This window comes from Trichosurus vulpecula, chromosome 1 (assembly GCF_011100635.1).
Source record: "Trichosurus vulpecula isolate mTriVul1 chromosome 1, mTriVul1.pri, whole genome shotgun sequence".
Classification (NCBI taxonomy): Eukaryota; Metazoa; Chordata; class Mammalia; order Diprotodontia; family Phalangeridae; genus Trichosurus; species Trichosurus vulpecula.
This window is the reverse complement of record NC_050573.1, coordinates 442194936-442339114: the sequence shown is the minus strand read 5'-3', so window position 1 is coordinate 442339114 and position 144179 is coordinate 442194936. Positions and strand designations below refer to the sequence as shown.

Sequence of the window (144179 nt, the reverse complement as noted above, 5' to 3'; positions counted from 1 at the left end):
GAGCCATTTTTACAGGTGTTTGGAGTGATTTGGGGGAGAGCTTAAATGAACCCCTGTTTTCCAGGCACCATCTTGGCTGAGTGTTTCAACATTCTTTTCTTTTTCAACATTTTTTTTTCCTTTTTAAAATGTGAGTTCCAAATTTTCTCCCTCCCTGCCACATGCTCCACCACCCACTGTGAAGGCAAGAAATATGGTATCAATTATACATGTGAAATCATGCAAAACATATTTCCATATTAACCATATTGCCAAAAAAGCAAGAATAAAGTGAGAAAATTATAGTTCAATATATGCTCAGAGTTCCTTATTTCTGTCTCTGCAGGTAGATAGCATTTTTTCAGAATGAGTCCTTTGGGATTGTCTTGGATCATCGTATTGCTCAGAGTAGCCAAGTCTTTCACAGTTGATCATCATTACAACATTGACATTACTGTGCACAATAATCTCCTGGTTCTTTTCATTTCACTTTTCATCAGTTCATATAGGTCTTACCATGTTTTTTTTTCTAAAACCACTCACCCAGGCATTTCTTATAGCGCAATAGTATGCCATTACAGTCATATTCCCCAATTGATGATCACCTTCATTTAATATTTGAGGAAACTGAGGCAGAAAAAGGGGCAGGTAGGTGATGCAGTGAATAAAGTTCCAGGCTTGGAGGCAGGAAGACTCATCTTTCTGGCCTCAGTCACTTACTAGCTGTGTGACCCTGTGCAAGTCATTTAACCTGGTCTGTCTCAGTTTCCTCATGTGTAAAATGAGCTGGAGAAGGAAATAGCAAACCACTCCAGTATCTTTACCAAGAAAACCTCAAATAGGGTCATAAAGAGTCAGACACAACTGAACAACAACAAAAATGTGCCAATCACTGTGCTAAGTGTTGGTGATACAAAAAGAGCAAAAGTTACCCTGAAGAGACAATATGCAAACAAATATAAGTAAAATAAAATACAAAAGTTATATTTAAGAAAAATACATGTTATACACAAGGAAAATAGGAAATAATTCTCAGATGGAAAGCATTAGAATTAAGAGGGACTGGGGAAGGCTTTCAGTAAGAGAAGGGATTTTAGTTAGACTTAAAAGAAGCCAGGAAGGTCAGAAGGTAGAGTGGAGGAGGGACAGCGTTTCAGGTGTGGGAGACAGTCAGAGTTGATGTCCAGAGCTGAGAGATGGAGTGTCTCATTCATGGAACAGCCAGGAAGCCAGTGTCACTGGATCAAAAAGTATCTGTCAGTGAGTAAGGTATAAGGAGACTGGAAAGGTAGGTGGGAGTTAGGTTATAAAAGGCTTTGAATACCAAACAGAGCATTTTGTATTTGATCCTGGAGGGAATGGGAGCCACTGGAGTTTATTGAGTAGGAGGGTGACATGAGCAGACCAATATTTTAGGACTTCCATGACAGAATGGAAGATAAAGTGGGGAGAGACTGGAGGCTGGTGGATCCACCAGCAGCCTATTGCAAGAGTCCAGGCATGAGGTGATGAGGAACTGCACTACAGTAGTGGCAGTGCCAGAAGAGGAAAGGGGGCATTTTGGAGAGATGGTACAAAGGTGAAATCGACAAACTTGGCAACAGATTGGATATGAGGGGATAGAGACAATGAGAAATCTAGGATGACTTCTAGGTTGTGAGCCTGAGGTACTGGGAAGATGGCGTTATCCTTTACAGTAACAGTGAAAGTAGGAGAGGGGGAGAACTTAGGGGAAAGGATAATGAGTTCCATTTTGAACATTATTAATTTAAGAAGTCTATCAGACATCCAGTTTGAGATACCTGAAAAGCAAGTTGGAGATGTGAGACTGGAGGCCAGCAGAGAGATTGGGGCAGGATAGGCAGATTCGAGAATCCTCAGCATAGAGATAGTAATTAAAACCATGGGAGCCAATGAGATCATCAAGTATAGTAGTATATAGGGAGAAGAAAAGGGGACCCAGGACAGAACACTGTGGTACACCTATGGTTAGAAAGTGCGATCTCAAAGAGAATCTAGCAAAAGAGATGGAGATAGATGGAGTAGTCAGGTATGTTTGAGAATAATCCAGAATTTCATATTTATTTGAATTTCTGTTTTGTAGTTATTACTTTACTTATTACTTATTACTATTACTTTCATATAATTTTTTTTACTGCTTGTTTTATTTTAATAACTTTTTGAATTCCTTGTAGTTTTTATTTGGGGAACTTAAATTCACTGAGAACCTCTTCTGAAATAAAGGGTTTTTAACCTTTTTTTGTACTTAAGTCTGCCAGGTGAAGCCAACAAACCTGTTTTCAGAATAATGTTTTCAAATGTGTGGAATAAAATACATAGGATTAGAAAAGAAGCCAATTATACTGAAATACAGCGATCAAAATATTTTTAAAATTTTGTTCACAGACCTTAAGTTGACCCTCTGCTCTAGAGGATTGTGGCAGATCAAAGCTCAAACATACAAATGTTTTAAACATGAAATTTCTGCCCTTGCTCTATATATAGTCTTATGTGAGAGGGATGGGTTATGGCTAGAAAGGGATGAATTAACCCAGGGGTCAGCAACTTTGAAGAAGTGGCTGGGTCAAGTTTTCATTTATTCCCTTGACCTTAAAGTTTTTCACAGACAAGCAGTGTGTTCTGTATGTATTTGTTTTGCGTCAGTCCTGCTCTGCTTAAGTAATTCTCAGAAGTGTGCTATAAACTGCTTGTGCCCATGATGTGTCTCTCCATTACCCTTTGACAACAGTATTTGGCAATACTGGCAACTCTTATCCTCCAGAGATTATGATGTTCTAAGATTCACAGTCATCCACTATCAGTCAGTCAATAAACATAAATTAGGCACCTACTATATGCCAGGCAACTGTGCTAAATGCTGGGGATAATGGCAGAAACAATGTGTAAACAACTATGTGCAAACAAGCTATACATGGGATAAATTGGAAATAATGAACAGAGTGAAAGCTCTAGAATTGAGGGGGCTTGAGAAAGGCTTCCTGTAGAAGGTGGGATTTTAGCTGGAATTTGAAGGAAGCCAGGAGGTGTAAATGGGGAGGGAGAGAGTTCTAGTTATGGTAGACAGCCAACAAAATGCCTGGATTTGGGAGATGGAATGTCTTGTTCAAGGAACTCCAAGGAGGCCAGTGGCATTGGATTGGAGTGACACTATGTGCTTAATAATAATGTTAAAAATATGACTGTGTGTGTGTGTGTGTGTGTGTGTGTGTGTGTGTGTGTGTGTGTAAACGGCTTAAGGTTCTTAAAGACCTCGCTCAAAGAAAAAAGAGAACAATACACCCAATTACTACCATAATGTAAATGGAAAGAACAACCACAAAGTAGTTGAAAATGAATGTTGCTAAATTACAAAGAGCAGCCACAGTGTGGAAGAAGATATGAGAAAACACCTTCCCCAACTCCTTTGCAGAGGTGAGGGCTGCAAGGGTATGGAGCATTGCATATCATGTCAGATTTTTAGATGTATTGATTGGTTCCCCTTCTTTTTTTTCTTTGAAAAAAAAATTCTTTGTTATATGGGATGGCCCTCTGGGAAGAGGCAAAGAGAAAGATACAGGGGAAAATGTAGGCTATGTAAAAACAAAAGATATTAACAAAAACTTATTTCAAAACAAAAATAATATAAAACTGCACAATTTCCAAAGCTTAATCCAACCTGTTCTCTTCTATCCTATTTAGTTCAGGCCCCAGCCTATTTTTCAATTGACTACCTTTCCCAGATGTGTATACCAATGGGTTATCTCAATAGATTAACCATCCAGTTACACATGAAAGATAGCAACTCCCAATTACCCGTTTTGTGGATTATCCAAGCTCTTTGTTCCTCTTCTTTTCTGTCTTTTGAATGTTGGCCAGTTCCATCAGCTGGAGGTAGAAGTGGGGGAGCAGCATTGGTTCCTACTGAGTAACTGATGAATTCAATTCAATGGAAGAAAGCATTTATTGAGAGCTATGTGCTATTTGGATGCTAAAAATAAAAATTTACTGGACCCCAAGTTAGGAACCCCAGGTCTAAGCATTAATGAATTTCTTGAGTTTCAGCTACATTAATGCTTAGACCTGGGGTTCCTAACTTGGGGTCCAGTAAATTTTTATTTTTAGCATCCAAATTTTTATTTTGTTTGTATAGTATTTTATTTTTTCCAATTATATGTAAAGACAATTTTACATTCATTTTTAAAATTTTGAGTTCCAAAATTTTTCCCTCTTTTCCTCCCCTCCCCTGTTCCTAAAATCATAAGCAATTTGATATGAGTTATGTATGTGCAATGATGTAAAACATATTTCCATATTAGTCATGATATGAAAGAAAAAACACCAAAAAAAATAAAGAAAGTGAAAATAGTATGCTTTGATCTGCATTCAGAGTTCATTAATTCTTTCTCAGAATGAGGATAGCATTTTCCATCATGAATCCTTTGTACTTGTCTTGGATCATTATATTGCTGAGAAGAGCTAAGTTATTCATACTTGATCATAACACAATGTTGCTGTTATTGTATACAATGCTCTCCTGCTTCTGCTGATTTCACTTTGCATTAGTCTTTCCAGGTTTTTCTGAAGTCTGCCTGCTCAATGTTTCTCATAGCACAACAGTATTCCATTACATTCATATGCCACAGCTTGTTCAGCCATTCCCCAATTGATGGGTATCCCCTAATTTCCAATTTTTTGCCACCAGGAAAAGAGATGTTATAAAAATTTTTGTGCATGTAGGCCCTTTTACCTGTTTTTGTGATCTCTTTGGGATACAGACCTAGTAGTGGTATTGTTGGATCAAAGGGTATGCACAGTTTTGTTGCCCTTTGGGCATAGTTCCAAATTGCTCTCCAGAATGATTGGATCAGTTCACAACTCCACCAAGAGTGCCTTAGTGCCCCCATTTTCCTACATCCGCTCCAACATTTATCATTTTCCTTTTCTTTCACGTTAGCCAATCTGATAGGTGTGAGGTGGTAGCTCAGAGATGTTTTTATTTGCATTTCTTTAATCAAAAGTGATTTAGAGCTTTTCTTCATATAACTATAGATAGCTTTGATTTCTTCATCTGAAGCCTGACTGTTCCTATCCTTTGACCATTTATCAATTAGGGAATGGCTTGTATTCTTATAAATTTGACTCAATTCTCTATATAGTTGAGAAATGAAGCCTTTTCTTAGAGACATTTGCTGTAAAGGTTGTTTCCCAGTTTTCTGATTTCCTTCTAATCTTGGTTGCATTGGTTTTGTTTGTGCAAAAACTTTAAAAGTTAATATAATCAAAATGATCTATTTTATATTTTGTAATGTTCTCTATCTCTTGTTTGGTCATAAATTCTTCCCTTTTCCATAGATCTGACAGGTAAACTATTCCTTTATATCTAACTCATATACTCATTTCAACCTTATCTTGGTAAAGAGTGTGAGATGTTGGTCTATGCTTAGTTTCTGGCATACCATTTTCCAATTTTCCCAGCAGTTTTTGTTAAACAGTGAGTTTTTATCCCAGAAATTAGAGTCTTTGGGTTTATCAAACACTAAGTTGCTATGGTCATTTACTACTGTGTCTTGTGTACCTAACTTATTCCCTTGATCCGCCACTATATTTCTTTTTTTAAAATTTTAATTAGATTTTTAATTTTTAGTTTTCAGCACTCAGTTCCACAAGTTTTCGAGTTCCTAATTTTCTTTCTCTCCTTCCCTTGCCCCCTCCCCCCCCCAAAGATGATATGGAATCTGATATATGTTCTACATATACCTTAGCATTAAACTTATTTACATAATAGTCAAGTTGTAAAGAAGAACTATGACCAATGGAATAAATCATGAGAAAGAAGAAACAAAACCAAAAAACAAAGAGAAAAAAAAAAGAGCAAATACATTGCCTCAATCTGCATCCAGACTCTGTAGTTCTTTCTCTGGATGTAGGTAGCTCTTTCCATCATGAGTTCTTTGGAGCTGTCTTTGAACCTTTTTGGGCAACTAGGATTAGATGACTTGCCCAGGATCACACAGCTAGTAAGTGTCTGAGGCTGGATTTGAACTCAGTTTCTCCAGACTCCAGGGCTGGTGCTCTATCTACTCTTCCATCTAGCTGCCCCATGTATTTAGCAAATAGTACATAGTATTTCCAGAGTGATTTAAGGTTTATAAAATACTTTCCTTAAATAGCTCTGGGTGGTAGAAGTGCAAATACTATTTTCATTCCCATTTTAGGGATGAAAAAACTGACAGGGATGGTAAGTAATGTCTGAGTGCCAAGTCTTCTGACTCCAAGTCCAGGGCTTTTTCTGCTATGATCTATCTCTAATTTCCTCTGTGTGTAGTGGAATAAATATGCCTTGGAGTATAAGAAGTCAGAAGAGCAGGTTCCGGCTATACTTCTAAACAGCTGTAAGACCTGGATCAAAACCATACCCCACCTCCTCCTCCTTGGAAGATAGCCTTTATAGCTGAATTTTGCCCTACCCAGCCAAATGTTATTTTGCAACCAACAAAAAAAAAACAAACTCAGCAAGATTTTATATTCTCTTCCCATTTCAGGGTGACTATGAAGATGAGGTTTGCTGTAGAAAATCATTCCCAGAAGCTAGCTGGTTCTCTTCTCATAGTTTCATAGTTTCATCAAGGACACTGCTATGCATGCCACAAATCACACAAAATGTGATTTCTTTAAAAAAAATTCTTCAAGTTTTATTGATGCCTGTATAGTCTACAGATTAGAAAGTAGGAGGGTGATTTTTTTTGTGTGTGGCAGGGAGCAAGATCACAAAAGATCTTGAAACAGTTTAAAGACCCCACTGTCAGGGATGATTTTAGTGTGGTCTTGCTTGAAATAGAGGATACAGAGATATCAGATTAGGTGCCTGCTCAAAGTCACTTCTAGCTTGAGATTCTAAGATCTTATTTCCTGTGGAAGAAGTGCCAGCTTTTCAAGGGTTGTTTTTAAATGAATAAACTCTCCATTATCACAAACTACTTTTGGCTTATGGGAAAGGGCCCCTAGCAGCTCAAACTAGATGCACATAACCTTGTTTGCTTCAGTTTCCTCATCTGTAAAATGAGCTGGAGAAGGAAATGGCAAACCACTCCAGTGTCTTTGCCAAGAAAACCCCAAATGGGGTCACGAAGAATTGGGCATGAATGAAACAACTGAACGATAGCTCCTACCTCCCAGAGTTGTTGTGAGGATCAAGTGAGATATTATTTATAACACACTTAGCACTGTGCCTGGCACATAGTAGGTGCTATGTGAATGTTGGCTATTTATTATTATTATTATTATTAAACTGGAAATATATTCTGCATACTCAGTTCATTTCATGATCTTCTATGGTTTTGCTTACCCAGGTAAGTGGAAGCGTTGACTTTGAACCCCACAAAGATCTAGGTATTACCATCCAAATATTTGGAAGGCATTCTTTCATATAGATGGCCTCTCAGTTGCTAATTCTCTTGCCTTTTCCTCCTAAATAACCTTGTGAAGTTCTTTCTCTGTTCCTTTTTTAAATATTTCAAAGGTACTACAGCAAATAAAAGATATGTTTAGAAAAAGAAACAGGGGACTTGGGCCAGAAAGTCTAATCCATTAATCTTTAATAAAGCATAGAAACTTAAGAGTTGAAAAGGAACTTAGAGGTCATCTAGACCAACCTCCTACCCAAAGCAAATGTCCTTTCCATGCAAAACAGGTGCTGGATTGGAAATCAGAGAACATCAGACCCAGACCCTGGATCTGTTTCTTATAAATTGTGGGACCTTGGACAAGTAACTCTACTGCTTTTGTCCTTGGTTTCTTCATCTTTGAAATGAGCAGCTTTGACTACAATATCTCTGAGGTCCTTTCCAGCTTTAAATTCTTAATTCAGTGAACAGCTCTATTAGGGGATCATACAGTCTATGCACAAACATTTCCAGTGATGGAAAACACATTGCATGAGGCAGCTAGGTGGCACAGTAGATAAGAGTGCTGTACCTGGAATCAGGAAGATCTGAGTTCAAATCCAACCTCAGATTAGCTTTGAGACCCTGAACAAATCACTTAACCTCTGTCAGCCTCAGTTTCCTTATCTGCAAATGGAGGATACTAAATTGCAGCTACCTTGCAGAAACTGTGATGAGATGATGATTTGTAAATGAGATGATATTTATAAAATGCATTGCTTGGCATATAGGCCTTATATAAATGCTTATTCCCTTTCCCCATTCCATTTCTGAACATCGATTTGAGAAAGTTATTACTGAGGGGAAGCTTGTCATAGTGGAGAAATAGAAGGCCATCTACAGCTACATCTGGGTTTAAGTTTTATTTCTGTGTAATATCAATTAAGTTGGGACTTTCTTACTGTTTTAAAATGATTAATTAAGTGTCTTTGATTGAGCCTTACTAGATGCAAAGCCCCAGGCTCAAACCCCTATCTACTAGGTGCTAAGTCTGTGTGGGTATGAAGAAGCCCTCAGGGTCCTAAGGGGACTTGCTAAGACCAGAGCCAATAGTAGGAGCCTGAGTTCTGGTCACTCCGATGATGTTTGATGATGGCTAAAGAGTGTATAAAAAGAGAGAACAGAGCTATTTTCTGGGGGCTCTCACTCTTGGAGGGGTTTTGATGTGGAGACTCGGGGGAGCTGTAGTTAAGAGCGGGATGTTGGGACTTTGTTAAACCCTGGTAACTATGCATTGAGATTTGAATCAGACAAGGTCTGTCTGTTGATGTTTGTAATTTGTTTGTATTTGCTCTGAAGTTCAGGGTGCTGGCTTTCCCCCCTGAACTAAGTGGATGATATTTGTATGTTGGATTGAAATAAGATTGTTAACACCCTTAATGCTACTTTCCTTAGTAAAGCAGATCAGAAGAACCTGTGCTTGCAGCATTCTTGTTGTTGGGTTTGTGTTGGTTTTTCACCCCCACAGCAGCTGCTAGCCGAATTATTTCAACACTCTGACCCATATCAGATGTGTGACCCTGGGTAATTCACTTAATCTCTCAGTATTCCAGAAAACTCTCCAAGATGAAAAATTGTAGAACAGTTACAGATCTATAGAAGTGAAAGGAGTTTCCTCAACAGGAGTTCCTTCTGATGAAATCATAGGTCTTGACAGAAAGAAAGGTATTCCTCAGTGTTGCCATAGAAATACCACAGAGGATCCATCACCAATGTTGTGTTGGACTTGGGATTATGGGAAAAGCTGGGTTGTACATTTTTTTATAGAAAATTCTGAGAGAAAGATATTAGAAAGAGGAGAGTATGTAGCAGGCTCAAAGCTTGTGTGGAATTCTCCATCCTGCTCCATGTGGCCACCCAGGTGTTCTACCCCTCACCCCCCACTCTCTTCAGAGGGAGTGTTGCAAGATACAGAATTGTATCCCCTGAGGACTATGAAGGATTGGTGAGGTAATCCCCAACACCCCTCAAGGACATTCCCCTTTTCCACTGCCTCTGACTTGGGGAAAGATGCTACTCTCCAAGTTGACTTACAGGAAAGAATATAAAGAGAGAAATTAACCATCTGAATGAATTTTAAAATCTCCTAGACTATAAAAGATGCACCACTTGGGGCATATATGATATGGATTGGGAAGAAGGGGAAAAGGGAGTTGCTTTCCATGGGCACCACATGAATCTCATTTGGGGTTCCGTCATTGATATATACCTATACCTACACCTACCTCCCCTTTCAGCAGCTTACAAGTGGGTAAGGATATTTGCAGAGTGAAGGACAGTCCCCTCAATCATCACCATCCTTTCTTATTCTCCTCCTTCCAATGTTTTTCCCCAGAATTCTCTGAAAGACTCTTCCCGCAATCCTAGTTCCAACATGTCACTAGTTTATAGATGCTGAGTGGCATTTCTTTCTGTTTTTATATTTTTAAAAATTTGTTTTGTTAGATTTTCCCAATTACATGTAGAAAATTTTTTAGCAATCATTAAAAAAATTTTCATGTTCCAAATTCTCTCCCTCTCTCCCACCCTCTCCTATCCCTTCCTTGAGAAGGCAAGCAATTTGATTTAATTATACACGTAAGGTCATGCAAAACATATTTCCATATTAGCTATATTGCAAAAGAAAATGACAACAAAATAAAACAAAAATAAAGTAAAAAGAAGTACGCTTCAATCTGCATTCAGAGTTCATCCATTCTCTCTCTAGAGGTGGATAGCATTTTTCATCATGGGTCCTTTGGAATTGTCTTGGATCATTGTCTTGATTAAGTAGCTAAGTCATTCACAGTGGATCTTTATACAATATTACTGTTATTGTGTATAATGTTCTCCTGATTCTGCTCACTTCATTTTGCATGAGTTCATATAAGTCTTTCCAGATTTTTTCCGAAACCATCCCACTTGTCATTTCTTATAGCACAATACTATTTCATCACAATTATATACCACAATTTGTTCAGCCATTCCCCAGTAGATGGGCATCCCCTCAATTTCCAATTCTTTGCCTGAGTGACATTTCTATAGCAACCACTGATCTATACTTTTTTGATCTCAAATAAGTACACCTCTAAACTCCACCTATTGGTGCCTTCTGTCACCAAGGTCAACCCTTAAAATATGTTGGGACAGTTTTTAGAGCTCTCCTTAGTTGTCTGTTTTCCTTGTTAAACATCCCCAATCCCTCTAACCTCTTACCACCCTACCTGCCTCCTGTGGATAAACTATAAATTATCAATGTATCTCTTAAAACCTGGTGACATGAATTGAATGCTATGCTCCAGATATAGTTTGACCACTGCAGAGTAAAATAGTACTGTGACATTATATTATTAGGATGTTTTATTTCTATCGATGTATCCTAAGATTGTTAATTATTTGAAGTCACTACATTCTTGGTTCATCATATACATAGTTAATTAAAATTTCTATATTTTTCACTTGTTTCTCGTCCTGCTCCAATGCAATTGATTTTTTGAGCCTAAATGAAGTTCTTTACATTTATCCCTATTAAATTTCATCTTGCAAAGAATTCAGCCTGTTTAAAAAAAAACACAACAATTTTGACACTCTCATCATAGTAACCTGCCTTTTCAGCTTTGAGTCATCTGAAAAAAAATCTGATACAACATCTTCATCCACGTACGTTGAGAAAAATGTTGAAACAATCAAGGCCAGGACCAGAGCCTTGTCTCTGTGGCACACCATGGTTAATAATAGCTAGCATTTATATAGCACCTACTATGTGCCAGACACTGTGCTAAATGCTTTACAGATATTATCTCATTTGATCCTCACAATAACCTTGTGAGGTAGTTACTATTATTGTCTCCATTTTGCACATGAGGAAACTGAGTCAGGCAGTGGTTTAATGACTTGCCCACAGTGACACAGCTGGTAGTATCTGAAGCTGTATTTGAACTCAGGTCTTCCTGACTCCAGATCCAGTGTTATGCCTACTGCTTCATCATCAGAGCTATCTCCTTTAAGGTTGACCCAGATTTACCATTTACACCTGGTCCAGAGAGAAAGAGAGGTCAGTCAGAATTCTTTGGGATTTCAGGATATGCTGGCCGCAGCAAGAGACAAAGTTACAGATGAATCACCTCTAGGGCATTCAGCACAATGAGCTCTCCCTTGCCTTCTGAGTGTGTTTCTTCACATATCAACTCCATCTTTGTTATTACAGGATTGGTTCACCCAAAAACACTAGGAAAGTTCCTATTTTAGAAGCCTATGTTAGTCCTTGGTTGGTAGCCAAGCTTGTACCACTTGGGATTTCATTGTTTAATGGTCTGTGTTGAGAATAGAAGGAGCTATTTGAGAACCAAGCAAATCTTTAGTCAAAGCTGGTACAGAGGTTTGGCTGTAGCAAAGAAATCAACTTCACTTTGAAACTAACAACCCAAGAAGCCCCCTTCCGTTGCTCTTAGCATGGTGCCTGGCACACAGTAAGGGCTAAATCCTTGTTGACTTAATTTGATTCTTTCTTTCAACTGCTCTGATCCACTCCTATTCTGCTATATAGCAGGGGCAGGCAGCCTACAGAGCTGGATAATTAATAATAATAATAACTGACATTTATATTGTGATCTAAAGTTTGCAAAGCTTTACATGCATTATCTTGTTTGATCTTCACAGCAACCTTGTGAGGTGGGTACTACATGCAGGTAATCTTGGCCTAATTGCTCAGATAGTTTAAGCGACTTCTCCCAAGGTCACATAGCTAAAAAGCATTAGAGGCAGAATTTGACATCGGGTCTTCTTGATTCTAAGATCAGAACTATAGTCACTCTGCCATGTGGCTCTGGATCCATAAGTAGGCAATAGCTAATGAGACTCAGCTACTTCATGCAATTTTCTGATGAAAAATAGTATTTTATGGCTTGCAAAGTGTTGTCATGAGGAAAGATCTACCTGTGAGGTAGATATGGGAAGTATTAGTAGCTCCATTTTAAAGATGAGCAAATTGAGGCCTAGAGAAGTTCGATGACTTGGCTAGCATCTCAGAGACAGAATTCACAATCACCCCTCTCCTGTCTTTAGGCCAAGTACTCTCCCCATGACATCACACTTCTGCCTCATTGACTGATAGGTGATGAAGGAAGGTCTGAAACCATAGAGCCCTAATTAGGAGTAATATCCTTTGACTAAATCTGCTTTCTCCAACATTAACAATGGATATCCCAATTCCTAAATTCTGTAGCTTATTTCTCAGCCACCATCCATCTTGACCTCTCTGTAGCATTTGACACTGCTGATCAGCCCCTTCTTCCTGGATATTCTCTATTTTTCAGGTTTTCATGACCCTACTCCTACCTGGCTCTTCCACTAACCATTCTTTCTCAGTCTTCTTTGTTAGATTATCATCATCCATATGTCCCACTCTATGTCTGGGTATGCCCTAGGCTCTGTCCTAGGTCCTCTTATCTTCTCTCTTGATACCCTCTCTCTTCCCTGGGACCTACAGCCCTGGTAACTGAACTGTTCGCCTCATCTTGCCTGGAACCAAAGCCACTTCTTGGCTAGTTCCAAACCATGCTGCCACTCCTGTAACTAACTTCTCTCTACCCCAGCCTTCTAGCTTCTCTTTATATGTTGTCTTCCCTCATTAAAATGTGAGCTTCTTCAGAGCTTGCATTTGCAAACCTCAGCTCTTTGCACAGTGCCTGACACAAAATAAGTGCTTAATAAATCCTTTTTTCATACATACATACATTCATTCATTCCCATGAATTCAACTGTTATCCCTATGCAGATGTCTTCCAGATCTATGTATCCATCCCTAGCCTTTTTTCCCTTTAGTCCCATACTTACACATACCTATTGGACATTTTGAACTTGATATCCCATAGATATCAAGATCCCAAACTAAGCTCATTATCTTTCCCCCAAGATTCACCCCTGTTTTTAACTTTCCTATTTCCTTCATTTGTCCAGTCACCCAGTAATTTGTAGACCAGATTGGGTTGGCAGCCACTGTCTTGGTCCTGTTCAACAAGAAGGATTAGGTTCTAGGCCAGTCCCACATTTATTCTTATGATTATGGTGCTCACCTCCCACCTTCCTACCTCAGCACAAGGCTTTCCATGGTCCTCAGAGAGTGAATGATTCCCTCTCTCCCAGTTCCATCTCTCTATGGGTGACTGAATCATCTTGCTACCTAGCAGATATTTTTATTATGTATTTACTTCATTAGAATCAGGTCCTAACCTCCTCCTTGAACTTGCTGTATTTTATTGTTTTAATGTTGTGATTTTGGCATAACAAAGTCACTTTTCCAGAAAAAAAGATGTAACATGAAACCTTTGGCTCAAAGGCCCAATTGTATGATATCCTCTCCTTTTTGGAGGAGACTGATTATTCAGCATACCATGCCTATGGGAGAGGTAGGTGGAATTGATGAAAGCTGGAGAGAAGAGAGATCCCAGCTACTTCTGGCTTCTAGTTTTAAGAGAAAAGATGCACAATTCTAACTTCTCTTCAAGTCCCTTAAGGGAAAAGAAAGACTGCATGAAACTTATCATGTTGCCATCTCCAGCTTGCTGCACTTTAGGGAATTTCCCTTTGGGTGGAATCCGGGATTCTTTCTTCCTCTTTGTTGAGCTGAGTTATCTTGTTCCCAAAGGGAGAGCTCATTCAATCTGTTTCATCTGGTATATATGTATGCATTCTCGTATTTCTATTTTGCTGTCAACTTGGATAATGCTTTTTGCTAGGTGTGTTCATCATGGAACTAGCATCTAGTGGAAAGAGGGTCAAACTTTGAATATACAGCTTGGGGCTTTCTTCTCTCTCTTAAAGAAAAACAATCAAGAGTTTGGTTTGGACTGAATAATTACCTCCTCTTGACTAATAATATTTAAGAGTGCAGGTAGATGTAATTCTAGCCCAGTATCCCCTCTCTCTGAAGAGAGCAGAGTGGCTGCCTATGACCTACCCATCTGCTTCTCCTCTTGGCAGGAATCACAGTTTCCCTTGGAGAAGGGGAAGAGGGATGAGGTTCTAGAGATGTTCATTCTTGCCTCACTGCAAGCCACCTTTGAACAGAGTCTCTCCCCTTCTCCCCCTCCCCTGTGGACATATAAACATGAACCAAAACAGTACCCACACACCACACCACATGCCTTACACATACTTGGATATTATATACATGATATATATACTCTTGGCATAGACTCAATAAAGACAATAGAACAACACCTAACAAAACATACACACACATACAACTTGCCACATGGCTTCACACCTGTAGCTTTTGTCGGACCTAGACAGCCTCCAGGGTGTGCAAGGACTGATCTGAGCCCAAGAATTCTAGGAAACATATAATTAATTTTACTTAACAATGATAACTACTCTCCTCTGAGTGTAAAGAACACAACACAATTAGAAACTGATGTTCAACTCATATATCCAGTAGGCTCAGTTGTTAAGTGAAGATTTAGGAACGTTGAATTGAGGTCTTGGTTGCTTAATGCAGTCTGCGGATTTAGACTCTGCTGGATATGGAAAAGACAGAAGCTGTCACAGTCAGGGCTTTTCTGGTCTCAAGTAGGAATGTGCTGGTGCCAGCTGGTTGTTAAATTTTCTGCATTTACACCTCGAAAATTGGCAAATATTACAAATCAGGTCTTGGTCTATTGTTTTGTTGATTGCTTGGACCTAAGAAATTGATAGAGAAAATGTTAAAATGCAGAGTAAACTTGAAAATATGTCCCAATTAAAATCTCATCTTTTACTAGAAACATTCCCCAATCCCTCTTAATTCTAGTGCTCTCCTTCAGTTAATTATTTCTTATTTATCCTGTATATAGCTTGCTTTGTATCTTTGTTTTTTTGTATGTTGTTTCCCCCATTAGATTGTAAGCTCCTTGAGGCCTGGGACTGTCTTTTTCCTCAGCTTAACAAATGTTTATTGATTGATTGATCTTGCTTCTCAGAGGACCTGTTGGTAAACATTTGCCAGCATACCCCTGACAATTGCTATTTTTAACGGGTACTCCTGATTCCTTCTAACTGTAGCTATTAGCTCATCTTTGGTGAAGCAGGGGGAGAGAAGAAGCCAGTTGCCACTTTGCATCCCTGGTGTCTCTCACCTGCAGAGGCGCCAACTGTTGCACTATTTCTGTTTCCTACTTCTTCTCACTCTCTTTCACCCTGCCCCTTCCCATGCAAGGCAAAGCTATGGGGATGGGGGAGGATGGGGTAGGAGCAGATAGAGGAAGACCATATTGCATGATTATCAGCTAAGACACTTGCCACGAATAGTGTGAGAGCCTACCAGGAGCAGGTGAGTGGCAGTCCCATTTCTTGCCCCTCTGACTCTGCCTTCATCTTGCTAGCTTCCTTAATCTAACCTCCACTCCCAGTTAGTTTACTCTCCATCTTCTCACAAACAACAGGAGAGGGAGGGGCTAGTAAACAAACACTAAACATTTACTGGTGGGGGGATCTTCTCCAGTCTTTCCATTAGGATCAACTCTTCAGCTTATGACTAGAATTCTTAAAAGATTGACCGAAGCGAGGCAATAAAATTTAACTTTAGTTGAAACTGTATCTTCTTGTCCAGAAGCCAGGAAGTGTTTCTACCAACATCTTAGTTTTACTGATATCTTTTTTTAGTTGTTGGCAATGCTTTTAAAGAAGAGCTGTGTTTGGTGGTGTGTCACTGGACACCACAACCCAGAATGCTCTTCTTAAGGGGAAATAGAACCTTGACAGGTCATTTTTTTCAATTGTACTCAAATGAACACTTTTGAAAAGCTGAAGACCTATTGTTTGAGCTGGAAGACTTGAATCAAACCAACTCAGTTTGCTAAGCCCCCATCTGAACTGAATCTAAATATTGATTTTTTAAAAAAAATAATGAACCTAGCCAAAATTTAAAAAGCAATCACCTAATAAACCAGTTTGAAAAACCCTGAAACTTACATATTTTATACGACCACTAAATCAGCTTTTGAAAATTTATTTATTTTTCATGTAATTATTTTCAACACTAAATTTTTTTTGAGTTTCAAATTCTCTCCCTCCCTCCTGCCCTTCCTTCACCCATTGAAAAGGCAAGCAATATATTATCAATTATACACGTGAAGTCATATAAAATTTATTTCCACATTAGCCATGTTTTTAAAAAGCCAATAAAAAGCAAAAATCATTAACAAAGTGAAAAAAAGTGTGCTTCAGCCTACAGTCAGAGTTCTTCAGTTCTCTCTCTGGAGGTGGATAGCATTTTTCATCATGGGTCCTTCAGACTTGTCTTGGATCTTTGTATTGATCAGAATAGCTATGTCTTTGACAGTTGATCATCATTACAGTATTGTTGTTAATTGTGTATAATGTTCTCCTGGTTCTGCTCATTTCACTTAGCACCAGTTCATATAAGTTTATATCACCAATGCAATACCCACAGTCACTGCTATGAATATGCAGGCGTATTCCCAGGTTTGAATCGCAAGATCTAACAGACTCTCTTGCTCAAAGAAGAAATCGAGACATTTATTCTAACACCAGAAAACCAAATCCATCACAGTAACAAAGAAGTTAATACACACAACCAGTGCAGGGAGCACCAACATCCACAAGCCTTCCCTCTGTCAGGCCTCCCCACAAACAAGCTCCCTTAGGCAAGATGCCCCTCTCTCACTCACACTAGCTGCTCTGCCCCTGCAGGCCTCTCTTTCTCTCCCAGCTCTGTCTCATTCTCACTTCCTGCTCCACCCCTTCCTGCTCCACCCCTTTCTGCTGCACCCCTTTCTGCTGCACCCATTCAGCAAACTCCTCCCACCACGGGCTCCATGTGACTCAGGCTTCCATGTGAGGCAGGCTCAAAGCAGGTCCTATAGGCCTATTAATGGATGGGAAAGATCTTCCCATTTCATTAACAGTACAAAGTCTCCCTCAGTTTTTCTGAAATTATCCCCCTCTTCATTTCTTTTTCCTCTCAACTCATGGTTTTGATTTATTTCAGGACTTGATAGCACCACTAAGATTTTTGGGACAGACACCCTGTAAGTTCAGGATATTGTTACTGTACTGGTCAATATTTTCTTTTTTTTTCTTTTTATTAATTAATTTATTTTTTAGTTTTCAATATTCACTTTCACAAGATTTTGAGTTCCAAATTTTCTCTCCATCTCTCCCCTCCCCCCACCCCAAGACAGCATGCATTCTAATTACCCCTTCCCCCAATCTGCCCTCTCTTCTATCACCTGCCCCCTTCTCTTATTCCCTGCCTTTCTATTTTCCTGTAAGGCCAGATAGATTTCTATACCCCATTGCCTGTATATCTTATTTCTCAGTTGCATGTAAAAACAATTTTTAACAATTGTTTTTAAAACTTTGAGTTCTACATTCTCTCCCTTCTTCCCTCCCTACCCACCTTCATTGAGAAGGCAAGCAATTCGGTATAGGTTATAAAAGTGTAGTCATGCAAAACACTTCCATAACAGTTATGTTGTGAAAGACTAACTATATTTCCCTCCATCCTATCCTGCCCCCCATTTATTCTGTTCTCTCCTTTGACCTTGTCTCTCCTCAAAAGTGTTTGCTTCTGATTACCCCCTCCTCCCCTTTTGCCCTCCTTTCTATCACTTCCCTCCCTTATCCTTTTCCCTCCTACTTTCCTGTAGGATAAAATAGATTTTCATACCCAATTGAGTGTGCATGTTATTCTCTCCTTAAGCCAAATTTAATGAGAGTAAGGTTCATTCATTCCCCCTCACCTCCTCCCTCTTCCCTTACATTGTAAAAGCTTTTTCTTGCCTCTTTTATGTGAGATGATTTACCCCATTCTACCTCACCCTTTCTCCTTCTCCAGTGCATTCCTCTCTTACTCCTTAATTTTATTTTTTAGGTAACATCCCTTCATATTCACTTTACCCTGTGCTCTTTGTGTATATATTCATTCCAACTATCCTAATACTGACAAAGGTCTCATGAGTTACAAATATCATCTTTCCATGTAGGAATGTAAACAGTTCAACTTTAATAAGTCCCTTATGATTTCTCTTTCTTGTTTACCTTTTCATGCTTCCTTGATTCTTGTATTTGAAAGTCAAATTTTTTATTCAGCTCTGGTCTTTTCATCAAGAATGCTTGAAAGTCCTCCATTTCATTGAATATCCATTTTTTGCCCTGAAGGATTATACTCAGTTTTTCTGGGTAGGTGATTCTTGGTTTTAATCCTAGCTCCTTTGACCTCCAGAATATGATATACCAAGTCCTCTGATCCCTTAATGTAGAAGCTGCTAGATCTTGTATTATCCTGATTGTGTTCCCACAATACTTGAATTTTTTCTTTCTGGCTGCTTGCAATATTTTCTCCTTGACCTGGGAACTCTTGGAATTTGGCTATAATATTCCTAGGAGTTTTCTTTTTGGGATCTTTTCAAGAGGCGGTCGGTGGATTCTTTCAATTTCTATTTTACCCTCTGGCTCTAGAATATCAGGGCGGTTTTCCTTGATAATTTCTTGAAAGATGATATCTAGGCTCTTTTTTTGATCATGGCTTTCAGGTAGTCCAATAATTTTAAAATTATCTCTCCTGGGCCTATTCTCCAGGTCAGTGGTTTTTCCAATGAGATATTTCACATTGTCTTCTATTTTTTCATTCTTTTGGTTATGTTTCATAATTTCTTGATTTCTCATAGGGTCATTAGCTTCCATTTACTCCATTCTAATTTTTAAGGCACCATTTTCTCCAGTGATCTTTTGGACCTCCTTTTCCATTTGGCTAATTCTGCTTTTTAAGGCATTCTTCTCCTCACTGTCATTTTGGAGCTCTTTTGCCATTTGGGTTAGTCTATTTTTTAAGGTGTTATTTTCTTCAGCATTTTTTTGGGTCTCCTTTAGCAAGCTGTTGACTCATTTTTCATGATTTTCTTGCATCACTCTCATTTCTCTTCCCAATTTTCCCTCTACTTCTGTTACTTGATTTTCAAAATCTTTTTTGAGCTCTTCCATGGCCTCAGACCAATTCATATTTTTCTTGGAGGCTTTTGATGTAGAATCTTTGACTTTGTTGTTTTTTTCTGGTTTTGATCTTTTTTGATCTTCTTTTGATCTCCTTTGTCACCAAAGTAAGATTCTAAAGTCTGAGTTTTATTACAGTCTGCTTATTTTCCCAGCTAATTACTTGACTTTTGAGCTCTTTAACATGGTATGACTGTTTCCAGAGTGGAGAGTGCTCTGTCCCAAGCTTCAGGGATTTTGCTCTGCTGTTTTCAGAGCAACTTCTAGGCACCTGTAAATTTTCAGTTCCTCTGAGGTGGTATGACCCAATGAGAGGTGTTTAGTCCTCTCCTGGTGTGTGCTCTGGTCTGTGAGTAATCTCAAGCACTCTTTTCTGCCATGTAACTACCAGGAGGACTCTCTCTCCACAGCCATCACAAGCTCTGCCACAGCAGTGCTCCTCCTCACCCCAGGATCACCAATCAGGACTGTGACCCCAATCCAAGCAGGGCAAAGCAAGAGAATCCTGTCTCAGTGCCAGCAAAGAGATCCTTGCAGTCCTGCTCTGATCAGCTGCCTGATTCCCCCCACTGTCTGTAGGCCTGGAGCTGTGGAAGCAGCTGCCACTGCTGCCACCCAGGGCTGGAGCTAGACCATACCCTTCTCTCACCCAGGTCCAACTGTTTTCCCACTGACCTGCTAAGTTGTCTTCGGCATTTGTGGTTTTCCTCTCCTCTCCTCTCCTGTCATCTCCTCTCCTCTCCTCTCCCTCAGTAATCTCATCAGTTCACATGGATAATTGTAGCATCTTTATAAACAGAAGACTCAAATATCTCTGTATCCAGACCTAATACATCTTTTGTATACCAGCTCTGCCTTGCCATCTACCTCCTGAATGACCCACTGGCATTTTAAACTATAGTTGTCAAAAAAGGGCTCTTCTCCAGACTTCCCTACTTTTGTTGAGAGCACCACCATCCTTCCATTCTCCAGTTTTATAAATCCAGAATCACCTTTGATTCTTCCCTCTTCTTCACCTCCAATATCCATCTTTCTTTCCCACCAAGTCTTGTTGATATAATTTTCACATCAATTTTGGCCTTTTTTCTCTGATTTCCAATTATATAAGCACTTCCCTAATTCATTGTAATGCTTCTCACTCCATGAGTCCTGAGCTGCTGTAATAAACTCCTACTTGATGTTTCTAATACCTCCCCTCTCCAAAGCACTCTATACAAGGTGACCAACATAATTGGCTGGTTTGAACATGTTATTCCTTTGCTCAAAAACCTTCATGGGCTCCCCATTTCCCCTAGGACAAAATATCAACTGTTTAGTCTGATGTTTAAAGCCCTTTACAATCTGGTTCCTTTACTATCTTATTCCATGTTACTGGCCTTTGAGAATTATACATCCTAGTCAAATTAGATCACTAGATATTCCCGAACTTCACAGATCAGTACAGTTACATAAACCATCTTCCATATTGAGAATGTGTTCCCTTTTCATCTCTTCCCCTCTGAATCTTTGTCTCAGAACTTCTTCCCTCCTGTAATTACCTTATATTTAGTTATCTGTTTGTATGTGTTGCATCTTTCCAATGGAATTTAAGCTCCTTGAAGGCCGGGACTGTTTTATTTCTGTCTTTGGATCCTCAGTGTCTAGCTCAGTGGCTGACAGATATTGGGCACTTAATAAATGCTTGTTTTATTGAACTGGATTATATTGAATAAATGGTGATGCCATGGACAGAAATAGAGAAGTCAGGAAGACCACATTTTGAAGGGAAAGATAATGAAGCTGATCATGGATATAATCAGTTGTGACTATATCCATATCAGATGGACTATTTAACTTTGGAAATCACTTTTGTTAGCTTCCTCATCTATAAAATGAGGAGTATGGTCTAGATAAGAGGTGTCAAACATGAAGCCCATGCTGTCTGCAATATACCCAGGTACTGCCTGAACCAGATTAAAGTATAATTGGAGAATACTTTACGACAACAAAAGCCAACCTCAAATACAATAGAACATAGATAATGTTAATATGTGGTTTTCTAAGTCAATATGCAATATACAGGGATCCTTATCTACACTTTAGCGGCACCCGTTTCAATTTGAGTTTGACATGGCTAGTCTAATGATTTTTAAGGTTCTTTCTATAACTAATATTTTTTTGGGGGGGGGATAATAGCAACTAACTTGCAGGTTCCTTGTAAGGATAAAATGAGATAATATTTATAAAGTGCTTTGTGAACCTTAAAGTACTATAAAAATAACTCTTATCATCATTATTATTTTAGTCTGTTTTGTCTTTATATCACCTTAATTTCTGAATATATCCCTCTTCAACCCCCATCCCCAACCCAGTAAACCTCTGCTTTCTTTTAAATTTAATTTTTTCTTTTTCTTTTATTCTTTTTTTTGTACTATGGTGGACTTAACAATCAGAACCCAGACCTTATGAGTACACATAGAATGCTTGGCTTGATGCAGTCCTCCCTGAGGACTTGAGAGCATGAACAGATCTGCTTTTTCATTGGCTTCTGAGTCAGAACTCAGTGTGCTGATTGGCTAAAGCAAGGGTTCTCTCTCTCTCTGTCTCTCTCTCTCTCTCTCTCTCTCTCTCTCTGTCTCTCTCTCTCTCTGTTTTCTGATTGCTTTCCAGTAAAGAATGTAAACTACTGTGAGCCTCTGTGTTTTGCACCTTTTCTGAGAGCCTGCAGATAGCAAGCTTCAAGTGCATGACACTTGTATCACTTTCAGAGCTAGTGATGACACCAGTCAATGTGAAGCCATGAGCACATGGTTTTGCTGTTGCTTTAATTCTTTTCTGCCTTAAATGAAGGAGTGGAACAGACTAGGCTGTGACACTGTGAACTTCAAAAGCTTGGAAGAGTGGGCCACTAATGGTCCAGTGATTGGAGGCCACGCAAGAGTTCATGGACAGCTGAGCCTGGTTATGTTATGAGTGTTAAGTTATGAATGACCTGCTTGACCCAGTTTAGCAGTAGATCAAAGGCATCCAGGAGGGCTTGATTTATCCATTTGCTGTCACATTTGGAAGTGAGGGCAAATGCTTTGTGAGCAACTTTTCTAAGGTCTATCTCACTTTTCCCAGGAACTGAGATAGTCTAGGGGAGAGTGTACTCCTGGGTCTCGAGATGGAAATATTTGTACTTCTGTTCTTGCTATATCTTTCCAGTGTTCCTTTGTAGCAACTAATCAATGTTAACTGATTTAACTGGGGTGCTAATCATTGGAGAGTCTTGATGATATAGTTACTAACTGTAGCTAGATATTGCTATTGGGGCAAAAACACTAGAATGTGAGGGCTCAAGCTGACAGCATTAGAAAGACACCTACTACCCCTCAGGGGTACCTACCCCTAGAAACCTGAGGAGAAGATGTTGTTGCCTTCTGAATCCATCCCATTCATCATTTCTTATGGTGCAATAATATTCCATTCTATTGCCTTGCTCTGAGAGACCCAGTTCATTAATGGGAGTGAGATAAAGACATTCAGAGTTTAAATGGGCTACATTTTGTTATTTTGAATTTGACAAACATCAACAACCATGATCATTTCCATATGCAAAGAACGGAAAAAAGGATTAAATGTGAAACTTCAAATCTCTATTACATATACCTTGTTATTTTAAAAAAATGTAATAAATTTGACACATTAGTTCTAAAGCTTTCCTTGTCTGCATCTCTCTGAATGTCATTCTGTTCTATAAATTTTGAAAACTGTTTCATCGATACCCTTTTCTTTTTGGGGGTCATTGTTATCACTCATTCCTCTTCTCCACCAATTCATCTCCTTATATATCCTGCTCCCCTTCAAAATATCCTCCCTTCAGGCAAAATAAATCCCCACTCTATGTCTGAATAGATATAGATATAGATATAGATATAGATATAGATATAGATATAGATATAGATGTAGATATATATCTCATTTGGTCCCTCTAATCCATTATTCCCTGTCAAAACGTGGCATGTGCATTTAGGGTTAGTCAGTCTTCTGGAATCATGAATGGCCGTTACATTTATCAGAGTTCTTAAGTCTTTCAAAGCTGCTTTTCTTTACAACATCGTAGTCATTGTATATATTTTTCTTTTGGTTCTGCTCACTTCATTCTGCATTAATTTATATTAATCTCTCTGGGTTTTTCTTAATCCATCTCTTGCATCATTTCCTATGGTGCAATAACATTCCCTTATATTTATATACCATAATTTGTTCAGCCATTCCATGATCGATGGGTACCCCCTTAATTTCCAGGTCTTTGTTACAATAAAAAGTGCTGAGTAAATATTTTTGTACATATGGGTACTTTACTCTATTCTTTGATCTCTTTAAAATATAGGCCTAACAGTGGCAGTGCTGGGTCAAAGATTATGTCCAGTTTAGTGACTTTTAGGGAATAGTTCCAAATTCCTCTGTAGAATGGTTTGAACAATCTATAGCTCTGCCAATAGCATATCAGTGTGCCTCTTTTTCCTCAGCCCCTCTAACAATTGTCATTTTCCATTTTTGTTATCTTTGCCATTCTGGAAGATGTGAACTAGAACCTCAGAATTGTTTTATGATATGCGAATATAACTGGCCTAACCCTTTCCCTTAACTATGCCCAAAGATCTATAAAACTGTGCATACCCTTTGATCCAGCAATAGCACTACTAGGTCTGTTTTCCAAAGAGATCATAAAAAAGGGAAAAGTATACACATGTACAAAAATATTTATAGCAGCTGTTTTTGTGGTGGCCAAGAATTAGAAATTGAGGGGATATCATCAGTTGGGGAATGGCTGAATAAGTTATGGTATATGAATGTAATGGAATACTATTGTTCCATAAGAAATGATGAGCAGGAGGATTTACAAAAAAACAACCTGGAAAGAGCTACATAAACTGATGCTGAGTGAAGTGAGCAGAACCAAGAGAACATTGTACACAATAACAGCAATATTGTGTAATGACCAACTTTGATAGACTCAGCTCTTCTCAGCAATACAATGATCTAAGACAATTTCAGGGGCCTCATGATGGAAAATGCTACCCACATACAGAAAAAGAACTATGGAGTCTGAATGCAGATTGAAGCATACTATTTTCTCTTTTTTTGTTTGTTTTTTCTTTCTCATGTTTTTTACTTTTTGTTCTGATTCTTCTTTCACAACATGATTAATGTAGAAATATGTTTAATATGATTATATATGTATAGACCGTATCAGATTGCATGCCATCTTGGGATGAGGAAGGGAGAGAGGGGGAAAAATTTAGAACTCAAAATCTTATAAAAGTGAATGTTGAAAACTAAACATTAATTAATCTTAAAAAACCCAACTCTTTCCCCTATCAATTAGAGTGAGGAGTATGTACTTTGTTCCTCTAAAGTATGTACTAAATGACCTTTTATATCAAAGTCATATAGCAATTTAGAACTTATTGTGCTATATGGTGTGATATGTTGGTCTAAAGATAATTTCTGCCAGATTGCTTTCCCATTTTCCCAGCAGTTTTTGTTGAGTAGTGATTCCTTATTCCAGGAGTTGGAGTCTTTCGGTTTATTGAACATTATGCTACAATTTTTTGTTTGCTTCTACATGTAGTATGGGGTAGCCAGGTGGTGCAGTGGATAGAACACTGGTCTGGAGCCAGGAAGATCTGACTTCAAATCCAGCCTCAGATATTTACTAGCTCTGTGATCCTGGGCAGGTCACTTAACCCTGCTTGACTCAGTTTCCTCATCTGTAAAATGGGATGGAGAAGGAAATGGTAAACCACTCCAAAATCTTGGCGAAGAAAAGCCCAAATGGGGTTGCAAAGAATCAGACTTGAGTGAACAATGACAATAACAACCACAACCAAATACTTTTGATGACTGTTACTTTATAATCCAATCTAAGATCTTGGTACTGCCGAGTCCCCTTTCCATATATTTTTTTCATTATTTCCCTTGAAATTTTTGACCTTTTGTTCCTCCAGGTTAATTTTGTTATTATTCTTTCTAACTCTTTAAAAATAGACCTTTGGTGATTAATTGTTATAGCACTGGATCTGTAAACTACTTAGGGTAGCATTACAATTTTTCTTCTATTTTCTTGGCCCAATCAGTAGCAATTAGCACGTCTTCAATTATTTGTCTGAATTTATTTCCATAAAGCATTTTGTACTAGCGTTTCCATGTGTTTTTTTTTTTGGGTGCACTCCCAAACATTTTTTACATTTTGTAGTTAATTTAGATGAAATTTCTTCTTCATTCTCTTTCTTCTGGGTTTTGTTAATAATATACGGAAAGATAAACACTTTTTATCTGTTTATTTTATATTCTGGTATTATAAATGAAGTTCTGAAATGTTTGAATTAATTTTTAGTTGAACCTCTAGGGTTCTCTGAGTAAACCATCATGTCATTTGCAAAAAGTGATAATTTTGTTTCCTGTTTGCCTATGCTAATTTTCTCTATTTTTCTTGTCTTACTGCTATAGCTAGTATTTCTAGAGCTACATAAAGTAATAATAATAACAATGGACATTCCTTGTTTTACTGCTGAATTGTTGAAAAGGTTTCTAGCATTCTGTATTAGTTCTCCAGTAGTTTGCTAGTCCTTGGTTTTATAAAGATGGTATTTCCCATATTAGGGAATGGTCCATTGATTCCCATGATTTTAAAAAGTGGTTTTTTTTTTAACATTAAGAGGGTGATATATCTTGCCAAAAGATTTTTTTTTTGCATCTACTCTTGTAATTATATGGTTTTAAAAAATTAATATGGTTTATTCTATTTACAGTTTTTCTAACATTTAACTAATCCTATATTTCTAGGATATATCCAACATGGTATTATAATCTTTTTATATTTTTAATTTAAAATTTTTAATTTTATTTTTTTTTGGTTACATTTTAAGTTTTGAACTGTCTTCCTCTCTCCCCACTCTGCACTAGAAAAGCCTACCATTTCACACACACACACACACACACACACACACACACACACGTAAAACCATACTATGCATACTTCTATTTATCAGTTCTTTCTCTGGAGCATCTTTCTTCATAGGTCCTTTTTAGTTGATCTGAATATTTATAATATTCAGAATAACTTGGTCATTCACAGTTCTTCAAGCAATATTGCTGACTGTATACAACTTTCTCTTGGTTCTGCTTATTTCATTCTTCATTATTTCATGTATTTCCATGTTTTACTAGATATCAACCTGCTCATTGTTTCTTACAGCACAGTAGTATTCCATCACAATCATATTTCACAACTTGTTTAGCTATTCTCTAATTGATGGGCATCCCTTCAATTTCCAGTTCTTTGCCACCACAAAGAAAGTTGCTATAAGTATTTTAGAATATATAGGTTCTTTTCCTTTTTCCCTATCACCTTAGGAAATAGACTTAATAGTGGTATTGCTACTTCAAAGGGTTTACAGAGTTTTATGACTTTTTGGACATAATTCCAGATTGTTCTCCAAAATGGTTGGATCAGTTCACAGTTCACAGTGTATTAGTGTCTCAATTTCCCCACATCCCCTCCACCATTTGTCATTTTCTCCTTCTATCATTTTAGCCAATCTGATAGGTGTGAGATGATATCTCAAAATTGTTTTAAGTTGGACTTCTCTAATAAATAATGATTTAGAGCATTTTTATATGACTATAAGGTATTTTGATTTCTTCATCCAAAAGCAGCCTGTTCATATCCTTTCATCACTTATCAGTTGGGGAATGATTGATATTCTTATAAATTTGACAAAGTTCTCTATATATTTGAGAGATTTATTGAGAAACTGTCTATAAAAATTTCCCCCATTTTCCTACTTTCCTTCTAATCTTGACTACCTTAGTTTTATTTGTACAAGCCCTTTTAAATATAATCAAAATTTTCCAATTTACATCTCACAATGCGCTCTCTTATTTATTCATAAATTCTTCTCCTATCCATAAGTCTGAGAGGTAGTATATTGCATGTTTTTCTAATTTATTTATGATATCTTCCTTTGTATCTAGATCATGTATCCATTTGACCTTATCTTGGTAAATGGTGTAAGATATTGGCCTATACCTACTTTCTACCAGACTGCTTTCCAGTTTTCCCAACAATTTTTACCAAATAGTGGATTTTTTCCTCAAAGCTCATTTACATTTGTCAAACACGAGGTTACTGTAATCATTTACTACTGTGTATTGTATGTCTGTTCTGTTCCACTGATCCCCCTATCTATTTCTTAGCTAGTACCAGATAGTTTTGATAATTACTGCCTTATAATACAGTTTAAGATCCCATACTGCCAAACCTCCTTCCTTTACACCATATTATCTTTTTAATATGTCGCTGTAGTCTCTTAGCTAATATTTTATTCAATATATTTGCATTAACATCCATTGAGGACATTTGTTTATAGTTTTCTTTCTTTTTTTGTCTCTCTTTGGGTTATATATCGAGATTATGTTCATTTCATAAAAGGAATTTTATAGATTCCTTCCTTTCTAATTTTCACAAATAGTTTTTATAATGTTGAAATTAATTAGTTTTTTTTGAATGTTTGATAGAATTCACTTATAAATCCATCCAGTAGTACTGAGGTGGGAGGAGAAGGGAACAGGCATTTATTAAGTGACTAACCACTATATCCCTGGCACCATGATAAGTGCTATACACATATTAGCTGATTTTTTCTTTGGGAATAAGTCTATGGCTTACTCAATATCTTTTTTCTGAGATCAGGTTATTTAAATTCTATTTATTTTGTTCTCATATTTCATATTCTTGTAAACATTCCTTATCTCATTTATCAATGTCATTGGCATATGTTGTTTCTAATAATTAGTAATAATATACTAATAATAATGTAATAATAATTAGTAACAATTACTAACAATGTTCTTTCTAATAATTTTCTTTATTTCCTCTTTCACTTTTCTAAGAGACTAATCAGATCTTTAACTTTTTTTGTTTAACTTTTTATTAGATTTGTTTAGGTATGACAGAAGCACATTGCAGTCCCTAACAATTATGGTTTTGTGTCCTATTTCTTCTTATAATTCGATTAACTTTTCTTATAAGTACTGAAATGTTATGCCAAAATCATTACTCTAAAAAAAATTGTAGAGAAAAAAAAATTTCAATGAAGCCAACATATATATATATATATATATATATATATATATATATATATATATATATCAACCGTGTCTGACAGTATTTGCATTATTCTATGCCCATCATTACTCTCCCAATTCTGTGAAGAGGGAGAAAAAGAACATTTTTTTCAATTCTTCTCCAGGCCTGAGCTTAGCCACTACAATTACATACCATTGCATTTCCCTATTTTTCTTTTTTCCATTTACTTTTTTTATAATTATTGTGTACATTGTTTTCCTAATTATGCTTATTTCATCCCATATCAGTTATGTAAATCTTTTCATGATCCTCTGAATTTTTCATATTTAAACTTTCTTAAGGTCTAGTAAAACCCATTACATTCAGGTAATACAATTTGTCTAGCCAGTATGTGTCAGAGGTGACACTTAAACTGAGGTCTTCCTGGTGCTTAAGACCAGCTAGAGTGGTATATCCATTATCTCACACTGTCTTTCTCAAAAACAAAGTATATGCATAGTCTCTCCTAGGTCATTTATGTTCTTTCCATCTGACAGAAATGAAAAAAAGACCTGCCCTTCTAGGCTTGGTGATAATGTGTTTGTCATGGGAAGGGTGACCTGGCATTCTTGGCAGGTCACAGGCACGGTGATGATTTGTCGGGAGAAAAGTCTCAATGCCTTTTCTTCTGAGACTGTCAGTAATAAAGCAAACTCCTCACTTGAAGTCCCTTCCCTGATGCTCTCGGGTATGTCTTTACTTCCACTTTAATTAGTACTTGGCAGCTGTGCTCTTACCCAGCCTCTGAGCTTATGTAGAACCGTTGTATTTCTGAAGGCCACAGCTTCATTGTGGGGGCTCCTGATGGCTGTGTGGGATGGCTGGGCATCCTTGAAGCCCTCAAATCAGGATTGAGATGATGCAGAAACTGAGCTTGATGTTGGAGAATGATAAAGAAGGCTCTCTTGGGTGATGCTTCTGCTAAATAAAACAGGTTCAAGGACATCTGCCACGATTCACAGGGAATGGTAATAAGCTAGGAAGCCGTATGATTCAGCTGTGGTTACAGTAGTTCAGATGAAGCGAGGAGACCATTAGTCAGAGCTTTTTGTTCTTGTTAAGTGCAAATGAAACAGGAATAAATATTGTCAAGCGAACCCTAATTCATACCCCCTGCTATTCAAACAAACAAACAAGTCAGCCCACTAGCTCTCCAGAGCTCCCAAAGAGAGTCTGTGAACAGGCCAGCCTAGCCCACAGTGCAGATGATTCCTATTGATTAACTGTCTGTTGGATATTTATACAAATTAATTCGTAAATGCAGCAAATTCTAAACAAGGTCCTGAAATAGTTTTACAGACTCAGTCAAGTGACAAACCCACTAATGGTGATCAGCCCCTCTGAGGTGATGAGCCCCCCTTTGACATCCCCTGCTGCTCAGTAGGCATCTAGACCAGTGGTGTCAAACCTAGATAGCAATGACCCTGGCAGGCCACATATTGACTTAGAAATCCACAAATTAATGTTATCTGTGCTGTATTGTACTTTTTGTGGGGGTTGGGGGAGGCAATCAGGGTTAAGTGACTTGCCTGGAGTTACACAGCTAGTAAGAATCTGAGGCTGGATTTGAACTCAAGCCCTCCTGAATTCAAGGGCCACTGCTCTATCCACTTCAGCACCTAGCTGCCCCTGCTATATTATATTTTTATTTATTTTGTTAAACATCTCCTAAGTACATTTTAATCTCGGCCTATTCGGGAGTTTGGCTGGAGCCAGAGTTGGACACTTCTGGTTTAGAGTCTTCAGCAGCTTGAAGACAGAAGAGTTTGCATTTCCAGGTGCCAGGATCCCCTCACTCGGTCCTGCCCAGGCCTCCTCTTTCTGAGACAAGAATCAATACCTTCTTGTTGTGAGATGGAAAGGGATCTACTGGGAGCCTCACAGATATAGTGATAGGACCGTAGAGTTCTTCTGGCCCAACACCATCGTTTTGGGCAGATGAAGAAACTGAGGCCTAGAAAGATGAGGTCACTTGCCCAAAGTCAAATAGCTGGTAGGCAATAGTGCTGGGATTTGAAACCGGCTCCCTGACTTGAAATCTAGCACCTTTCCCCTTATATGAAGTAATTCCTTTCAGGGATAAGCCAGCCAGTCAGTCAAACATGGAGTGGAAAGACCCCTGGAAACCTGTGTTTTATTCTTTGATCCTGCCACTAACCATCTATGTGACCTATGTGACATCTATGTGACAAAGCACAATCTCCCTGGCCCTCAGTGCTATCATGTAAAAAAAAAGCTAAAAATTGTTTCAACATGTAATTGGGGAAATTACATTTCTAAAAAAGTATCTCAGGTCTTTTTTCCCCCCAAAGCACCAATTGGTAGCCCCACTTTCTCTCTTCTATTCCTTCGCCTAATTACTTCAAAGTCTGATTCCATTGGCATTGTGGGACCCAAGCTTGTCATATTTTCTGGATGGCCATGGATAGGAATGTAATTTCTTCAATCGAGAGTGGAGTTTGCTTGATTCCAGTGGAAATTTCCCACAGCTTCCAAGTGTCTATGCCTGCCGAATTTTCTGGATTATCATTACAGGCCTAGTTGTGTGGCTCCCACAAGACGGGCCGTGTCCCATGAAGCCTTTTCTAATCTGTCCCACACACTACTGCCAGATTTTTAAAACATCTCTTCTATGATGTCATTTTCTGCTTAAAATCTTCTAATGTTTCTCCATTACCCCTAGGTAAAATCCAAACTCCTTTGTCTGGCATTCAATGTTTCCTACAATTTGATCATTAATGACCCTCTAAAGTTAAACTTCGGTTTCTGCAAATACACAAAATTCTTATAGAAATCTTTCTGACTCAGTGAACACTCCTTGAGTATCTCTGCCTCACCCTTTGGTCACATCATTTCTCCTTAACTCATCCTACTCCTCCTAGCCAGATCCTTCTGCTCCTTTCTGGTCAAGTTCAAACCCTCCCTCTTCTGAGAAGATTTCCGTTACTGCCACTATCTCAAGCTAGGGAAAGTTTCTGAACGATTAGAGCTGTCCAAAAAAGGACCAGGCTGTTAATGGAGGTTCTTATCACTGGAGGACTTCAAGCAAGGACTGGATGATCATATGTCAGGGATTCTCATTCAAGTACAAATTGAACTAAGTGGCCTCTGAATTCTCTTCCAGTTGGGAGGTTCTGAATTCCCATAAATGCATGCCACAATTCTCCATTACTTTTACCTCCCCACTTCACTATGGGAAAAGTGCCAAAAAACATTGTACTTCTCAAATTAGTGGGTAAAATTCTACCTGTCAGCAGACCCTGGTTAGGGTGATGGATTTCTTTTTTTTTTATCATAATTTTTTATTAAGTATTTGATTTTCCCCAGTTACATGTAAAAAACATTTTTTAACAATCATTTAGAAAACTTCAAGTTCCAAGTTCTCTCTCTTCCTCCTTCCTCCCCCATTGAGAAGACAAGCCATTTGATGTAGGTTACACATGTGTAGTCATGAAAAACATATTCATAATAGTCATGTTGTGAAAGAAAACATAGACAAAAAGGCAAGAAAAATAATGTGTTCAGATACCATCAGTTCTTTCTCTGGGGATGGATAGCATTTTTCATCCTAAGTCCTTCAGAGTTGTCTTGGATCGTTGTATTGCTGAGAATAGCTAAGTCGTTCACAGCTGATCATCTTACAATATCATTATTACTTTGTACACAGTACATTCCATTTTGCATCAGCCCACGCCAGTCTTTCCAGGTTTTTCTGAGAGCATCCTTCTCATCATTTCTTATAGTCCAATAGTATTCCATCATTATCACATACCACAGCTTGTTCAGCCATTCCCCAATTGATGAACATCCCCGATTTCTAATTCTTTGCCCCCAGAAAGGAGCTACTATAAATATTTTTGTACATATAGGTCCTTTTCCTTTTTGTTTTTTATCTCTTTGGGATATAGACCTAGCAGTGGTATTGCTAGGTCAAAGGGTACACATGGTTTTTATAGCCCTTTGGGCATAGTTCCAAATTGCTCTACAGAATGGTTGAATCAGTTCACAACTCCACCAACAGTGCATTAATGTCTCATTTTTCCTACACCCCCTCCAATATTTGTCCTTTACCTTTTCTGTCCTATTAGCCAATCTAATAAGTATGAAGTAGTACCTCAGAATTGTTTTAATTTACATTTCTCCAGTCAATAGTGAGTTAGAGTATTTTTTCATATGGCTATAGATAGCTTTGATTACTTCATCTGAGACTGATCACATCTATTGATCATTTATCAATTGGAGAATGCTCTTATTTTTATAAATTTGACTCGGTTCTCTTTACATTTGAGAAATGAGGTCTTTATTAGAGAAATTTGCCTCAAATTTTTTTTGACAGTTACTATTGCTAACTGTATTTCCCTCCAGCCTATTACCTCCCCCCCCTAATTTATTCTATTCTCTCTCTCCTTTTACCCTGTCCTTCTTCAAAAGTGTTTTACTTCTGACTAGTGCTTCCCCTGTCTGGCCTTCCTTCTATCACTCCCCCCGCCCCTTATCCCCTTCCCCTCCTATTTTCCTATAGGGTAAATTGCTGTGCAATCTCCCAACCTTCCTTCTTTTCAGCCCAGCATCAGCTCTTCAGGACAATTATAACCTAAACTAATCACTACTCTCTGCAGCAGTGCAGGTGCCATTGGGTAAATTTTGCCTCCACCCTCTTCCATGAAGATCACTTTGTTGGCTGTAGCAGGTGCCTTTGGAGGGTGGGCTCCATGCTTAGGACAGTGAATGGTGAGTAAGCATACCATTGAGTGTGTATGTTATTTCTTCTTTGAGCCAATCCTGATGAGAGTGAGATTCACTCACTCTCCCTCCGCCCCTCTTCCATTCCACTGTAAAAGCTTTTTCTTGCCTCTTTTATGTGAGATAATTTATCCCATCCAACCTCTCCCTTTCTCTCTCTCCCAGTACGTTCCTCTCTCACCCCTTAATTTTATTTTTAGATTCATCCCTTCATATTCAACTCACACCTGTGCCTTCTGTCTATCTATACATGCCTTCTAACTACCCTAATAATGAGAAAGGTCTCATAGGTTACAAATATCATCTTTCCATGTGAGAATGTAAATAGTTTAAGCTTGTTAAGTCCCTTGTAATTTCCCTTTCCTGTTTACCTTTTTATGTTTCTCTTGAGTCTTGTATTTGAAAGTCAAATTTTCTATTCAGCTCTGGTCTTTTCAATTTAATTTAATTTTATCATCACAAAAATCTACAAGGTTGGTGCTGTTATTCTTATTTTACAAATGAGGAGATTGAGACTGAGAGAAGTTGACTTACCTAGGGTCACACAGCTATTAAGTGTTTGAGGCTGGATTTGAACTCAGGTTTTCCTGACTCCAAATTTTGCCCTCTTCCACTTGGCCACCTAGCTCTTACAGACAATGATGCCAGTGGACATACCAACAAATACGAAGCCATATAGACCAAAGGTCACCATAGTGGGGTCTCCTGGTGGACCCTGGCCTGACTCCAAGGGGTTTGTGACCAAGGGGCAGACAGACAAGTGGCACACTCTCCCCTACCCTCCCCCTTCCTACAATCTTGGAAGCTTATTTCCAATGCAACCACACCTATTGTTATTCCCTAACATTCTCTCCCTGCTGTGCAATCTCCCAACCTTCCTTCTTTTCAGCCTAGCATCAGCTCTTCAGGACAATTATAACCTAAACTAATCACTACTCTCTGCAGCAGTGCAGGTGCCATTGGGTAAATTTTGCCTCCACCCTCTTCCACGAAGATCACTTTGTTGGCTGTAGCAGGTGCCTTTGGAGGGTGGGCTCCATGCTTAGGACAGTGAATGGTGAGTAAGCATACGCCTCCTCCTTTTTTATTTTGGCTAGTTTGGAGTGAGTCACCCAGGATACTCAAGCATGGATGGATTGTGATCTGCATCAAAGATCAAATTACCTTGTCTTTCCTTCCATATTCACCCATCTTCCAAATTTCCCTACTACTGTCTCGGGCTCTACCATTCTTCCACTCACCCAGGTCATTTTTGATTCCTTACTCTTCCTCACTGCCCATTTCCAGTCAATGACAGTCTCTCTCACATTTGTCCCTTCTTTCTACTCACACAGCCACCATCCTATTCTAGGCCCCTCATCATATCTCCTCTGGTCCATTGCAATGGCTTCTTTGTTGGTCTTCCTGCTTCAGAACTCTTCCTTCTCCAGTCCATCTGCCGCATCACTGTCAACATTTTGTGCAGGCCTGACCTGCCACTCCTCTACTCAATAAAATTCAATGGCTCCTTAATGACTTTAGGACTAAATATTATTTCATCTTTATCTTATCATTTAAAATTTTCTCTTTTGTGTAAGTTTTCTAATGTATATATATATAGGGTGTATGTGTGTTGCCCAAGGATGTCATGTGTATCCACATGGGTCAGTCTAGATATGGCTCACTGGAAAGCATGACTAGAAATCAATACAATCTTCTCCACCTACTCTTCTTTAAGGGCAACCTTGATTCCTGACAGGAGGAAAGTTGGAGATTGAGGCTTACAAGGCTGGTCACTCTATTCTCCTCAGTGAGGGTGGTACTGAGCTAGAATTATTTCTATCTGCCCTCCAAAATATTGTTAGTCTAGGAGACAATTTATTTTGGTTCAAGCTTCTCTTCTAATTACTCTTCTTTAATGAGAAAGAAGGAGTATTCCAAGCTACATATCTAAGGCTTAACCTCCTTACCACCAAATGCCAGCTACAAAAAGGCCACACATAATGAACAGTAAATAAAACCATCTAGCAGAAACAAGCAGAAAGCAAATGGAAATCAGAGAAGTTATAGAGATGAGAATATTTAAACAATGCACAGAGTGATGATCTTTCCTAGAGGAAGTAAGGTATTTCAGCTCAACCAAGAGAGGCTTAGATCTTATTCAAGGGGAAATTCCCCAGAGTCTCTAGTGTGGTAAGCTGGGGATAAGGACATGATTGAAGTGCCTGCTCCCCTAGATATCAGATTCTTCTTAGTCTTTCTCTCTGTTTAGGAACCTCTCCTTAAAGAGAATCTATAACTGAATATCTTTTCTCTTGAAGCTACAAGCCAGAAGAAGTAGGATTTCTCTTCCCTTCCCTTCTCTTTTCTTCTCCCAAGCTTTCAACAACTTTCCCTCTTGAGCAAGGATGAAGCATTGAGTTGTCAATCTCTACCAGTGAATAGAGTCTCATGCAGATAGGCTTGACTCCCTGGTTACTTGTAATTCTGAGTACAGCAGTACATGAATATAATTTATAAATAAGTTAATATACACATATTGGGGACACCTGCTCAATTTTTTTGATGGATAGGAGGGGTGCAGTCAAAAAAGTTTGGTGAGAGTGGAGACAGCTGAGTGTGAATGAACTGAAAAATAAATTCTAGTTTTGGAAGCAGAAAGAGGAAACAATGTATGACTTTGGGAAGCAAAAACTAAAAATCCTGCCCTGTGTGCAGGGTTCAGGAGTTGCATCCTGCCCACTGCCCCAGGTCTGCTCTGATTTTCAACATCAAATCATGGGAAAAGCAAATCCTATTCTTATTTCCTTCCTAGACTTGTTAAATAAGAAAGAATAAAGTCATTTAGTTAGCCACAGTCCTTGAGTACTTCCTATGATAAGACAGATCACCAACGAAAATATTACAAACTTTGTCAGAAATTTTGAAGTAATCTACCATTCAAATTATGTAGTAAACAACTTAAGAACACTCATAGCTAAAAGACCAAAAACCCACCTGAGACCCTAACCATCAGCCTTATCCTAGGTCATGGCTAAGGCTGGCTTCTGCTTTCCGTAGACTTGAGACGAGAGTAAGTCCAAGTTGATTTGAAGGTAGTCCTAATTGGTTGATGTCAATTTTGGAGACTCATCAGGAGACAACCTCTGAGGGAGTGGGTCAGAGAGACGAGAATATTGTCAAGTCCAGAACAAAAGCAGCTCATCAGAATTTCTATGATAGTTAGTGGTTTTTTCCTTAGATGATTTTAATTTCATGTTTTGGTTATACTAGTCAGCATATGTAATAGTAAATCATTTATATGCATGTACTATGTTATTAACCTCTTTGCACCTTGGTAGATAGTGTTCACAACTTCCTGGGGACAGAATTATTTATCACTTAGTGGCTAGCCTTCTGCTGATTTTTTTTTAAATTTTCAATGCAACTTTATTTTCATAATCTGAAAAGTATTAGAGCATAATTATTAACTATAAACTAGCATGATACTATTTGCCAGGAATTTGGAAATATCAACCTGATTCCATATCACAAATCAAGATGTTTTTTCTTTAGATCACCTCTCGGAAGGGATATTCAGAGGGAGAAGTGGTCCTACAATCCAACCAGAAGGAATACTATCTTCTAAGAAACAAAGCAGTTTTTCTATACTTCCCTGAGCTTGGGTCAACTGAAACAGGCTCTGGGTCAGATGATGCTTGTCTAGATCTTCAAAACCACCACTTAGGGAAAAGGTGGTATGAAGCTCTTGCATGTCATAACAGGTCTTTTGGAGCTGGTCTTGTAGGCTGCTTAGGAGACCTTGGACTTTAGGCATGAGGTCTGTGAAGGCCAACTGTAATTTCAGGGCAATGCTACAGGATGTGTCCAGAGTCAGGGCTTCCAGGAGCTGTGTATCACCATCCACATTTTTGGACTGGCTTCTACTCCACTTGATCCACAGCTCAAATAGTGCCTTATGGTAATTCTGCCAATCCTTAGAACCTTGCTGGCTTTGATAAATCAATTCAACTGCTTCATAGAGCTGGTACAAGAGTTTTCTGATGATGGCAACTCTGGTGTTTTCCATAGCATTCTTATATGCCTGGAGGTTGCTTGGCAGAGAACCTAGTGAGCTGAAATAGCTTTTGTCTCTTGAAGAGTCTTCTCTAAAATAATTTCCGTCTTCCTCTGAAGATTCTTGGGCATTAGCCATGTCCAGTGAGACAGGGAGGCATTTGTCCATATGGAGATTTAATTCTTCTAGTGTTCATTTCTCCTCTTGGATTTCAGACAAGATTTTCTTTTCATCAAACACAGATCTTGTGGTAGCACCACTGATGCTTGTGGCATCTTCCTTGCTTGAGTCACCACTATTGGTATTCATTAATGAATCGGTTTCTTTCAATGATTGAACTTTGTCAAGTGTGATCTCTTTAGGTGAATGTAGTTCCTCCTGTGGTACCTATGGTCTGTTCATTCCTTCTTGGTGGATAGGCTCACTTGAAGTTTTGGCATCGAGCCTCACCACAATCTGTTTTTGCATCATTAAGCATATCAGAGACAGTCTTCTCCATCTGTGATGGTTTTTGCAAGACAGAGAGTCTTTTCTGTCAATAGCAGATACATGGTCCATGCAAGCCATCTTTGTGCCAGTAGTAGTAACATGGCTAAAGCTATACCTGGGCATTTTTTTTCCGCTGATTCTGTACTTGGCACTGGCTGGGGTTCTCAGAGCACAGGAGCTGACTGCCCCAGACCTATACTCAAAGCCATTCTATCTTGATAGAATGTATCAGGGCTTCTGTCAGTATAACCTGTGAGAAAGTAGATAAATAGATAGACAGACAGACAGATAGATAAAATGGATAGGTAGATAGAGAGATGATAGACAGACAGATAGATAAAATGGATAGGTAGATAGATAGATGATAGACAGACAGACAGATAGATAAAGTGGATAGGTAGATAGAGAGATGATAGACAGATAGATAGATAAAATTGATAGGTAGGTAGATAGATGGATAGATAGATAGACAGACAGATAAAATGGATAGCTAGATAGACAGATGATAGATAGATACACAGAAAAAGCATTTATTAAGATCTTACTATGTGCCAGACACTGTGCTAAGTGCTAGGGATACAAATATAAGCAAAAAAGACAGTTCCTGCCCTCAAGTAGCAAATGTTTTAATAAGGGAAGGCAATACATAAAGGTAGGGGTTCTTAACCTTTTTTTGAGGCATGTACTCCACTGTCAATTTCGGGACTCTCATGGGTCCCTTCATAGAATAATATATTTAAATAATTGTAGAAAATGCTAAATTTTAGGTAGAGTTTAGTGAAAATATAGTTCTTTTTACCCATCCAAGTTTATGGACCCCTGAAATCTACCCTTAGGAGACTGCATAAAGGGGAGTCCCTGAATAAAGGGGAGCTAGAAAGGGGGTGAGTAGGAGAGAGGAGAGAGAAGAAGGTAGAGAAGTGTAGATGGTGGAATGGATCCAGAAGCCTCAACCATGTGGAAGAGGAGGTACAAGACTGGGCTTTAGATGGAGGAAGTCTCTAAAACCTTGTGATTTCTGCTGTCACTTTGTTGATTTGTGTTCCCAAGATTAACCCTGTGGAGGCTCGGTCAATTCCTCCAAGTACTAGTCTGGTAATTTAGATGATCCTCAGCCAGGGAGGAGTGGTGCTTTGGGCTATGACAGGGTAGGCTGATTCTCCAGGCTTCCCTCAAGCATGGCTAACTGAGCCTCAGACCATTTAGCAGAGCCTCCAATCGATATTGCTTTATAAAAAATGGATAAAAATAAACTTAGCCTTTGTTAAAATGCAAATAAGTTGCCTAGGAGAAACAACATATTCTTTGTCATCCATTGGGGCAAATTTACTGTATCAGAGAGTGGAGGATGTGTGTAGGAGGGAGAGAGGCTGGGCCATGGTCTAAGGAGGGTCCAATTTTAAGAGAGGGGTTGTCCAGAGCACAAGACTCCGCTGGGACCTGGGTGGGGGTGGGAGGGTGGGAAATGAGGCTCTAAGCAGCCCTGGGGAAATAAAGGAGAGCATGAATATGGAGGGCTTGGGGCTGTGGTGGTGTGGGGAGTGAGGGGCACTGAACACCCACTGGCCTAATTTTGCCTTGGGGCAGCTCTTGCTTGGATGCAGGTGTATGAGGCAGGCTGAGGCTCAGATGGCCAAGATCCCCAAATGCGGCCTGGAGATGTGACAACTGTCTCTGGCACATCAGAGAATAGCGCGCACACGTCCCCTAACACCAGGCTCGGTGCCACTGTGGCCGCTTCAGATAATGAAACCCTCCATATCCCTGACTCCTGCAGAGGTTTGATGTCTGATTCTCGGGCCTGAAAAGAGTAGGCAGCTTCGGATGGAGTCGTGAATCATCCGACTGGAAGTCTTCCTGTCTGCGGGCTCTTCTGCTCATTGATTGTGCCCAGCGCTTTGTAGTCTCATCCCCACTGAGAGAGCTGCATATGCACTTGTGGTACGTCCTACTCTGGGCAAACAGACATACATAGCCCTTAGCTCCGCATCTGAGCCATAGCTACGACAGTCTCAGAAATCGTCTGATCAATTGGTTTTGCTTTTCTCAGTCTCTCTCTCTCTCTCTCTCTCTCTCTCTCTCTCTCTCTCTCTCTCTCTCTCTCCTCCCTCCTTCCCTCCCTCCCTCTTCCTCCTTCTCTCTCTCCCCTTCCATCTCATTCTCTCTCCCCCTTCTCTCTTTCTCTCTCCCTCTTCCTCCTTCTCTCTCTCTCCTCTCTCCATCCTTCTCTCTCTCACTCCTCTTCCTTCTCTGTCTCCCTCCTTCTCTGTCTTTATTTCTGTCTCTATCTCTTTCTCTTCCTCTCTGTCTCTCTTTTTCTCTCTGTCTCTGTCTCTGTGTCTGTCTTTGTCTCTGTCTCTCTCCGTCTCTCCTTCCCTCCCTCTCTGTCTCTTTGCTCTCTCCTTCCCTCTGTCTCTTTCCTTCCCACCCTCTTTGCATCTCTCTGTCTCTTTATTTCTGTCTCTACCTCTTTCTCTGTCTCTCTGTTTCTGTCTCTCTCCTGTCTTTATTTCTGTCTCTTTCTCTTCCTCTCTGTCTCTCTATTTCTGTCCCTCTGTCTCTCCTTCCCTCCTCTGTCTTTCTCTGTCTCTCTGTCTCTATCTGTCTCTATGTGTCTGTCTCTTCCTCTGTCTCTGTCTGTCTCTCTCCCTGCCTCTCTATTTCTGTCCCTCTGTCTCTCTCTGTCTCTCCTTCCCTCCCTCTCTGTTTTTCTCTGTCTCTGCTCTTTCCTTCCCTCCATCTCTCTTCTTCCTGCCCTCTCCGTGCCTCTTTATTTCTGTCTCTATCTCTTTCTCTGTCTCTCCTCTCTGCCTCTCTCTGTTTCTGTCTCTCTGTCTCTCCATCTCGGTCTTGGTCTCTGTCTCTCTCTGTCTCTCTCTCTGTTCCTTTCAGCAAATGACAAAGATTACAGCCTAGCCTTTCTAGATGTGGGGTTTGTTCATTTTTCCTTCCTGTGGAAATTCTGAATTTGGAGGACACATTAATACAAATACAATGAGTGGCATCATGGCACAGGGCCCCAGATTTAGAGATAGAAGAAGGCTTAGAGGTAACAGAATTCAATCCTCTTATTTACACATGAGGAAACTGAGGCCCAGTGAAAGGAAATTACTTGCCTAAGGTCAAACTGGCAGTGAATAATAGAACTGAAAATGGAACTTCTGTTTCTTGGCTCCAAAACCAGTTCACCTTCCACCCATGTCTTGTGCTGCACACCCTGAGGGGAGAAAGAACTGGGTTCAAGTCCTGCCTCTTGACACATACTAGCTGTGTGACCTTGACCAAGTGATTTAACCTCCATCTGGGTGTGATTGTGTTTGATTTGGTTTATGCTGTTTTTCTCTTGATGCTTTCAATGCCCAAGATGACCCTCTAAGCCTAGAAGCTGCAGATAAGTTGCCTCCCTGCATCACTGCAGGGAGTTCCTACTCTGGGAGCCTTCCTTTTGTTATTGTTCAGTCATTTCAGTCGTGTCCAACTCACCATGACCCCATCTGGGGTTTTTTTGGCAAAGATACTGGGGCAGTTTGTCATTTCCTCTTCCAGTTCATTTGACAGATGAGTTAACTGAGGCAAACAGGGTTAAGCAACTTGCCCAGGGTCACACAGCTAGTAAGCGTCTGAGGGCGGATTTGAACTCAGGAAGATGAATCTTCTTGACTCCTAGCCTGGCACTCTGTGCACTATGGCGCCACCTAGCTGTCGCCTGCTGAACACGGTTAAGTTAGACTATAAGGACCAGGAAAGCTTGAGTAATTTCATAAGCATGAAATGAGCAGGATGGTGTAGCCTGAGCAATTCTGTGTCTGTAGGGTTTGGGTAACATTCGTTTTGTAAATATTTGCATTTTTTCCCCTCGCTGGAGGGAACCCTAGAGACAATTGAGTCCTATTCCTTCATTTAATGTATGAAGGAACTGAGGTGGAGAAGTAAAGAAATTTGTCCAGGGCCACACAGCTAATGTCTGAGGTGGAATTTGAACCCAAGTTTTCCTCATTTTAGGTCCAGGACTATGCCACGCATTTATGTGCCTGCCTTGGATTGGTCCTTCTGGAATTGTCCTAGGGAGGCATGGCCTGTCCATGTACTGCTGAGAAGTAACCCTGGCCCAGGCTCGTGCTAGAACTATCTTGAATCTGAGAAAAGCTGACTTAAATTTTCAGTGTGAGCATTTACACTTGAGAAATTGGCAAAAGCTACAAATCAGAGATTGATTTATTGTTTTGTTGGTTGACTAGACTCAAGAAAGTGATGGAGAAAATATAAATAATGCAGATTCAACTGAAAAGTGTGTTTTGTGTATTTCCCTAAAGAGCCGGTTGTTAAGCATTTACCAGCACACTCTTGACCCTAGATAAAAGCTTTAATAGTTTCTATTTATCTCTTCCTAGAGGGGAGGAACTGGAGGAACTTGTTCAAAGAGGGTCAGATTGTGGGGGAATTGGGGTAGCTAATGATTAGAATTAACTTTCCTACTTCCTTTCCCTCCCCTCCCCTCCCCTTCCTTTCCCTTCCCTTCCCTTTCCTTTCCTTCTTTTTTTTTGAGTCAATAAGGGTTAAGTGACTTGTCTAGGGTCACACAGCTAATAAATGTCTGAGGCCAGATTTGAAGTCAGGTCCATGCTTTACCCACTGCACCAGAACTAACTTTCATGTAAGCAAATTTGTCTCTTGTCTTTGTGGCGCTCTCCATCACCATTTTCAAGAAACAACCCTTTGGGAGACCTTGATCCTCTTCAGGAATGAAGGACCACCACCACCACCACCACCACCACCAACAACAACAACAACAACGTTTGTTATCTACAGGTCCAAATATACAGTCAATCCTGCAAAGAATACTCTGTCTAAGAAAATGAATGTCCCAGTATTTGATCCAACCATTCTGGAAAATAATTTGGAATGATGGGGGAAAGGTGACTAAACTGTTGATAACTTTGCCCAGCAATCTAACTACTGAGAGATCCCAAGGAAGTCAAAGGCAAAAAGAGATTCCATATACACCAGAATATTAATAACAGCACTTTTTATGGTAGCAAAAAACTAGAAGTTCCTCTCATTTGACAAATAGCTGAAGAAATTGTGATATGTGAATATAATAAGATATTATTGTACCACAAGCAACGACAAATATGAGGAATTTGGAGAAACACTGGAAGACTTTTATAACAGGGTCCCATATTGATACTCCAGAGACCCATCCAATTTTGAATTATGAATTACTCAGAAAGATCTGAATTAAAATCTGGCCTGAGATACTTCCTATCTGTGTGATCTTGGGCAAAGCACTTAATCTCTGCCTCAATTTCCTCATCTGTAAAATGGGATAATAAAAGAATAAAATGGGCAACTACCTTCCAGAGTTGTTGTGAGGACAAAATGAGATAATACTTATAGAGGGCTGGCACAGTGCCTGGCACACAGTAGGCACTATATAAATGCTATTTCATTACTGTTGTTGTTGTTTTTGATGGTGATAATTTGAGTCTCCACCCACTGAATACCTCCCTTTAGACAAGCCCGAATATTTCATTTTTATCACATGTCTCATATCAAAGCAAGGCTATGCGCGATTAACTTAAAATAGAAAGTATTACAGTGTCAAGAAAGATCAAGAGAAAAATAGCATAAGCCACATCAAACACAGTCACACCCCAAGCTTCCTCCTTTCAAGCTCCTGAGTCTGGGGGGTTTTGTTCAAGATCTCTGGTTGAGTGGTCATACAATGGACACTCTCAATCTATGGGAATCGGGGTAGGTGTGGTAGGACTTATCATTGCACTGATGACCACTGAAGGTGCTTTGTCTTGATGTCAGGGCTGCTGGTACCTTTTGCCTCCGGATCAGTGACTTCCCTCAGAGTCCTATAGCTGTAGCAACTCCTGGGAAGAAGGCTGTCTTGAGTGCTGTATAGACACGTCAAGCCCCCAGGTCTGGCATCAGCAAGAAAGGAAAAGACCTCACTGATCTTCCACAGTGTTGTCACATGAGCCCTCAAGTCTATCATTAGCACAAACAGGAAAGTATCTGTAATAGTAGGGATTGTCAATGGGGAGAATCAGGCGGAACATGCACAGTGTTCATTGCCTGGTATCAACCCACATAAGGCTTGGTGAGCTTTCTTCTGGAAATGCATGACTCATAAATGGAGGGGCCCTACCTTTAATTCAGAGCACACGTAAGTATCCGTTGACTGTTTCCTGTTAGCTTACTTTGTGGGGACAGAAAGTATTTTAATTGGCTGCTGAGTCAGAATTGAGTGGGTATATAAAAGGTACAAACAGATGTAAGTTTTCTCTGTGCCTGGGGTGTTTTGAGTGAAAAGGAACTACTATAAACCTCTGGGTGGGAAAAGAGAAAGAGAGAGTAGGTTCTGCTGCCTGCTGCCTTGTCCACCTACCTTGGTCACCGTGTGGCCATGAACACACGGCTGCCTCTGTTTCTTCTATCCCTGTTGTTTTTATTGTGTCCTGATCTTAGGTGACAGAGGATTGCACCAGATTGTGACTTTGCGAGTTTAGAAAGGTCAGAAGAACCAAGAGGAGTCCAGAAGTCCATAGCAGACTTTGCTGGTAGTACCAATAGCCCAGTTTAGTGGTTTTGGCCCTGAGGGTTGACTTGCTTTGACTCAACAACTGGGACTCCAAGTCCTATAAGTAAGGAAGAGCCTCTTCCATCAGCTACACTACAACCCTAAGTGAACACGGCTGGGACTTTGTAGCAACTACTTTAAATTTGAGTCAACTCACCCAGGGATGAAGAGGCTGTATAGAGGAGAGGATGTGCCCTGGTTTGGCAGGAAGGGGCATGTTTTTGTAGTTCTATCCTTGTTCTATCTTCTCAGTAAATATACCTTTATTAAAACTCATTAGCTATTTAACTAGTTATCTATTATAATTGTTATTTTAGTTAAAACTAGTTAGTTATTTAACTGATATTGGGGCAGCATCACCGGTCAAATTGTCATCGATGAGACATCAGCTGGTTAGATGGGGAAGGGAGGAGAAAGTAACAAGCATTTATTAAGCACCTACCATGTGCCAGGCACTCTTCTAAGTATTTCACAGACATTGATTTCCTTGATCCTTCTGATACTATTGAACAGATGCCAACTGGTTGATTGATATTGAGGAGAATGCACTGGATGGGGGCTTGTGAGTGATAGTATTAGAGGGGTGCCCCATCCCTGGAGTTTGTCCCTGGAATCCTGACTTGCTGGTTGGAGTGCCAGTTGGAGGAGTGAGCTCAGAGCCTAGATAGATGTGTTGTTGTTCAGTCCTGTTCAACTCTTCCTGACCACATTTGGGATTTTCTTGCTATAGATACTGAAGTGATTTGCCATTTCCTTCTCCCCCTCATTTTACAGATGAGGAAGCTGAGGCAAATAGGGCTAAGTGACTTGCCTGGGGTCACATAGCTAGGAAGTATCTGAGGCCAGATTTGAACTCAAGAAGGTGAATCTCCCTGACTCCAGGCCTGGCACTCCATCCTACTGGGCCACCTAGCTTCCCATATACGTACTACATATTCATAACTACAACATCCATTAGGACATGACATGGTTCCCAGTGTGTTCCTCATGTGGCGGCCATCCCTCATTCTCCCCACTTCTGTCTTCTTCTTGCCCTATATTTCAACCTTGGTGTTTCTCACCCTTTGGTTTTCTCCAGTAAGTTGACACCAACTCAGCTGACCAAATTGGTGATGTGTACACATCGAGGCTGTGCCAGAAGCATTCATTCATGGCAGCTGCTGGAAAACAGCATTCAGAGAAACCTAGGGGCCGGGTCACTTCAAACAAACTGCTTGTACTTGTATAAACTGGAGCAGGAGAATATACTCAGTGACTACAATAATAGAATTCAAATGAAAACAGTACTAAAAGAGGCCTGTACTCAGGCAAAAAGCAATGTTCTGGAGCATCAATAATAAAATAATCTTCTTTTTCTAGGTATAGACTGGGGGACTAGAAGTGTCAAAGGTTACATAGGCTACAAGATGAAATTGGTGTGGGTTGATTTTGCTAAATTGGTTTTCCTTGTGATGAGGGAGGGTGTCTATGGTAGTGATAGGGGAAGAGGGAAGGGTGTATTGAAATAATCTGTGGTGTAGATAACAAAATTCATCAATAAAATTAAAAATATGTAGACACTTTAAAAAACCTGCCTATATTTGCAATGGGCAGCTAGGTGACACAGTAGATAGAGTGCAGCTAGGTGAGGCGGGGGATAGAGCACCAGGCTTGGATTCAAGAAGACTCATCTTCCTGAGTTCAAATGTGACCTCAGACACTTCCTAGCTGTGTGACCCTGGCCAAGTCACTTAGCCCTGTCTGCCTCAAGTTCCTCATCTGTAAAATGAGCCAGAGAAGGAAATGGCAAACTACTCCAGTATCTCTGCCAAGAAAACCCCAAATGGGGCCACAAAGAATTGGCCATGACGAAACAACAAGGTTTGCCGATAACTTAGAATCAGGCTGACGAGTTCGTGAGCTGCCTGCCAGTTTGTCTGATATCAGACCTTAGCAGTGTTTGAACAACATTTACTCTAGGAATCTAAGAGATTATCATCCACTTCTGTTTTTCCTGATTTGAGCTAAGCAGAATACAGCTAAGCAAAATTACAGATTTAGGAAACGCCTTGAAAACTTGACAGGATCTCTGAGTTGGAAGGGACTTTGGGGCCTTTAAATCCAATCTGAGCTAAACAGACATCCTTGACAAGAGATTATCCAATTTCTGCCTGAAGACTTTTATTGAGGAGAAATCTACCACCTCCCAAGGCAACCGTTCCATTTAGGCCCAGGTCCAATTTTTGGGAGGTTTTCCCCTTCTTTGAGTTTCAATCTTCCTTTCTGAAGCTTCCAACGTTGAAAGGCATGATGTGGTCTTACAGGGCAGGTGTCTGCTTATTTTTCTTGGCTGAAGTCAGAAGTAACTCAACTTGTGCTTTACTATTAACTTTTTCAGATCCCTATAACCTCTGACACAGGCACAGCCTAGAGGGGAAGGTGTTGTCAAAGATGCCCCTGGCTCTGATCTTCTGGGACGGACTCATTATTTCCCAAGCTCCTTCTCTTTTGTATGCAGTACAGCCCACTGCAGGAGACTTTTTACCAGGGACTCCCACAGCACAGGTATTCTAGAGCAGAGGTGTCTAACACAATGTTTGCAGCACTCCCAAACCAGATTAAAATGTAATTGTGAAATATTCAACTATTTTGTTAAATATTTTCCAATTATATTTTTATTTTATTTTCACAGAAGTACAATAAAACATAGATAATATTACAGTTTAAAACAAGTCAATATACAGCCCTCAGGGATCCTTATGTACTGATTAATGGTCCCATTTTTGAGTTTGATGCCATTGGTTTAGACCAAGCCTTGCTCAGGCTGATCTGGTGTTTTAGGATCAAGATAAGAATGAAAGGAGACACTTCTGTCTAGAACCATCTAACACTGAACAATAACAACTTAGCAATAGCATTTGATGAATGCCACCATTTGCCAAGATGAGGTGTCTTGGAGGTGTCTTGGTCAGAGTATGGGTCAATCCTGAGGAGCCGATGTCTCCTTACGTGTCAGGATTTGTACTTAGCCAAGAAGCTACATCTTTGGCTCAAGGCTTCATCCTCTTGACCAATCAAGTCTTAGGGGAGGTTTCACTGTTTTTTATAGGAAAAACTAGCCCAGCCAGAGTGACAGGGCTAGTTTTTGTGGAAACAGTCGATGTTGTTTCAACTATAATGGGAACAGAAGCACAAACATGGGAAAAACTCCTCTGCCACATAGAGGTCTCACCTGGTTCAATCTCTTGGCAACCTGGTCATCTCTACATTATTAAGGCTAGCTTCGAAATTCCAGCTCAGGAGATACAACTAGTCTTGCTTTTACAGGTTAACTACAGTCAGCTTCAGAGGGGGAAAAAGGCTGATACCCTCTGGATCGTAGGATCTTAGATTAAAGGGACTTTAGACCTAAGGGGCTTTAATAACTAGCTAGCGTTTATAGAATAGCTACTATGTGCCAAGCACTGTGCTAAGTGCTTTAAAAACATCTCATTTGATCCTCACAACAAGACTGGTAGGTAAATGCTATTTATTTTTCCACTTTATAGTTAAGGCATAACTGAGGCAAGCAGGTTGTGACCTGACCTAGGTCAAACAGCTAGAGAATACTTAAGGTCACTTTTGAACTCAGGTCTTCCTGACTCCAGGCCCTGAATTCAATCCACTGCCCCACCTAGCAGAAGTCATTAGGTCCAACCCCTTCATTTTACAGATGTGAAAAATGAGATTCAGAAAGATTAAGTGGCTTACCAAAAGTCACCCAGATAGTAAGTGGCAGGAATGGGTTCAAACCCCTCTCCTCCATCCCCCCCCCCACCCCTCCAACCTGGGGCATTTTCTCTTGAAGCATTCTTGTCAAGGTTATTGGCAACAGCCTTTTTGGTCCACAGATTAATTACAGTTTTCCCGATTTTGGCAAAAACCCCATTAAAAACCTGTGTTGCAATATTTCCACCACAACGACTAAGAGATTCTGGATAGGCTTAGGTTTTTTTTTTTTTAATCACCTCCGAAGAGTTAGAAATGTGCCAATTAAATTAAACAAACAAAAAAAAACCCTTAAAATGGAGAAAGGAAACAATGCTCCCCCCCCCACTGTCCCCTCCCCCACACAGAAGAAAGAATGAGGAAATGAGAAAGCAAAGAAAAACTCCTAATACAATTAAGAAATCTGAAAGGGTAAGAGAATCTCAGGAGAAAACTGTTGAAGAAAAGAATAATTGGGCACTAGCTACAACTAGGGCTCCAGAAAAGAGGACAAAAAGACGACAAGAATTCCGATACTGGCCAGAAGCCCTAACTAAAGAATAGAAGGAAGAGACAAAGGAATAGAAGGAGGTGAAATTAGAGCTTCTTTAACGACAAAATTGAAAAGGAGACTCTATGGCTTGGAACAGTCGCTTAAAAACCTTACTTAGTACAGCAGCGAATACCCTGAAAAACAACAAAGAATGGACGCAACAGAACTCAGTAATTCATAGATGATAAAGACAAATAATAATGATGTAAAAAAAAAAAGCAGCATGGGAGGAACCCGCCAGAAATTTATAAACAAAACAATTGACCTAGAAAACTGAGTTTGGACAGATCACCTAAGACTCATGGGTGCCCAGGATCAGCAGCAATAGTGCTGAGAGCTGACTGACCTCTGGGGATCCCAGGGTCCCCCTTCAAGCTGCATTTGCCCCATGGTGCTGGAATTCCCATGTCCATGTGTCCTCCAGCTAAGTGATCCTCAGATGCTGGTGGAGTGCCAAGTGTGGCATAGCTTGGCGTTGTGGAAGGAGTACCAAGTATGGAGGCAGGAGTCCTAGGTGGAGGCCTGACTCGTGCATTTGCTGACTATGTAGTTGGAGAAGTCACTTCATCTGAGGGTCTCAGCTTCCTTACCTCTAAAACATCTGGGATGGCACTTGACCTACCCATGGCAAGAGCTGACAAGAGGAAAACATGCTGAACTGCAAAGTGCCCTCTGAACGTGAGCTATTGTGCCATGAGAAAGGATGAAGGGGGACAGTGTTTGAGAAACCTGGGAAGACTTGTATGAACTGAAATTCGTGTAATGAAAACATTATTGTAAAGACAAATGACTTTGAAACAAGATGACCAACCATGATTCCAAAGGAATTATGATGAAGCATGTTGCCCACCTCCAGGTAGAGAGTTGATGGACTCCCAGGTTGAGATTATTTATCTATCTGTCTGTCTATCTATTCATTCATTTATCTATCCATCCATTTATTTATTTATTGGTGATCCTATGATTTCTTTTTTTGTTTATTAATTAATTTATTTTTAATTTTCAACATCCATTTCCACAAGATTTTGAGTTCCAAATTTTGTCTCCATCTCTCCCCTCCCCCACATCCCAAGATAGCATGCATTCTGATTACCCCCCTTCCCTCAGTCTGTCCTCCTTCCTATTAACTGCCCCCACCCTATCTCTTTCCCCCTTACTTTCTTGTAGGACAAGATGAGACTATGTATTTTTGTGGACATATCCACTGGAGGAATTCGTTCTGTTTGACTATGCATCACTGTTGGGTTGTTTTTGATTATACATGTTTGTAACAGGGTTTCTATTTTCTTTCTCTTTCAATGAGGGCAGAGACAGGGGAGGAGGCAGAAGGGAGAAAAGGCAGACTTTCTTTGATTGAAAAAAAATTAATTACAAAAATAAAAATAGTGGTAGTAGCTTGCCCTCAATAAATACTTGTGTGATTGAATGGACTGGATTACACATCCCTCTCAAGATCTGGAAGGTGCTAACTTCTGATCCTCAAGTGTGTTGCCAGGATTGGGCTTTTTAATTATAAAAGGGTAGCGGGCAGAGTTTGTCCACGGGTTCTTCTCATCCCATGGCTCCTCTCTGTTGGTACTGCTGACCTAACCAAACTCAATGAAAGAAAATCACATCACCCCTCTCAACAACAACCAAGACCAAAACGATTCCTTCCTTTGAGGCATTTTGGAGAGCACCGACCTACCTAGAGATCCTACTTCCCTTACTCTCCCAAGCCCAGTTATTCCCAACCTCAATTACTTCTTAGACTTGGAGCTGAAAGGGACCTAAGAAGCTATTTAGTACAGCTTCTTCATTTTACTGATGAGGAAATGGAGGCTGAATTGTTATAATTAATTTATGAAATTATGAAATGGGGGAAGGTATATCCAGTTTATTGGCTACTAGCTGGGAAAGATCATGATAGCTGAGGGAAACAGGGCTATTCTCACACTTAAACAACCACAGAGGGTATGAGGGCAAACAGCATAGTAAATATAGAGACAAGAAGTAAAAAAGTCACAGAGGTAGGGACAGGGGATGAGATGGTAAAGGAAACAGATGGGGAGGGAGAGAGGCAGAGATTATCACTCGTGTATTAGAGTTGGGAGCATTAGGTAACATGGATCTGATGAAGATGGAAGGGTGCTGAGGAGTATGGGGCATGGCAGAGATTCGAGGTCTCATTTTTATAGAATTTTGTGGAGAATAAATTAACTCTTTTCCATGCCACCTTGGGGTTAGTTAATTGACATATCCAAATCATGTCAAAGTTGTTGGTAAAACTTTCAAAGTGAACATGTCAACATCATTGCAAATTTATCAGAACCTCTTAGAGTTCTGCTGGTCTTCCTGTGGATGTCTGGAGCTAATCTGACATTTACATATCATACATAGGACCAGAAGACCCTCATAGCAGCTTTAGTTGGCTTCTGCTGATTCAGCACATACTACCAGCATGTGAATTTTGATTAATATATCATACAATTTGTAAATTATGTTCTTTTCATCTTTGGGATGGTTTGTTTTTGACTTCCAGGTTCCCCTTTGCAATCTTATTTTCTGATACATACTGGCTAAATATAAAGTTACTTACTCTGCTGATTAGATGGATGGAGTGGCAGGGTGGTCAGGGAGATGAGAACAAGATGAAATTTTAACATAGAGGCCCAGAGGAGTAAAGTGAGTGGCATGGATCACCCAGCCAGTGACCACCTGAGATGTGATTTGAACCTGTTTTCCTGACTCCTATTCCTGAATTCCATCCACTACACCAGTGACATCAGTCTTAAGTAAAAATGGGGGCCACTACTCCATACATAAGGATCCTTGTGGGCTACATGTTAGCTTAGCTTTTAAGTATGTTTTTGTTGTTATTGTTGAGTCATTTCAGTTATATCCAACTCTTCACGACTCTATTTGAAGTTTTCTTGGCAAAGATACTAGAGTGGTTTATCATTTCCTTCTCCAGCTCATTTTCCAGATAAGGAAATTGAGGCAAACAGGGTAAATGACTTGCCCAGGGTCACATAGCTAATAAGTGTCGGAAGATAAATTTGAACTCAGGACTTCCTGACCACTCTACCCACTAAGCCACCTAGCTGTAATGTTATCTATGTTTTATCGTGTTTTTATTTTTGTTAAATATTTCCCAATTACATTTTAATCTGGTTCAGGCAGCACTCAGGAGTGCTGCATGTGGCCTCAGGCACAACACCTCAACACTATACCAAGCTGTCTCTTTAGCTTTAGAATCACAAGGAATGAGAAGGTATGGCTCTGTGGGAAGCTGGGAAGGGCTTGAATCAGCACTGGTGGAGGGAGTGTCCACATGTGAAATCACAGCTCCACCAAGGTATTAAGAAAATCAAAGCCCTTTGGAACTGGAAAGTCCAAAGTCCTTGTGTTACAGATGAGGAGACCCAGATTGGGGCAGCGATTCACTTGGGGTGGTCAACAACAGCTGGCATGTGGGAGCAAGTCTTCTGACTCCCAATCCCGGGCTCTTTTCACAATATGATGCTTCCTGGCCAAATGAGGGTGTCTCCATCAGAGGCCTCAAACATATTTCCCTCATTGCAGCCCATAACATACCCCAGGGCAGCCTGAACCAGATTAAAACATAATTGAGAAATATTTAATAAAATAAATAAAAAGGTAATAAACATGATAATATTAATATGTGTTTTTCTACATCAATGCATGGCTCGCAGGGATCTTTCTCTACAGTTAAGTGGCCCTCATTTCTATTTGAGTTTGATGCCACTGGTCTAGAGAGTCAATGCTCCTGCCCAAGACAAGGGAGACAAGGCGCAGGACTTGCTCAAAGCTGGGATTGTTTAGGTGACATTGGTTTACCTAAAAGAAACTGAGATAAACAGCAATCACCAAGACATTTTCTTTGGAAGGGACATTAGTGATCACGTAGGGTCTTGGTGACAGAATTTTGGAGTTGGAAGGAGGAACCTTAGAGATCTTTTAGTGACTAATCTAAATTAGGCTAAATTTTAGTCTAATCTTTCTATTTTGCAGATAAGGACACTGAAACCGGAAACGTTAAATTAAGAGTCTTGTCCAAGCTCACACAACCAGTTAGGGGGCAGTGATGAAACTTGAGAACTCCCAGACCAATATTCTTTCTACAATCTGATGCTCCAGGTGGTCTCTTGTCCCACATGCTCTAGCTTTTGAAGACAAAGAGAATTAGTGGTAGTAGCTTGGGGAAGGATTTGCTTTATGTCTTCTGGGAATTGAAGGGCTGTATGTGGATAGGGGATTAGATTAAGTTTGTTTGACCCCAGAGGGGCAAACAGGAACAATAGATCAAAATTATGGAGACAAATTGTTAGGAAAAGCTTCCAAACAATTAGAGCTGACTCTCAGGGAAATGATCTCCCTTAGGAAGTGGTAGATTCCTCCTTAAGGGAAGTGTTCAAACCAAGGCTGAATGACTCCTTTTCAGGTACTTTGTGGAGGGACTTTTCAATCACAGGTGGCTTCTTGGCTCCCCTCTAATTCTGAGATTCTGTGATTTATTTTTAAAAAATTCAATGTTTATTAATATTCTTTGTTTTTATATTGCCTTTATTTCTGAATGTATCCCTCCCCATTCCGCAACCCAACAGTTATAGGAAAGAATATAAAAGGAAGGGGAAAAAAGAGCAGATTAGCAAAACTAACCAATATGTCATAAGGGTCTGACAGTATATGCAGTATGCCACACCCGTATTCCCCACCAACCCCCCTTCCCAAAAGGAAGGGAGGGAGGTGTATTTTCTTATCAGGATCAAGTTTTGTGATTCTGTGATTTCCTACAGTAATAAGGGGAAGAAATCCCTAGTATAAAATGATGCCCAGAACTGGTTCTCTGGAATGCTGCTGCAGCTAGTTTTTATCAGTATGGGGACATAGGCTGGGTGGTGTGTGTTTTCCTGGAGGAGGTACAGTCCATCTGGAAAGAATGATCTCAGGAGGAACACGGGGAAAGCAGTTGCTACTTGTTCTGTGCAGTTGTCAAGTCTTTTACTGATTCAGAGCAGTGAACACATCTGCATGAGCCAAACCCACCCCTGAGTGTGGTGGAAGGGTGAGGTCAAGCATCTCCATCCCATGGTTTCCAAAACAATTTACATGTTAATGTCAAAGTGTAGAAGCTCAGACATTTGGAGTTAATAAATATTTTTAAATGGAAAACGTTGGTTTTTTTCTCTTCAGCTAGAAATTGTGGTTTTGTGAAGTAACATAATTCTGAAAGGAATTTTGTTTGCTTATTTGGTTGTTTGTTGTGTTGTTGTTTTGGTTTGGTTTTTTGGTCCCTAAGTGTTTCCATCTTTGAGCTGAGTCCAAGCCCTCCAAAGTTCTCTATTTATTTGTTTGTTCTACTAAGTTGAGGGTGATGGAAACCCTTCCTCATTCACAGTGCTATTCGTGGGCAGAATCCCAACCAGTGTTGGCTTGGAACACTATTGTGGTTTGGAAGAGTTCTGTTTTCTGGCTGTAGGGATTCTGTACTGAATGCCAGGGTGGCTCCAGGGACAGGCAACTCCCATTCTTTTCAACCCTAGTCACACTTGAACTAGACACAGAGTTGCATAGTCTGAGTTAACTGAGTGGAAAAGTCTCCACTCAGAGGAGATCCACCAAGGTGATTAAAGGGCTGAAAATAACACTGGACCCAGAGGAAAGATGAAAAGACCTGGCATCACTGGAGAAAAGAATGTGGAAAAATTGGATCCTCAGCATTTACCATCTCAGGCAAATGCTGGGCCTTCAGGTTCCCCAAGTATAAAAGGAGGTCAAAGCCAGGAGGTAAGAACACTGAATGTCCAGACAGAGCCTGGGCCTGAATCCCAGCTCGGATACTTAGAACCTAGGGGACCTTGGGAAAGCTGTTCTACCCCGCTGCCTCAGTTTCTTTATCTATGTAAAATGGGGGGGAGAGGGTAAGGGAGGGAGGAATGTTCACATCTCCAGGCTCTAGTTGTTACTTTTATGTGTTTGGACTAGCAGTTTAGGGTAATCAGTTATGCAAACTGCCACCTGAGCTATCATTCATCTGGCACAACACTTATTATCAGATCAGAAAAGCTAATAAAGTATTATTTATTTTATTATTATTATATTAATATATTAAATTTACTTTAAAATTGTTGTTAATATTATATCAATATATACAGATGGGCTATTTCTATTAATATTAATTATAATATACATAAAAATAAATGGCACATTTATTATTATATTATGTATTATAATAATACATTATATCATAATATACTTATGATACAATATATTTGATACATAATATATAATAAATTATGTGATGATATATTATAGTATATGTAATACATTAATTTTATAGTATTGTATATAACGCAATAATATATAATAATGAATATAAAATAAATTATATAAAATATGTAAATATAATTTATAAGAATATATTAATAATATATTAAAATTATGCCATTAAAGAAGTGTAAATAGAAAGGAATTAATTAGTAGAGTCTACTTTGTACCCTTACTTAAATGGGTATGTTCTCCTACACCTTTATAGATGGAGATTGGAATAGAAACATGGACTTGATCTCTTGGGGTCATGTCCTCTGTAGTCTTTGGAAGCCAAAAATGACCAGAGTAGGCTCTCCCCTCAGAGCAGCCCAGGAACATCACAGGACTCCCTGTAGCTGAGTCTGGTTACCTCTCCAGAAGACCTCTCTAGAAGGTGTGAAGGAAATGATGAAGTTCGGTGTAAAAGGAGAAGAGGGAGCTTTTGGTGGATGGACTACATTTTTTTTTTCACAATTATAGTCCAGGTCCTTAGTGGAGAGATTGAAGGCAGGAAGTGCCATGATGAGAGAGAAGATTTGGAACAGTCGCAGTGGTGAGCGGGATAGAGGATCCTAGAGGAGCAAAAAGATTACTTTGCTGCTTTGAGGACCCAGTTGAAATTAGATGGCATAAATTTGTAGTGAACCCAATCAACACAGTTTGGTAACACCCTTCAGCTCCATTCAGCAGTACATAAATAGGAATGAAGGATGCAGCTGATGGAAGAGATCTAGGGTGGGAGTTTGGAATGTAAAAAGATATGAACCAGTGACAGAACAAGGCAGGGAAAGGGATTAGAGAGCAGAGGAAGAAATGGGGTTTAACTGCTTCACTAAAGGATTGAGATTGAGAAGGGATGAAAGTTTAGCTAGTGTAAGGATCAAGGCCTAGAGAGGTATTGATAGGGCAGAGAGGTTGGAGGTTCCAATGAGGGTAAAGAACAGAATTAGGGGTCAAAAGTCATAAAGAAAGATGGAAGTAAAAAAAAATTATGATCAGATAAAGGAATTCCAGGGTTCTTTAACATGAAAATGGGACATTTGTGGGTGATGGCAAGATCAAGGGTATAGCAATCTTTTTAAAAGTTTTCATTTATTTTATTCTGAACTTAAGAAATAAAATAAGCTTTTCCACAGTAGAACAGAAAAAAGATGATTGTACATGAAACTGCAAATCTATTATTTATAACTTGCTATTCCTTTTAAATATATAATAAATTTATCATGTAACTTTCTTTCTTTCCCCTTTTTTCTCCTCCCCTCCTTTCCCCTACCCTAGAGGTGGCTACCATTAGACACAAATATATACATATATATATATGTATATATATATATGTATACACACACACGTGTAAAATCATTATATACATATTTCTATTTATCAATTCTTTCTTTGGATACAGATAGCCTCTTCCTTCATATGTGCTTTGTAGCTAATTTGGGTATTTATAATAGTCAAAATGACTTAGTCACTCAAGTTGTTCTTAAAACATTATTGTTGTACTGTATACAACGTTCTTTTGGTTTAGCTCGTTTTGCTCTTCATTATTTTGTGGAAGTCTATCCATGCCTTTCTAAGACCATTGAGCTCATCATTTCTTATAGCACAGCAGTATTCCATCACAATCATATACCACAACTTGTTTAACCATTCCCCAAATGATGGGTGGGCATCCCTGCAATTTCTAGTTCTTTGCCACCAGAAAGAGAGCTGCTGTAAATATTTTAGAACACATAGGGTCTTTTCCTTTTTCCCTAATCGCCTTGGGAAAGAGACATAGTAGTGGTATTGCTGCTAAGGTGAACTCAAAGAATTTACAGAAATTAAGCATATTGAGGAACTGTGAAGTTAGAGTATTTGAGAGGACATCAGACTGTATGTTGGAGCCCTCTAGTATGAAGGTGGGAGTTGGGGCAGAAAGGAAAACGGTGAACTCTGGTTCACTGGTGTACTGAACTTATTGAGAAAGGAGGGAGGATGTCTTGGGGGGGGGGTGAGATCAGTAGATAATGGCTACCAGGATCATGACTGGATGATAAATTTAAATAGCACAAACTTCAGAGGAGAAGGGTTTGCTGTAATGGTGGTAGCAAGAGAGTCAGAAAGTAGCAATACGGGTCAAGGAGTATTCTGAGTCCCTTTGCCATGACTAGTGAATAGGACAGTACAAGAGAAAATGTAGCCAATGGAGGAAAGGATGTGTAGGGAAGCAGTGTTGTCAAAGGGAGCCATGTCTCAGTGAATGCTAGAAGATGGAAGGAGTGAGAGAGGGAGAGGTTTAAGATGAAAGAAAATATAATTATTTTGGATTAGGCATTCTACAGGCACAGTGGAAAGTTCGGAGAGATCTAGAGTGGGACATTGGAAGGGTAGGATTGAGGTCACTGTGGATAAAGGACTGGACAGCTAGAGTAGAGGAAAAGGATTTGTTCTTTGGCAACTGGGGGTTCAGTACTATTGTGATAGAGAGTAAAATGAGGTGGTTATACACTAACCATTGAGGAATGGGTCTAAGCAAAGTATCAATGGATGGGAAGAGGTCTGATGAGGGAGGGAAATGATTGGATTTTTTCATGGTTGCCTTTTGAGGCCCAATTTCATGGGAAGCAGTTTGTGGTGACTTGTGAATAAAAGGGATAGCATGGTAAGCGTGGGAGCCCCCACACTCTGACCAGGAGAGGGGAACCAAAACCTAGAGAAACTGTGACCTACCTAATTTCCTAGAGCTACTTAAGTAAGTCACCAGCTAGGTCTCTATTCAGGTCCCCTGACTTTGAAACTAGTATTTTTCCACTATGGCTGAAGAGCTGAATCAATAGTCCCCATGCAAATTTATACAGGACAACTCCTACAGCCTATCTCCAATTGAGATCACCCATAGCCAGAAGATAGAGTTGGCCTTAATGAACTGACCTACTATTAATGGGCCACAAGGTCTTGCAATGGAGATGTGGCCAGTTCACTTGGTAAATTAGTTTATTATTAGCTCTGATCGAAGAATGAATTTTTTTTTTAAAAAATCCAGTAACACATCTTCCTGCATCTGCATGTACTGATTAACTTAATTAAGGGGGAAAGAAACTGTATAAAGTCACGGGATAATAATACTTAGATGAAAAGAACTTTAGAGATTGTATATTCCAGTTTCTTGTTTTACAGATCAGGAAACTGAGACCCAGTGAGGGGAAGTAGCTACATAGCAAAGCTAATAGATAAGAAAACCTGAACACAGCTTCCTTCCTTCATTTAGTAATGTTCTCCCAGGGCTGTTAGGAAGTCATATTTGTAAATCCTCATAGCATCAGATTAAAATAATTCCTCAACAGTAGGTAAAAGTGCAGGATCAAGGATTATAAGCATGTGACCCATCCATTTATATGATTTTACGCTAGTCCCACTGAAATGGTTCATTACATTAATCACATTTCCATTATGCTATTATCTTTGGTCCCATTAGGCAGCCAAGCCCTTCTCTTCCACTGAAGCTTTTAGAGAGAAGCTTAGGTTCATTTTTTTTCTGTGATGCAGATGGGGTCATGCTGCTCACAGATCATGGGAGATAATAGAATTTTGGAGCTGCAGGAGCTTTACAGATCATCTGGTCCAACTCTCTCAATTTTCAGAGGGGAGGCAAACATCCAGAGGGTGAAGTGATGTGCTCGAGGTTACATGATGAGTCAGTGAGAAAATAGCCTGGCCTCCCCACTCCAGGCCCGTGCAGTTCTCTTTCTACTATTCCATGTTAAGTTGGTTGTTTTCCCAAAGCCAGTAAGGACAATCCTTCTTAAGGGAAGGAATCCTGAAAAATTCCTGTGCAGTAGTTCAATAGCTCAAGAGAAATCAATGGCCATTAGAAACCCAAGCTTCACTAGTTGCTTAAATTTCCTTCCTTCCTTCTTTCCTTCCTTCCTCTCTTCCTCCCTCTATCCCTCCCTCCTTTCTTTCCTTTTCTTTCCTCTTTTCTTTCCTTCCTTCCTTCCTTCCTTCCTCCCTCTCTTCTACGGGTATGAGATACTGGTGTTCTGATGGAAAATATACAAATTAGTCAGAGGATGGATATGTGAATTTTGATTCAAGGTCTCCTCTTCATGAAGATTTCACAAAGCAAGGAGATGGTTTTCTTTCTGGAGAAACAACATGGATGCTAATTCAAGCAGTTTGGAAATGTCTTGACTACCACCTACAATAACTCCAAATGGTTCAAGACATGGTAAGGAACATAACTGGAATACAAAGATTTTACTCAAAGAGATGCCAGCTTTCTCAAGCATAGTTTTGAGAAATTAAGCCAGAGCTGCATCTGGGGCAAAGGGAGGCCATTCAGGGAGATGAGAATTTTAGGTCTGGATAATTGCCTCTCTTTTGTCCAATAACACTTAGGTATGGCCGTGTGTGCTTAGGTAAAGCACAAGTAAGCTTAACTTCCTACTATAACGTAATCCATTTGGTAATTCCGATTTGATTTTTAGTTTTTCATGTTTCAGAGTATTGATACTCAAGAGAAGAAGTATAGTAGAAACTAATGGATAGGTCCAATTCTATCTAAAGTAGGAATGGAGATAAACAACTTTTGTATTTCGACACTAACTAGAGGATAGGCAAAGGGAGAGATAAGCAAACATAAATTGACAACATGAAAATGAGGTGTCCAAATTTCCAAACTGTCCCAAAGGGGTAAAATTTGTTTCTTTAGAAGACAAGTGTCCTAAGCCTCTTGAGCAGATCACCTCCAAAAAAGCTGGACATCAAACTAAGGCCTATGTCTGAGCAAAATAACTTTGCTAAATAGATTATTTGATCCATTTTAATTCTAGAGGTGGGGAGGGGAGAGAGAGAGAGAGACAGAGAGACTGAGAGAGACAGAGAGACAGAGAAAAGAAGAAGAAAAGAAGAAAGGAGGAAGAGGAGGAGGAGGAGAGGAAGAGGGGAAGGAGAAAGAGAGATAGACAGAGAGAGAGAGGCCAAAAAAGCAAATGGGCTCCCATTTACAAGTGATAGGAATGTCAGAACCTGGAAAGGGCTAATGGAGTGCAGATGGGCACTCTTCAGAGGGTGAGAAAATATTATGGTGGTGGTGGAGGCTGCAATATAAGAAAGGCATTATTCCCAAAGATAGGAGGGAGGCAGGTGTCCCTCTATATTAAAGAGAGTGAAGTGAGTACAAGGAGGACAAGTTCTGAGGGGCCAGGTCTGTGACACTCACATATGGTAGGAATGGGGGAGGGGGAGAAAGAATTTTCTTTGCTAATTGGGCTGCAGGTGATTTTGCCCCCAAATTCTCCATTGAAAGAAAAATAAATGGATTCAGAGACTAGAGGACAGACTAAGAAAGTCCAATTGTGACTCAAGGCTTATTACTACAAACAAATATATTAACCCCCTCCTCTTTACTCTTCCCCCCTTCTGTTTTCAATATGCATCTTTATCTTTCCCTCTGGAGTCAGGCTGAATTGAACACAGAGCAGTTTGGGAAGAAGAGAAGGTACAGACCTGGCAGAAAGTAGGTTAATATCACCAGGAGAGGGAATGTGAAACTGTCACTTGAAAATTACTTTGCTAATCAACTTGGAGTCTTCTGCTCTGGAGGTCTGTGGTTCAGAGGGCCGACCATCACCCAAAAAAGATGGAATTCTTCTTTCTAGAATGTTTGTGTCCTGATAGGATTGCTGGTATTCAGGTCACCCTACATTCTAAGGTATGAAACGGTCTACCTTCTGACAAATTCAGTCTTGGAAAAATTGACTGCTGAGAATCCCTGAGTTTAAAAATCAAACAAATAAAAAACCTGTTCTGTAAGATTTGGGCTGGAACCATGTCATGATCTGGGATTGGGAATTCAAATATTATACCCTTTGAGCCTGGGCATATGCCTCTACATATAATGATAGATAATGATTCAACAAGGCAACCAACATTTAAAAAGCATCTTCTGTGTGCCTGGCACTGAGCAAAAGCAAGTCAGTCCCTGCCCTCAGGGAATTTACAGCATACTACGAGTTTTGTTGCTGTTGTTCAACCCTCTGAGTTGTATGCAACCATTCATGACCCATTTGGGGTTTTCTTGGCAGAGATATCGGAGTGGTTTGCCATTTCCTCTTCTAGCTCATTTTACAGATGAGGAAACTGGGGCAAACAGGGTGAAGTGACTTGCCCAGGGTCACACAGCTAGCAGTATCTGAGCTCAGATTTGAACTCACAAAGAGGAGTCTTTCTGACTCCAGCCTGGCACAGTATGAATATATGCAAATGCAAATTCTCTCTCTCTCTCTCTCTCTCTCTCTCTCTCTCCCTCTCTCCTTCTCTTCCCCTCCCCCTCTCTCTCCTACTAATAGCTATTCAAGCTTAAAACTTCCCTAGGACTTATGGGACACCTTGTATATTTATATACATATTTGGGAGATGTCTGTGTAAGGTGGTCATTGAACTTACGGACCATCAAGGGAGAGAGTGTAGGAGGATGAACAATCGAAGACATGGTCAGATAGGGAGGAGGAGAACAGGAGGAGGTAGATGATGTTACCTGAACTATGGGAGGAGAGAGTATGCAGGAAGAAGGGGTGATCAATGAGGTCAAAATCAATGAATATTATTGTTAAATAATTTCTTTTATTTAAAAAAACAGTAGATTTTGTAGTCAAAATCATCCTGTGTTGGGAGGTGGGTGGAAAAAAATATGTTGGCCAAGGTTCACCAACTTCAGCACCCATTCCCTCAACCCTACATGTTTTCACACAGAAAACCTTTTAGTAAATGATTAACACAGTTACCTGCTGAGCTCCTAGATACTCCAAGTTAAAAACACAGGAGATTTGTAAAGCTCCAGAAATACTTCTAGTGAAATTTTAAGTCAATCGTCTAGGCGTCAGTGCTCTGCCATAGGGCTCTTCCCCTGTATTCCTGAGTCTGTGGCAGGAGAGTATTCCTTATTTCCACCTCCTAGATCACCCCACCTTTCTCACAACCCAGATCACCGTGGAAATTAGTGCCCTTCAGCCACTGGGAGATCTGGCCTGCGGGGAGTTAGCCGTCTATGCTTGCCACATCCTATGCCCAGCTGGGTCAGCAGCTTTGTCCTCTAGCTGTTTTCAAGAGCTTGCCCTCTCCTGAGTCTTATTTTTGGTCTCACTTTGTTTTAAGTCAGCCAGGATCAAAGCCCCCAAATCAGGTAGGGCAGGCCCCTGGCAAGTTTTTTCAAAGTGAGGGGAAGGAGTAGTGTGTGTAAGCAGGAGTGGGGAAGGTGGTGGTGAAGATAATCTGCTAAATTTACTCAGAAGATGGGTACTCCTCTGTTGAGCCTGGCTAAAGCTTCCCAAGAATCTCAGGAAAGCAATGAACCATTTTCATAAATCCCTGAAGCCAAACAAATTTTTTGGATCTCAAAATCAACAATACCTCTGTAACTGCTGTATGATGCACCATGCAAGTGCTGATTGGAAATGTATGCTAAGGAGCCCAGATTCCAGGGGAGGCCAATGTTTATTCATAAGAAGCTGCTAGTGGCAGGGAGAGGAGGGCCTGTGCAGTCACTCACTCTTGCTGATCCCTCCTTTGCAGGTCATTTGTTCTCAAGCTGCTGCATTAACTTTGGATATTTAAACCCTAAAAATTTAACAATCCATCCTTTTTCCTTTCCTTTTAAAATTTCAAGATACAATACTTGACTGAGAAATGTTAAAGTGACTCAAGCTGGGAATCTGAGCCTTGTTTAGAATAGTCCTTATTCCTGCCATGGAATTGCTGAGTGACCTTGAGTAGTGAGCACTTCAGATGCTTGGCTCAAATCTAGGAGCCAGCGAAGAGCCAGGGTGGGATATGAGGCACTGTGTTGTCATGGATAGAATGTTGAACCTGGAGTCAGGAAGAGCTGAGTTCCAAGCCTACCTCAGATACTTACTAGCCAGCTGTGTTACTCTTGCAATTCTCAGCCTGGTTTTCTTCATCTGCCAAATGAAAGAATTGGATTTGATTAACTTTAAGGTCTCTTTTAGCTCTAAATCTATGATCCCAAGATATCTATTGAACCGGCCCGCCCCCCCCCCCCCCCCCCCCCCGATCTTCTTTCCTCAAAACCTTCCAATTTTTTGGTAATCATCAAAATAATCTGGTACTGGCTAAGAAATAGAGTGCTGGACCAACGGAATAGACTAGGTACACAATACATAGTGAGTAATGACCGTAGTAACCTAGTGTTTGATAAATGCAAAGATCCAAGCTTTTGGGGCAAGAATGCACTATTTGAAAAAAATGGCCAACAAAATTGGAAAGCAGTTTGGAAGAAATTTGGTATAGACCAACATCTCACACCACATACTCAGATAAGGTCAAATGGGTACATGATTTAGACGTAAAGGATGATATCATAAACAAATTAGGCGAGCATGGCGTATCTTACCTGTCATATCTATGGATAAGGGAAGAATTTATGACAAAACAAGAGAAAGCATTAGAGGAAGTAAAATGGATAGTTTTTATTATATTAAATTAAAAAGAGTTTGCACAAATAAATCTAATGCAGCCAAGATTAGAAAGAAAAGCAGAAAACTAGGGGGGGGGTAATTTTTGAGCAAGTTTCTCTAATAAAGGTCTCATTTCTCAATATATAGAAAACTGAGTCAAATTTATAAGAATACAAGTCATTCCCCAACTGGTAAATGGTCAAAGGATATGAACAGGCAGTTTTCAGAAGAAGAAATCAAAGTTATCTATACTCACATGGAAAAAAAATGTTCTAAATCACCATTAATTAGAGAAATGTAAATTAAAATAGTTCTGCAGTATTATTCCACACCTATCAGATTGGCTAATATGACAGAAAAGGAAAATGACAAATGTTGGAGGGGATGTGGAAAATTGAGACATTAATGCACTGTTGGCAGAGTTGTAAATTGATCCAGCCATTCTGGAGAGCAATTTGGAACTATGGCCAAAGGATTATAAAACTGTACATACCCTTTGATCCAACAATATCACTATTAGGTCTATATCCCAAAGAGACTGTAAAAAAAGAAAAAGGGCCTAGTCCTATATATACAAAAATATTTATAGCAGCTCTTTTTTGTGGTGGCAAAAAAATTGAAAATTGAGGAGATGCCCATCGGGGGGTGAATGGCTGAACAAGTGATATATGATTGTGATTGAGTATTACTGTGCTATAAGAGATGACAAGCACGATGGATTTTGAAAATCCTGGGAAGACCTATATGAACTGATGCAGAGTGAGGTGGGCAGAACCAGAAAAACATTGTACATAGTAACAGCAAAATTGTACAATGATCAACTCAGTAATACAGTGATCCAAGACAGTTCTGAAGGACTTATGAAAAATGCTATCCACCTCCAGAGAGAGAGAAAGAACTGATGGAGTCTGAATGCAGATCAAAGCATACTTTTTAAATCTTTTCTTTATTTTTCTTGGGCTTGGGTTTTTTTGTTTTTTTTTGGTTTTGGTCTATGTATTTTCTTTTGCCACATGGATAATAGGGAAATATATTTTGCATGACTGCACATGTATAATCTATATCAAGTTACTTGCCTTCTTATGGAGGGGGGGAGGAGAGGAAGGGGAGGATTTGGGACTCAATTTTTAAAAAATGAACGTCAAAATTGTTTTTAACATGTAATTGAAAAAAATTAAATTTTAAAAATCTTCCTGCTTCTCTTCACTCTAAGAAGAAGAAATAATTTTATCTTTGGTAAGACTAATTCTTCCATTCATACCTATGAAACTATCCTCTACTGTTTCCTCTAGACATTGCTCATCAATCATCTCCTCTCTTGCTCAACTCTTCCTCTCTACAATACATACTTCTTCTCTCCTTACTAGTAGGCAAGCTCATGTTCACTCTATCCTAAGGCAAAACTTTCCTTTGACCCTACTCCCTCAAACTATTCTACTAAAATCTCTGCTTTTTCACTGGTAAACTTTTGAAAGAGTCATCAATATTCATCACTGTCCCTTCCTTACCACCCACTCATTCTTTGTGTCCCCACCACTTAACTGACATAGTTCTCTCGAAAGGACATGGTATCTCCTCCCTTGGCTTTTGTGACACTCCTCTCTTGACTCTCTTGACTCTTGACTCTGACATCTTGTTCAGAAATTAGAGTCTGCGGGTGACCTCTGAGAGTGTGACATCAATCAATTGGAAGGGGCAAAAGTCAGACCATAGAAGTGCAAAGTAGAACCAGAGATTTTATATGAGAGTTTGAGGGGGTAGGATCAAAGGAAAATATTATAGAGATGCAGAGTTGAGCAAGAGAGGAAATGATTGATGGAGCAATATCTAGGCGAAACAGTAAGGGATAGTTTCATAGGTACAAGTGGAAGACTTAGCCTTTTCACTGGTAAACTATTGAAAGAGATTGTATTTCAGAAGAGGAGAGATTTGAACAGGAAAGAGCCAGTGAAGGGGAAAAGGATGAAAATGCACCAGAGGGGGTAAACATTAAAGCAAAGTCTTACAATTTTCATGGAATCAGAACCAAGAGCCAGATGGATAAATTAGCCTTGGCACAAGAATGTGGGACATTTTGATAGATATTATTATTTTCTTTTATAATCAATTATTAAATTAGGATTAAATCTTTTTCCTATTTCCTCATTTAGGGACCAGGGCACTCATCCTTGGAGGGTGTAGACATCATATGCAGCCCATCGGCAATTAGGGACAATGGTACCTAGTTAATAAGAAGTGATAAGGTCAAATAGGAACTCTGGGAGTTCTTCACACCAGTAGCCACATCCAAGTGAGCTTTTCCCCAGTTCTATGTGCCTCACTCCCTGAATTTCATGCTGCTTGCCCAGAACACAAAAATTGCTAGTTACAGCTCTTTTGCATAGCAACATTCAGTAGCCATGAACAGGAGTGGAGAAATCAGAGTGAGAGATAAGAGTATGTGACATAAAATATGTACTATAATATAGTCTGTCTATTTGTATAAATGTGTATGCGTATATGTTTCATATGTTATGTATGTATAGATACATATTTTTAAAAATCCTACAGGATTCTTCTTACCTCTCCAAAATATGCCCAACAGAAAAGGTAGCAAGTTTGAAGTCATATGAAATCCTTGGAAATTAAATTCCATGAATGTAAAAAAATTCTGACCCCAAACCTAACAATATCTCAGAATTAGATTCCTGAAGAACCTCTTTCTCTGTTATTCAAGTAACAGCCTTCAAGGGCTGCTCAGCCAGTTGGAATAAGAAGGCTAAAAGAAAGGGAAAATCTCTCTTTATCAATAAATAAGCTAAATTGGACTTGAGGGCATGTCAAAAACAACTAAGGGGATAGGAGTCAGACATCTGAGCAGAGAAGTAAAGAAGGCTAGAAGTCTGGTCACTAGAAGAAAGATTAATGAGGATTGTGTCTGATTTTTAATGATATAAAAGGGAGCACCACATGCCTGATTCTATGTTCCCATGCCAACCAACAGCACGTGGACAGGTACTTCTCCCTGAGTCATAAGGAAAAAAGCATTATTTTTTCAGGCTAGTGAGTATTGGACTTAAAAATCAGAAAGGCCTGGGTTACTGTTTGTGACACTAGTGAATTGATCATGGATAATTCCTTTAGCATCATTAATTTCAGTTTTCTAATCTGTAAAGAGAATATAATAATACCAGCATCACCTACCTCAAAGGTTGTTTTGTGAGGCTTCAATGAGATCATGTACATAAAGAACTTGGTAAACTTTAAAGCACCACATAAATATTAACCATGGTTATTATTGTTTTTAGTCTCCCCTCCAAAGGGGGGAAATGGTTCTAGATCTCAGAAATCTCAAAAGATCCCTGATAAATTAACTACAAGGGCATTCATTTGTTTGCTTTATATTTTCTAGCTAGAGTTCTGAAACCTGAGTGCCAATGTGTGAGTTAAAATATTTTTTAAGGTTAAAAAGAAAAGGAAAACAAAAACCCTTTCCAATCTGCTGACATACGCACTCCTTGGAATGCTTCCTTTATATTACATAGATTGGTAAAGGCAAGGATTCATCTCTAGGAAAATGCCTTTGAAAATAGGATAATTTCATCTCTGTGAAAGTTTTGTTGGTGCCTGTTTTTGCATTCTTCCAAGAATTCTTTTGATCACATTCACTGTGAAAATTTCTTGAACTGGATCGTAAGCTAGGTGGGGGCCAGAGACCATATCTTAAAAAAAAAAGACAATAGGAGCCAAGATGGTGGCTGGTAAGCAGGGACTGGAGTGAGCTCCGTAACGAGCCCCTCCAAAAACCTATAAAAAATGGCTCTGAACCAATTCTAGAACAGTAGAACCCACAGAACAGCAGAGGGAAGCAGGGCTCCAGCCCAGGACAGCCTGGATGGTCTCTGGGTGAGGTCTATCCCACACGGAGCTGGGAGCTGGGAGCTGGGAGCTGGGAGCTGGGAGCTGGGAGCTGGGAGCTGGGAACGGAGTGGAGCAGCGCCCAGCCTGAGCGGCGTGGACCATCCAGACCAGAAGCCGGGCGGAGGGGGCCCTAGCGCCCTGGATCAGTGAGCTGCGGCAGTTACCAGACCCCTCGACCCACAAACACCAAAGACTGCGGAGAAGGTTAGTGGGAAAAGCTGTGAGAGTAGAAGGAGTTCGCAGTTCAGCTTCCAGCCCCAGGGGCAGCGGAGGTGGGGCAGCTACAGCTGTTGTTACTTCCGGCTCCAGGCCCACCTGGTGGGAGGAATTAAGTGGCGGATCAGAGCAGGGGTGCACAGCCTGCCAAAGATCTAAGCCCAGTTCGGGTTGGGGAAGCAGCAGTGCTGGTGTGGCAGAGCTGGCACCTCCCCCCCAAACGTGGAACATAGAACTTGTTAGTCTACAAGCAGTCATACCCCACTGAAAAACTCAAGGGTCAAGTTAGTTGGTTGGGAATATGGCCAGGCAGCGAAAACGCACCCAGATTCAGTCTCAGACTTTGCATTCTTTCTTTGGTGACAAAGAAGACCAAAACATACAGCCTAAAGAAGACAACAAAGTCATAGAGCCTGCAACAAAAGCCTCCAAGAAAAACATGAACTGGCCCCAGGACATAGAAGAACTCAAAAAGGATTTGGAAAAGCAAGTTAGAGAAGTAGAGGAAAAATTGGGAAGAGAAATGAGAAGGATGTGAGAAAACCATGAAAAACAAGTCAATGACTTGCTAAAGGAGACCCAAAAAAATACTGAAAAATACACTGAAGAAAACAACACCTTAAAAAACAGACTAACTCAAATGGCAAAAGAGCTCCAAAAAGCCAATGAGGAGAAGAATGCTTTGAAAGGCAGAATTAGCCAAATGGAAAAGGAGGTCCAAAAGACCACTGAAGAAAATACTACTTTAAAAATTAGATTGGAGCAAGTGGAAGCTAGTGACTTTATGAGAAATCAGGATATTATAAAACAGAACAAAAGGAATGAAAAAATGGAAGACAATGTGAAATACCTCCTTGGAAAAACCACTGACCTGGAAAATAGATCCAGGAGAGATAATTTAAAAATTATTGGACTACCTGAAAGCCATGATCAAAAAAAGAGCCTAGATACCATCTTTCAAGAAATTATCAAGGAGAATTGCCCTGACATTCTAGAGCCACAGGGCAAAATAGAAATTGAAAGAATCCATCGATCGCCTCCTCAAATAGATCCCAAAAATAAATCTCCTAGGAATATTGTCGCCAAATTCCAGAGCTCCCAGATCAAGGAGAAAATACTACAAGCAGCCAGAAAGAAACAATTTGAGTACTGTGGAAACCCAATCAGAATAACCCAAGATCTGGCAGCTTCTACATTAAGAGATCGAAGGGCTTGGAATGCGATATTCCGGAGGTCAATGGAGCTAGGATTAAAACCTAGAATCATCTACCCAGCAAAACTGAGTATCGTGTTCCAAGGCAAAATATGGACTTTCAATAAAATAGAGGACTTTCAAGCTTTCTCAGTGAAAAGACCAGAACTGAATAGAAAATTTGACTTTCAAACACAAGAATCAAGAGAAGCATGAAAAGGTAATCAAGAAATAGAAATTGCAAGGGACTTACTAAAGTTGAACTGTTTTGTTTACATTCCTACATGGAAAGATGACATGTATGATTCATGAGACCTCAGTATTAGGGTGGTTGAAGGGAATATGCATATATAAGTATATATATGTTTATGTGTATATATATGTATATATATATAAGTGAATGTGTATGTATGTATATATCTATGTGTATATGTATGTATGTATATGTATGTATATACATGTGTTTGTATATATATATATGTAAAAGAGAGAGAGTAGACATAGGGTGAGTTGAAGATGAAGGGAAGATATCTAAAAGAAATAAAATGAAATTAAGGGATGAGAGAGCAACATACTGAGAGAGGGAGATAGGGAAGGATAGAATGGGGTGGATTATCTCGCATAAAGGTGGCAAGAGGAAGCAGCTCTGTGGGAGGAGGGGAGAGGGCAGGTGAGGGGGGGATGAGTGAACCTTGCTCTTATCAGATTTGGCCTGAAGAGGGAATACCATACATACTCAGTTGGGTATCTTACCCCACAGGAAAGAAGGGGAGGAAGATTAAAAAAAATAAAAGGGGGGGATGATGGAGGGGAGGGCAGATGGGGGTGGAGGTAATCAAAACAAACACTTTGGAAAGGGGACAGAGTCAAGGGAGAAAATTCAATAAAGCGGGATGGGTTGGGAAGGAGCAAAATGTAGTTAGCCTTTCACAACATGAGTATTGTGGAAGGGTTATACATAATGATACATGTGTGGCCTAGGTTGAATTGCTCGACTTCTTAAGGAGGGTGGGTGGGAAGGGAAGAGGGGAGAGAATTTGGAACTCAAAGTTTTAAAAACAGATGTTCAAAAAAAAAAGTTTTTTGCATGCAACTAAAAAATAAGATACACAGGCAATGGGGCGTAGAAATTTATCTTGCCCTACAAGAAAGGAAGGGAAAAGGGGATGAGAGGGGAGGGGGGTGATAGAGGGGAGGGCTGACTGGGGAACAGGGCAACCAGAATATATACCATCTTGGAGTGGGGGGGGGGAGGGTAGAAATGCGGAGAAAATTTGTAATCCAAACTGTTGTGAAAATCAATGTTGAAAACCAAATATGTTAAATAAATAAATTTAAATAAAAAAAGACAATAACAATAAAAACTTCCTCCTACCATTCATAAACAATTATTTTCTCTTTCTTCCATATTTCCCCCTCCACTGGAGAAAAAAAAGCCAAACCCTTATAACAAATAATTAGCTTTATTTGATATAATATATTTCATATAATAATAATCAACAGCAGCTCCCACTCCCTCAGCACTCCTCCCTCCCATGTTGAAAAAAAGTCACGTGCACTCAGAGTACCTGGAATATATCTGGAAGTTTTTGCAGCCTTATACCTTGGGAAACTTTCTTCCTAGGTTGAGAAAGGGGAAGTCAGGGGTGGGATCATTGTTCTGTGCTCTCCCTCCCACCCTCAAACCTCCTTCCATCAAGCCCAACCACTGCATGGGAGTATAATAAAGCAAAACAAACTCCTCTAGTGGCCATGCCCAAACATATAAGTCTCATTCTGCATCTTGAGTCCATCACCTCTGAGGTGGGTAGCATGTCTCCTCATCACAGGACAGTATCTTATTAATTCGTGTATTTCCTTCAATGCTTGATGAATGATTAAATGGATGAATTCTGGAATATGACATCTAAATGGATTTGGTGGTAATAATGTTGTAACATGTTATATTATTATGTTTCTATTATTTAAATTATTATTATTATGGCAGCAATGTCACAGTGGATAGAGATTTGGGTTTGGAATCATGACGACTCATCTTCCTGAGTTCAAATCTGGCCTCAGACACTTACTAGCTGTACGACCCTGGGTAAGTTGCTTCACCCTGTTTGCCTCAGTTTCCTCATCTGTAAAATGATCTAGAGAAGGAAATGGCAAACCACCCCAGTACCTTTACCAAGAACACGCCACATGGAGTCATGAAGAGGTGGACATGACCAAAAACCAACCGAATGATAATATTATGTTATAGTGTACTATTCAACAATGATACATTTTATCTACCTTTGTAACAATCCATAGAATATTAAATATAAAAGGATAATAGAATGACGGAATCCTAGGACTGTTTCTATCTGAACTCCACTGAAAAAGATAAGAGGAATGAGATGAATATTACCATTGTTATTAATAGGGTTATTATTAATAATTAATACCTGTAAGTAAGGAGGATTTTGTTTTCCTTTTAGAGTTTCTCAGGATCCATGGCCATGGCAATGTCTAGTTTCCAGGTGTTAGATCATAACTCCCAGAATAGCCATAAGGTTCTTAGATAGTAATTCCTAGAATCATAGTGATAGGCAGTCCTACTGAGCCTGCGCTGTGAGATATAGGGGTGACATAACTGATATTTACTACAATTGCGCAGAATGATGATATTGCTAAAGTTAACCTGTAAGCTTAATGTGGGCAAGATGCCTCTATTGCCCTATAAAGCAAGTGGGCACTGGTCAGTGAGTAAGGAAAACCATGGGGAAACCACAGGGATTCCATAGGGCAATTCATAGGGGAATCCATGGGGGAAACCCATTTGGGATTTGGGTAATGCATAGAGGAATACATGTGGATTTAGGGAAGTGCACAAGCTGGAATGCTATGCCCATCTCGATTGGCTCCATCAAAATGCAGGGGTAGTTGCCCCCCCTTCACACCGGCTCCTGTGAGAAGGGTGAATAGGGAATGTTGTAGGAGCTGGTCCTCCCATTATCAGCAACCCTTGTGAGAAGACTAGACTAGAATAAAGTAAGATCGTTAACCCCTCCAAAGCTGTCCTTCCTGTCTGACCAGATCAAGATGGGCCATTAACTCATTAGCCTCCCCTGGAAAGTAAAAGCACTTTGAGGAACTGCTGAACACATGCTCTTCATTCATCTCAGGTTGGCATCACCTGACCAACTCATGGCAGTATTAGAGTTGATAAGATCCAGATCTCTTGCCCTGCCATAGTTTGGGCTTTAGTCTTTAGCTCTAGGGTGAGCACTGTGGGAGGCATAACACTGTGGATCTTAAGAGCTGGAAGGAACAATAGAGATAATCCATTCTGACTTCCTCATGTAAAGCCCACCCACCCTACCGTTTGTAGTTACAGACACTGGTAGTAGGACATAGCAATATCTCTGCTTCCTCATCTCATAGCCTGACTGACACCTGGCTCACTATTAGGCTCAAAAAATGGAGAAAAACAACTTTGGAAGTTTTAGATTTATTCATTTATTTTCTCCACCAGCTCATTTTTTTTATTCAATGTGACTCTTCTCTTTCCTACCGTAGTCTACCTCTGCCAGTCATCTTGACTTTTGTCTTGCCACTGAACGTGGGTGACTCTGGAAGAGAGAGTGAGGCTGATGACATTGTGAAGGTCTCCATCACTTCAATCTAATTCACTCAGGAGTCAAGGCATCACCTGTGATATCATTGGTCCTCTTCAGAAAGGAAGGATGAATAACAACAACTCTTCCTCAGCCAGAGCATAGATCCTGCTACTTAGCTCATCAGAAAGTCTCTGCAAAAAAGGAAACTCCAATAAGCTGGCTCCAACAGAGGCAGAATTTGAAAAGGATTCATACACACCAAATTTTAACAAAATGAATTCAGCTGGTAGAGAAAGGAAAGGAAATCTGGGACTTTCAAAATGATATTGGTCAAAAGGTGGAAGGCTATTAGGACAGAATATTATATACATTGCCAGATATGGTTTCTGTATTGGATGATTTTCATTATTTTTCTTTGTCACAACAGAGGGTTAAATCTGGAACTGATTTTACATTTTATATTTGTTTTGCATATATATGCTTTTGTTCAGCTGTTTCAGTCATGTCTAACTCTCTGCAACCTCATTTGGGGTTTTCTTGGCAAAGATACTGGAATGGTTTGCCATTTCCTTCTCCAGCTCATTTTACAGATGAGGAAACTGAGGCAAACAGGGTTAAGTGACTTGCCCAGGGTCACATAGCTAGTGAGTGTGAGGCCAGATTTGAACTCAGGAAGATGAATTTTCCTGATTCCAGGCCCAGCATTCTACCCACTGTGCTACCTAGCTGTATATGTATGTATGTATGTATCTATGTGTGTATGTATGTATATGTATACATGTCTATGTGTGTATGTATGTATATTTCATATGCTTATGTGTGTATGTAGTCTATTATTGGGAATGTCAGCTTCTTGAGGGCAGGGGTTATTTAATTTTTATCTTTTTATACCCTACTTGGTACATAATAAGCCATAAATAAATGCTTCTTAATTGATTGAGTGGCTGAAGGGTAGTGGGAAATCACAATGGCATGAAGACAAAAGGCATCAGTAAGATGTTTTTTTTTTTAAAAATGATATTGATGATACCACTTCTAGGGCTGTATCCCAAAGAGATCACACAAGTGGGAAAAGGACCCGTATGCACAAAAATATTTAGAGTGGCTCTTTTTGTAGTAGTAAAGAATTGGAAATCAAGAGGATGCCCATCAATTGGGGAATGACTGAACAAGTTGTGATATATGAAGGTGCAAAAGAAATGGGGAAGATACGGACTTCATAATAACCTGGAAAAACCTACATAACAGAGTGCTGAGTGAGTGGAGCAGAGCCAGGAGAACATTATACACAACCACAGATATATGGATTCTGTGATGACTAACTTTGATAGACTTGGCTCTTCTCAGCAATACAAGGTTCAAAGACAACTCCAAAGGACTCATGAGGGAGAGAGCTGTCTACATCCAGAGAAAGAACTATGGAATCTGAATGCAGATTGAGGCAAACTGTTTGCTCTCCTATTTTTTTCTGTTGTTTTTTTTCAATCTTTTGTTTTTGTTTTTAGGGGGTTTTTTTTGGTTTTGTTTCTTATTTCTCATGACTCATTCCATTGGTCATAATCCTTCTTTACAACTTGACTATTGATTGTATAAATAAGTTCAATGTGAAATTATATGTAGAAGATATATTGGATTCTGTGTAATATGGGGGAAGGGGCGAGGGGAGAAAATCTGGAACACAGGATCATGTGGAACTGAGAGTTGTAAACTAAAAATAAAAAATCTTATTAAAAAAATTTTTTTAAATCATATTGATGTCTCCTTTTAAGAAAAATATCTTGGAATGAAAGTAAATCCCCAAACTTGTGAGTGCCTCTTTCCTTTGTTCGGCTTTGGGTTTTGATGTTTTTCAAATTAGTCAACTTGATTACTACAGGAGAGCCTAATGGATAAAGAGCTGGTCTCCAAGCCAAGAAGTCTCAGGAGTTTCTGACATGCTGGCTGTAGGACAGAGGTGTTGAACTCACTGGCGGCCTAATACTCCAAAGCAGATTAAAATGTATTGGGAAATATTTAACAAAAGAAAAATACAACAAAACAGATTAATATGACATTTTAAAATTAAGCCTATGATTTAGGGCACAGGGATTCTCGTGAAAATTAGGCAGCTAGGTAGCACAATGGATAGAACCTGGAGTCAGGAAGAAAGACCCGAATTGAAATCTAGCTTCAGACACTTACTAGTTGTGTGACCCTGGGCAAGTCACTTAATTGATGTTTGCCTCAGTTTCCTTACTTATAAAATGGGGATAATAATAGTACTAAACTCCTAGGATTGTTGTAAGGATCAAATGAGATCATAATTGGAAACAATTGTCAGGGTAGCACAGTGCCTGGTATGTAGTTAGTGGTATATAAGTGTTGACTACTTTTCAGAGAAGGGAGTTTCCTAGACTAATGAAATTATAGCTCCAGTCTCTACCCTTAATATTATGTGGTTGTTGTCCTTCATTCTCAAAGAGGACCAACATGACATCACTATGCTAGAGTCAAGTTTCAATGTGGCCGACTGTGGCTGATCAGACCAATATGAGCTTGGAATGCTCTACACAGGCCGGGTACAAATACTCCATGGGAACATTTGGGGTTGATTCTCTAAAATTTGTATCTCACATTTTTTTGAGCTGTTTCAGTTCTGCTTTGCTCATAGAGCACAGCACTTTCTCTGATGTGGGCACGCCACACTGAGCAGTCCTGTGCCAGTGTCTCCCATGTTACACAATTGATTCCAAAGTTCTTAAGAGAGACCTTGAGAGTGTCCTTGTATCACTTCTTCTGACCACCATGTGAACACTTACCCTGAGTTCTCCATAAAATAGTCTCTTTGGCAAGTGTATGTTTTTCGTTTGAACAATGTGGCCAGCCCATCTGAGCTGTGGTCTCTGAAGCAGAGTTTGAATGCTTGGCAGTTTAGTTCAAGTAAGGACCTCAGTGTCTGGCACCTTATTCTGCCAGGTGATCTTCAGAATCTTCCTAAGACAATTCAAATAGAAGTGATTCAGCTTCCTGGCATGGTGCTGGTAGACTGTCCAGGTTTCACAGGCATACAACAATGAGGTCAGCACCATGGCTCTGTAGACCTTCAGTTTGGTAGTCTTCTCTCCCATACTTTCCTTCAGAGCCTCCCAAACACTGAATATTACATAGAGCTGGTGTAGAAAGTAAAATGAAAGTGAGGTGAGGTAAACTGAGGCATGAGTTTGCCCAGGGCAAGATTACAGTTAATTAACACATTAAACACATATAGCTGTTAATAAAATGGATCAGATTGGTCTCCTCAGTAGATCAGTGACCACAAAGGGACTGAAAAGACCATATTTACTGAGACCCTAGCTGTTGTTCATCCTTCGTTCTCAAAGAGGTCCAATGACATCAGGAGGGTGATGTCTTGACTTCAGGGTGAATTTGATTTAAATGAGGCAGAGTTGTGCAGTCAGCCTCACTCTCTCCTCCAGAGTCATTGGAGTCCAATGGCAGGACATAGGTCTGGAGAACTGGAGATGGCCCCTAGGGAGACCCTAATGATACCCAAAAGGAGGGGGTGGGGTGGAGTAGTTGGAAAGCCTTAAAATTAGCTTTGGCTGGGGAAAGTTGGTTGACCTTCAGGTGTGGCTAATCATTCCCTTCTCTGACAATTAAGGAATGCTAATTGCTTTCTGGGCATCAGCTGCCTCCATTAATCTTTGCCACAAAATCAGAACCACTGCAATCAGGACACTGCCATCACCTTAGCCTCCCCTTGGAGACCAAATCACTCCTAACTTTGACAAGCAGAGGCATGAATGGGGAGAGCCTTCCCTTGAGGAGGGGCTCAGGCCTAGTGGGTTCTTTGTTTACCTGTAAACAAAGCTAGAGTCCTTCATTAAACTGGTTAGCTAACAAATGCCTTGGAGGCTAGAAGTGGCCACATTACTCAACCAGCCATAAGTTCCCACTAGGACAGACTATCTTTGGAGCCAGACCCAAAAATGGGGTTTGACAAAATGGGGAATAGGATGGATTACAGAGTAATACTGCTTATTAAATGATACAACATAATATTAATTTTCCTTACTGGGAAACTTTTGCAGATCACGGAGGGCCACTGTGTTGCCAAATGAATCTTCTCCAGGTCTTAAATCGATGTGGTCCTTATTAAGTAGTGTTAGTATCTAGATAAGGTAAATGAGAACATGACAACTAGTTTTTCTTTCTTTGAAAACAAAAATCCCAGAAAACCCTGGGACCTCCTATGTCACTTGGAAGTACACGGCTGGCTGGAAGTGCAGAGGCTGCTTATGCCCCTGATCCCACTACTGGTAGGCATGAGAGCCTTGACCTGCTCTGTTTCTGATCTGGGTCAGTTCAGCCCACCTTTAAATACCCCAATGGAATCTGGCTCTAGGGGGCTCACCATATTGGTGCCACACTTAGTGCCAAATGGGATACCCCTTCTGCTCACCCTCCCCTAATAGGGATTATAGGCGTGCACCAAAACACCTGGCTTGTAAATTCTAACAGCTAATTGCTAGTGTTTGGGATAATGTCATGGCACAGTGGAAAGAGCCCTAGCTTCAGAAGACTTTGGTTCTACCCTGGGTGCTATCACTGACTAGCCATATGCCCTCGGGCAGATCACTTCCTCTAAACCTCAGTTTCTTTATTGTGAACTAGATGACCTGGGAAGCCAGCATTCTGTACTACATTTTTCATCCCAATGGGCTATCAAACATTTTGATTTCTTCTAACCGTTAATTAAACTTAAAAGGCCTAGCATGCTCAAACATTTCTTTGATGTCTTTTTAATTAGAATCCAGCTTGCTGTGGCCAAAGGGTCTTTTAATCTTGGATCACAGTATGGGCCTGGTATGCAAGCTCCTAGGTTTTGTAGATTGTCCTTTAGATGCTAAAATATTCTACAGACAATTGGGTCGGTGAGATTCTTTTCTGCTTCTCTGTACTGAATGTAGTAAGCAAAATGAGCCCTTTTACTATGCAGGGGAAGGCACCCAGCATTTATTAAGCACCTGCTATGTGCCAAGCACTGTGCTAAGCACAAGGGGCACAGATACAAGCCCAATGGGGATTCAGCATGTGCTCATGTCAACGAAGATGGCGGTACCCATGTATGAGATCTCAGGAGCCTGCTTGGGGGAGAAGATATTCTGCTTTGGCCTACCTCTTGGAGGGAAACATCCTCTTTCCCTAGTGCATGGTGTCCATGATGTAGATGAGCAAGACCTTTACCTCTGAAAGAGAGTTTAAGACCATCTAACATCCCAGTCTGTAGTTGTAGAAATAGTCATTTCTAGCTATGCAGCTAATAGAAAGAAGCTGCTTCGATCCAAGTGATAGGCCACTGCAGGATACCTTCTCCCAGAAGCAGGTTCCTATCATCTCTCATGTGGGTGCTTCCATCTGAGGTGATGTGGGCATGCCCCAAAGTCCTGTTACATAAGCAAAAAGAAAGACAGTCTCTGCTCTTAAGAAATTTTATGTTCACATGGGGGAAGACAATGCACAAAAGGAGCTGACAAAATGTGGGGGTAAGGGTGGAAAGAAGGTTGGGAGGAAAATGTAGATTGGCCAGTTTGGGCCCCTCATCAAAATAGAGGCCCTGGGAGGACCCACCAATGGGAAAAGGAGGCTGCTTTGAGGATTATTACTAGACAGGGCTTATCTTTTACATGTCTTAGCACACAGAGGGGGAAGACCATCTTTCTCCTTCTCCTCCCTTTAGGACCTGGGAAACCTTGAGGCATATTTTTTATAATAACTCATAGGCCCCAGTTTTCAGGGACTGGGAATTAGCATGAAGGTAGAGACAGACACCTTTGGCATTTCTTGCATGCCTGCAAATTAGAGGGGAGAATGAGAAGGGAGGAGACCAAAGTATTACTGCCTGCTCCACGTAGAGGTGTTGAAATGTCAAATGTCATTGCTCTCCCCATGCATTCCATGCCACCCCCCACTGAAAGGTAGAACAAGGATAGAATGAGGAACAGTCACCTAGTGACTGATTATAGTAATTTTTCTAGAGATGCAGATCACTCTTCTGTTTCCTTGGAGGAAAGCATGACTGGGTCTGTCTTGAAGTGAGTAGAAATGTTTATTCCGTTTTTCCTTGCAGTGGGCATGAAATGTCAGAACTGGAAGCGACCTCCAGGATCATGAGGACCACCTCCCTCATCGGATAGGCAGTTGGGTGGCCCAGGGGATCGAACACTAGACCTTCGATGAATGAGATCCGAGTTTGAATATGGCCTCAGATACTTAGCAGCTGTGTGATCCTAGACAAGTCACTTCAGCTCCGTCTGTCTTAGCTATCTCATTTGAGAATAGGAATAGCAATAGCAGCTATCTCCCACAGTTGTTATGAGGATAAAATGAAATTAATATTTGTCAAGTGCTTTGCAAACCTTAAAGTGCTATCTATATAAATGCAAGGCATTATTATTATTATTATTATTATTATGATAGGTGGGGAAACTGAGCCTTGGGGAAGCTAAGTGACTTTCTCAATGCCATACAGAAGCAAGTGGCAGTCACTAAATGAAATAACCAGGCCTTGAGTGACTCTCCATTACCTAACCTTTTGTGTGTTATGGAACCCCCCTACCCCCCAGGTCTATAGACCCCCTCCTCGGAATAATGTTTTTAAATGCACAAAACAAAATACACAGGATTAAGAGGGAAACTAATTCTACTGAGATAAAGATGTAATTTTTTTTTCTCATTCAATTTCCTGGATTCCTGGAAATCTATCCCAGGATTCCAAGTTAAGAACTACTGCTCTGGGAGAAAACCCAAATATTGGCATTTAAAAAGCCCTTCTAACTCAGTCTTGACCTAGCTTATTGCTCCTTGTCAGTAAGGTGAATTTTATTGTAAGTAAGGTGGATTTTTAGTGTGTGTAAAGTGGATTTTTGTTATTATTTCTTAGAGTTCAGTTTCCCAGGATCTGTGGCCATAACAAACTCAGTTTCCCAGGATCTGTGGCCATAACAATCTCTGTTTCCTAGGTATTAGATATGAGTTCCCAAGGCTCATGGTTCAAAACATCTCCACTATGCTTGTGCAGCATTATGTAAGGATAAATAATATAAACATGTATGCTGAAACTGTAAACATCTACTGTAACTGTGCGGTGAGATATAGGGATGAAGTGATGTGAACTTGTGAGGCTATCGCTGGCAATATGCCTTCTTTGTCTGAAGTCCTATAAAAACAGGTAGTCAGTGGTCAATGAGTTGGGGAACCTTTATGGTTGAATGCACAAGCTGGAGTGCTGTGTGCCTTGACTGGCCCCCATCAAGGCTTGGGAGGGAGGAATCTATGTTTGCCTCAGCTGGCCCCCATTGAGGCTTGAGGGGACTTAGGGGATGCACAAGTTGTGCCTGTCTCCATTGACCCCATTGAAATGTGCCCCCCTCCCCTTCTTGCCAGCCCCTGCAAGAAGGGTGATTAGGGAATACTGTAGGAGTTTGTAGTGCTTCCATTATCAGCAATACTGTGTTAGAGAAGACTAGACTAGAATAAAGCTTATTATTAACCCCTTTGAAGCTCTCTTTCCTGTCTGACCTGATCAAGAGTGAACCTGTTAGAGGCTGGAGTCCAAACCTCCAGTGCTCCCTGTGTGTTACCTGTCTAACACTCTTCCTCAATCAATTCTTCAGTCAAACCTATCTAATTGCTACTATCCATTTCCTGCCTCTCTGGACTTTTGAACAAGCTGTCTCTGATGATAAAATGTTAATAAATGGTTAACAAACATTTGTTAAGTACCTGCCAAGCACCAGACACAGTGTGAAGCAATGGGGATACAAAAAGAGACAAAAGATGGTCCCTGCCCTCAAGGATTTTACAGTCTAGATCCTTTTCTGCCTCACTTCCACCTCTTAGAATGCCAGGGTCCTTGCTTTCATGGTTCAGCTCAAGGGCAACTTCTTTTAAGAAATCTCTCCTGATTCCCCCATTTGTTAGTTCCATGTCCCTGAAATAACTGTATTTATTTTCTATATATTTACTATGAACATGCTCTATTCTCTAGCAGGATGTAATGGTTCTGTTTTCACATTTCTATCCCTAGCACTTAGCACAGTGCCTGGAACTTGATCGGTATTTAATAAATGCCTGTTAATTGATTAATTGAATAATTAAACCTAAGTCTCTTGGCTACCCTTCTAGTGCTTTTTCTGAAACAATATATAACTTTAGAACTGTCAGTTCCAAGTTAGGAAACTGAGTCCTATTGAAGTTAAGTAACTTGTCCAAGGTCACACACATTAAGTTAGTTGCCCTCTTGGGACTAGGTCTACCTTGATCCCAGGGGAAAATGATAAAGAATTGACCTATCTAAGGAGGCTGTTCTTCATTAAGGTAGGCATGTGGCTAACATGAGTTCTGGAGTCAAAGTAAAGAACCAAACCTAATATACCTATGTTTGAGGGGGATGCTGCCTGGTTTTATTTCTATGGTGGAGGCGGGGTGGGGCATGGAGCCCTTGTTCCTTGGTGTAGGGAACTCTCAGTGAAGAAGGCTCCTCTACCAAGGCAGATGTGTACCTTCTCTGCAATTTACAATGTTAGAAAATTGCCTGGAGTGGTGAAAGGTTAAGCAGATACAAAGTCACCATGTGTCAGGGTCAGGACTTGAACCCAGGTCTTCAGGACACAGGTGTATACTAGCACAGAGAGGCTTGTCTGAACAGTTTGTACGAGGGCAGTGGTATAAGGCATTTATGGTTTTTGTTGAGACAGCTTTGACTTTCACTACTGAGAAAATCAAACTGATATCTCCATTTTTTGTAATTGACTCTATTTTGTTATGTATTTCATTCTGCATCACTGCCAACTTTTTTATAATTGCCTAAGTAATGTTTTGTTTGTCTCAGAATTAAGTTGGGAAGTTCAGCTTTCCTGTAAATCACTCATTGTCTTTGAGTTAAGTTTAGACATTCAGTTCTGCTAATCACTGTTCTATTCTTGTTAGCAATAGCCATATGAAAAAAATGCTCTCAATCACTAATAATTCTAGAAATGCAAATTAAAACAACAAACTCACACCCATCAGATTGGATAAGATGACAAAAAAGGAAAATGACAAACGCTGGAGGAGATGTGGGAAAACAGGTACACTAAGGTACTGTTGATGGAACTGTGAACTACTCCAACCATTCTGGAAAGCAATTTGGAATTAAGCCCAAAAGTCTACTAAACCGTGCATACCATTTGACCTAGCAATACTGCTACTAAGGTTATATACCTTATAAAAGTAAGAGGAAAAGGACCTATATGTATGAAAATACTTAAAGCAGCTCTTTTTGTGGTGACAAAGAACTGGAAATTGAGGGGATACCCACCAACTGGGGGATGGCCAAACAAGTTACAGTTTATGAATGAGATGGAATACAATTGTATTATAAGAAATAATGAAGGAGATGGTTTTAGAAAAACCTGGGAAGATCTGCATCAACTGATGCAAAATGAACTGTGCAGAACCAGGAGAACAATCTATACAATAAAAACAATATTATAAAGATAATCAACTTTGAAAGACTTAGTAACTGATCATTACAATGACCCACCACAATTCCAAAGGACTCATGATGAAACGTGCTATCCACCTCCAGATAGAGAACTGATGGACTGAGAGTACAGATTGAAGCATATTTCCTCTTCTGTCTCTTCCTTCCTTTTTAAAAAAAATATGGCTAACACAGAAATATGTTTTGTGGGGCTATACATATTTATAATAGATTTCTTTTTCTTGCCTTCTCAGTGGGCAGAAGAGGGGATGAGGGAAAGAGAATTTCGAATAAAAAAAGAAAAAGTTTCTGTACTTTGAAAAAATTTTAAAAGAAATTGAATCATTGAATTGCCCAGATTCACAAGAGATTGATGTGTGTCAGAAAAGCAGCTTAATGTAATTTATGGTGAGAAATATGGCTGCCATTCAGACCAGAAGTTTATGATGGTAGATGAGTACAGTATCTTCTCACTAGGGAAATCTAATTAAGGCCAGAAGTTTGTTGGCAGATTTTTTTAAAAAGGAGATGAATGTTCTTGAGGCATATTTTCATCAAACTTTGGAAGCCTAATAAATCATTCATCTTCACTAAAGGGATATATTTGCTAAGGTGACTGGATATTTGTGTTGGCTGGTTAGGATGTCCTGTGGCTGGGTAAAAACTTAGCAATTTTTACTTTCTTCTTCTTCTAGACCTCTCTTAGGGCTGTCATCTTTCTTCATGCATTTGTTATCACATCATTACCTGTCTTCATTACAACACACACACAAACACAAGTGTTGAATATCATGTACAAAACCAAGATCTGCAGAGTTTTTTGTTGATGATGTTTTAGATTGGTAGGTTTTTTAAAATCATCTTTCATCTGTTTTCTTCCATAGCCAAACCCTCTACACTTACTGCTTTTGCATTCTTATCTTTCACTCACTTCTCAATGGCTTCTGAATGTATCCCTCAAATGAAGCTGCTTTTTCCAAGGTTGTAAACTCTCCAAGACTTTTAATTGCAAAGCAGTTGCTAATCTGAGGTAGTAAAAGAGAATTAGTCATGAGGGTTCAAGTCCTGCCCTTGACACATTGGGGAAGAATTTGTTAAATCTGATGTCCTTATCTCAGGCCTCATCTTTTTTGACCTCTCTTTTGTATTTGACACTACTGACTACCCTCCCTTTCTGGCTATTCTCTCTTCCATTAGCTTTATTGGTATTTCCCTAAAACTCTCTTATGGTTCTCCTCCTATTGGTCTGACTATCTCCTTTGCTGGGTCGTCATCTACAACCTGCTCCTTAACCGTTGATGTTTCCCAAGGTTCTTCCCTGGACCTTCTCTTTTCCTCTACACCATCTCTCATGGTGATCTCATGAGCTCCAGTGAGTATGGTTATTGTCTCTATGCAGATGACTTCCAAATCTCTTTGTCTCTCTGTCTCTGTCTCTCTCTTCATATATACATACATACACATATCTTTACATATATGTATATACACATATAGATCTCTCTCTATCTCTCTCTCTCTCTCTCTCTCTCTCTCTCTCTCTCTCTCTCTCTCTATCTCTATCTATCTATCCGTTTTTCCTGAGCTCTACTCTTGTATCACCAACTACCTGCTATCTATCTCCATCTGGCTGGTCTGTATGCATCCCAAATTCAATATATCCAAAAGAGCAGTAATAATCTTCATCCCAAACCCACCCTTCCTCCACATTTCCCTATTTCTCTTGAGATAACCACCATCTTCGCACTCACCCGGGTTCACAATCCTAGATTCATTCTAGACTCTACACTTTTCTTCACCTTTCCTATCCAATCATTGGCCAAATCCCATTGGTTCTACCTTCACAATATTTCTCCCATGTTTCCCCTTCTCTTTATTCACAAAGTCACCTCAATAGTTCATACAATCACTAATTTAGAACTGGAAGGGACCTCAGAAATAATCCAGTTGAACCTTCTTATTTTATAGACTAGGAAACTAAGGCCCAGATAGGAGAAGAAACTTGCTCAAGATCACAGGTTAGTAACTGGCAAGGCCAGTATTTGAATCCAGGTCCTCTTGCTCTAAATCTATGACCTTCACTAGTATGCCATGACAACCATGACCTCTCACCAAACTTATTCTCTCCTCCAGTTCATCCTCTATAGAGCTACCAAAACAAACTTCCTAAAGCCCAGGTTTGACCATGTCTCTCCTTCACTCAAACATCTTTAATGGCTCCCCATTAGCCCTAGGAAAAAACACAAACTTCTTAGGTTGCATTTAAAATCCTTAACAGTGTGGCTCTAGTCTACCTTTCCAGATTTCTCATCACTCCTCCCTTGCCCCCTACATCTTCTATTTCTAGCCAGACTGGCCTACTTGCTTTTCTAGAAACTTGGCACCCTCTTCTCCTCCTGCCTTTCCCCAGGCTGTCCCCTTTCGCTAGGATGTCCTTACTCCTTACCTGAGGTGCTTCCTCCTGAGGAAAGCATTTCTTGATTCCCTTAGTAGTTAATACTCTCCCTGTCTCTGTCTCTGCTTCTCTTTCTCATCTTGTTTGTAAACTTACCTGTTTATCACAGAAACAGAAGTCCAACCAAGCCAAGATAAGTAATGTGAGATTTCAAAGAAACGATATAATAAACTCTCCCCAGTTGTGTTAGAAAGCACCCAGCAACTGTCAATATGTCTTCCGGATTAGTGACCTAGTGGTCAAGATTGTAGCAGTATTTGCCAGAGTCTTAGCTGTGGTGCAGAGTGATAATGATAACTTACCTATAATTACTATGCCAATATATAAATACAGGAATGTAAATGTAAAGAATAAGAAAACTAACACAACTTCCTCAAAACTGAATGTTGTGTAATTTTAATGATCAAGATTGTCTCTGACAGAGCAGAAAGTATATCTCCTGTCCTTCTTTTCTGAGATGTATGTGTGCGTATGGGGGGAGGGAAGGGGTTAGCACGATGGATATAGAACATAGACATACATATTAGTAAGTTTTGCTCAACTGCTGCCTACCTGCCTCTCTCCCCCATTTATTTTTTTTCATTTTTTGTTAAAAGGGATGGCTCTCTTGGGAGATGAGATAGGAAGAATATATTATAAAATAAATTTTTTTTTGTATGACAAAAAAAATCAGTAAAAAAAATGCTTGCTGAACTGAATGTAATGGTTGAAATTGGTTCCTGAATACATATAGAGAAGCACCTTAATCACATTAATAGTGACTCCATCTTGCCTAATGTAAGAGTAATATCCCAAGGTTCTGTCCCATTCAGGATAGGGTGGTTTTTTTTTTCCTTAAAACATATGGAAACTATCCTGGAGACTTAATTGACTCAGGAGACTAAAGGCTTGGACCATTGCAACAGATTTCTCATGCTCTAGATTAAAAAAAAAGTCAGGTAATGAATATTCATGTGTTAGAGGAGGCTTGATGCCAGTACGTGGGTCAGTTCGATATTCAGACAACATGAGACACTTACAGGTCATTTAACAGTTAACAAAAGGAGGTTTACTTAGCTCTAATATAGCAAGAATATGCAAGAAGGATGTAGAAAGAGGTCTCAGCCCCTCCTACATTCAGTAGGAATGTGCATCTGTCCAGCAGAGCAGAATGTGATGACTTCAGTCTTCTAGCAACCATCAAGTCTGAAAGGCACTGACCCCCTGCTTGAATGGGATCTTTTATGCCTCTAGGTAGACCAGAAGTCATGTCAACATAGCCGGAGGCTACCCTGAAGCTGCATCAAAGCAGGAACAGCTTGAGGCTTGCCTCATCCCACACTAGTGAAGTACTGGCTTTACTCTAATCCAGGGCTGTCCAACCTTAGATTATTTTAGGGCTGCATTAAAATAAAATAATTATTTGAGGGCCATACCCAGAATAAAAAATACAATACACTAATAGAAAGTGGGGGAACACGTGTCATCGATGTGACAGGTGAAGGCGCAAAGCGCAAAAGCAAACACAAAACAACAAAGCAACACCACCACAATGCATACTGACCAGTCTGCATCATACAGACAGAACGCATCCCACGGATCGATTGAAAATTCCATGTGATATGTTCCCTCCATAATACTGCTTAAAAACACCAAAGAAAATTAACATCAATGAGATTATTAATGATGGAATTAAAAATCTAATACACATTCCATGCAAATTATTATTTTATTTTTTCACTCCTGAAAATTAAAGCCCACAGGTGGGCTGCATAAAATCGCACTGCAGGTTGCATGCAGCCCGCGGGACATGTTTTGGACAGCCCTGCTCTAACCCATGTTGGGAGGGGAGGAGGGGAGAAGTTGGGATGGGAAGATGAACTGTGGTAGATGTTGGTCCTATCCCTGAGGCTTCTGACTGGTAGACCAGCAGCATGACCACCACTGGCACAGGAAAGCTATGTTTGGCTGAATCCTCTCTGATTATCATTTCTTTTCCCTGAATATTCTTTTTTGATTCATAGAAAGAATATAATATGATGTTTTTGTCTTCTATTTCTGCAAACAATTTATATAATATTGAAGTTAATTGTTCTTTGAATGTTTGAAACAATTCACTTTTCAATCCCTCTTAGAGTTTATGATTTTTTCAATTTTTTTTCTGAGATCAATTGTTTAAATTCTCTATTTCTTATACTGTTAATATGTATACTTTATATTTTATAAAGTGATCACTTAATTTATCCATTTTGCTGGTATATTATTGGGCAAAATGCTTCACAGCCATTTACTCTACTTCTGATTCAACAGTTGTGAGTGATCTTTTAAAAGTATTTTAGTTTTGGTCTTTCTCTTGAAAAATAAAATTAGCTAATTGTCTATTTTATCAGTCTTTAAACAACTACCTTCTAGTTTTATTTCTCAACTCAATGAGTTTTCTATTTTTAACTTTTTTTTAGCTATTTTTTGATTTTCAGAATTTTTATCTTTGTATTTATTTGGACTTTTTGATTTATTGCTTTTCTAGGTTGTTGGGTTTTCTTTTTAAAGTCACATGCCCCAATTATCACTCTTTTCTTTCTTCCTTTGTTGATAAATACATTTTACAGATAGGAATTTTCCCCCAAGGACCGCTTTGTCTGTTTCTCAAAATCTTCCTTTGTGGTTTCACTGTTGTTATTTTTTTACCTTTCTTTCTTCCTTCCTCTTTTTTCCTTCCTTCTTCCTTCCTTCCCCCCCTTTCTTCCTTCCTTCTTTCTTCCTTCCTTCCTTCCTTCCTTCTTTCTTTCTTTCTTTCTTTCTTTCTTTCTTTCTTTCTTTCTTTCTTTCTTTCTTTCTTTCTTTCTGATTTTACTGGTGTAGGGAATTCTGCAGGATGAAGCTCTCTCTTCCAATGCAGGTGGCCAACTTTTCTGCAATTTATGGTCTCAGATTGTTGCTCAGGACAGTGAAAAGTTAGGTGACTCACCCAGAGTCTCACAGCCAGTATGTAAAACTTGAGCCCAGGTCTTCCTGATTCATTTATTTTCTACTCAAGGCTAATTTTCTAATAACCCAAGAATAAAACCTCTGAGTTACATGGTAAGCACTTTGTTATATGCAGTTCTCTTTTGATAAATTTTTGCAATAGGATTAAGCAAGATTATAAATAAAAAAAGTTTGGCAATTTAAGACTAAATTTGAGAAGTCTTGCTGGTTTTCCCACTGGTGATCTGTGTTTAGAAGAGGTTATTCTCTTCCTGTGCATCTGATTTAAGAAATGCTCTAGACAAATTGAAGCACTGCTGTGCCAACTCCTGCTGCCATTTTCCATCCCAGTAAGCTGATTGTTGTAGTGGTGGTGTTCACGGTAATTTATACAGTCCCCTTCTCCCTCTCTTGGGGATGCTTAAGTTCCTTTTATTTGGTCTAGATCTGAAAATTCATTGATGTAGCAAACTCCCAAAGAGGAAAGAGGCCCTACACATGCAAATCAACACCTGCTCTGCAAATGATAGGTTGACAGTTGCCTGGGTTTGCACTGATGGTTTAAGTGTCTTGCCCAAGGTCACCCAGCCTGTATGTGCCTGAGCACACTTGAACTCAGGACCTCATAATTCCAAGGCCAGACCACTACTTTATCCCACATGCCACACTGCTTCTGTTGGATTTCAAAAGGTGGTAGTAGCAGCTTATATTTATACAGTGCTTTAAGGATTTACAGGGTATTTTCCTCACAACATTGTATTATTATCTTAATTTTACAAATGAGGCTCTTGACTTGTTCATAGACACCCAACTTGTAAGTGTCAGAACCAGGACCAAATCCAGGCCTTTTGACTCCGAGTTCACTGCTCTTTCTAATAAACTCTCTCTCTCTCTCTCTCTCTCTCTCTCTCACACACACACACACACACACACACACACACACACACACACACACATACAGCTAGGTGACACAGTGGATAGAGAACCAGGCCTGGAGTCAGGAAGACCTGAGTTCAAATCCATCCTGAGACACTATAGGGTGACCAGAAACTAGCTGTTTCTCTGGGCAAGTCACTTAACCCCATTTTGTCTCAGTTTCCTCATCTGCAAAATAAGCTAGAGAAGAAAATGGCAAACTACTCCAGTATCTTTGGGGTCATGAAGAGTCAGACATGATTCAAATGACTCAATAACAACAACACAGACAATATCTTAAAGACATGCTCTTAGACATATTCCTAGAGCAACATCCAAAACATCAACTAAGCTGACTAAGTAATGGGAGATTTCAGGGAAATTACATAATAAATTCTTCCCAGTTGTTTTAAAAGCACCCAGTGATGCAGTTTGGGGTTGCTGGGGACCGTGAAATGTCAGGGTACAGGGGGGTCTGCCTGGAATGAATTCATGAACTCAAACCTTCTTCCAGTCAAAATGGCAAGGTTTAGTGTAACACCCATAGGAGCAGCAAGATTCCTAGGGAATCTGCAACTCACTGGGGGTAAGACAAAGACAGATCTTTTCCTTTTAGGGGTCCAGGTCCCATCACCCAGTATTAAGATGTCAGAAACTTTCTTGTTCACACTTGGTCAATAACTCTTAAAGATTAGTGATCTAGTGGTCAGGATTGTAGCAGTATTTACCAGAGTCTTAGTTGTGGTACCAAGTAATAGCAATAACTTACCTGTATGTAGCAAATATATAAAATGCTTCATCACACACATCAAGTTGTTTGATTCTGCTGACCACCCTGCAAGATATGTGTGTATGCATATGTATATATACATATACATACATATATATACATATACAATACATATAAACACATGTGTGTGCATGCACTGCATACTATACACACACACACACACACACACACACACACACACACACACACATATATATATATATATATATACACACACATATATATACCATATCCCACCATAGAATATAAGTTCCTTGGAGTTAGGGATCATTTTATTTTTGTCTTTGTAATCCCAGTGCCTAGCATTAATAAATGTTTCTGATTCCCATTTTACATAGGGGTAAGCTGAATGTCAGATGGGTTAAGAGACTTGCCCAGGGTCACACAGCTATAAAGTGAGAGAGTTGGCCTTGGCTTCCTGGTAGAGAGCACCAGGGTAGCAGCAATGAGAACTAGCCAGATGAAGCAAAAAAAACTAAAGGACAGAACCTGCCACCCTTATTCCTGAATAGAAATATGCAGGTTCCCAGAGAATGTGAAATTAAAGCAAATGGAGAGAACTCTTTGCTAAATTTAAGCTCTTATCCATCTCAGGATCAAATTTCTGTCACCTGGCCCTGGATTCTACTTCTGGTTAGCTCCCTTAGACTTGGTAGATCCTGATTTTGACCCTACTTTGGACCCCCAACATGCTTTCCATCTCCATTACCCAAGTTGCTGGTACTGACCTGGGCTTAAAGGAGGGGGGGCTTCTGGAACAAACACAAGCTGAGCTGATTACTAAATTTTCAATGTGAAGATTTACAAATTGGAAGTTGGCAAATACTACAAATCAAGGCTTGATTTATTGTGGTGTTGATTATCTAACCTTTAGAAAGTAGTGGAGAAAATGTTAATAATGTATTTAAAAATGTGTCTAGCTTGCACATCAGTCCCTCTTCCCACCCTCCACCCCCACTTCCAGCTAGTTAAACATTAATTAGCACATCCCTACTTTTATGGTATATTCACTCTAGTACCAACCTGTGTAGGATGTTTTTGGCTGAAGCCTTCCTCTGCTCTCACAAACTAGGTTTGAGCAAGCACCCAGGTGAGTTGATCTTTTCAAGGTGAGCTGGGGGAAGCATGCAGATAGGACTGGTACAGTCCATCCTACTCCATCTGGCTGCCAACAACAAACACTAACAGCCAGAAGAATCAAAGGAACAGGGCCTGTGAATTGAGATTCAACCTCTCACCAGCCTGTAGCCCCAGGACTTTCAGGTAGTATATGCATGCCAAATAGCACAGCTGGGTCAATTCCTCAGGATCACTGTTGACCAACCCCATGTAGCTTCTTTTGCTTTCTCAATTGCAAATCTTGTTCTGTTTCTGACTTCCTGGAGATTACAAAGACCAATTTGCATTGTTGAGTCTTTTCCAAAGAGAAGCTGGATAGCAGCCAAGACTTAAGGAATAGACCATTCATTTCAATTTGTCATTAAACTTTCATTTAATGGAATATTGGTGTTTCAGGGCACTTGATCATCAGGGGGCCCTGAAAAATTGAGCCCCACCTTGAATCCAATGGATGAAATTATGGGACTTAAGGATATTCCAGAAAGGCCCTTTTAGACTTTGCCTTTTTTAGACCTTAAGTGGGCACCTTGAGAGGCTGACTCTCAGATTATAAAGGTCAAGAAACTTGGAGTGGTCCATTTGCAGCTGAAAAGGTCAGGAAGTGGCTGGGATACAGCAGACAATTTCCTTTGCCTGCTTACCGACTGGGAACAGGAGAGGGGAGAGCTTAGAAGCAAAGGGGCCAACTTTGCTCAGGAGTCCAAGTTCTTTGGCTTTCTTTATGGCTCAGATAAAATCTTACCCAAGAAGAAGCCTTTCCCTTAGTGCCTCCCCTCTAAGATTACTGCAAAATTTTCCAGTCTATATCTTATTTATACCTGTTGTTTGCATATCGTCTCACCCATTAGACTGTGACCTCCTTGAGAACAGGGACTGTTATTTGTCTTTGTATCCCCAGTGACTGGCATAAACTAGGTGCTTAATAAATGCTAGTTGATTGACTGAGTCAAGTTTATTCATCTGTCTGGGAGATGGCAGACCCCAGAGCTGAAATTCCTGTTGGCCCTAGAGCATGGGCTGCAATTCTATTGAAAAAGACATGATAGTTCCCTAGGCCAGGATGGCAGCTGAGACCAAAGCTACAGGTGATGCTGACTAGAGCTGAGAATTAAAGCAGCGTGCACCAGACCAGCATCTTGCAGCAAGTGCTAAAGCCATCTGGTGGAGAATGCAAGGCCAGTGCTGAAGGCAGCAATGTGAAAGATATCAGCACCCCTGAAACCTTGCAGTATGTTCAGGAGTGAGTTGCATCTCTTTGCATGTGCCTTGGCCTAATGTTCCTTCCTTCTGTGACTATACTTGTGAACTCTGTTTTCACTTTTCCCGTTACCACTCTATATATTTGTGGGAGAGTGAACTCCAGGTGAAGGAAGATGTCATGTTGTTTTGTGATACCTGAGTAGCCAGCTATTGCTAGAAAAACCCTGCCCCCAGCCCCTAACTGCAAACCCCAGTCTGCATAAGAAAAAACAGACTGAGTTCCTGCTGTTCGGCAAGTGTGCTGGGCCCCTAAGACTTTTCCAAGGAATGTAAGCTAATTACCAGGAAAACCTAACGATCTTCCTTTGTCTAACTGAGTGGGCTGAGAGATGACTCTATCTCGCTTCAACAAACCCAGCTGGAGCATCCCTCGGTCTGCCTATGGCCTTGAAGGATGAAAGCCTTAGTCCCAGATATTCTTTTGAATTATATGACTGTTCCTAGCTCTTATCTCATGAGTCATGTTGTGGCACATATGGCAAATTGGACACAGAGATCCTGGGTTGTAATTCAGTTGACACTTAGTCAGCTGTCTGATATGCTGTATCTACAATCTATTAAGGAGTTTCCTTTTATCATGGTCATAAAAGGTATAGGTGTGCCGAGTCTGCAAAATGACATTTCAAGAGATAATTAACCACTGAACCCTGTATTCTTTATATAAACTACCCTTTCGCTTCAAACGTGGCCATTGCTTTGGGAAAACCCCAATGGCTGCCGGCTAAGTAAATTCTCCACTTAAAACTTATACTCTGTGGCATGTCTCACTCGCTTCTGGTATAACAGTTTCAGTAAATGTCTTTGCTTTGAGTTAATTATATCCTCTGGCTGAATAAAAACAAGATAAACACACCAATGGGGGCTTTTGAGCTATACTTTTAGCAGTGTAGACCCAGAGTACCCTGCACTTGGGGTAGATGTTTCCCAAGGGACCCAACCTAAAAGTTAGAGTTACAGATGGGTGGCCCAGAAGTATACTACATCAGTTAATGTTTCTCTTGCTCTCACATTCATAGACATATTCAAGGGAAGTTCTAAGAAGGCTAGTTAGACTTAGGGGAGGCAGCAGGGCCCCCTAAAAACACAGGCTGAGCCAGCAGGGATATCTTTTGTTGGGCTGGGTAGCTCACAACAACCTGAAAATCAAAAAAAATTATTCAAAAGCAATGAAATGGAAGGGGCAAAGACTAACATTTGGTTTGCTCAGAGTGAAGAGGTTTGCTCTGCTGAAAGTCAAACTGCAGCAACACTTGAGGCTATAACCTGGAGAGAGCTAAGGCTGCAAAAATAAGCAAAGCTTTGAAATAACTTTACCAATTCATCTGCCAAGAAAATGTCAGACACAGTGTTCAGCCTCATGCACCCAGAGCTCATCTATGCTTTATTTACTTCTCTTTCATATTTTGGATATTGGGAAAAGGCTAAGAAAAAAGTTGAATTTTAAAGAATTTAAAGCTTGTCTTTGCATCCTGGAAGTTGCATCTTCTATTTCATATAAGCAACAGAACTTTGGTGCTAGACTGGACCAGAGAGACTGTCTAGTTGAGCCCCCACATTTTACAGCTGAGGGTTCAATCAATCAATCAGCAAGCACTTAGAAGGACCTACTGTGTGCCAGGCTGTGTGAGGACATAAAATAGAAAGGGAAACAATCCACTCCCCCAAGGAACTTGCATTCTATGGACAACATGTCTATAAATAAGTATACATAAATATTAACAAAATAAATTTAAGGTAGTTTCAGAAGGGAGGGAAGTAACAGGTGGGAGGATTGGGATAGGCTTCATTTGGAAGGTGGCAGTTGAACTGAGTCTTGAAGGAAATCAGTGATTCCAAGAGGTAGATGTGAGGAGAGAGTGCACTCCAGGCCAGGACTAAAGAGTGGTCAGTACTACTCCTCAGGGACAAGCTTTGTAGTCATTATATCCTAGCAGCATGGAGCTGAGATGGCCAACACGTGGCTCTGAAGAAAAACCCAGAAGCTACCATCAGGAAACATTTCCCCAAAGTGACTACAAGACCAGACAAATACAAAGCCCAGCATAAAGGGAAGCCAGAGTTACACGTAGAAGCAGAGATGTGATACTCCATGGGGGAGCTGAGGAGACCCAACACCCAGTAGAGAGAAGCAGACACGCAACTGTCAGTCTATTGGGAGCAGTTCTAGACAGAGGTGCATGACACTAATAGAAGACATTGGTGATCCTGCATCAAGAAACATAAGCTTTCTTCTACATGTTTATTATCCATGTGTCCCCATACATGACCTCTATTTGGAGGAGGTGGAATGGCAAATGCTAATGGAGAGATGAACACTCTAGGTAGGACTTCTTAAACTTTTTCCACTCTTGACCCCTTCAGCACGCCTTAAACTGTGGGTCATGACCCCACATGGGGTCTCAACCCATAGTTTAAGAAGGGCTGCTGGGGCATCCAAATAGGGTGTTGACTCTATGGGGAGGGTGTTATAATGAAACTGCCTGTTTTCAAAGGGCCCTTAGGGGAGGGGAGAGAGCCAGATAGACAGACTAATCAGTAGAAAGGAGTCCAGAATGGCACATTTATAGATACCAGAATCTCAGAGTTGTAAGGGACATTAATCCAATCCAAACCATACCAGAGTAAGACTCTCCTCTATATCATGATAGACAAGAAGTCTTCAGTCTTTGACTGAAGATCTTCATTGAAGAGAAAGCCATTGTCTACTAACATACCCTATTCCACTTTTGGATAGCTCTGATAATTAGGGTGTTTTCCCCCAAATGTTGTTGTTCAGGCATGTCCTACTCTTCATGACCTTATTTGGAGTTTTCTTGGCACAGATACTGTAGTGGTTTTGCCATTTCCTTCTCCAGTTCGTTTTTATAGATGAGGAAACTGATGCAAACAGGGTGAAGTGACTTACCCAGGGTCACAAAGCTAGTAAGTGTCTGAGGCTGCATTTGAACTCAGGAAGATGAGTCTTCCTGAATCCAGGCCTGCTGCTCTATCCATTTTACCATGCAGCTGCCCCAATACAGATCCTAAATTTACCTTACCCAGTACTCTAGTTCTCTTCCAGGACAAACAGAAAAAATCTAATCCCTCTTATGAGACAGCCAATTCTTGAAGACCAGTTATTTTGTTATCCCTAACTCTTCAACAGGTCCAATATCTCCAGTTTCTTTAATCTATCTTCCTATGCCATGATCTCCATCTAGGCCTTTGCCATCCTTGTTGCCCACCTTTGGACACTTTCCTCTTTCCTAATGTCTTTCCTAAATTTTGTGTCCTGAACACAATTTGAAAACAAACTGAACATGATAATTCAGATAGATCTGGCCTGGGCAATGAGACTATCACTTACCTGGTCCTAGACCATGGCTTCTCAATGAATTCTAAGATTGTCTTCACTTTTTGGGCCACCATTGCTGACTCATAATGAGCTCGCAATATGCATAAAATCACCAGATCCCTTTCTAACCATGCCCCTCCCTTATCTAGTATTTATGAAGTTGATTTTGGCCATGGGGACTCAAGTATAATTGGTCCATGCTTCCAGGTTGTGGAGATCTTTTTTGGCTCCTTCCTCACTGTCATCCAATGCCTTAGCTATACCTCCTAGCTTTGTGTGGTCAGTAAATTTTAGAAGTGTGCCCCTGTGGTCTACAATGACCTGCTGGAAGCAAGGGCCTCCTGGGGCTTTCACAAGGCATAGAAGCCCCCAGAACAGTCCTGAGGAAACCCTCATTAAAAGCCCCAGAATGAAGGCTAGATGGCTCTGAGAGGGCAAGTCCCAGAACAGCTGGATTTTAACTTCTATTGACTAAGCGTTATTTTGTGGACTTTGGTGATAAGTTTTTGGGAAGAGCAGGCTATGACAGGAACTGGTGGCTAGAGGAAGAGTAAATGCAAGCCAGCTTAGAAGACATTGTTTACTAATTCAAACCTGTGCCAAGCTGAGTAAAAGAAGACCATGTTCCTATACTTTGCCCAATACATACATAAGGTAGACTAGTAAAATTCTTCCCTTATATGGAGCAGGTTTGTGCTGTACTATAGTGGACATTGTGAGAAGGAAAAGCATCATCAGAGAAAAGAGAGAATTGTAAATCTCAGGGCTTAGTGATGTAGCAGCAGAAAGTTCTGCAAAGACAATAAAACATTAAGTGCTTCCTGTGTGTCAGACGCTGTACTATGTCCGGGGGATATAGTCACTATTAAGGGGATAGCCAAGGTACTCTTCCTGTTTAGGGCCTGTTGTGGAAATACCTATTTCATTACAGGCTCTCTGTTCAGTCAAGCTGTCAAAATATCTGTTCAAGGTACAGAACTCCAAAGTTCATTCACATCTGCGGATCTTCCTAGAGGATTACCTAAAAGATTAAATTGATTGGATGCTTTAGTATTGGGTTAGTAACACTTCAATCAAGAATACTAGGCAATGGCATATGTTCAAAAATATTGATAGCAGCTCTTTTTGTGGTGGCAAAGAATTGGAAATCAAGGGGATTCCCATCAATTGCGGAACGGCTAAACATTAGTTGTATATGAATGTAATGGAATACTATTGTGCTATAAGAAATGAGGAGCAGATGGACTTCATAATAACCTGGAAAGACATATATGATCTGATGCTGAATGAGGGGAGCAGAACCAGGAGAACATTATACATGATTACAGACACGTTGTATCTGTGATGACTAACTTTGATAGACTTGGTTCTTCTCAGCAATGCAAGATTCTAAGACAACTCCAAAAGACTCATGATGGAAAAATTGATTCACATCCAGAGAAAGAATTAGAGTCTGAATGCAGATTGAAGTAAACTATTTGCTCTCTTTTTTTGTTTGTTTTTGTTTTGTTTTGTTTCTTCTTTCTCGAGATTCATTCCATTGGTTATAGTTCTTTACAACTTGACTATTATGAAAATATGTTTAGTGTGAAGGTATATGTAGAACCTATATTGGATTGCATGCCATCTTGGGTGGGGAGGGGGAGGTAAGGGAGGGGGAGAAAATTTGAAACTCAAAAACTTGAGGAACTGAATGTTGTAAAATAAAAATTAATTAATTAATTAAAAAATACTAGGCAATGGGGCAAAGACAAGATGGCAGAGTAAAGGCAGGGTCTTGTCTGAGCTCTCCCAAATTCCCTTCCAAACAACATTAAAATAATACCTCAAAATGAATTCTAGAATGGCCAAACACAAAGATAGGATGAAATAATTTTGCAGCCCAAGACAATTTAGAAAGTCAGCAGGAATTGTCTGTCTCACTGGAGTGAGAGTGGAGAGCAGTCCAGTGCAGGCTGGCCCAGGCAAGCCAGCCACAGGTCTTGGGCGTGTCTGAATAGATAGCTGCAGCTTCCGTAGCTCTCAACCCACAGATGGTAAGAGGGTCAGACAACCAGTCAGAAGGAGATAAAGGGGGACCCTTTGTTGGTATCAGTGCAGAACTCTGTTGTGTTGCCCATGTGTAGCTCCTGGTGGCAGTCCTAGGGTGAGAAGGAACACTAGCACACTAGAGCCTATGGCCACAGGGGAGCAGGAACCCTGCTTACAGCTCCAGGGCAGAAAAGAGTGCTTGTGGTTGCTCACAAAGCAGAGCATAGGCCAGGAGAGTGGTAACCACATCTCTCCTTGGAAGAACTGAAAACTTACAGAACTGTAGAACTAACTCAGAAAATAGCAGCACAAAGACCCTGAAGCTTGAGACAGTGAAGTTAAAAGTCAAGGAATAGGCTGCAAAAAATGACCAAACAACAAAAAAGGAACTAGACCATAGAAGGTTACTAAGGTGACAGGGAAGGTCAAAACACAAATTCAGCAGACTACAAAGTCAAAACAGCTACAATCAACGCCTCAAAGAAAAATGTGAATTAGTCTCAGGCCCCCCCAAAAATTCCTGAAAGAGATCAAAAAAGATTTTAAAAATCAAATAAGAAAGTTAGAGGAAAAATTGGGAAAAGGAAGTGAGAGCGATGCAAGAAAATCATGAAAGAAAGAGTCAACAGCTTAGCAAAGGAGACACACACACACAAAAATACTGGAGAAAATAACACCTTGAAAAACAGAATAGGCCAAATGGTAAAAGAGGCACAAAAATTCAAGGAAGAGAACTCCTTTAAAAGCAGAAATGGCCAAATTAAAAAAAAAAGAGGTACAAAATTTACTGAAGAAAAGAACTCCTTAAAAAGTAGAATTGCCCAAATGGAAAAGGAAGTACAAAAGCTCACTGAAGAAAATAATTCCTTAAAAATTAGAACTGGGCAAATGGAAGCTAAAGATTCCATGAGATATCAAGAAGCAATCAAACCAAATCAAAAGAATGAAAATTTAGAAGAAAATGTGAAATATATCATTGGTAAAACAATTGACCTGGAAGATAGATTGAGAGGTAATTTAAGAATTGTTGTACTACCCACAAGCCATGATCTAAAGAGCCTATACATCATATTTCAAAAAATTTCCAAGGAAAATTACCCCGACAGCCTAGAACCAGAGGGTAAAATAAAAATTGAAAGAATCCACCAATTACCTCCTTGAAAGAGAACCCAAAATGAAAACTTTCAGAAATATTATAGCCAAATTCTGGAGCTTCCAGGTCAAAGAGAAAATATTGCAAGCAGACAGAAAGAAATGATTCTAATATCATGGAGCCACCGCCAGGATCACACAAAATTCAGCAGTTTATACATTAAAGGATCATAGGGCTTGGAATATGATATTCCAGAGGGCAAAGGATCTGGGATTAGAACCAAGAATCACCTACCCAACAAAACTGAGTATATCCCTTAAGGGGAAAATGGAATTCAATGAAATAGAGGACTTCCAAGCATTTCTGATGAAAAGATCAGAGCTGAATAAAAAACTGGGCTTTCAAATATAAGAATCAAGAGAAGCATAAAAAGGTAAGCAGGAAAGAGAAATCCTAAGGGATTCAATAAGATTAAACTGTTTATATTCCTACATGGGAAGATGTAACTCCTAAGAACTTTATCATTATTAGGGCAGTTAGAAGAAATATACATAGACAAAGGGCACAGGTGCAAGTTGACTATGATTGGATGACTATCTAAAAAAATAAAATTAAGGAGTAAGAAAGAGGAATGCACTGGGAGAAGGGGAAAGAGAGAAGTAGAATGGGATAAATTATCAACATAAAAGAGATGTGAAAGAGCTTTTACAGCAGAGGGGAAGATTGGAGGGTGGAGGTGGAAGGCAACACTTGAACCTCTCTCATTGGAATTGTCTCAAAGACAGAATAATATACACACTGTTGGGTATAAAAATCTATCTTACCCTACCATGAATTAGGAGAGGAAGGTGGAAGAGAAGGAGGAAATGATAAAAGGGAGGGCAGATTGGGGGAGGTGGTGGTCAGAAGCAAAACAATTTTGAGAAGGGACAGGGTGAAAGGAGAGATGATAAATGAAAAAAAATAGGATGGAGGGAAAGACATAGTCATCATAACTGTAAAAAATATTTTATATTGAGTTTCTCTGATAAAGGCCTCATTTCTCAAATATATAGAGGACTGAGTCAAATTTATCAGAATACAAGTCATTCCTCAATTGATAAATAGTCAAAGGATATGAACAATTTTCAGACAAAGAAATCAAATGAAAAGATGCTTTAAGTCACTACTGATTAGGGCAATGCAAATTAAAACAACTCTGAGGTACCACCTCACACCTATCAGATTGGCTAACATGACAGAAAAGGAAAATGTCAAAAATTGGAGGGGAAGTGGGACAATTGGGACATTAAAGCACTGGTGGTAGAGTTGTGAACTGATGTAACCATTCTGAAGAACAATTTAGAACTATTCCAAAAGGGCTATAAAACTGTGCGTACCCTTTGATCCAGCAATAGCACCAATAGGACCTATATGTACAAAAATATTTATAGCAGCTATTTTTGTGAATTGACAGGATGAGCATCAATTGGGGAATGGCTGGACAAGTTGTGGTATATGATTGTGATAGACTGTTGTGTTATAAGAAATGATGAACAGGGTGGTTTCAGAAAAACCTGGAAGAACTTACATGAGCTGATGCAAAGTCAAGTAAGCAGAACCAAGAGAACATTGTACACAGTAACAGCAATATTGTACAATGATCACCTGTGAACAACTCAGCTATTCTCAGCAATACAATGATCCAAGACAATTTCGAAGGACTTATGATGAAAAATGCTGTCTACCTCCAGAGAAAAACTGATGAAGTCTGAATGCAGATCTGTGCGTACTTAAAAAAACTTGGGGGAGGTGGGGTCTATGTTCTCTTTCACAACATGACTAATACAGAGTTGTTTTGCATGACTGCACATGTATAACCTATATCAAATTGCTTGCCCTCTCAATGAGGCAGGAGAGAAAGGAGGGAGAGAATTTAGAACTCAAAATTAAAAAAAAAACTCAAATGTTAGAGATCGTTTTTTACATGTAATTGGGAAAAAAATACACACACACACACAGATATATAAAAGAATACCAGACATTGCCTAAAAAAAAGGAAGGCCATTTTTACCCTCTCCTCACCTCTCCCTAAAGTCCAACTATCTAGCTCAGGGACAGGGAACCTTCAGCCTCGAGGCTACATGTGGTCTTCTACGTCTTTGGGTGTGGCCTTTTGACTGAGTCCAAGTTTTACAGAACAAAACTGTTTATTAAGGGGATTTACTCTGTGAAGTTTGGATTCAGTCAAAGGGCCATTTTGAGGACCTAGAGGGCCATACATGGCCTCGAGGCTGCAGGTTCCCTACCCCTGAGATTCTAGCTGTTCATCCAGTTTTTCCTTTAATTCATGCTACAGAAGTCATTCACAGATCCTGTTCTATTCTTTATGAAATCCCTCTTGCTATTCTGCAAGATACAATTTCGGGGGCAGCGAAGCTGTTTTTCCACCAGTGTTTTTCCTAATGTATCTGAATTGCTTTAGGCCACTGATAACAGAGATAATGCTTCTCTGCTGTTTCATGCCAAGATTTTCTTTTAGTATCTGACCAGGTCTCATAGATCTCTCTTTGATGTGTTGACATCTCATGCCTAGTAGTTCCTCTACTCCCACACTGCTTTATACTCTTTTCACAACTAGCTATCACCCATCCTCCCAGACTATGTCCCTCAGTCCCTAATCTTAGGTTGGAGCTACACATTCACTGCATAACTGATGGAACCAAAAAGATTAAGGGGAGAAGAATCTGAGGAATCCAGCAGTTTACGTGGCTTTGCATTCAAAATATCTCTGGATGGTCTTTTACTGAACTGCTTCCCCACCTTTCCCCCATCCCCTTTCTTTTTTAACCAATTACAAGCATGGCTTTCTGAGGAAGAGAGAGAAAAGTGACATATCCAGAAATAAATGTAATATAAAAGTGAAAGGTATCAATAAAAATCACATACATGAACATGTACACATACATACATATACACATGCCTGGAGTATACGTGGCAGCCTTTGGGTACATGTAAGTTGAATTGGCTCTTTCAGGTGACAGAAATCCTATCATTTCTCTTCTTCCCTTCATATACCAAATTTTTCACTATTCTAGCTCTTAGGGCCCATTTAAATGATGAAAAACTCATAGGACAGTGGCCCAGCATATGTATTATGTTCTCTCCTCAGTTTCTATTTATTTCAACATTTGTCTATTTTTAGGGACCAACCTTAGACAAAAGCATGTGGATTTAGAAGATATCTACAAAACGACTCCATGGAGACAGCCTCCAGTATCCATTGGTTTGCCTCAAAAGCATCATGCAATACAATTTTCAATTCATTTCAAACACATTTTATTTTAAAATATCAGAAAACTAACATTTAGCAGTGGTGTAATACAAAAATGCACAAACAATATATTAAAAATGCATCTAATTGAAAAGATGTGCTCTTTCAAAAGGTAACCTACAAGGACAGAATGTAGAAATGAGTCTGTCAAAATGCTAAAACAAAACAAAATTCCAGTCACTCTGTGGTTACACTTTCTATGAACAGGTATATTATAATACTGTGTACATTTACATGTATAGAGCACTTTATAATTTCAAAATTCCTGACGTTACTTTTATGAAATGTGTTAAAATATACATCTGTTGTCACATTTGGAGGAGCAGGAGGACACTTTCCATTTCACATATATAGAAATTATTTCAATTCATAGTATTGAAAACAGTAAACATTGACATTTGTCACCAAGCTTTTGCAACATGGTATTATTTACATCGTATAAATTAGACGGTAGCATCTTTCATTATTAACATTATCTAATACCATACAGAAGTCATTTACAATCACAAAATTCCTCTTCTCACCTTTAAAGAGCTTACAGTCAAAATCCAATAAACACTATGCGTAGGATAATTTAAAAGATCCACATCACTAATCCTTGGAAGGGCAATGTCAGGACAGAGATAAACATGGAAAGATTTCATGACAGAAGTCAGGTTTAAAGGAGCATCTGAAGAATGAGGGAGTGGGGCACCTGTTAAACGAAGGTATTTGCAGGTTTACCCGTATCCTTGAATGACAGGAGAGTAACCACAAAAGGCCAGAAAGAACAGACTGACAAAGAGTGAGTATGTCTTAGTCTTGAGTGCAGCACTCAGTTCACTGCACAAGCTTCCCAGACATGACATCTTCAACCTGATTATCTGATGTATAAAAAAGATTAATAAGAAAGTGCAGCTACTTTACTTGGTAGGCAATAGGGAGCTAGAGAAGGGTTTTTGAACAGTGGTGTGATACGATCAGAGCTGTGAATTAGGAAGATTAATCTGACAACCTGTGCAGAAAGAACTGGAGAAAGGGACATGTCGATATTATCTTCCTTCTAAGATTATATAAACTCCTTAAGGGTCGGGACCAGGCACTATTTATCCCTGTGCCTAGCACAGTCCCTTGCATTTAATAAGCGACAGGATCATTGGAATTAGAGCTAGAATGAATGGCTTTGTGTTCCCATTTGAATGCGGCAAAAGTGATTGGTCAATAATGGAATTTCTCAATGCACAGGTTTACTTCAAGAGGAGAGAAACTGGTGTAGGCTATGGATTGCAGATTTAGAACTGGAAGTGATTTTGGAGGCCATCTAGTTCTCCCACCTCATTTTACAGATAAAGAACTGAGGCCCAGAGAGGTTATGGGCCTTGCCCAGGGTCACACGGCTGGTCCGAGGCAGAATTTGAATCCAGATAGTCCTGACTTCAAGACTAGCACTTTCTCCACTGTCATGATCCTTATCTCAACAGCTACCTATTTCTGATTGCCAATACGATCTGGGGATGAGAGAGGCCTTTGGCCACTTAAGTTAGTCTAATTAATTACAAAAGGAACCTCTGGCAGAATCACTGAAGTATCTCAGAGGGTGACTGATTTTTAGGATCAGAGGCTTTGGATGAGCTATATTTGGTCAAAATGCTGGGAAGGGAATGTGGAGAAAAAAAATGGAGGAAAAAAGAGAGGGAGAGATGTCATCTTACATAGCAGCAAGCAACATGTCCCGTAAAAAAAAAGTGCATTTCACAGATGATTATGGAACAAAACCCCAAAATAACCATACATGTAATGATACAATCAAGTATCTCTGATACAATCATCCAACTAGGTTTTTTTGGCATAGATAACCACCTCTGTAGGTAGTTACTGAGGCAGCCTTTGGACTAAGAACACTCAAAAACATTGACCTAAATTCTGCAACTTTGGAAGGGGAGGTTGGTAAGACTCTCTAACCTTTCCTCAATCTTTGTATCCTCTTCCACATTTCCCTCCTTTCCCTAACACAGCTACAAAAAAATAATTTGCATCTTAATTGCTTATCTTAATGAAAACTCCATTAACCAGCTCCAAGGAGCAGAAATTCTCAGCACTATGACTCCAAATCCCCAGTTCTAATTTGACTCTGATGTTACCAAATGGAGCGAGTCAGTTGTCCACTGACCCTGGGCTCTCAAAGACCAATGAGAACAGAAGACAAACTCTGGAAGGTCCTCATTTAGCTTTGACCATAGCTGAAAAGCAGACTTTGTGCTCGCCATCTTAAGTCCAACTTAGAAAAGTCAAGAGAGGTTTATCACCAGAGAATTGACCACCAAGAGACAGATGTCATGAATAATACACTAAGTCCTGGCTGGGAGAGCCTGTAAGATGCACTGGTGGGGAACTATCCACACTAGTATCATCACAGGTCACTGAAGTATGATGTAAGAACTTCAGGTATTTTAACTGTTCACTTGGAAAACATTTCTTCATTTCGTAGTCACACTAAGAGATGGGGTAAACAGAGTTACTATAGTTTTACCAACTTATCTTTTGGAAATCATAGATTTAGAGCTGGAGTGGGTCTTAGAAGTCATTGAATCCAATCCCTCCTTCCCATTTTTATATCTGAGGAAACTGAGGTCCAGAAGGTGAAGTGGTTTGCCCAACGTCATACGGAAGTATAAATGGCAGCACCAGGATGTGAACCTGGATCCTCTGATGCCAAATCCATTGCTCCACTGTATCACATTCTAGAACAACTGCCATAGGCGTGATAAGAATGATCATTGAGTTATTTACTTTAGAAAGTCACCATTTTCCACACCTTCTTTTGCAGAAAATTCACAGTGACTCTAGCATGACAGTTCCACGAGTTACATCAGAAACACAGAAGGCATCTATTCAACAAAACTGCACGTTGGCCCTGGATTCCCAAGGTTAATGCTTCAAAACATTAAATAACCCTTAATTTAACAGATGAAAGTGAAAGTTTAAAAGAAATAGTTGTGAATAAAAAAATTGTGCCATCCAATGGTATCACTAAGTAACGTGGGGCATAGAATCCCAGGAACACCTTGGAACTTCAATTCTACCCAGGGAGTTTCACCACCACACATGCCATCAGGCGCCTTCAACAGTGTCTTCAAGCACTCTAAATATAAGGTGCACTAAATTACTTGCAGACTATGACATGGCAGGAAGTTGGACTTTTCTTTGAGCTCTTCTGAGGTAGTAGACAGTCCTCCCTCCTACTCTTTTAAAAGTTTTTTTTTTTAAATTAGGCAATGCGATGAGAGAGAAATGGAATGTTAATTACTAGACTTAAAGACCATCCAAAATGCATTGTTGCCTTTTGTGTGCTCTGGCCAAACTTCCTTAAGTAGTATCTAATTACTAGTATATATCTTTAGATCACTCAAAATGTAGTAATTAGATACTACCATGAAGGTCTCAGGGTCACTACCACACAGGAATTCGATGGGAAGTTTCCCAAAGGCATGTTATGCCTCATTATTATAACTTGCCTTTTGATGCCTGAATATTTTGAAAGTCATCAAAATTCCATCCAGTGGAATTGCGAAGGTGTGATACACATAAGCAAATTACCACTATATGCCAGCTTATGATAATCTCTCCATCCCCATGTATCAGACATCTTTCAAAACATGGGAGAATAACATTTATATGATTATATTGATGTTACATGTCTTCATATATTAAGAGCCTTTATTAAAAGCAATCATCACAATATTTCTATCGTGATGCAGACGTGGGACTTCCAAACATAAATAATTTTTCTGAAGATAAATGGACCCATTCTCTCTGTTGTTCTTCAAGTTTTTCAGCCAAACATTTTATTAAAATGGGATCCACCTTGGAGTCAAATTTATTGGCAAACCAGTGTCCATATTTCATAAGCCATCTTAATTCGGCTGCCCCATAGATACATACACTACGGAGATGAGAGCCAGTACAGGGAGGATAGAAATGGTCTTCCAGGTAATTCCATTTGACCAGTCGGGTTTTACTTTGTAGATCCGTGACATCTTGTGCTGATCTGGAAATCTCCCCAGGTATTCCTGGTACTCGGATCATGGTGGCCCAGAAATGCTCATCTGGGGAGTATGTATCTTTAGACCACTCAAAAAAGTCCTTAGCGAGGGGGTTATTGAAAGTATAGTTAACAAAGGCTCGGCTTAAAACAAAATAAGCACTACCCACAAAAATCTCAATGTTATGGGGTGGAGCTTCCTTGGAAATATTTGTCCTTACAGGCATTAGCATGTAGTCATAAGGCACAATTTTGAGTTCATGGTGATAAGTGAATCTTTCCTTTTTGCTGCTACTTGGCTTCACTGACTCCAGCATATTTGCCCCATTTAGTTTCTTCAACTCAGTTACTAATTCAAAATTTGATTTTAAAGGAAAATCTTGTCCACACAGGTTAATAACATACTTCCATGGAATGTGGGATTTCAGCAGGTCAGATAAGCAATTAAAATCAGCTTGGAGCCTGGATATGTGAGCATATTCCACTGTCTCTAATTTGGAAGCAATGAAAATGTTGGAAAAGCACCTGGCTAAATTGTCCATGGCTAGTTTGAATGTGTTAGGTGATTTCTGATCATAATGAATACAATAAACATTGTGACTGTTGTATATTGCATGGATCAACCTTTCAACCATGATGGCATCTTTGTGAACCACCAAAGAATAAGCTATTGGGAATCTTTGCTCTTCCAATGAAACAGGCTTCAGGTGGTACCTTCTTATGGCCTGATAGACCTTACAATCTCTGGTCATTTCTGCAACATCTTCATCATCTAAATCAATGATGTCCTTCCTCCTTATCTCCAGTGTCTTGCCAATTTCCACTGGTTCTTGCTCATAAATATGGGAACAGTTAATTTTATACCTGGATTCACCTCTGACAAAAGTATACCTGTTTCTTACGTAAGATGAAGTGCTTAAAGATCGTTCGACTAAGTAAATGCCTTTTCCAGAGAAGTAGGATCTTTTCACATTTAAAAGTTTCAATAAAGAGAACAACCATAGTGTCAAAAACAGGATGAGAATCTTCTGTCGCAGAGGGTGTTTAGAAGAACACACGTATCCCTTCATTCTGTAAAAAGAGAGAAGAATTCAGTTGCAGTAGTAAGGGAAATTAGATACAAATGCATGCTACAGTATCCTAACCTAGATAGAAAAATACAATATCAAAACAATGAGACAGAAAAGAACCTGCACAAATTGGTCTGCTTTTCCCCATGCTAATAGAATTTGAGCTGTGAAAATAATAATAGTTGACATTTTGGTAGCTCTTTAAGGTTTCTAAGCAATTTATACACATCGATTCATTTGGGGAGAGTTCAGTGTTACAAATATCACTCCCGTTTTATAAGTGTGAATTAACTAAGGCTTAAATAGTTGTTAAATGATTTGTTCATGTTCACCCAGCTATTAAGTAGGAAGGGTAGGACTTGAACCCAGGTCTCTCTTGACTTCAAGTCCAATGCTGTTTCCACATGCCATGCTATATCTTTTAAGGAAAAAATTAATAATTAAACAGAAACAGATAGTAAATCTCTAGAGGTTAATATCATGTCCCTTGTATCTTTTGTAATATAGATGTCTCTTTATATATCTTACTAGTTCCTCTTTTGTGCTATGGGAGTCTATTTTGAACTGCCTATTGGATATTTCAAATTTCAAATTGGAAATTTCAAATATCCTGTAGGTATCTTAAACTCGGTATGTCCAAAACAGAACTAAATATTTTTCTTTCCCTCGAGATCACTTCCTAAAACGAAGGCACCGCCATCCTTCTAGTCAATGAGGTACACAGCCTTGCCATTACCCTCAACTGTTCACTCCATGTATCCAATCACTCGCCAAATGTTATTGTTTCTACTTCTTATGACATCTTTCACATCCATTCCCTCCTCTCTACTCACACAACCACAACCCTTGTTCGGGGGTAATCATTTAGTTTATTGAAATAGTTTCCTAATTTGTCTCCTGGAATCAAGTATCTCCCCATTCCAAATCAAGTTTCACACCTGCCCTACTCAATAAACGCTAGCGACTATCTCCCTTTAGCATCAAATATAGACTCCTCTGTTTGGCTTTTAAAGTCCTTCCCAACCTGCCCCCCACCTACTTTTCCAACTTTGTTTTACATTCTTCTCCTTCCCAAACCCTATGTCCAGTCATGCTGGCTTTCTTGTTCCTTACCCTCAACATTCAAGCTTTCATCTCTCTACCTTTGCATCATCTCTCCTTCATGCCTGGAATGCACTTCTTCCTTACCTGTACCTCTTAGAATCCTTAATTTCATTTAACATTCAGCTCAAACTCCATCTTGTACATGAGGCCTTTCCTGATGACCCCTAGTTATTAGCTCTCCCTCCCTCATTAACCCTTTATTTATTCATTCATTCATTCAGATATATTTCTTTGGGGTAGATGGTGAAACAGTGTATAGAGTTCCAGGCCTGGAGTCAAGAAGACTTCACTCCTTGAGTTCACATCTGGCCTTAGACACTTACTAGCTGTGTGACCCTGGATAAGTCACTTAAGCCCATTTGCCTCAGTTTCCTCATCTGTAAAATGAGTTGGAGAATGAAATGGCAAACCACTCCAGTATCTCTGCCAAGAAAATCCCAAGTGAGTTCACAAAAAGTCTGACATGACTGAAATGACTAAACAAATATTTCTTTATGTGTACATTGTCACCCCCTATATACTATTAGTGCCTTGAAGGCAAGGATTATTTAATTTTTGTCTTTGAATCTCCATTACCTAGCACAGTGCTTAGTAGGTGCTTAACAACTCTGTCGATTTATCGAATGAACTTACTAACTCTTTTGGATAACTTTTCCCTGATGTTTAAACCTTTAATTTTGCTTTCTTGTCTTATTTCTATAGCTAGCTATAGCTAACATTATTAAAACTATGTAAATTATTAGTGGGAATAGGGGTAGCCTTATTTTATACCTGTTTGTATTAGAAAAACTTCTGTTATTTGCCATTACAAATAATGCTAGCTTGACTTTAGATATATACTTTTGATCACATTAAAGGAGAGTTCTTCTATGCCTACATTTTTCAAAAAAATTGTGTTGCATTTTGTCAAAAGTTTTCTTCTGTGTATGATATAATTGTGTAGTTTTTGTTGTATATATGATTAATTGTGCTGCTTTCCTACTAAATCATCCTTGCATCCTTAGCATGAACCCACTTGAACTGTCTTTAGGGGAGAAGCTCAATAAACATAAACTGATGATGTGACTATTTTAGCCCATTCCATTAGAAACAATGAATATGAACACTGACAGTTAATTTATAGTAAGTAATCATCAATACCCTTTATTTAAAAAGCAAACCACAAGGTTCTTTCCCTAACCTCCACTTAAATTTCAGCTAAGAAAGCTCTGATTTGTACCAAGGCACTGCCAGAAAGCCAACCAAATTATCCCCCATAAGTATAAGAAGCACATGTGGCAGAGTTCTTCACAAGTCCACTCTTAGGCCCTCTCCTTACTTCTTACTCCTACTTACATCCCTTGAATGCTTTATGAATGATAACTATGTCCTATAATTTATTTTATTGGCTTTAGAGACAGAAAACATCTTAAAGACCAATTAGTACAAACCTGATTTAAGCAGATGACCAGGCTACACGAGCAGCAAGGTACTCAGGATGAAAATTCCAAGTTAATTACTTATAATCAAATTAGGCTAATATATGTTTTTAATAATATGAACAATTATTGTGCTTCATGTTAATTAGGTACAGGGACAGCTAGGTGGCACAGTGAGTAGCACACTGGCCCTGGAATCAGGAGGACCTGTGTTCAAATCCGGCCCCAGACACTTGACACACTAGCTGTGTGACCTTGGACAAGTCACTTAATGCCACCTTGCCTTCCCCCCTCCAAAAAAATGAATAATTAGGTACACACAAAAAGCAGTTTATATAGATGACTAATTAGTATTACTTTTATGCTGACAAATTACACTTTCCATTTTTTCTCTTCTCACTCTGTTAACAGACTTAACTAACATTTACTAAGCACCTACTCTGCATAACACTAAGCTATCTGCTGGTTTTCCACTAACTGTAGTATCCTTAATTAAATAAAATGAGGATGAAAACGTTGACATCTATAGATAGTGCTTTAAGGCTTGCAAAGTAGTCTTCAACCACTATCCCATTTGATCCTTATTATCTTGTAAGACTGGTGCTATTACCGGCCCCATTTTACAGAGAGGGAGCCTGTGGCACAGAGGTTAAGTGTCCTGCCCAAGGTCACAAAGCCAGCAAGCCACAGAAGTGAGATTCAAATCAAGATTTCTTCTGACTTCACATTAATGTTCTTTCCATTATACTACACTGCCTCATGGGAGTCATAATATTTACATTATCTACTTCACAGAGCTAGTATAAGAATCAAATGAAACAAAGGATATAAAGTGCTTAAGTTACTGTATATCAACTAGCATCATATCATTATATGGATGAAGAAACAGGGCCAGGGAATCTGTCAATCAATCAATAAGTATTTATTAAGTGCCTACTATGTGTTAGGCACTGGGGAGACAAGTATAAATAATGAAGCAATCCCTACTTTCAATGAGCTTACATTCTAATGAAGAAGACAATGAGGACATATAAAAAATAAGTTTACATGCAAATTAAAGTAATCCAGCGATTCTGCCTCACTCTTATCAAGTAGCAAAGATGGCAAAAAGGGAAAATAATAAATTTTGGAAGGGCTGTGGGAAAACAGGCATATTGATTCACTATTGGTACACCAGTGAATGGGTACAACCATTCTGGAAAGCAATTTAGAACTATACACAAAAAGTTACTAAACAGTACATTCCCTTTAGCCACCTATACCACTGCTAGGTCTATACCCAAAAGAGATCAAAGAAAGAGGAAAAGGTTCCATATGTACAAAAATATTTATAACAGTTCTTTTTGAAGTGGCAAAAAATGAGAAACTACGAGGATTTCCAACAATTGAGAAATAGCTAAATAAGTTGTATGTGAATGAGAAGGAATATTGTTGTGCGGTAAGAAATGAGTAAATAGATGACTTTAAAAAGATATAAAACTAACACAGTGTGAAGTAAGCAGAAACAGCAGAACAACTTATGCTATGACATCAATATCATAAAAAATGAATAATTTCGAAGATTTTTATAAATGAAGAGTAGAATTAGCAGAACCAGGAAAACGATTTTACAACCCATTAAAAACAATTTGGAAAACTGTAAGAACTATGATCAATCCAATGACCATTCATAATTCCAGGGGACCAATGATGGAACATGTTATCCATTATGAAGAAGTGATGGGATTTGTGGTACAGAATGACACACATACACATAGCCACTGGGGGAATGTTATGCTTGAGTATGCATATTTGTTTTTTGTTTTTTGTTTTTTTTATCACACAAATCTGTTTTTTATTAGCATGGAAAATGGAAACAAGATTAGAAGAATATATAACATCTTAAAGGGTCACTGAGATCTCTAAAGGTGGGGGCACTTGGACTTTACAACCCCAGGGGAGGGTTGAGAATTAGCAAATGCCTTAGCTGGTCATCTCCACTGCCCCTGAATGGTTATTCTTCTCCCGCTGGGAGATTGTCCTCAATTCGCTTGATGAACCGCATCCTGATTTCTGTCACCCCGCCTCCTTTCAGTGTATCCTGAACAAACTTCACATCCACTGCCATCCGGACCATCTCCAGGGCTCCCCTCAACGCCCCACACAAGAGATTGGTATAAATGAGGGATGAGTGGTGATTGGTATAAATGAGGGATGAGTGGTTATCAGGAAGCTCCACAAAATCCACCAGGGGGTTGTTTTCCAAGATCAAAGAGAATTCGTCACCAGCGGGGCTCCAGTTGGTGATGCTTGGGGTGATGCCTAGGTACATTTTAAAAGCTACCTTGGCAATAACATCTGCTGTTTCTCGAAAGTCATGGCACCCGCCAACGTTTGACTGAGCCAGGAAATCTTGAATCAATCAGATGCCAATATTGTAGCCCATTTTGTCCAGTTGTTTGTTCACATCTTCATCATTTTCATAGTCATTGCAAAGCTGAGTGACCAGGGCTCCATAGGTCAGGGTAAAAAGCTCAGAACTCATTTTCTTGCTCTCAGTGCCTCGGTTTGCTTGCCTTGACATAGCGCCGGCCGCCCCAGCCTCAGGCCCACTCACTTATTCCCCGGTGCTCCTACCTCCCTATTCCCCCACCCAGAACTCCCCAACTTGTTCCAGCCCAGCAGCAGCAGCACAGCCTGGGCCTGAGAGACTGACGGACCCCCTGACCCGAGTATGCATATTTGTAACAAGGAATTTTCTTTTTTTCTTTTTTAAAATGTAGTGGGAGGTAGGAGGGAGAAAAATAAATAGATTTTTGCTAATTTTTTAAAAATTACTTAGGTACTGGGTTACTACAGATGTAAAACACTGCATGAACTTTCAAATTGAGCATTTCCAATGAGTATTTCCAATCATATTATTAATTTTGCTTATCTGTTTTGTAGAGACTGCTCACAAAGTGGGAGTAATCCAGAAATGTTTAAAATGTAAAAATTAAACACATCAATAAAACTGAAAAATGTGTATGCAGCACAAATATAAAGTTAATAAATGCAAATATATTCAAAGTAGCCAAATATAAAGGAATTTGGGAGGGAGAGTACTAGCAGTTGGCAAGTGTCAGGAAAGGCACCTAAGCTGCCTCTTAAGAGAGCAGATCAGAGAGCAGGTCAGAAGTAGTGAGTCAGGTAAGGAGGAAAGCATTCTAGGTATTAGGAATGGCCAATCCAGAAGCATGGAAAAGGGAGTCAAAAGACATAGCTTGGTGTGTGAGGAACATCAGGAAAGCATATTTGGATGAACTGAAGAGAGCAGGTGGTAGAGTAATGCCCAATGAGACTGGAAAGATGGGTCGGGACCAGATTGTATAGGACTTTAAAAACTAAAGAGAAGTTTATATTTTATCCCAAAGGCAATAGGAAGACACTGGAGTCAAATGAAAGGGGAATCACACGATCAGATTTGTGCTTAAGGAAACAGCATTGTGTAGGATGGACTGGAGTGGTGAAAGATTTGAGGTAGGGAAGCTGTTGTAATAATTTAGGTGAGAAGTGATGAAAGTCTGAACTAAGGTGGTAGCTGTGTGATTGGAGAGAAGGGATCAGATTCAAGAGGTGTAGAAACAGCAAGATTTGACAACTGATTGAATATATGGGGTGAGGGATGACAGTAAGGGAATCCAGGGTAATACTGAAATCATTCATCTGGGAGTCTAGAAGGATGGTTCTACCTTTGACAGAAACAGGGAAGTTTGGGAGATGGGAAGGTTCAGGGGTGAAAGATAATGAGTTCCGTTCACTTACCACCACATTTCCTGTGTGCCTGTGCATGGGAAAACTTGTTTGGTAACTATGTTCATCACCAAGAATGGTAGCAACATGGCACCTGAGAGTAGGCAGTTTGGGTTGGGGAAGGGGACAGGAATTGATATTCTTTTCCTTAAATAAAATTCCGGAGGCATGCAAAAGGCATTCTCTTACAGATTTATGACATCTCCCCTACTCATGTGGGCTATATTCATGTTGAATCAATCAACAAATATTTATTGAGCACTTTTTTCGATGGGCCCATCGCAGGCTAGGCTCTGTGAGCCATACAAGAGAAATATAAGCATGATTACTATCATTATATGAGGTTACCAAAAATAGATTTAAAAGAAAATGTGGAAACCAAATTTTTGGCTCCATTTAATGAAATAATTAGAGTGACTGAGCAACGACTGCACTAGTTACTTTGAAGGATACAAAGAAGACTTTCTTTGCTTTCTGATAATTACCCAGTCTAGTTGGAGACATAGTGAGTGGTACCTTTCTTCGATCTTTGTTGAGTGCTTGCAATCTGCCATCCCAAAGGACCCTAGACGATTCTTCTGCTCTGAGTGGGCCAGAGAGGAAGACTGTCCAGTGGTTGTTGGGTTGGTTATTTTCATGGCCACTGGGAAAAGGGAGTTTAAAAGTTTCCCCTCACAGTTTAGAACCCTTTAGAACCCTTCTCCTCCTGTAGGTCAAATTCCCTACAAAGACAGAAGCATTCAGGTATACCACTATCATATAGAAAAGCCATATAATTACTATTCTCAACCTTTCACCCTTCCCCCAGCAAAAAGGCCCAAGCAGTCCAGCAGCTACTATGTAGTAGTCTATTGTTTCTTCTTGCCTCAAACATTCATAATTCTTGGTTACAATATCAATAAAATGAAAGTATTATTTAGTTTTAACTTCTATTGTCAAATTGAAGTGGACACTGGAAACAATTATTTGGATACTTCAAGATGAATTAAGCTGACACAAGAAGGAAGGAATTGTATGGTAGTATTTTCCCCACACTATCTATTGTAATTTTTGCTTACCCATTCAGAGGAAACGGTGCTAAGAGCTTAAAGGGATCTTAAAGATCTAAATCAAAAATCATTTAAGCACCTGCCTCGAGCAAGGCACTGGCATTACAAAGATGAAAGGAATGTATAGTAAAAGGACAATAAGGAATAATCAGATGGCTAGAAGAACCAAGAGAGAAATGACAGTATTCAGGAAGAGAGGGTGGTCGAGTGTCAAATGCTTCAGGGAGGTCAAAAAAGCATGAGGACTGGGAAAAGACCACCTGAACTGATCACTGGAAACTTTGGAGAGTGCAATTTCAGTTGAGCAAGGAAAGGTTGATAGCCTGGCAGAGTACTGAGGAAAGGACTGGAGGTCGGAGTAGTGATAATGCCAGTGCCTTGCTCAAAGCAGGTGCTTAAATGATTATTGATTCGGATCACTAAGATCCCTTCAAGCTCTTAGCACCACGTTTCCTCTAAATGGGTAAGCAATAATTACAAAGTTAGATACCATAGGGAAAATACTACAGTGTAATTCCTTCCTTCACAGGTCAGCTTAATTCAGACCTTTTATCTTGAAGTATGCAAATAATTTAGAAGTAAGACAGGGAGGGATGAAATGGTAAGGGACTATGGCTGCATAAAGGGATTTCAGAATTATTGATAAAATAAAAGGAATGCTTACTAGTACAAGGTGAGTGTGGTTTTGGTGGAATGGAAGAATAGAGTAGATCGTAGGAATTTGGGGAATTAAGGAGCCCACAGAGTTTGAGGAAATCTAATGGAGAAGATTTTGAACCAGCTACTAAGCAACTTGAAAAGGATAGAGAATGACCTGGTGACCATTAGATCATTGCCACCAGATGCCAATTCAGTGATAAATTTGGACATAGTGAACCTCAGAGGAGTAGAGATTGCTGAGTTAAGTGTCAGAGGGAAAGTCTGGAAGTGGCAATGGGCTATAAAGTCCCTATAGGATCATTGTGGGAAGGAGGAGGGTAGAGAGCTATGAGAGAAATTGTGACTAAGACTGGAAAGGATGGCTGGCTAAGAATGCCATGTCATCTAGGAAAAGCAGGCTCCATGAGTAGTAGAAGATACAAGGAACACAAGAGGAAATGGGGTAGAAGGAAATGTTAATTGGGTTAGTTACAATGTGTTAATTATGGAATGGGAATTTCAGAGAGCACAGTGGAAGGGACAGAAAGACCAACATGAGACATTGGAGGAGTACAGTCGATGTGGATAAGAATGAGAGAAAGGGAAGTGATTTTTGCTTAGACAGAAGGGGATTCTCTGTCATAGGAACTGGAAGAGTAAGAGGTCAGAGCTCCTCCTATCAATCAATCAACAAACATTTACTAAGTGCAAGGGTCCCACACATAACTTATTCGGTTGCTAGTACCCTCTCCCTAAAACCTGCTTTATTACATAAGTAATTTTCAATATACCTTTTGCTATTTCTCCTTGCCCCTGCCCCCCAATAGACTGTCTATTCTTCGGGGGCAGAGACAATTACATTTTTGTTTAACCACAGTGCCTAGCACAATGCCTGGCATATAGCAAGTGCTTAATAAATGCTTTTTTTGTTGTTTTTTTTTACTCAAACAAGCATTGGTTTTTTAAATTTAAATTTATTATTAATTTTGGACATTTATTTTTAAAATTTTTAGTTACAAATTCTCTCTTTACCTTTCACCCCCTCCCCACCCATTGAAAGGCATGCAATATAACCAATTATACATGTGAAATATTTCTACATTTATTTATTTAAATAAAGTGAGAAAATTATACTTCAATTAGCATTCAGAGTTCACATATTCTCTCACTGAAGGTGGATAGCATTTTTTCCATCATGAGTCCTTTGGAACTGTCTTGGATAATTGTATTCATCAAAGTAGCCAAGTCTTTCACAGTTCATAATTTCAACAATGCTGTTACCATGCACAATGACCTCCCAGTACTTCCCACTTCACTTTGCATCAGTTCATATGTGTTCTTCCAGGTTTTTCTGAAATCACCTCCCTGGTCATTTCTTATAGCATAGTAGTATTCCATCATAATCATAAGCCACAATTTGTTCAGCAGTTCCCCAACTGATGATCATCCCCTTGATTTCCAATTCTTTGCCACCACAAAAGAGCTACAAAACAAAAATATTTTTTGTACCTATAGGTCCTCTTCCTTTTTCTTTGATCTCTTTGGGATACAGACCTAATAGCTAAGTCAAAGGGTAGGCACAGTTTTATAGCCCTTTGGACATAGTTCCAAATTGTTCCCCAGAATGGTTGGACCGGTTCACTACTCTGTCAGCTGTTCGTTAGTGTACCTATTTTTCCTTCATCTCCTCCAGTATTTGCCATTTCTGATAGGTGTGAGGTGGTATTTCAGAGTTGTTTTAATTTGCTTTAGTGCATTAGAGCATTTTTTTCATATGACTATAGATAGCTTTGATTTCTTCTTTTGAAAACTGCCTGTTTATATCCTTTGATTATTTATCAATTAGGAAATGGCTCTTATTTTTTATAAATTTGACTCGGTCTATATTTAAGAAATGAGCCTTTATCAGAGAAACTTGCTGTAAACATTTTTGATTATTTCATTGTTTATGGTACCTTTTAGTGTAATGTAGTTTCCCTGATTACCTTTTTTAATGAGGTCTATTTGGGCTTTTGCTTTGTCTGAGATCATGATTACTACCTCTATCTTTTTTTGCTTCGGCTGAAGCATTCAATTCTGTTTCAGTCCTTTATTTTAAGTTGTCTCTTGTAAGCAGCATATTGTTGGATCCTGGTTTCTAATCCATTCTGCAGTCTATATGAATGAGTTCATCCCATTCATATTCACATTTATGATTATTAACTGTTTTTCCCTCCATCCCATTTTCTTCTTCTTCTTCTTCTTCTTCTTCTTCTTCTTCTTCTTCTTCTTCTTCTTCTTCTTCTTCTTCTTCTTCTTCTTCTTCTTCTTCTTCTTCTCCTCCTCCTCCTCCTCCTTCTCTCTCTCTCTCCTTCTTCCATCACTCCTTAAAAGTCTATTTTGCTTCTAACTGCCTACCTTCATTTGCCCTCCCTTTATCATCCGCCTGCCCTTTCTCTTATCCCCTTACCCTTAGGTAAATGTATATATATTCTTCCCTCTTAGAACTAATTCCAATGAGAGCAAAGTTAGAGAATTGCCTGCTACCTCCTGCTCTATTTTCCCTTCCACTGTAAAAGCTCTTCCTTGCACACCTCTTTTATGTGAGAAAATTTTCGCCATTCTTTCTCTTCCCCTTTCTCCCAATTTATCCCTCCTTCTCAACCCTTCATTTTTTGAGATCCTTCCTGTATCATCAACTCATACGCATACCCTCTGTATATGTAAACTCGTTGTACCTGCCCTAATAATGATAAAATTCTTAAGAATTATATGTATCATCTTTCCGCATGGGAATGTAAACAGTTCAACTTTATTGAGTCCCTTATGATTTTTCTTTCATGTTTATCTTTTTATGTTTTTCTTGAGACTTACATTTGGAAGTCAAATTTTCTATTCTGCTCTGGTCTTTTCATCAGGAATGATTGAAAATCCTCTAATTCATTAAATATACACCTCCCCATCCATCCCAAAGAATTATACTCAGTTTTGCTGGGTAAGTTATTCTTGGTTGTAATCTGTGCTCCTTTGCACTTCCAAAATATCATATTCCAAACCCTCTGCTCCTTTAATGCAGAAGCCACTAAATCTTGTGTGATCCTGACTGTGACTCCATATGACATCTGAATTGTTTCTTTCTGACTCCTTGCAGCATTTTCTCTTTGGCCTGGGAGCTCTGGAATTTGGCTATAATATTCCTGGAAGTTTTCATTTTGAGATCTCTCAAAAAATAATCAGTAGATTCTTTAAATTCTTTTTTCCCTTCTGGATCTAAGATATTAGGGCAGTTTTCTTCGATAATTTTTTTTCAAATATGATGTCTAGGCTCCTCCTTTGATCATGGCTTTCAAGTAGTCCAATAACTTAAAATTATCACTCCTTGATCTATTTTCCAGATCTGTTCTTTTTCCTATGAGATATTTCACATTTTCTTCTATTTTTTCCATTATTTTGACTTTGTTTTATTGCTTCTTGATATCTCATGGAATCATTAGCTTTCAATTGTCCAATTCTAATTTTTAAAGAATTATTTTCTTCAATGAGCTTTTGTATCTCTTTTTGTATTTGGCCAATTCTGCTTTTTAAGGAGTTCTTCACTTCAGTAAATTTTTGCACCTCTTTTGCTATTTGGCCAATTCTGTTTTTTAAGGTGTTATTTTCTTCAGTATTTTTTGTACCTCTTTTACCAAACTATTAACTCTCTTTTCATCATTTTCTTGCATCACTCTAATTTCTTTTCCCAACTTTCCCTTTACTACTCACCTCTTTCTTTAATTCTTCCAAGAATTCTTGTTGGGTTTGGGCCCAATTAACATTTTTTCTTTGAACCTTTTTTGGTAGCTGTTTTCACATTGTTGTCTTCTTCTGAGTTTATGTCTTGATCCTCCGTGACACCATAGTAACTTTTTATGGTCCAATTCTTTTTTTGTTCTTTGCTTGTTTTTCTTGGCTTTGAACTTTGTGTAAAAGTTGGGCTCTGTTCACCTGAAGGTGAGGAGGTACTGCCCCAAGCTTCCTGCTGTTATTTTCAGAGCTAGTTCTGGGAGTCTGTGAGTTTTTGGTGTAATCTTGGGAGAGGTATGGTCACTGCTCTTCTGCATCTGTGCTCTGGTCTTTACCCAGGAAGGGACCCTGATTCCCTGCAGCCATGAATGTTAGTGCTTTCTTTGCTTTGGAACTGCAACCAGGGCCCCCGCTCCCTTGTGACCATCCCTGGGTGATACTTTCCACACTGGAACTGTGACCCAAAACCATGTATGGGTAAGAGTTGCCAATCAGTGCCAGCTATAGCCAGCGCCGGCAAAGAGTCCTCTCTAATCTCTTTCTGAGCAGCTGTTAGACCCCTTTCCCATATCTGGGCTGAGAGCTCTTGAAGCTGCTGCTGATGGTGCTTTGGCCCCCATTGCTGGCCACACATGTGGGCTCCTAATAGATCTCCCCATTCCAGTATCACAGACTTTTCCTGCTGATCTCTTAAGTTTTCCTAGACCAGTAAAAAGTCTCACTCCAACTTGTTGGCTCTGCTGCTCCAAAATTTTATTTGAGGTATCATTTTAAAGTTGTTTAGAGGGGAATGTTAGGAGACTTCAGATGGGTGTCTGCCCCTAATCTGCCATCTTGGCTCTGCCCATAAATGCATGTGGAATGGAACTAAAATTATCTTTTGGGACATTTCTTTAATGAAACACTGGAAGCTACAGAACTGAAAGCTATTTTTTTAAACTTCTTACTTTGACAGATGCTGGGCAAGCTAGGTGGCACAGTGGATAAAGCACTGGGCCTGGAATCAGAAAAACTCATCTTCATGAGTTCAAATCTGGCCTCAGACACTTACTAGGTGTATGACCCTGGGCAAGTCACTTAACCTTATTTGCCTTAGTTCATCATTTGTAAAATGAGCCAGAGAAGGAAATGGCAAACCACTCTAGTATCCTTGCCAAAAAACACCCCAAAATGGGGTTACAAAGAGTTGAATGCAACTGAAATGACTATACAAGTGAGAGATGTTTATTTTGCTACTTTTTTTGGTGAACAATATTAAGTTCCTATTATTTTCAGTGGCTGGAACATAGTAGGTGCCTAATAAATGCTTATTGACTGATTTCATATTTCTTCTAAAAGGATAGGCCTTTAACAAAGTCTTATTAAAAGTACACTTTCTTTTCTTGTCTGTAAACTGATTTTAAAAGTTAAATTTCCGTGACTAAATAATTTTGAACACACTACAAACCACATGCCGCCTGGAAATAATTCATTATAACCACCTCCTACAAAAGCAACTTTGCCTTACTACCACAAATTGCCTGGAGGTTTTTATATAAGCATATGCACCTGATTTCCTGGGTTTTACTCCTAGAAATGTCCTGATTGTCACCACCGCGCTACACTCTAAAGCTAGTCAGAGGCATACTTACAAAGCCATATATCTATGTAGTGAGGGATAGAATGCCCCTTTCTATGAGTAGTTGTTTTTTCAACCTGTGATTCTCTCTTGGGATTTGAGTACATTTTCAATATAATTTTACTGTCCAAATATAGAAAATTCTAGAACATTTCAATGGTTTATGAGGACAATGGGACAATATTTGAAACCAGATCTGCCCCAGAAACTCTGGGATTCATGGCTGCCATAACTATAAAACTATGAGAAATGGATTCTATAAAAAAGCAGTGGGGCGGGCAGGGCAGAATGCCGTAGTACCAAATGAATTCACAAACAGAATCAAATGAACAAGGTGGTTTCTCATGTGGAATGCAACAAGCAGACTTCTCTGAGAATCCTAAAAGCATTGACTAGGGACTCAAAAAGATGTATACACAGACACACACACATATAGCCACATGTGTACTGAGGTCAAGAATCCTCATCAGGAGTTTCTTACGCCAATGAAATCACAGGTTGGTTAAAAACACACACATACAGACATACCCCTGCATATGTGTGCATGTTTATATGTACATACATGTACATGGACTCTTACCAGACCTGTGACTTCATTTTAATAAGGAATTCCTGATGAGGGAAATTCCTCTACCAAAGGAGGCCGCTCTGGAAATTGAATTATACAGAGGTACCTGGAGATAATGAAGGTTAAGTGATTTGTTCAAGGTCACACAGCCAACACATATCAGATGCAGCACTTGAACATAAGTCTTCCTGATTCCTAGACTGATTCTCTATCCGCTAGTCCATTGTGTGTGTGTGTGTGTGTGTGTGTGTGCGCACGCACGCGCGCCCGCACACCCATGCACATACCATATAACACACATATGGTCCACATGCCAGGGAAAAATCTATTTCACTGTTGAAAAGTTCACATGGTACTAAAAGGTGAGTGTCTTTAGGCCAGTGGTGCAGAAGTTAGTATTCAAGTGGGCATCCTTCCCAGCAGCTATCTTAGGCTCTGGTTGTATTATCTCTGGGGACATAGACAGCTTTGGAATGGCTAGTATCAAGCCCAGGCATCATACAGGCCAGTGACCTCTGGCTGAATGACTCCATTGTGGGGCCAAGCTCTAATAGGTTTTTTTGGACATCGTTGCAGCACTAGATACATCTTTTTTTTTTTTGCAATTTATTTCTTTTTCAACATTTACTTTTATAAGATTCTGAGTTTCAAATTTTTTTTCTCCCTCCCTCCATCTCCTCCCACTCCACAAGACAGCAAGCAATCTGATATAGGCTATATATGTACAATCATATTAACCATATTTTCACATTAGTCATGTTGTGAAGGAAGAATCTGAACAAAAGAGAAAAACAATGAGAAAGAAAAAAAAACAACAAAAAAACCCAAGAAGATAGCATGCTTTAATCTGCATTCAGACTCCATAGTTCCTTCTCTGGATGTGGATACCATCTTCCATCATGAGTCTTTTGGAATTGTCTTAGATCATGGCATTGCTGAGAAGAGCTAAGTCTATCAAAGCTGGTCATCGAACTATCTTGTCGTTACTATGTACAATCTTCTCATTCCAGTCACTTCACTCAGCATTAATTCATGTATGTCCTTCCAGTTTTTTTCTGAACTCAGTCTGCTCACCATTTCTTATACGACAATAGTATTCTATTACATTCATATACCACAGCTTGTTGAACCATTCACCAATTGATGGGTTTCCCCTCAATGCCTAATTCTTTACCCCTAGAAAAGAGCTGCTATAAATATTTTTGTACATGTGGGTTCTTTTCCCTTTTTTATGATCTCTTTGGGATATAGACCTAGTAGTGCTATTGCTGGATCAAAGGGTATGAACAGTTTTATAGCCCTTTGGGCATAGTTTCAAATTGCTCTCCAGAATGGTTGGATCAGTTCACAACTCTGCTAACAATGCATTAGTGTTCCAATTTTCCCACATCTTCTCCAACATTTGTCATTTTCCTGTTTTGTCATGTTAGCCAATCTGATAGGTGTGATGTGGTACCTCAGAGTTGTTTTAATTTTAGTTTCTCTAATCAACAGAGATTTAGAGCATTTTTTCTTATGACTACAGAGAGCTTTAATTCTTCATCTGAAAACTGACTGTTCATATCCTTTGACCATTTATTGATTGGGGGATATATCTTTTCTAATACTAAGCTTCATCAATGTGTAGACAAAGTTCATGCCGTGCTTGTGGGAAAAAAATACTTCTCCTCATAGGCCAATCAGTTAGAAGGTCTTAAGTACTGGCTTACAAGCATGTATGTGTTTGGGTGTGTGGTAGGGAAAACTGGTGGCAGTGGGGGAGCAATAAGTTGTTAGAATTTCTCCATTGGCTGAATTTAGAGTGGAATATGTGTGACGTGTAGAGTAGAGGTTCCTGAACTTATTTGGCCTACCATCCCCTTTTCAAAAAAAAAATATTACTCAGCACCCTCCTGGAAATCTATTTTCTTTAACCCTTTAATGTTTTTTTTAATTGTACAATTTCAAAAAGATATAATTTTTTTTAAAATGATGCATCTTAAATTTAATAATTTATTGTAAATTTGTGTGGTTTTTCCTGCATTGAAATTTTGATGATGTAATATTGTATCATATAACCACATAGTATTGTATTGTAAACAAATCATTACACATACACATATTCCTGTCAATGCATGCTAGACTTCATAAAATTCATGCACATGCTCTCCTGCCAACACTTACTTGTTAAGACCTGTTGGCAGACTTGACCACTGATTGGTTATAACTTGCATTTTGTGTGTTTATTTGGAAAATAATGTAATCACCACAACTTTAACTCTATTACACAACTGATAAAACAGATACAGTTTTTCAAATTTTTTCTCTTCTCTTTTTTCCTTATGCTTCTACTGCCCCATATTTTTATTCAAAGCCCTGCCCCCACCAATTTCTCCCCAGGGAGGCTACTACCACCTCCCTGGATTGTTCCAGCTCCCCTCAAGGGATGCCCACTTTGGGAACCTATGAGCATATCACAAATCCATTTATCAACCCAATAATGATACATATTGGATAAAATGAAGATTGAAAGTTTCTCAAGTACAAAGTAAGTCCCAACAAGGAGCATTTAACCTCAGCCATACCAGAGAGTTAATCAAGGAAGCTCCTTTCCTTTCTTGAGAAGCATTCAAAAACCTACTCCAGATTATGAAACATTGCTGAGAGTGCCTGCTGACTTGCTGTATTATGTAATTTGGGTGGCAAAACGTAGTTCTTGTGCAGTTAAAAGAAGCAGCTGGGCACTAAATTAATGGTCTGGGGGTATCTAGGAAAGGGAAGATGCAAAAACAAGGGAAGGGGAAAAAAAGGAGCTCCCAGATTTAAGCCTGTGAAAGAGTTGAGATCTTTCCAGTGACATCCAGACCGCTGAAGACCCAGGCATTTAGCTCACCCTAATCTGCTATTTCAGAACTTGGCCCCTCACCAACTTCCTGTTTCTCTTATTCTGTGATAAGATGAAACTGACTCTGATCATGACACACAATTTCTACAAGGAAGGAGATACCTACATAAATTTATGGGTTCCTTATTTCCTTAAAATTTATTTAACATTCTCACAAACAGTTTAACTTTAATTTCCTTATATTTTAAAGTTAATGCCTAACTATATGGGACATCCCTTTTATGCATAACGTCAGTGACTCATATTTATATAAACATTTTAAGGTTTTCTTTACTAGAAAGAAAAAAATGTTCTCAAGTCTCTGCCCCTGGATGAGGCTAACCTATACCAAAAATCAGAGGTAATTAACAGATCTCAAGGGATGTATGTATGTACACTTTGTAGGAGGTGCTGTTTGGAGGTGTAATAGAAAGGATTAACAGGGTAAAGAAAGAATCGTCATACTAGAGTCAGGTAGAAGAGGACACCAAAGTAAATAAATACAGAAGGCGGGACACATGCTATGAGATGGGGGTCCAAAGCAGAAGCAGTCAATGTAGAAAGATGTGGAAATACCATGAGGGGAGCAACAAAGACTTTAAAAAAATTTTTTTAAAGCAAAAGTCTTTTTGTAAATGGCCAATTTGGGGTACCAAGGTGGCTCAGTGCACAGAACACCAGGGTTGGAATCAGGAAGACTCATCTTCCTGCATTCAAATCTGATCTCAGACACTTACTAGCTGTGTGACCCTGGGCAAGTCACTTCACCCTGTTTGCCTCAGTTTCTTCATCCATAAAATGAGCTGGAGAAGGAAATGGCAAACCGCTCCAATACCTCCGCCAAGAAAATCCCAAATGGGGCCATAAAGAGTTGGAAATGACTCAATAACAACAACTTTAGCAAATGGCATGGCAATATCCTTTTGTAGGAGTAGAAGGTTGTATTTTCACCCAGTTAAATCTACATCATTTTTGGACCTAGACAATATTTTACACAGGTTTCCACATCTCCTTCCATTTTATTTATTTTTTTAAACTGAATTAACTTAAAGGCAGAAGTGGGGAACCAGCGGTCTGAAGGCTGCATGTAGCCCTCTAGGTCCTCAAGTGCAGCCCTTTGACAGAAACTTCAGGCCACACTTGAGGACCTAGAGGGCTACATGTGGCCTCCAGGCCAAGGGTTCCCCACCCCGGAAACAGATATTAACCTTTAAAAAAAAACAACCTAGCATTTACAAAGAGATTTAAGGTTTGCAAAGTACTTTATACTTATTATCTTTGATCCTCACAATTGCTCTGGGAGGTAGGTACTAGTCTTGTGCCCATTTTGGTTCAGTCATTTCAGTTGTTTTCAATTCTTCATGACCCTGTTTGGGATTTTCTTGACAAAGATACTGGAGTGGTTTGACATTTTACAGATGAGAAAACTGAGGGGAAAAAGAGTCAAGGGATTTGCCCAGGGTCACATAGCTAGTAAGTATGTGCTCCATTTTACAGATGAGGAAATAGAGACAGACAGAGGCTAAGTCACTTGCCCAGAGTCACACCCACAGTAAGTATCTGAGACTGGATTGGATTTCAGGTGTTCCAGATTCTAGGACCTGCGCTGTATCCCTGGGGATACAGGTGCTTTTTACCTTCTCACCACGAAAGTATTTCAGGAGTCATAAAAATGAATCTTTGGAAGTGTTGGAGAGTTTTATGATGTCCCCCTTCCCTTTTTGCATTCTTTTTGTATTTCCAGCAACACGCCTATGAAATGTCAATCTTCAAGTGGAAGTGGAAGTGATTTTTAAAAAGAAGGATGATAAGTTATGTTGAGCCAAGTTCTGTCATCAATTACTCACTGGTGTGAGTAAATCAATGAGTAACTGATGACAGAAAAACAGACAAGTAACTAGTGGCTCACTGAAAATTGCTATTTTAGAATTCTTTCTTGGGGAAAAAAATTCCTCAGCATATATAATTCTCCCTTTGTCCCACCTACAAATTTGGAAATTTTCATTGTCATAAATACCTCTGATCACCACAGAATTTGGATGGCTTTTATGTTCTATGTTATGGCCAGGATTTGCTATTTTAATTTATTACATTGCCTCTGAGGAGGGATTGTTCCCCAGCACCGAGCACACAGTCATTGAAGGTGGTGGGTGCAGTGCCTGGAGTCCTAGACCACTAGCCCTAGAGTCAGGGAGGCCTGAGATCAAATGCATCCTCAGACATTTTCTAGTTATGACTCTGAGCACATCCTCCAGTCTCCATCAGTAAAAGAGGATAACAGCACCTACTTTCCAGGGTTGTTTCCAGGGTCAAAAGAGATAACACACGTAAAGCACTTTGCAAAACTTCAAGTGCTATTGAAATGCTAGCTATTATTTATAAATGCTTGTTAACGGATTGCCAGAACTTTATTTCTAACTTAAATGGACAATGAAAAATCATCTCATAAAAGAGAGTCAATAATGAAGGTGGTGGTGTTGCTCATTAGTGTTCGACTCTTTCAGACTCCATTTGAAGTTTTCTTGGCAAAGGTACTGGAGGGGTTTGTCATTTCCTTCTCCAGCTCCTTTGACAGATAAGAAAACTGAGGCAAATGGGGTTAGGTGACTTGCCCCAGGTCACACAACTAGCAAGTGTCTGAGGCCAGATTTGAACTCAGGTCTTCCTGACTCCAGGACCAGTGGTCTATCCACTATGCCACCTGGCTGCCCTAATAATGAAGGTAATAACATTTCAGGAATATTTCTCTAGTCATACTAGAAAAGTAGAATGCAAACTCACTGAAGTCGAGGCACTGTTCTTCATTTTGTGTCTTTGTGTTCTTTGTGATTTGCATCAATTTCTTTTTTACAATAAAATGTTTATAAGGATCAAAGAGCAGGCAGGCACTTCAGAAGTTACCTGGCCCACACTATACCTATACCATGAATCTCTTCCATACTATTTCTAACCAGTGGCCCTTGAGCACTGATCTGAGGACCCTGGGTGATAGCTAGCTCACGACACCAGGAGGAAATCCCCATTGCAAACATCTCCGCCCTTGGCCACCAAGCACCACTATGACTCATATTGCTGCCTTTGGTATGCATGCCATGGGCCGGCAACTGCAGGCCTACAGTGGCAGCTAGCTTCTATTCCTAGTTTATAACTCACAATTTAAGACCCATCATTTTATCAGTAGAATCTGGATTATTTTCCCTACATGGATCTTCTTATACTTTCCTACAATGATGCTCCTATGTCACTCATGACAGCCTCTTGAGAGCTCTCTGCAGGCTGCCTTTTATCAGTAAACTTGTCAGAAAAACTTTTGAGTCCTCTGTAAGTCTGGAGATTTAAGAGATGCTAACTTTTCTGGATTATTTGCAAAAGACATTAAATAAAACTAATTCCAACAGTGATTCTTAAGAGACCTGACTTTGCCATTCCCAAAGGGACCCATTTATCCCTACTTTTTGTTTCCTATTTTTAACTCAGTTTCCTTTCCACAACAAGCTATTTCCCCCATGTTTGTGGTGATGGAAGTAGTTTGATAGCTTCTACTGTGGGACCTTAACAAAGAATTCTCGAAGATCTAAACCAATTGTAGCTATGGCCTCCTTCTTACTTGCATACTTACTGACCCCCTTTAACAAATTGTAGTTGATTAAATGTTATAAAGAGGTCAAGTTTCAGGTAGGGGTTGGATTAACTTATTTAAGAAAAAGATAAATGTTGATGATATCTTTTATTTCTTCCATCATAGTCATTTCAGGATAGCAACCCAGCTGCCACCTCCTGTACTCCACTGAATTCTCCTTTGCAATAAAGAAAAAAAATTAAGCCAAAGAATTAATACAATGATAGTGGTTGATAGTATATACAATGTTCTACCTTCACAAACCCAACTCTTTACCATGGAGAAGGAGGCATCTCTCTCTGATCTCTAGGACCAAGATTGTTCATTGTTGTTCAGGCATTTCAGTCATGTAAGATTCTTCATGACCCCATTTGGGTTCTTGGCAAAGATACTGGAGAGGTTTGCCATTTCCTTCTCCAGCTCATTTTACAGATGAGGAAACTGAGGCAAAGAAGGTTAAGTGACTTGCCCAGGGTCACATAGCTAGTAAGTGTCTGAGGCCAAATTTGAACTCATCAAGATGAGTCTTCCTGACTCCAGGCGAGGCACTCTATCCACTGTGCCACCTTGCTGCCATAAGATTGTTCTTTACAATTACTCAGAATTTGTTTTCCTATTAGCATTCTTTTAATTTACATTATTGTAGTCATTGTATATATTACCTCTCTGGTTCTTCTCACCTTCTATATCAGTTTATACAAGTATTCTCTTGTTTCCTTGACTTCCTTCTAATCATCATTTCTCACTTTGTTTTCAGCTCCTCCTTGGCACAAAAATTGTTGCAATGAATATTGTGATGTATATTACAAGACCTACCTTTCTGTTTCTGACATTCTTACTGGGGTATATGCCCAGGAGGGAGACTGAGGTCAAAGGGTATGAACGATTTAATCACCTTTCTCATATTCTCATACTCCAAACTGTTTTCTAGAGAGGACCAACTCACAGTTCCTCCAATGTATTAGCATCCAATCTTCCTACACCACTCCAATACTGTGTTATTGTTGTTGGGTCTTTTTTGTTGGAATAGATGACTTCTAGAGTTGGTTCCAACTCTCAAGATTCTATGAGTCCGTGAAAACAGGCATGATTTTCCCTTCTAAGTACATTTTGTCTCTCCCTGTACTTTTATATGGACTGGAATTTTGTACTCTGTTCAGTAATCCTTTCTGAGCTTGTCCAGAAGCAAGAGTCATACACATCTGTAGTTCCCTGAGTCAATGCTGAATCCCTTCTTATGAACAGAAGTTAACCTTACAGTCAGTATCTCATTTACTTCACAGGAGGTAACGCATTCTAGCCTGTAGTTCTACAATTTCACCCCTAGTTCTTTCAGCTCTTGGTGGATGTCATCTGGTTCCAATAAATTATTTACTAGCATGTACTTAGAGAAAGGGCAGTTAGGTGGTGCAGTGGAGCGCTGGGCCTGGAGTCAGGGAGACTCATCTTCCAGAGTTCAAATCCGGCCTTAGACACTTAACTGGGTGTATGACTCCGGGAAAGTCACTCAACCCTTTTGCCTCAGTTTCCTCGTCTGTAAAATGAGGATAATAACATTAACCCTTACATCCCAGGACTGCTGTGAGGATCAAATGAGATAATTATTGTAAAATGCCTGGCACGTTTTTGTTGTTCAGTCATTTTTCAGTCATGTTTGACTTTTTGTGACCCTATTTGGGATCTTCTTGGCAAAGATACTGGGGCAATTTGCCATTTCCTTCTGCAGCTGATTTGACATTTGGGTTCAGTCAAAGGGCCACATTTAGGACCTAGAGGGCCACATGTGTCCTTGGGGCCACAGGTTCCCTGGATTAGAGGCTTGAGTTTGAGTCACAGCTCCGCAACCTATTAGGCAACCTGTATGACCTTGGGCAATACACTTAATTTTGTTGAGCCTTGGTTTCCCCATCTGTTAGATTAGGGCACTGTACTAGATGAGCTCAGAGCTTCCTTCTACCTCAAAACTTATGATACCGTAACGAAATGATCTTTGGTCGTTCCTTTCAGAACTATAATTCTATGGCCTTTCTGTTCAGTATTTCAAAGTCAATTAATTTCTTTAAAAGGCTTCTGTGAGGATCGCAGTCAACTGTGTGCTGTTAAAATCAGCTGAAAATCAACTGAGACTGTGCTCTGCAGAAGCCATAAACAGTTTTTCCCTAAGACTAATCTTGAGCTGTGATCATTTCCCAGATAATGCAAACTCGAACTGACTTGTTTTCTCATCCTTATTGGGTAAAACTATCTCCACGGCAGCCTAAACAATGCTGAAGATACTGTCATTCTGCCAACAAGCAAACAAAACATTCCCTCCGACAAAGCTTCTTTTAGGTCCCAGAAGGTCAACTGATAAATGATGACAAAACCCTGCCACACAACCTACTGAGGAATCGGATGCCAGGCCTTGAAAAGGTGTTTTTGCCCAAGGCACCTGCAACTGTAGCATATCAGGCCTAGGATCATTCCCTGAAGGTTATCATCTGCTTCACATTGGAAGAGTGAATGAGCAGCTCTCTTTCAAACACAAATTCAAGAACCCCTTCACCTACAAGATTTCCAATGGTGTCCAAGCGAAAAATATTGAGCTTAAAAACTCATTTGCCAAACACAAGCCTTGCATCACTGTTCTTCAAAACAGCCGAAATCCTGAGCAAAGAAACACAGTGATATTCATAGGAGGGGTGCCATGGTGATGGAGCAGGACAGCCTGCTGGGGTAGGGAGAGCACTGGACTTGCAGTTGGGAAGAGCTGGGTTCAAATCCTGTTTCATTCCCTTGGCCAACAGCAGCTGGATGGTTTAATGGATAAAGTACTAGACCTGGAATCAGGAAGGCCTATAGCCAAAGCTTGCCTCCCAAACCTGCTCATGGAAGCTTTTTAGGTCATATACTGAGTGGATAAATGCTAGACTTGGAGTCAGGAAGGGGTGGGTTCCTATCTTGGCTCAGACACTTACTAAACTGCTAACTTGACTGTGTGACTTAAGCTGACAACCCAGTTTCTTTATCTGAAAAATGAGGATTATCATAGCACGGTGTCTGATACACTGTAAATCCCTAACTTGTTGACTGATTGACTTACCCACAGGGTTTTAGTAGGGATCAAATAAGACAGGCCTGTACAAACTGTGCCCAGTCAAAGGATTTCCTTGACATACAAAGGATGTTTTCCTCTACATTTTTCACGGGCTGCCCGAAATCCTTTGGCACGCTCAGGTTGTGCAGGCCTGAAATAAGATAATATATGTAAAGCACTCTACAAATCTATGTTGGCTGTTATTATTATTGCTAGCTGTGTGACACTACACAAGTCACCTAACTTCTCTGAGCCTTAGGAGTTGGACTCCATGACTTTTTAATGTTCCTTCCAGCTCTAATTCTTTCACCCTACAAGAATAGGATGTATGTTGCAGGGGGAGGTGAATTTGGGAAGAGGAAGATTTTCCTTATCAGCCGATCAATAAATTAACAAGCTTTTATTCCATGAGCCAGGAACTGTGCTGAGGAGATAATTGCAAAAATGAAGCATTCCTGCCCTCAAGGAGCTTCTAGTGACTCAAACAGCTAATCAATGTCATTTGGGCATACTCTCCCAGGAAGAATCAGGAAGAACAGCAGTGGGGAACTGTCCCGGCACACAAAAACCTCTTGCTTTTGCAGTCTCTGCTCTCCCCATTTGAGACACCTCAGACCAGAAGGACAGAAGACCCTCTGGCCCAGAGGACCAGAAGCATGAGAGACCTCACAACTCCCATAAGTGAAATCTACTTCTCACTGATCTTTTTTTCCAGGAGATCAGAGCAGCTTAGTTTGACCAGAGCCCTTCAGACTTCTTTTCCTAGGATGAAACTGAACATCAAGGGACAGTAACTAAACTTGTGATTTCCCTGATACCAGAGACTCTCTGATGGGGAAATTCTCTCTAGAGGCAGTGAGGATAGAGTGCTGGAGCCAGCATCAGGAAGACCTGAGTTTGAATGCAATCTCAGATGCGTATTAGCTGTGTGACCCTGGGCAAGTCATTTAACCTCTTTTTACTTCAGTTTCCTCGACTGTAAAATAGGACTAATACTAGTACCTCCCTCCCAGGGTTGTTGGGAAGATCAAATGAGACATCTGGCACACTGTAGGTGCTTAATAAATGCTTGTTTCCTTCCTTTCTTCCTACCATTCAAGTCAATACCTTCTTTGCAACTTAAGAGTCTTGGGGAGCTACCTTGACTTTATGTGGCTTGTCCAGGGTCATGCAGATAATCTATGTCAGAGGCAGGACCTGAACTCTTGTCTTCTTGGCTCCGAGGCTACTTGTTAAAAAAAAGATTTTTATGATAGATTTTGTTTTTTCATCACTTAGATTTCCCCACTATCCCTTCCCTTAACCCCTCCCAGAGAGCCATTCTATATTGCAAAGAATTTTTTTTTTAAAGAAAAAGCAAAGGGGAAAAATTTTCAGCAAAGCTGATCGATATATCAAAAAAAAAATCTGAATGAAATACAGTGTTCCCCACCTGTGGACCTGCTATCTCTGCAATGGAGAAGGGAGAGAGGCAATGTTCCATAGCTCTTTGGGGCCAAGCTTAATCTTTATACTTTCAAAATATTAATTTTTATTGTTCTGTGGTTATTTCCATTTACATTGTGGTAGTGGTTGTGTATGTTGTTTCTCTGGCTCTCCCAACATCACTTTTCATTAGTTCATGTAAGTTTTTCGGTGTTTCTCTACAAAACCAGCCTCTTAGCTGCTAGGCTACACTGCTTTTCATCAGGGGGATGCTCCAGAAATGACTTCAGGCTTGACCAGGACTAGAAATGAATGTAAATCAGAATCTGGGGATCAGTCTGGCTTTTCCACTTCAAAGAAGCATGCCTGGATGCTTTATTGATGGGCTTCACAACTGGTATGGTTTGCTTCACTGTGATGATCCATCCATAGCATGTTGAAATTTACTGACCCATTCTGACAAGCTACCTTATATTTATCTGAGTTCTATGGATATCATTGTTGTACAGTTATTTTTCAGTCATGTCTGTCTGTTCTTGATCCCATTTGGGGTTTTCTTGGCAAAGATCCAGGAGTAGTTTGCCATTTCCTTCTCCAGCTCATTTTACAGATGAGGAAACTGAGGCAAACGAGGGTGAGTGAGTTGCCCACAGTCATACATCTAGTCAGTATGTGAGGCCAGATTTGAACGCCAGTCCTCCTGACTCCAGGCTTGGCACTCTATTTAACTGCACCACTGAACTGCTAGATAATGCCAGAGTTTTGCGTGACATTGTGGAAAGATATTCATTCAGTGAATTAGAAACCAGGATGACTGGATTCACATCCTTGTTCTGTCTGCCAACAATTTTGCTATGTGACATTGGGCAAATTTTCAATTTTTTGACCCTTGGGATGTGTCTTGGAAGAGTATTGGAGAGATTATGATAGAATAGAGGATTTCTAATATCTCTTTCATTTCTAACATGCTCTAATTCCAGGTTTTAGAAGTATAACTCTCCGAACACAAATGTACTTGCATAGCACATATATGAATATGCACACAACCACACACAATGTTGAAACTGTCCTAAGAAGCTTATGGGTAAAGAAGTAAAAATTGGGCAACAAGAGAGTAACATGGGACTATGGAGTCTGGTTTGGGCCATTTGAGTGTGTTGGGGAGTGTTAGACTCTAAGTGCATGTGTGAGGAGCAAGACTAGGGTGTGAGAAAGGGACCTGGAAGTTGGTAGAGTTGCTGAGGTTGATGAAGCAAAAAGAAGGGAGATTTTTATGATCAAATGATTGGCCATAGTGTCTCTCTCTCTCTCTCTCTCTCTCTCTCTCTCTCTCTCTCTCTCTCTCTCTCTCTCTCATAAAAAGTTTGATTATTCATTTAAAAAATGTAAGAAAGCACACTTTGGGTACCATTTCATATTTGCTCATAATTTATATAATTTTTAAATACACACAGCCATGAGGTCTCTGGTACATGAACAACTAGAGTAAAACAGTAAGAATGGTAGCCAAATTAAAAATAATAGTAATTTAACAGATCAGAGAAAAATGTGAGTTCTTCATAGTGTTCAAAAAATTTTTGTTTGGGATTACCAAAAGTATAGGGTCTTGGGCAAAAATTACTTTGCTGGATCTGTGATCTTAGAGACTTGCAATAAAACCTCATTTCATCTAATTGACTTATTTGAAAATTCTTAACTTAACAAACACCAAACAAAGTGGAGCATTTCCATATATAAAAAGGACAGAAAACAAGAATTGTACACAAAATTACAAGTTTTGATTATGTATAGCTTTCTCTTTTAACTATATGAAAATTTAAACATGTAACTTTCAAGGCTGTCCTTCTAATCTGTGTTTCTTTCTGGCCTTCCTTCTGTACTCTTCTATTTATCAGGAAGACCTGAGTTCAAATCCAGCAGCAGAAACTTACTTAGCTACTATGGGCTAGTCATTTAAACTTTTTCAGCCTCAGTTTCCTCATCTGTAAAATAAGGATAATAATAGTATAATAATAACTCCACAGGGTTGTTGTGAAGATCAAATGAAGCAACGTACATAAAGCACTTTGTAAACCTAGTGCTTACTATATAAATGCTAGCTATTATTTTTTTAAAATGTTTCAGTGACCCTCTTCTTTCTTTTCCTTTTTCTTTCGACAAGCCTATCAATATCAGCCCTACCTTCTTCCACCGAAAAACAAAAAAGCAAACTTTTATAACAAAAATGTATAATTAGACAAAAAAAATTCCTACTGTGTCCATGTATGACATCTGCACACTGAGACTGTCACCTTTCTGTTAGGAGGTGAGCAACATGCTTCATCATGGATTCCCTTGAATTGTATCTTTCAAAATTATCTTTATATATTGTTATATCAAACACACACACACACACACACACACACACACGTAAAGTATCTATCTATCTAGTATATAGATATATTTACATGGGGCAGCTAAGTGGCAAAGGTGAATAGAGGGCTGAGCCTGGAGTCAGGAAGACTCATCTTCCTGAGTTCAAATCTGGCCTCAGATACTTCCTAGCTGTGTGACCCTGGGCAAGTCATTTAACCCTGTTTACCTCAGTTTCCTCATTTGTAAAATGAGCTGGAGAAGGAGATGGCAAAACACTCCAATATCTTTGCCAAAAAAATCCCAAATCGGGTCACAAAGAGTCAGACAAAACTAAAATGATGGAATAACATATAGATATAATGTTGTTATGGTACAAATTGTTCTCCAGGTTCTGCTTTCTCTTTAATAGTTTATAAATAAGTTCATATAAGTCTTCCCAGGTTTCTCCTCCATCAACCATTCCTTTCATCATTTCTTATGGCATAGTAATACTTCATTGTTTTCATATGGTATCATTTGTTCAGCCATTCCCTCACTGATGGCATTCCTCCCCTTCCCTGGTTTCCAGTTCTTTGCTCTAACAAAAAGAGCTGCTATGATGGTTTTTGTATATATGAGTCCTTTTCCTCTTTCTTTCAACTCTTTGGGGTACAAGCCTAATAGTGCTCTGGATGGGTATGCACAATTGAGTAATTTTTAGTTAGTCTTATATTGCTTACTAGGATGACTATCAGTTCACAACTCTACCAACAAAGCATTGTGTTTGGTTTCCTATCACTCCTCTACCAACTGTTATTTTCCCTTTTTTGCCATCTTTGCCAATCTGATGGGTGTAAAGTAGAATCTCAGATTTGTTTTAATTTGCATTTCTCTAATTATTAGTGATTTAGAGCGTTTTTCATATTTTTGTTGGTAGCTTGGATTTCCTTGGAGAACCACCTTTCGTATCCTTTGACCATTTATCTTTTGGGAATGGCTCTTGTTCATATATTTTAATTAGTTCCTTACCTATATTGGATATCAGACCTTTAGCATTGAAACTTGCTGCAAAAGTTTTCGCCAGTTAATTGTTCTTCTTCTAATTTTAACTGCATTGGTTTTATTATGACAAATTTCTGAGAAACAATATATATAACGTAAATCATACATTTTATCTTCTAGGACCCTCTCTAGGCTTTGTTTACTGACGAACTCTCCCCTATCCAGGTATTTCCTTCTTTGTTCCTCTAATTTGTTTATGATGTCACTTTACCTCTTGTTTTCATGTGGAGTCCATCTTGGCATATGATATGAGATATTAGTCTAAACTGAATTTCTGCCAGATGGCTTTCCAGTTTTATCCCCCATTTTTGCTAAATAATGAGTCCTTACCCCAACAGTTAGGGTTGTGGTGCATACATTGTGAATACTTCACTAGTCTTTTTATTTTGTTTTGCTTTTACATGTTGTGTACCTACTCTGTTTCACTGATCAATTTTTCTATTTTTTAATGAATACCAAATGACCTTGATAATTACTGCTTTGTATTAGAGTTTCAGATCTGTCACTGCTTGGCCCCCTTCCTTCTTACTTTTAAAAATAATTTCTCTTGAGGGTTTTGACCTTTTGTTCTTCAAGATGGATTTTGTTGTTATAACTTCTGGTTCTATAAAGTAATCCTTTTGTATTTCAATGTTACGGCACCGAATAAGTAAATTAGGTAGTATTGTCATTTTGTCATACTGCTACAGCCTACCCACGAACAATTGCTATTTCTCATATCATGGTGTTCTGTCTTTATTTCTGTAAAGTAACCCCACCAATTTAGAATTCCTGAAATTGTCATCATTTGACTATGGGGAAGCTGAACCTAATCTTTCGCTAACTTTAGGAAAAAAAGCAGGGTATATTAAGCAAATTATCAGTGAAAATAAGATTGAAGGAGGATGTTATGTTTTTTAGCATTAACAGCATGGCACAGTGAAAAGATAAAAGGCCTAGGAGCTTGAAGGGCAAGGATCTAGGTGTGGCTCTCCCACATATGAGCTAGGTGGTCTTGGGCAAGTCAAGTAATTACCTTCCATGACTCAAGTTTCTTTATCTGCAAAATAATGGACTTAAGACTAAAAACTTCCAGGATCTCTTCCAGGTCTAACAATAAATGGTCACCAGGGAATACTTTTTGATAACTAATTCATCACACATCTTACCAAAGGACCCAGCACTAAAAGGAACCTTAGAAATCATCTGATCTCATCTTTTTGTTTTACAAAGGAGTTCACTGTATAGAATGATGCTGAGTACTAAGGGCGGTAAAAAGAGGCATAAGAAATAGTCCCTGAAAGGATAAGCTTTTACTTTTACACTATCCATTTATACATAATTACAGTAACAATTATGCACACAGCAGAGAACAAAAGATAACCTAGAAGAAAGCACAGAAAAACTGGGTTGCTTTGAAAACAACTTGTAGGATTTATTACATGAGTTTTCGTGAAGTGGAAATTTATTGTTTTATATTGAATCTCGTCATGTTCTGCAATGTACATGGAATTTTTTTTCTTTTTCCTTTTGAATTTCAGTTTAAAATGAATAATTTTTTTTAAAAAAATTTCACAGTGTTATCTATTCTTAAAGCAGACCTGATCTTTGATTTTTTTTCAATTTTAATTTCTACAGTGTTTAACTGATAATTTAATAAAATCCAACAGCCATTTATCAAGCACCTGCTCTTTGTAAGGCACTTTGTTAGGCAGATAGAAAGATAAAATCCCAAATCACCAGGGCCCTCAAGGAGTTTACATTCTCCTGGAGATTACGACCAGTATACAGATAAGTAAACTGAGCCTTGAAGGAAGCTGGAAGATTCTTGGAGGTGGAAAAAAGACTGAGTGCATTCCAGGCACCAGGCAAAGGGATGGAGTTAGGGATCAGGAAGTAGGCCAGTTTGTCTACAAAGGAAGAGTACATGAAAGTTGTTGCTGTTGTGTTCATTTGTTTCAGTAGCATCTGACTCTTTGTGACCCCATTTGGGGTTTCCTTGGCAAAGATACTGGAGTGGTTTGCCATTCCATCTCCAGCCCGTTTTATGGGTGAGGAACTGAGGCAACAGGGTCAAGTGACTTGCTCAGGGTCACACAGCTAGGAAGTGTCTGAGGCCATATTTGAACTCTGAAAGATGAGTCTTCCTGAATCCAGAACAGGTACTCTATCCACTGTGCCACCTGGCTGCCCCAAGTACATGAAAGGGAGTGAGGTAAAATATGTCTGGAAAGATAGGCTGAAGACAGACTGAGGAGTTCTAAGATGCCTGGGTGAAAGTGCAGCCGAAATTTACCTGTTTTTGTTTCTGCCAGGTGTCATGTAATTTTTTCATATTTCCTAAAGACATAATCCTCCAGTCCCCTTCCATATTTCTTCCTGGAATCTCAAATTTGGGGCTTAAAGATTATTATGCTAAGTTTCATTAACCAGTTTTATTTTATGTTATATATTTTTTAAAGTCTTCAGAACCCAATAGACAAATTATGGAGTTCAGTTCGATCATACAGATATTTATTAAGTGCTTGCTATCTGCAAGCTCCTGCCTACAAGCTGATACTGAAAGAAGAGTAATTAAGGACAAGTCGCTTAAGGTCCCTGATATCAGTGTCTTCATCTGTAAAATAAGGAGGTTAGACTAAACAATCTCTAAGGTCCCTTTCAGCTCTAACAATTGTGATCATCAGAGAGCATTTTGGGGGAGGGGATAGCTAGGTGGCACAGTAAATATAGTGCTGGGTCTGGAGTCAAGAGGACTCATTTTCCTGAGTTCAAATCCAGCCTCAGATACTCCCTATCTGGGTGATCCTGGGCAAATCATTTAACCCTGTTTGCCTCAGTTTCTTCATCTGTGAAATGTGATGGAGAAAGAAATGGCAAGCCATTCCAGTATCTTTGCCAAGAAAACCCCAAATATAGTCACAAAATATAGTCAGGCACGACTGAACAACAACACTCATTTAAAAAAATACACTCAATTATATGCCAGAATATCTATAAACTGATTAAGTGCATAGGAAAGATTAAAGAGAGTGACACTAGATTAGAATAGAAAGGAGGAAGTCAAAGGAGTCTTCATGGAAAAGGGAGCATCTGAGTTAGCCTTTGAAGGAAGAAAAGGATTTTGCCAGGCAGAGACAGATGAAGAAATCTCTTCTAAGAATGGGGAACTGTGTGTGCAAATACAAAGTGTAACAGAAGTTGAGATGGAGAACAGTAAATACTCAGGGGGTCATAGGAAGAGCTGGAAGGGGCTTTAGTGGAAAACTCAAATCCTCCAGGAAAGGAAACTGAGGTCCAGAGACATAAGTGACTTGCCCAAGGTCTCACAGGCAACAAGTGGCAGACCTAGTATTTAGACCCAGGCACCCGGATGCCAAACCCAGCACTCTTTTTACTCCTATTTGAATGGAACAGAGTGGGAATTTTCTTTGAAGTCAGCATAGTATAATCCTTGTCTATGGGAGGTAGAAACATTTGATGTTCCAATATAACATAGCAGAGTTTTTCTTTAGTACTAATGTTAAGGGTCACTACTAAGCTTTATTACAAAACCTTAATTACTTTCTTACTTTGGAAAGACCCTCGGGAACAGCACTAAACTATGTTTCAATTTTTTTTATTAAAATGAAATATTGGCTTAGAGTGCTAGACATGGTCACCATCAAACAACAACACACAGAATGAAATTGACTATATTTTAACAGACCAGAAAAGACATACTACATTGGATATATCCCTTAGGCAGTTATCTGTGCACAGCCAGGACATCAGCTTATCAGATCAGAATTTATAATAAAAAGGAGGAATAGAAATTTTAAGAGAGGTAAGATATACAATTAAGATTTAACCTTGAATTATTTAAACAAGTTATTGAAAAATTTTAAAACATGAAAAGAAAAATAGAAAAAGCATTGACATTAGCTATAATAAGTTCATCCAGAAGTTAAACCAGTATAAAATTGCTATAACAAAGAGACCAAAAAACAAAACAAAACAAAAAATCCACCTACGTAAGTAAACATTTGAATTGCTCTCTAAGCAGAGAAAGAGGTCTGGTAAATATAAATCCAAGGTACAATGCAAACATACCTTTAAAATCTTACAGAGAAGGATGATGGATGGTTATGAGCGGTATCATTTCATCCAACAAAGAGAAGCAGTGGGAGGCAAAACCAATGTAAAGAAAGTTTTGCAAGATATCCAACCATGCAAAGTCATTTCACTCTTATGGAATCTTCCTCTGAATGGTGAGTTATGATTTTCCATTTGAGGAAGCATCTACACTAACCATCATACTCCCTTCAAATTGGGAATGGTCAATGTCTCTCCAAACCACCTTTGGGTACCTTCTCACTCTTTCTCCTCCCCCCATCTTTCCATCTCTCTTTGATGTATCATCTCCCTCATTAGAATGTAAGCTTTTTGACAACAGCAGGGTCTTTCTTATTGCTTGTATTTGGATTTCCAGCACTTAGCACAGCTCCTGGTACATAGTGAGGACTGATCTATCATCTATCTATCTATCTAGGGTGAAAACGGAAAGCAGACTACAAACAGAAGGAAAATGGAAAAGATTGTTTTCTCCAACAAGGATAGTGGAACCACCACACTGGGACCCTGACATCACAGTCCCTGAGGGACTCACAGAGGAAGTACAAATGGGACTAAGGAGAAAACAGACAGGAAAAGCAGCTGGAGTGGATCAAGTATATATATACTTGATCTGTGCTGTTCGCAATATGATTGTGAGGGCACTGAGGGACTGATTTACAAAATATAACAAAAATATGCAGAAAATTTTGGAGCCTGCTGATTGTAAAAAAGAAAAGAAAAAAAGTGAGAGAGAACATCAGCAACTACTAACTTATATTAGAGAAGGAACTAGCAAACTACTCCAGTATCTCTGCCAAGAAAACCCCAAATGAGGGTACAATGAGTTAGACACGACTGATCAACAGCAAACAAACTTACACACCAATTGTCCTATCTGTACAATCTATCTGAGTCATCTATACATCCTCAATGAGGATGTTTGTAGGGGACAAGCAAGGTTTGCACAAACGCTATTCAACACTGGATCACAATTGAATCAAAGATGAATAGAATAAGATACCATTGTGCTTATTGTTTGCTGATTATGAAAACAATTCAACTCAGTAGAACAGAAGCCACTTGACTAGCTCTTTTACAACATGGCCTTTCCCATTCACATATGGAGATCATTTAATATTCTTTTGAAGATTTAAAAACAGAAATAACCCTGTTTAAGGACCCTGTGATAGTAAACATCAGGTGAGGCATTAAACACAGAGATATATGCTCAATGAACAGCATTTACCACTGTGACGGAGATGATCCAGCACTGAATGCAGGTGGAAGATAGATTACTCCTCAGTGAGACCTTCAGGTGCTCCTTTTTTAAAAAAAAATTATATTGTGTTAACTCCACCAAGCTTATAACACACCAGAGTCTCACAGAAGAAATCTGCAATCACTCAAAAGAGTTTGGTTTCTCCATTCCCATGGGAAAGACCAAATGGATTGCCATGCATCTGAATGGACATCCCATAGAGCTTGTCTAATGGCATGTGTATCTGGGGCAGCCAATACAGATGGCCAATGAGGTGGGCCCAGAGCTGAAAAGGAGAACTTTCAGGAGAGTGCAAAGCACTTAGATTGACCATGAGCTTTTCAGAACAGCAAAGGCTCAACTTTTCAATACTAATATCTCTCTGGTGTTGTCATGCCATCGAAATCTGTCACACCATGTCTTCTGAAGAAACTAAAGATGAATATCACATAGAAGTCAATAGAAAGGTGCATAGCAGGTGTGAGCAGGCTGTCACTTATAACCAATGAAGAATTCTGAAGAACAGGTGGAAAGGATTATCATCAAAGAATTATATGACAGAAAGGGCAGATAGATTGGCTTAAGAGCAAGGCATGATAGATCGGTGGGTTACCAGAGTTCTCTACTGGCACCTTTCAGTTACCCAGAGAAAACAAGGAAGGCTCCCAGAACATTGGGTGGACCCTCTGTAGCAAACTTTGGGGAGGACACAGACAAAATTAGTATAGGATGGGGCAGGTATGGATAGGTTGCTATCTGCTTTGTTGGAGGGAACTCCCAAATAGATGAGATCCATTTCAGTAAAGAGTTAAGTTCTGGTTCAAAGAATATTGTTCTTTGTTTTAAAAAAATCCAAATTTCCCCCAACTTCTTCCTACTAAGTGTATATGTTAGAAGTGATCTAACTCTACAAAGATGGCTACCACAGAAATCAGGAACAATGAATTAAACATGAACAAGAGCAAATCTTAATGACATACCTTTATTCTGCCATTTTGATATAAAACATTATAACATAATATTCAGTTATGCCATCATCCTGTACCCCTTTCTGTTGAGCTTTTGAAACTACGTAATTAAATCTGCTTAAATATCCACTAAGACCTAAGTATTTACCACCTCCTGTGAATCACCCCCCCAAGTAATAATTGAAGAAATCTTTCCCGTTCCCAACAAAAATCAATGTTTCCTGCTTCAACTTTTCATATGATATTCAATACAATATCACTTTTCCCCTCCTGGGCTCATTTCTATGTGCTAATTACAGTAACCACACAATAAAACACTGGCAATTCAACCCTACTACCTTCCCTAGTAATTTCACACAAACAAAAGGAGTTATAGACATGGTAAGCAAAAGAAATGGCTCTCTGGAAGAATCCACTTATTTTAAAAGATTTTACTTTCTTGAGAAGTTATTAACAAAGGATTTTTAAAAGGCTGCCTAATTCTAATGTATGACTTTAGAGTCACAGATGTTCTTTCTAATAAGAGTATTACACATGTATGATTTTTTAAAAGGTGATGAAAGCCTGCTAAATCATGTATAACATTTGAACAAATTCTCTTTCTCTTCAAATACTAGGGTTGTTAATCTTTAATCACTAAAATGAAGATGGGGAGGGAAACACTGCTTCTCTGTTCTCACAGTTTTGACAAAAAGTTTTCCTTATTAGGCCGAAGCTGTGAGGAAAATAAACAATTCTCATTCATGAAACACTTAAGATGAAAATTGAAACCACAACTTTGCCTCACCCAACTCTCTCGATTGCTGAAGGTTACAATTGCAAGAGGAAGGCTGTGAATTAATGAACTCATATTTCAGCTACAGAATCTATGACTCAGGTCCTGTCACTGAATGCATATTTGGTGAGGAATCCTATAGCCAACTCAGAGGATCACAGATTTGAAGATGGAGGCCACCCAGTGATGAGGAAACAGAAACTTGGAGAAAGGTCGAGGAACTAGCTCACGGTCACACAGCTATTGTCAGAGGCAGAATTTGAACCCAGGTGTTCCTTAAGTCCGGAACTTCAATCACTACACTATGCTGTGCCTTCAAGCCCATCCTTCTTCTCGAGGTTCCCTTTCTCCTTTCTCTCCTCCGACCTCACCCCAAGGTTTCAGGTGTCCAGGCAAGTGAGAGACAGGAACGCAAGGCTACACTGCAATGAAATTAAAGAGAAAAAGCCACCCAGCGGGGTAGCCACTCGCAGCCAGGGGAACTACTTCCTCCCTCCAGTTTCTGATTACTGAATTATCTATCTCAAAAGAATTAACTACTTTACAACGGTCTGGGAGAAGCGGTGAATACTTTTAAAGAACCATTTCCTAATCCCTGACCCTCCTCCTCTCTCAAAGACAACAAACAAAGGAAACCCTTAGTTTATAATTCACCAGCAATTCAGGCTTCATATCTGAGAAATGATAGAGGTCCCGAAATCTTCCACCCCACCCCAACCTCAGTGGGTTTACAGTCCTTTCTAGGAAGAAAGGATGAGGTTCCCGCAGGGGTGCGTTTCTTGGAAAGAACTGATTCAGTAAAGGGGCATTCATCAGGTGTTCTCCGGGATCTGAAGATGAGTATATAAAGAACGTAGCTGCACCTTCACTCCCCCTTCTCCCGGGCCCCAGCCTCGGCGGGTGAATCAGGGGGCAAGTTTTAGAACCGTGAAAAGCAAATGCACGTGTTCAGACCGCGAGGGAAAAGCAAGTAGAGAAAAGTGGTCATTCATGCTCCAGTGAGTGGCGGGTTTCAGGAGCCTCAGGTGGGAAATGCGGCTGCCAAAAACATTTTTTTTTTTCTGGACAGCAAGTTAACCAGTTAATTGGCGTCCAAGGAAAGCCCTTTTGTTAATCGCTCGCCTATACCCTCTACTCCCACCTCCCCGCAAGGTGCTCTCGAAAATCTCAGGGCGGAGAAGAGCGGGGCTGTGCGCTCCTGCAGCCCCTGGGGCTCAGCAAACGCACACGTGGGCCCTCCGCTGTCCCCCGGACTCCGCTAGCTAGCCCGTCCTTCCTTTCGTTTCCCTTCTCCCATTTTTCCTCTCTCCCTACTGCGGGGAGCTTTGTGCAGTCCGGGGGTGGCTGGCGGCTGCACCAGGCAGAGAAGTTGCTCCACTTGGAAGCGTCTCTCGTTCTCCACTGGCAGGCAGCCCCCTAAACCCCGGCCACAGCCGCGGGCCGGAGCTAGCGCAGCAGGCGCTGGGGGTTAAGGACACTCACCTGGGCCAGCTTCCTGCCCCACCAGCCTGCGCTCTCCGCGGTACCACTTCCCACCGCGCCTGCCGGTCGGCAGTGCAGGGCCCGGGGACTTGGTCCACGCGGAGTCCTCAGGTGAGGGCAGAGCAGAGCTGGCCAGGGGAGGGAAGGACAGAGTAAGGCAGCGTAGGGCAGCGCGCCGCACCAAAGTTTTCTGCGGCGCCAAAAGCCAGACTTGAGGGCTAGACCCTGAAAGGCGGACTGGGGGCTTTTCTTCAATCCCCCGGTCAGCTGGGGCTCCCTCCCCGCTCCCGCCCTCGGACCTCCGCTCGCCCTCGGAGTTGACCTCCTGGCTGCGGGAAAGAGGGATCCTCCTACTCCTGGCCCTTGCGACCCCAGAAGAAGGGAGAGGGAAAGGGAGCGTGCGTTCCTCCCTCCCCTCGCGCCCACTCCAGCGCCACCCCCACAAGATGACTTACGAAAGGAGGCAGTGGCAACCCCGAGCCCCGGGGTCCCTGAGGCTGCAGAGCTAGGCGGCAGGCGGGGCTCCGCTTCTCGGGCAGGCTTCTCCGCTGCGACAGCGGCCGCCGCTGCGCCGGCTCTCTCCCGCCCTCCCTCCGTCCTCTGTGCGGACTGCGAGGGAGCTGCTTCGGTGTCTCCGCCTGGGGTGGGCGGGAGGCGGCGGGGGAGCTCAGCGGACCCCATGACGTGTCGGAAAAAGGAGGGGCGCTGGCGTCTCCTCCTCCTCTTCGCCTTCTCCCGGCCTCTGACTCTGCCAGGGTGCACTAATGGGGGCACCCTAATAGCAAGACACGCCGCCCCGTCCCCAACTCCGAACTAGACCCTGCGCCCTGGCCCTGGATTCTAAGTTCACCACCCACCCATTCACTCTCACCTGAGCCGGACTGCACCACCTTCTCCATTTTCACTTTAGGAGAAAGTTTCAAAAAGCATCTTTTTGCTGCTATTAACTCCCTTCCCCCGACCTCTCCTCATTCTTTGTTACACACCTCGGCTCTGTTTTTCTCCCATTGACCTTTAGGGTCGATAGGAAGAGTTTTGTTTTTTTTTGTTTTTTGTTTTTTTCCTTATCAAAGAGACCTTAGGGAAGGACCAAACTACCCTTCAAACTCCCAGCC

The 144179-nt window shown here is 39.8% G+C and overlaps 1 protein-coding gene and 2 pseudogenes across 1 annotated transcript; all 3 read right to left on the bottom strand.

Annotated features, from left to right (window-relative positions):
• Window positions 1–36826: 36826 nt before the first annotated feature.
• On the bottom strand, window positions 36827–42515 carry LOC118839664 (annotated as a pseudogene).
• A 58600-nt stretch (window positions 42516–101115) lies between these two features.
• Window positions 101116–143658, bottom strand: GCNT4 (glucosaminyl (N-acetyl) transferase 4). The gene is made up of 2 exons (XM_036769079.1): window positions 143520–143658; window positions 101116–106200 (listed from the first exon to the last, which is right to left on the bottom strand). The coding sequence occupies exon 2, from the start codon at window positions 106197–106199 to the stop codon at window positions 104832–104834; it is 1368 nt and encodes a 455-aa protein (XP_036624974.1). The 5' UTR covers window position 106200; window positions 143520–143658; the 3' UTR covers window positions 101116–104831.
• Window positions 110715–111284, bottom strand: LOC118858527 (annotated as a pseudogene).
• Window positions 143659–144179: the final 521 nt, after the last annotated feature.

What these genes read in the sequence shown, in the direction of transcription:
- GCNT4 (XM_036769079.1), bottom strand. Translation starts at nt 106,199, where the DNA reads ATGAAGGGATACGTGTGTTCTTCTAAACACCCTCTGCGACAGAAGATT.